The 144,179-nt window shown below is 38.6% G+C and overlaps 2 protein-coding genes and 1 non-coding gene across 4 annotated transcripts; 1 reads left to right on the forward strand and 2 right to left on the reverse strand.

The window, feature by feature from the left end:
- Positions 1-49,990: 49,990 nt before the first annotated feature.
- On the reverse strand, positions 49,991-107,849 carry LOC149087883 (QRFP-like peptide receptor). 2 transcript variants are annotated; one of them, XR_016195343.1, is made up of 7 exons: positions 107,047-107,849; positions 70,267-70,454; positions 66,671-66,928; positions 61,120-61,230; positions 56,260-56,419; positions 50,685-51,320; positions 49,991-50,650 (listed from the first exon to the last, which is right to left on the reverse strand). XR_016195343.1 is itself a non-coding variant. In XM_089252580.1 (6 exons), the coding sequence occupies exons 1-6, from the start codon at positions 107,468-107,470 to the stop codon at positions 51,166-51,168; spliced, it is 1,296 nt and encodes a 431-aa protein (XP_089108706.1). In that variant the 5' UTR covers positions 107,471-107,849; the 3' UTR covers positions 49,991-51,165. The 2 variants fall into 2 exon arrangements, 1 of the variants encoding a protein (XP_089108706.1); XM_089252580.1 differs by having other exon boundaries at positions 49,991-51,320.
- Positions 62,807-62,878, forward strand: TRNAA-GGC (transfer RNA alanine (anticodon GGC)). The gene has a single exon. It is a non-coding gene; the product is annotated as a tRNA-Ala (tRNA).
- A 28,277-nt stretch (positions 107,850-136,126) lies between the features above and the next one.
- Positions 136,127-136,480, reverse strand: LOC149087885 (heat shock protein 27-like). The gene has a single exon (XM_089247366.1). The coding sequence runs from the start codon at positions 136,478-136,480 to the stop codon at positions 136,127-136,129; it is 354 nt and encodes a 117-aa protein (XP_089103492.1).
- Positions 136,481-144,179: the final 7,699 nt, after the last annotated feature.

The raw sequence follows: 144,179 nt of genomic DNA on the forward strand, positions 1-144,179 counted from the left end.
TAAGCAATGAAATTCAGGACTTTGAAAAAAATTATTACGGGCAAATCAGAACTACCTCTACTAAACAACGTTGTGTGTAAAGAAAGTAGAGAACATGCTCATAGCGCCAAAGAAATAGACAATTACGAAACACAATAAATGGGGCCGTATGCTTATGATGCAGCAAAAGCTATATGGACACAACTCACCGAGAGCACTATTAAATCTCGGTCATGCATTCCCCATGGTGAACGACCACAACTACAAAACCTGTTGATGACTTATATTGATGCCACTAAAGCCTTTTTGTTATTTATTGAAGCCTCCTGGAAGAACAGCAGTGGAAAGAAAAGGTACCGATTACCGGTAAGAGCACAAGAGGTAATAAGACTCCAGATGTCAAACCTATTCAGAGAAGTGATGGCCACAATTTATCCAAAAGCCTACACACTTCGATCTAATGTGAGTGACCATTCAGATTCAACGCAAGCACATGGCCAAGAAGCCACGCAGACTTTACCTACAGCAAAACAATGTAATTCTTCTACACCGACGTCGGCTAAGATTAAGCAGAAAGGAAAGAGCAAGTCTAAGAGAACAAGACATAAAAAATATAACCCGGTCGTGCTAAAGGGTAAGAACTCCATGCTAAACTTTTCCGCCATGACTACCAACTGCTCAACTGATGTAGGATCTGGTTCAAATGATGAATTGACTAAAAAAACATATGATGATTTCAAAGTATCAGAAAATGCATCTTGGGACCCAAGCAAAGCCGATTCAGACTATGAACTCATTGACAGATGACCGGAAACAAGGCAGTTAGCACGATCGCCCCCAGAGCAATACCGAGTTCGAGGACATGTGCCTATGAGGTATGCAAATCGCAAGACCAGAACAGACGAAACTGAACATTCACGAGAATTCGCAGTAATTGATTCATCCCCACGTTCTCCTTCTATTTCTAAAAAAGGACCAAAATCCAGCAAACCTATCATCATATCGACCAATATCTCTATTATCAACAACAGGCAAAGTATTTGAAAGAATTTTGGTTCAAATAATGACATATCATATTGAAAGATTATCCTGGCTGCATGAAAATCAATATGGATTCCGAAAAGGTAAATCGACCGAGCATGCTCTGTACATTCTGGAAGAAGAAATAGGAAATAGAAAGAAAGAAAGCAAAAATGTGGCCGTTATTTCAATAGACATAAAAAGTGCCTTTGACAATCTACGATATGCCTCTATTATAGATAAGCTTCGCCAACTTCCGATATCTGAGCAACTTCTGAAAACAGTCGAAGATATACTCCATAATAGAGAAGTAGTAATGATTACAGCTGGAGAAGAGGTAAGGAAGCATCAATACAAAGGCTGTCCCCAAGGCTCAGGTTCTGGACCACTCTTATGGAACCTTGTGGTTGACGAAATCCTGAAAGAGCCATGGCCATCAAATGTGAAAGTACAGGCATATGCAGACGACATTCTCCTGATAGTCTCATACCACGCAGTCAAAGGCACTGCAAAAATAGCGATGGAAGCCTTAGAAAAATTTACGACATGGTTGAGAAAACATTACTTGACAGTCGCAGCAGATAAAACAAAGTTTCTATGGATATCTTCAAAAAAACCTCCCATCATCAGAATGCTTGGAAAATCTATAAAAAGAACAGATGTATTAAAATACCTCGGCGTGTACTTAGATTCTAGACTAACTTGGAGTTCCACATAGAAAAACAAACCGAAAAAATTAATAAGCTTCTTCTCTAGCTCCAAAACATCGGCGGAGCGAAATGGGGAATCAAATATCGACACCGACGAGTTCTCTATTGGACAACAGCAACACGAATAATGGCTTACGCAACACCTATTTGGTACGCAGGCGCAACCAACTCCATGCAACAGAAATTAGACTCAGCCCAACGTAATTTACTATTATATATCACAGGAGCGTACCACACAGCACCAAATAGCGCATTATATGTCATTACAGGTTGTCCGCCTTGGAGCCTATGGATGAATTATGAAGCACAAATGGGTCTATTGTTACGTCTACACCGACCAGCAAATATTGGTGCAATAAACTTTGCTCCAGAAGAGTATCAGAGACGGGAAAAACAAATAACTATCCACCCATCGGAAGACCTGCATTAACACCAAGTATCTATCGGGAATAACCAGAACAAAGAAATAGGAGGCCAAAGAACTCATATATACACAGATGGCTCGAAAACTATCTCCGGAACAGCATCAGCATATGTAGTAGCGAAAGATCATAAGATCATCGAGTGCTGGAGTAGTAAGCTAGCAAACGACAATAATATCTTTCAAGCTGAATTACCAGCGTTATACATGGCAACCATAAAAGCTCAAGAATTCCAACAAGCAACTATAATCTATAGCGATAGCCTTTCAAATATATATGCAATACAGAACCCGATGACCATCCATGCTATGGCTATGGCTAGGGAAATTCGGCAGGTCCTCCACAAGAACCCACAAATTCGCATATCTTGGATCAAAGCGCACGTGGGTGAGTGGGGGAACGAAGAAGCAGGCGCAATAGCCAAAGCAGCGACAATCAATGGCGCACATTTAATTAAAATATTATTATCATCATCAACAGCGAAACAAAAGGCAAGAAAAGAAATACTCAATCTATGGCAAACCCGATGGAATGATGCCAAAACTGGAAGAAGTGTCCACAAAATAGTACCAAAAGTTTCATACAATGCAAAAAATTGGAGCAGAGAACTTGTATTTTTTACAACCTATCACGGACCTTTTCCAAATTACCTTCACCGATTCAAAAAATTAGAAACAGATCATTGCCTTTGTGGTGAAATCAGCACTCCCATCCATTACTTGACAACATGTACATTAACTGCACATCTAAAGCACATGGCTGTGCCCGCTGCTGAAAATGCCATACTCTGGATCAGAGAGATTTTTAAAAACAAAAGTAGAATAAATAAAGTCAAGAAAATAATTAGATGGATACAAGACAGTGAAGACAAAGTGATCCCACAGACGCCACATCATCAGCCTATAGCACAAGTACAAACTGCGCCACCTCGCCGCTCACAAAGAAAAAAGAAACTGATCAACTACAAGGAAGACTGACTGATAGCACAAGACCAGTATAATGTCATGGAAATCGAACGATTTAAATTGAGGATGAAATCGATTATGAATTTTATCTGATTTATTATTGATTTCAATATGTGATTTAGGACTTTATATTCGAATTAAGATTTAATATGGAATATATAGGATTATATGCTTGATTTCCGATTGTATACGTAGATTTGTGATCTCGCAACTGATTTTATACTTAGATTATGATTTTATAGTTGTTATGATTGTAATGTATGCTGTTTTATGAATAAATTGCCAGAGGTATCCAGTCCGTGTGGACAATGAGCCGATATTGCCATATGGCGATGTGGCCTGGGTATCTTTCGATTTGACGGTACAATAACTTAGTGATAAATTGGTATTAATAACAATTGGTATAATTACGATATCTAAGCATTAATATTCCAAGATTCCAAGAAATTGCTGAATCCAGATAAGCGTGTTTGCGACCCTTTTTGAAATCGAATTTCCGGTCAATCATTCCTTCGCGCTTGTGACATTCGCGTGTTGGATCTCATTTCCATGCGAACTAAATTCTGTGAACGTCTGAAGAGATAACACGGAATTACCACTGGTAATACCTATCAATGTGATTAAAATGACAGAACGCATTTCCCGTTCACTGACTTCTTACGAAATTTCCGTCTCTAATAATGAATTACAAATTTCGAGAGAAAGGGGTAATGAGCGTAGTTCTCGGTAAATAAAAGGAAGCAGGTTTTCCAGAACCAAACCTCTCAACAACAACCTGTCAAACCTCTCTTTCTCGAAAACTCTATTTCTCAAAAAAAACTATACTTCGAAGAAGCACAAAAAATCTTGCATTTATTGTACCATCTCCGTGCATTTTCACCTCTCTGTCTCAAAGTAATTTTTGAAAAACTCTCTATCTCGAACAAGCCACGATGGTAGTAAAAAAAGGTAAAACACGGAAATTCCTTTTCTTGGATGCGATGGGAAAGAAAAAGTTGGGAAACTATGGTCTATATAAAGGTTTTTAACAGCAGGCTGATGCGAAGATATATTTTGGAAAGAGAGCAAATTCAACTGCTCCTGCGGGGAATCGAACCCACGGCCTTTCACTTCCCGGGTGAACGCACTAGACTACAGAGGCAACGAATACCTCAATCTTTTCCTTGGAGCTTGTGTTCACTGAACGGGACCGTACATGCACAGTCGGACCTACCTCAATCCAAAGCCCACAATTGCTGGCAATGCCACCGGATGGCGACTTATCCGAGGATGATGTCACTCTCCGCTATGGGGTCATTGAAGTATTACGTCAGCATCGAGGGGAGGGGGGTTTCGGATTTGCTGACTTATGATGACAAGGGGAGGGAGGTTTGAAGGTTGTTTACGTCATCAACCGCCCCTTTATGAAGATATGAAATATTCTAAGCTGCTGACGAAATTTTGCTGACGGAGGGAGGGGGGGGGTCAGTGTTTTGCTGACGGGGGGGGGGCTGAAAATCTGTTTATGTAATACTTGAATAGCCCCCTATCCATACATGTGATTCGATTCCCCGCAGGGGGGAAATTTTCCTCGGATATATTGGTCTAGTCTAGACCGGGGTGTTCTTCAATATTTTTACACACGCGAACCGATGAAAATAACTGATTCGCAGCTGGCAAAAGACAATGAAAATGATTTGCTGACCGGTAAAAAATAAATACCATTCATTTCCCCTCATTATCCGGCATGTCGGGAAATTCGAGTTACTGTTTCCGGATAATTGTTAAATATTTGGACTCGAATAATCTGTTATCTGTTCTTTCTGTTTTACGCAGTTGTTCTGTTGTTTGCAGCTTTATGTTTGCTTTTGCTTTTGCCAGAAATTTGATTAATTGAGAAATGTCAGATACCAAGCATATTCATTCGCATGGATTAGACGAGTTAAACTGAAATACATGTTGACTCCGAAGTAGTATCGACTGGCTGACGTCAAAAAACAAAATTTAGACAGTATTTTATTTCTTAAATCTGAAATTATGTAGCTGCTGCATAGATTAGGCGAATCTTTTTCGGGGACCATCGGTTGAAGAACAGATTGTAATTAAGATTTGCTGTGAGAGTTAACAGTTTGCGTGGCCCACACATTAAGGAGGCATCATGCCTAAAAAGACAAGGTGAAATTCTTCACAAAATTTATTTATTTTTCCAAGAAAGAATCGATTCTTCAGATTGCATCGAGATTTTCAGTGAACAAGAGAATTCCATTACTCCCTCACTTACATGATTCTTATCTGTGTGGACATGATGTTCTATTGGAATCGATCCGGATGAGGAGAAATTGTATCTAACATTCTCCAAAGTAATCAGTATCGTCCCGTGGACATGTGTCGTTCGATTCCGCAATCAATCAAGAAAATTAATTTTTTTTAAAACAAATAATATATAGACAGTGCTGCCATCTATTTAAAAAATTAGCAGTGAGTAGGTATCGAAATTGATGTGCTTTTGAAAATATTGGGAGTCTGCCAAACATTTTTCTGAGATTTTCTTTTTTTTTTATGTAAAAGCTGACACAAATGTTTCGAGATTGATCGCAACGGAAAACTAAACTCAGTCGATCAGCTGCACATTTTGTGACTCTGAATGTGGGTTTTTTCAGGGCCATATAATTTCAGGGCGCAGAAATTTTCTTTTCGGGAACTTTGAGTTTTCACCCTTCAAAAAAGTGTTTAAATTAACAGAAATTGGTTAATGTAGCATATAAAGAGTGCTTTCTTTCGATATATTTAAACTTTTTCACCGAAATATTATTACTATTTTCTAATTGCTGGTCGGCTTGGGAAACAAAGAGGTTCCTCCGAGCGCAAACCCCTGCGTATGCCTTTGCATATACAGGGCTGTTTCATCGTTTTGAAGTCGCGCTTGTCGGCTTGGCTCCATGGGCGTGGTCTCGGAGATACTACTACTAAATCACACATGCACCTCGTCCAAATTCCTATGCGGAATTTCTAATGAATTGGTACATGTTGGAATGTGCGTGTACGTGTTGTGAACGTAACGTGAAGTTTTTTACTATGTAATTACAGTTTGCTATGTGTAGAGCGCTGCCAGCAATTTTTCTAACTATGACTGGAGTGTGATGATTGGATAATTTTATAGTTGTAGAGACCTGTTTCCCTCTGTGGCGAGACTTTATTTTGACTGAGAGATTGGCCCGCATTTGCACCTGTCTCTCTCGGAGCTGATGCGTGACGTCACTGCTTTGATACATTTTTAGCACCTACCAAATACACGTCGCTATCTTACATTTTAGCTGTTTACCTCACTGTTTTAATTGAGCGATTTCTCGTTTTATGGTGTTGTTTTATTGACGGTGATGTGCGCATATTGCTTATTCATTTTGGGGGTGAATCTTACGTGAATTAATAATAAACAAATATGAGTTGTTGTGCAATTGCCAGGCCCGTCTTGACATGTGGGGCCACCAGCGCCTACTGAAGGTGCTACCAAAAAATGATATCAATACACAAAACATGATTTGTTTTGACACACCATTTTGGTGCGGATCCAACGCAATATGTCGGGCCACGCGAATTATTGGGCATGAAGGGTGAAAGTGAATAAGCGTCCCGATTTTACGTTATACAGCGATTATTTTCCATTGTCTTTCTCGTTCTTTGTTAGGAGTGGAGGAACATCTCCTGCTCCACGCTCCTTTCTGGCCCGAGAAAGGTTCTCAGATTCCACACCTGGTAATGATGAAGTTCTTCTAAAAGTCACACTTTATTGAAATGAAACAAAAACGACCGAATTGAACATTATCAGAAAGTTCAAAAGGTAGTCTGTTGTATTTCAATCAACCTAATAAAACTTAACTTACGTACGTACTATTTCAACTGAATAGATCCGAGAAAGTTATTCTTAGTGGAAATTACCTCATAAAATAAAGTTTTTCAATTTAAAATTTTTAAATGGTTCAAAGAAAAGCAAACAAATGGATATGCAGATACTGGTGACAATAATCATAAAAATAATAATTATTTTTTTCTGAAATAATTCAGTAAAATGGGCTGTAAAACAAACTATTGTAATACGTAGGGAAACGGGTGGCTTGTTCATGTCAGAGCAGTGACGTCATGCGTCATGCATTCTTTTTGTGCTTAATTTCTTTTTCCATCTATTTGCACCTTACGGCAAGTTTGACATACGAATGCATGAAATCAAGGTAACATCAATCCGTGAATACAATTTCTACAAGGTGTTTCAGTTTAGAACACGTTGGCGAAGTGCTCACGAGCACGAATTCAGGAACGAGGGTCGAGCACTCTAGACACTTCAGGGAGCACCGTGGTGCTCACGAGCAACGGGTTAAAGATGCCTGCCTTATCATATAGCCCTAGAGAGGTTTTTCGAAGAACATAAATAATAAAAAAACACCTATAAAATAGAAGTTGAACCTGAACTATAAAACAAAACTGCTATTTAATCAATCATCTAGTTTTTTTTTCTTACTACAATTTTAATTAATAAAAAAAAATTAGAACATTTATCGTAAGTGAAATATGTGATTATATATAAAGAGCTTTTCGGAGAAAAAAATAAATTGTGTATTTGGAAAAATGAGTTCTAACAGGTTTGTATCCTGGGAATCGAACAGACGCTGTAACAGACATAAAATATCCTTTAAAAGAGGAAAAAAACACATTTTCGTGGGTACGGTAAAGCGTTCTCTAAGGGATTTTCCGTTCGAAAAACACCATCTCAACTGGAAATCGTTTCATCAAAATTGCTTTTGAAACCAAAACATTTCCGGAAATAATATATAGTACACCTATATCAATCACTATTATTTTCATCGAAAAACGAAACCAAAGGCTGTTTTCAAATAAATTATTTTTATTGAATCCTTTAACGGTTATCAGTACTATGATGAATGTGGTCTCGCAATTCATTTCTTTATTGCTTTTTCCTCCGTCTTTTTTATTATTTTGTTCTAATAGGAACTGAATGTATTTCCATCACAATAATTTAGAATAAAAATATTTATTTTTATTTCATTCGTATAACTAGTTAAATTTCTATGAATTCAGCTATAAAAAAACATTAGCCTTTTTTTATTTTTATGGTTTTGGTTGAGCTCAAAATGAAAAATAGTCATTATATCAATGTATACTTTTCGTTGGAAAAAACAAATCTGGAAAAAAAGACAAAAACTATAGGGTTAGGACTAAGTGAACTACGATGTGGATGTTTGCTAATGTCTATGTTCATCGGTTTTATTTGAAGAAACATGCCAGCAGACATTAAAAATATTTGTTTACATGCTACATGAATTTAGTTCTGCACTGTGTTAAAATATTTAGCTCTACACGTTTGTTTCCTTTTTAGAATGTTTATTTCTAAAAGGGCGCGGTAGCCCGGTCGATAAGATGCTCGCGTAAAGTACCAAAGGATGTTTAGAGGTGTCGCGAGTTCGATACCCAGTTCGTCCTTGTCGGAAAACTTTCCTGACACAGGGGTACAACAAAAAACGGCGACTTGACCGCAGCAAAAATTGCTACCGCAGGGAGTCCCCCATCGAGGGGTTAGCGCACCAACCTCTCGATGAGTATGAAAAACAAGCCTGCCGTTCGGAATCGGCAATAAATTGTAGGTCCCGGTCTAATTAGCCCTCGTGTGCAGAAAATTACCGTGGTACAACAAAAATAATCAAATGATCAAATATTTCTAAAAATTTGATGAGTTCATGTTTCTTTTAAAACTGCTCATTTCTAGAATGTGCAGTTGATCAAAGTTCAGTACATTTTTTCTTTTTTTTTTAATAATTACTCTTTCGCATATTCGTTCAATTATTCCGTTGAATCCAACATTTCCGTGTTACAAACATTTATTTCGACATGTTCGGTAAGTTTTTTCCATTTAGAAATATTTATTCCGACATATGCTTTATTTAAAATGCTTTATTTCTGTTTGTTCAGTACATTTTCTTTTTGAAGTCTATTTCCACAGCTTTCATCAGTTCGTATTTCTTTTTAAAAGGTTTTATTTGTACAATGTTTGATCAGTAGGCCTATACCTTTTTGAGAAGAAACTAACGAATAAGGCAAATACACGAAAAACAGAAGAAACCCTAATGCATTTCGACACCAATGGGTGTCGTCTTCAGAGGAAAAATATTTAACAACACTAGTCACGCTGACCGAGTTTCCCACTTGGGTTGAATACTAAATCTTAACGCTCGGTTGCTCATCGGATAAAGTACGTTTGTTCATTTCAAACGTCGTGGTCAGAATGAAGCTGTTAGCCTGCGTGAGATACTAATGCAGTGTCCTGATTGGACGCTTGAGGAAGAGTACAATCCGATTGGTCTATTCGAATTTTCTTGGAATTTCCACTCGAAATGAATTTAAGCCTTAGTGTTGCGATCGAGGGTGTAGATTTATTATCGTTTACTAGTATATTTTTGAAACTCCGAATATATGTGCCTTCGTAGAAATCTAAATCAACTGTGGACTTGACTTTGTGAAAAACTCTCGTTTCTTGAAATTTAAATCTATGGCCCTGTTACCAACAGGACCGGCACAGCGAGTGTGTTCATTTAATCTTGCTTTTATGGGTCTCCTTGTCGGTCTTATATAACCAAGAAGGCAATCAACACATGGAATGTAATAAATGCCCCATTGTTTATTTTGTGGTATAGCTCCTACATCTTTAGGGAGCATGAAACCAAAGTTTTTAGTGGGCACATCTATGGTTGTTAGATTAAACTTTTCAACAATCGGTTTGATCTTCAGTGAGAGTATTGGATCGTAAGGTATGACTACACTTTCTCTTTGAGGGGCCTCCCTGTAACATTTTCTAAAGTGGTTCCTTGTGCCGGTTTCAAGAATTTTCTACTTATTTCGTCAACGATCCTACTTAGTGTTGAGCCCCCAGTCTTTCGCAATTGCTCTGATGGTTTCAAGTTCATGGTCTAATGTGTTCCGATCTGAATAGATGTTAAATGCTCTCGCTACATAAGTGCGAAACGCTGAACGTTTCTGTTGCATGGCATGACAAGATCTGAAATGAGGTGGTAATGATACCACAAAAGGCATACGATAGACCGGGGTTTGGAACTGTGATTTCTGTTTAGTTACTAATGCGTCCAAGACAGAGTGTTAGTTCATTGTTAGTTTCAAATTCGGCTTTGAACTGAACGTAGGGGGTCTATGTCATTCATAACGAGTAACAATTGCTCCAGGTCATCTTTAGAGCCGTCTCAAAGCACAAGAGTATCGTCCACGTATCTTCGATAAAATGAGAAGGGCATGACGTTCAATAGCTTACTCTCAAAGTCGTCCATCTATGAATCACAAAATCGGTGAGATGAGATTTCCCATTGCTAGACCATCTGTCTGGGTGTAAAACTTGTCATTGAAACTGAAGGCTGTTTGTGAACTACATGTGAAGGTGAGATTGCATATTTCTTCCCTGCAGGCTGGGGAAGTTTGTGTATTGTAAGTCATCTTTCTAGACAACTGATACTACTAGCTATGGGAATGGTAGTAAACATTGAAACTACGTCAAAAAGACACCATGTTGAGCAGTTGTTTGGGTTCAACTGTACGTCTTATTTGAATGAAGCTAGACGAATTTTTAACCGTATTATTATTATTTGATTTAGTGAGTGGAGGGAGAATCGGGAACAAGGAATTTAGTGAGCTTATATGAAGTTGTACTAATGTTAGAGACTACGGAACGGAGAGATAGTGTTGGTTTGTGCACTTTGGGTAGGCCATAGATACGTGACGAAATGGCATTTGATGGAATACGCTCTTTTTTGCATGCTCGGGAAGAGAGACACTCGTTTTTACCACTTCTTTCAATTTTCTCAAGTGGGAATCGGATGGATCTTTAATTATTTATAAGGACCACTCGAAATATGTGATGTCATTAACTCCGAGTATTGCTCTTTTGCAAAGGTAGACTTCAAACAACTTCAAAATGACAAAAATATCGTAATTTCTATAGCAGATAAAGAGGAACAAATTGTGATAATGCTTAATAGTAACATGACTTGAAGAGTGGAGACATCGCACAGTCTCTTTTAACTTCCGCTCAAGACGGCGGCAGTAGAGATGGATGATGACTTTTTGCTCGCATAAGATACATTAAATCAATAGGCTTTATGGATATTATGGCGAGGTGTACAGGAAAAAAATCATTATCCATCTCTACTGGATAATGGAATACATCCGCTGCCTGGAAGCCACTAGCTGAAGTTAAAAAGACTGCAATGTTTCTACTCAGCAAGTAATGCCACTATGTGTTTTAACAACAAAAAAAATATGTCTCTCTAATGGTACAATAATGGTCAGTGCGCTTGCCCGATATGCAAGAAGTCCTGTTTTCCATTCCCGGTGGAGAGAAATGACACTTTTTTCTGTTCACCACGGTATAACATCTAGAAAGCCTATTGATTTCATGTATCTTAGTCGAGCTAAAAATTATCGCCCATATTTGCATGTTTGTTCAGTACATTTTTCTTTTAAAGTACCCGTTTCTATGGTTTTTTTTTCATTTTTCTTCTGAAAATATTTAGTTCTTACACGTTTGCACAATTCACTTTTATTTTTTGAATGTTTATTTCAACAGGTTTAATCTTCCTAGGGTGTTCGGGTCTTTTTTGACCCTTTTCAATTTTATTTCGTGTAGATCTACTATATTTTTGGGAGTTTTTAAAATATATTTTGTGACTTTGTTTTCTTTGTCATAATGAATATTAAGCTATGTGTAATTTGTTTTTTGATATGGAAATTTTTACAGTAAAAAATAGTTACACATAAGTCGTTCGGGTCAATTTTGACCCGTGTAGAATTTTCAATGCATAGGAAGATGAAAACTGCAATTTCCAAAATATTATTCAATTATTATAGCTGTGACAACGAATTCGTGCTCACTTTCTTTTCCGGTATGTATTTCTTTCTCTGTTGACGCGATATAAATAACGGTGATAGTGCTGTACTGTTCTCAGCATTTGCTAGTGTTATCATATTGGCTTCCCGTATTTATTTTCCCCTTCGTAGAGTGTAGACGTTGTACTTTTCACAATTGATTTCTTACGTGTTTTGTTACGAATCTCCAAAGTCTGCGATAGGGCTAATCATGGACCTGCTGATAAAGAAATTGAGCAATTGTTGCTTGCATTGTCGGAAGAAGTAGTTGCAGAAATCGCGATCACGTCTCTGAAAATCATCATCCGATGATGACACAGATGACAAATCTGACCAGTAAACGAGTCAGGCGGCGACTATACTTAGCAAAGATGGTAAAACTGTATGAAAATTGGAATCACAAGCCTCATATGGAAGGCGTGAGGCAGAAAATGTTGTGAATGTGCCTCCCGGGCCTACGAGATATGCCACGTCTACTATTGATGACGAATACTCTGCATTTATGTTGTTTTTTCCTCCAACAATAGTGAATATCATACTCAAAATAGCAACATAGAAGGAAGGAATGTGTTTGGTGGCAGTGGGAAAAATTTGAATAACGTTGACTTGGAAGCATTTATTGGCTTGTTGCTGCTGTCTGGGGTGTGTTAATCTCGTAACGAGTCCACAGAGAGCCTGTGGGATGCCACAACCTGACGGAATATCTTCAGGGTGACTATGTCCTTAGAAAAATACAAAATGATATAGAGGTTTCTTCGATTTGATGACAGGCAAACTCAACCAAGAAGACGGGAAACTAACAAATTTGCAGCCATAAAAGGAACAAGTGGCTGGAAATTTTACCGATGCTGTACAACCCTGAAATGTACGTTACTATGGATGAACAACTGGTAGCTTTCCGAGGAAATGTATATTCCGTCAGTACATGCCAGCAAACCAGCCAAGCACGGCATCAAATTTTGGGTATTTTGTGACAACGCTACCAGTTATGTCTGGAATATACAGCCGTACCTTGGAAAGCAGCCTGGTTCTGCACAAGAACGAAACCAAGTTCTCAGGGTGGTCAATGATCTCGTTCAAGGCTTGAAAGGACATAATGTAACATGCGATAACTTTTTCACGTCGTATGAACTTGGGCAACTTCTTCTGAAGAAAATACTGATAATGACTGGAACAAATCAGAAATAATAAGCCAAGAATTCCTCCACGTAATTGCTTGCAAAAGGGGCCCCAAAGTACACCTCAACATTTGTATTTACAAAGGATACGGCTCTTGTATCGTACATTGGGAAAAGAGGCAACTGCCTATCACTCCAGAGTACCCTTCACCATGATAGAAATATAGCAGATACAGAAACAAAGAAACCTCAAATTGTTCTGGATTATAACAGCACCAAAGGAGGAGTAGACACTTTAGATAAACTTGCCTTTCACTATTCCTGTCTCAGGAAGATAAACAGATGTGTGGCCCATCGTAGTTTTCTTCAACATCCTAGGCATAATGCATATCCGTATAATGCATACGTACTGTTCATCAAGGTCAATCCAGAATGGGAAATGAACTCATTTCTTCATTGTGAAACTGGGCTCATGACTTTGGTTACCTAACATATATTGAAGGAAACATTTGACAAGAGCAAGGACTGCCCGACAATCGGCGGTGAGTATTCGAAACTCAGGACAACCCAAACTCCGACCTGAAGCATCTGGAAGTGCAGCAATTACTATCAAAAGGAGGAAGATGTCGCTTGTGCACACAGACTGACCAAAAAAGTTCTGTAAAGTGCTTGAAATGTGAACAGTTCATTTGTAAGAAACATTTCATCCAAGTGAGCAACAATTGTATATGAATGGAACAACTTACTGACTAAAGATGAACAAATTTTCTATTACTTCCTTTCATTCACTGTCAAAAGCCCAAATGTAAGAAATATTTTGTCACTATTTCGTAATTTTTCTTTTGATAATATATCTATCCATTGAATGTAAATGTAAATATATGTAATAAATATAGGGAAATCACGTCCTACATTGTATTGTATTTGAAAGTTTACAGTGTGATGTTCAGCGGTGAAAGAATTACTGCATTTTTATTTCACAAATACAGAGAGTGGTTCACTGAATGTATATACATACTTCCTTATGGTTACGAAAACTTACCTGTGAGACAACGTTAAATGATATACAAATATAGAAAAGGTAGATAAATGATATCTAAATAAACAGTTACGTCAATAACATTGATAAAATGTGACCATAATTCAATAACATTGAAAATTACACCAATATTTACACAATTTAAATATTTAAAATTCTAATATTTTTAGATGTAATTTCAATTATACATATATATATATATTAGCATTCGCCGTATTTTTAAATTAATTTTACCAACTCCCACGTGTATTTTTATAAGCATTTTTTATACATTTTTGACCCGAACACCTCAGGTGCATGCTACATTGCAAGAACCTAAGAAGGTTAATCCAATACATTTGCCTTCTTTGATATTTCTACATGTTTGACGCTTGCTCGGTGCACATATATATTTTCTTTCTTTAATATTAATCATTTCGACATGTTTGTTCAATACTTTTTTCCTTGGAAATTTCTATTTTCGTTGTTTGTTCAGTTCAGTTTTCTTTTATAAAATGCTCATTTCAACATGTTTATTCTGTACATATCTCTTTATAACTGAGACATCGCAAATTGAAAAATCCTTGATATTTGTCTCTATTAAAATGTCAAAATTAAAAAATGAAATTAGAAGAGATAAATTAAACATTTTTTTTAAATATTTTTAGATGTCATTTCAATTATACATACATATATTAGCATTCGCCGTATTTTTAAATTAATTTTACCAACTCCCACGTGTATTTTTATAAGCATTTTTTATAAATTTTTTTGGAAAGAAGTCGTTTCCTTTTTTTCGAACTCGACAAGTACAGTTGTTTATTTCATGGCAATTATTTCATTTTGTAAAGGAAAAGAAAAATCTATTTTTTCAGCTTTATAAAATTGTTCGTTTAATAAATTTTCATTTTTACATCATTAAAAAAATTATTTTTTTCATCCGTAAATAATATACATCATTGAAATATGATGTGAGATATAGTCATTTACAGAATTTGTAATCCTAAAAAATAGTTTCGAGTATTGCAGTAGTTTTTTTTAATAAGCTATTCTCAATTTACTTGAAAAATGGTCATTATGGTTGTTATGAAGGTGAATCTTTCATGTGGGTAGTATTCTGTCGAATCTTTTTCTTTTTCAAGTCTTATTTCGATGTTATTAAGAAGTTTTAGATATAGATACCATCTTGTATAAGAATTTAGCATAAAAAATATTTACGATGTCATCGGATTTTCTACCTCATTAGTGTTGTTTTTTTTTAAGTTCAGAAGAAATTTAGTGTTTTACTGAAAAACTATTTTTAGAAGCTTCGTGTATGTTAATTACATGTTCCAGGTGCTTCAATCGATCGCTAAATGATCGAGACTGAGGTTGGGTGAATTCTAGTTTCATGGTAATTTATACTGTAGATAGTAATTAGCCAAGAGATCAGGGAGCGATGTTTAAATTACGTGCTTTAAACGTGAAACATTTGGGAATCTCTGTTACAGGGCTGAGGCGAACTCGGAAAGAAAAGTCATCTAGTCTTCGTCGGGACACGAACCCAGGCCCTCTTGCATTCCGGGCAAGCATGCAACCATATACAACACTGAAGTCCCCGACCTTGCTTTCCATATTCCACGCTCTGCGGCGTGAGGAGCTGAAGTAGAGGCATTGGTAGCCTCTCTTAACTTCAGCAAATGGCCCTCCGAGGTGGGAGTAGAGAAAGAGATAGATGTTTTTTTTTCCTCAGCCCAGTATATAAAGGAAACCGATATTTTCTGGATTTTTCTGCGCGTCTTGGCGGAGACCAGAGGACTTTTCTTACCGAGTTCACCGCCGCAAAAAAAACCAGAAAAGGAATCCGTTTTCTTGATATATCGGCCGAGAAAAAGCCGTCTATTTCAATCTCAGGTGTTTGTTTTAACACGTTACAATATCCCAGAAACTTAAAAGCGCAATCCATGAAATGCTCAAGTTTAAACCACCGTATTTATTTTTATTTCCCAATAACACTACAAGTACAATGTGATACAAAAGACAAAAACAAACAAAAAAACCGCATATGAATACATAGATTAGGAACATTCACTCTGTGACTCCAAGGGAATAAGTTCCAGTAGGTCTACAAAAATAATCTATTGTCTGTTGGCACGTGGCAGCCGTCATTCATTCTTCAAGGACTTTTTAATTTACATTATTTTTAAAATAATCTTTTTATCTCGTTTATCTATTCTATAATATAAAATCACAAACTCGAAAAGGGCCTGTTTCTAAGCAACCGAAATGAGTGACGATTTTATGTTACGGAAATGGGTGACGGAAATCTGTTCCGTTTTTGTGTTACGGAAGTCGGTTACGATTTTGGGTCGAGTTTTCATTTAACTCCTGAGGACATCGGGAACCGCTTGACCTGTAGGGATCAAGTTTTGTGCATGTACCCAGAGGTATGTATACACCAACAGAGTTCTCCCAACACACAGGGTCCGGGTACCCAGGGCGGGGCATTGGGGAAATTGGCAGGTTTCTCATTTTGAGTCGAGGATGAGTATTTGCTTCTCATTGCGCATTGTGCTGCGTTGCTTATTGTGGCACTGTAAAAATAATGGTGCATTACTGATTGCGGTGCATTACTGATTGCGGTGCATTGCATATTGTAGTGCATCGCGTGTTGTATTGCTCATTGTAATGCTTTTAATGCGTATTGTGGTGCATTGCGTACTATAGTGCTTTTTATAGTGCTTTGCTTATTGCGATGCGTCGCATACTATGCTGCATTGCTTATTTGTGGTGTACAATATTACTGATTACGCACATTACTGATTGTGATGCTTTACGTGTTGTAGTGCACTGAGTGCTGTATTGCTCATTGTAATGCAGTGCTTATGGATTGATCATTATCGTAGCTCATTGCGTATTATGGTGCTTTGTTTAGAGCGATGCATCGCATGTTATGCGGTATTGCGGTGCATGAGGTATTGTTCTGCATTGCTTATTGTGATGCACTGTAAATATTGGCCAATTGCGCATTGTTATGCATTACGTATTTTAGTGAATCACGTGCCATATTGCTTATTCTAATGCAGTGCTTATGGTGTATTGTGGTTCATTGCGTATTGTGGTGCACTGCATATTGTGATGCTTATTGTGTTGTATTGCCTACGGTGGTGGTGTATTTGTTATTGTGCTGTATTGCCGATGTGGATAAATTACGCATTGTGTTGTTTTGCTTATTGTGGTGTATTGCATATTGTGCTTAATGTGGTGCACTGAATATAGCGGCGCATTGCTTATTGCGGTACTTTGAATATGTTGGTGCACTAATTATTGTGCTGTATTGCCTGTGATGGCGCATTGCTTATTGTGGTGTATTGCCGATGGTGGTGCAATCAGCACTGTGCTGCATTGCCGATGGTGGTGCAATAAGCACTGTCCTGTATTGCCGATCGAGGTGCATTAAGTATTGTGCTGTATTGCTTAATGTGGTGCCCTGATATAGTGGTGAATTGTTTTTTGTGGTACCCTTAATATAAGGCTGCACTACTTATTGTGCTGCATTGCCTAAAATAGTGCATTGCTTATTGCACCGAATCGCCGATAGTGTAGTATTGCGTATTATGGTTTGCGTATAGGTTGCGTATTATGCTGTACTGCTTGTTGTGGTGCATTGCGCATTGCAGCGCATCGCGTGATATATTGCTTACTATAATACAGTAATTTTTGTGTATATTATGGTGCTTCGCTTATTGCGATACATCGCGTATTGTGGTGCATTACGTTTTAAGCTGTATTGCGGGGCACTGTAAATAGTGGTGCACTGCGTATTGCAATGCATCGCGTGCTGTATTGTTTATTGTGGTGCATTGCTGATTGTGGTGCGTTGCTAACTGTTATGCATTATAGTGTATCGCGTTCTGTATTTCTCATTGCAATGCAGTGCTTATTGCGTATTGTGGCGCGTTGCTAATTGTTATGCATTATAGTGTATCGCGTACTGTATTCCTCATTGCAATGCAGTGCTTATTGCGTATTGTGGCGCATTGCGTAATGGGCTGTATTGCTTATTGCGTATTGTGGCGCATTGCGTATTGGGCTGTATTGCTTATTGCTTATTGTGGCGCATTGCGTATTGGGCTGTATTGCTTATTGTGGCGCATTGCGTATTGGGCTGTATTGCTTATTGTGGCGCATTGCGTATTGGGCTGTATTGCTTATTGTGGCGCATTGCGTATTGGGCTGTATTGCTTATTGCGTATTGTTTCGCATTGCGTATTGATCTGTATTGCTTATTGCGTATTGTGGCGCATTGCGTATTGGTCTGTATTGTTTATTGCGTATTGATCTGTATTGCTTATTGCGTATTGTGGCGCATTGCGTATTGGGCTGTATTGCTTATTGCGTATTGTGGCGCATTGCGTATTGGGCTGTATTGCTTATTGCGTATTGTGGCGCATTGCGTATTGGGCTGTATTGCTTATTGCGTATTGGGCTGTATTGCTTATTGCGTATTGTGGCGCATTGCTTATTGCGTATTGTGGCGCATTGCGTATTGGGCTGTATTGCTTATTGCGTATTGGGCTGTATTGCTTATTGCGTATTGGGCTGTATTGCTTATTGCGTATTGGGCTGTATTGCTTATTGCGTATTGGGCTGTATTGCTTATTGCGTATTGGGCTGTATTGCTTATTGCGTATTGGGCTGTATTGCTTATTGTGGTGTATCACTTGCTTATTATGTTTCAGTGGTTATGTCGTATTGTGGTGCTTATTGTGGTGTATCACTTGCTTATTATGTTTCAGTGGTTATGTCGTATTGTGGTGCTTATTGCGATGTATAGTGCTTTGTTGCGTATTGAGCTGTATTGCTTATTATGGTGTGTATTGCTTATTGTTATGCATTACGTGTTGTAGTGCATCGCGTACTGTATTGCTTATTATAATGCAGTATGTATTACGTATTGTGGTGTAATGCGTTTTGTGCTATATTGCGTGTTGTACGTACATCGTGAACCGTATTGCTTATTATAATGTCGTGCCTACTGCTTATTGTGGTGCACTGCAATATGGTGAAAGTGGTGCATTGCGTATTGATATGCATGAATGCAGTATGCGCATTGTATGGTACATTACGTATTGTGGTGCACCGCTGATTGTGTTGCATTGCCTATTGTGGTGCATTGCGTAATGTATGAATTACGTAGTACATTGTGTTCCGTATTGCTTATTATAATGCCGTGTCTACTGCTTATTGTGCTGTAGTTCTAATTGTAGTGCACTGCAATATGGTGCATTGCTGATTGTGGTGCATTGCGTATTGTTATGCATCACGTATTGTAGTGCATTGCATGCTGTATTGCTTATTATAATGCAGTGCTTGTTCCGTATTGTGGTACATTGTGTATTGTGCTGTATTGCTTATTATAATGCAGTGCTTGTTCCGTATTGTGGTACATTGTGTATTGTGCTGTATTGCTTATTGTAATACATTGCGTATTGTGGTGTATTGCTTATTGTAATGCATTTCGTATTGTAGTGTATTGCTTAATCTAATGCAGTGGTGCAATTGTGCTTTATTACTTATTGTGGTGCACTGCCAATTCAATGCTGCTGTTAGTGCATCGCATGCTGTATTGCTTATTGTAATGCAGTTTTTATTGCGTATTTGTTCTTATATGCTGATTTCGCTAGTTGTTGATTTGTACTGTTATGCATTACGTACTGTAGTGCATAAAGTGCTGCATTGCTTATTGTAAGGCAGTTCTTATTGCGTATTGAGGTGCATTGCGTATTATTCTGCTTTGCTTGATGCGTTACATCGCGTTTGCGTATTGTGGTGGATTGCATATTATACTGTATTGCTTATTGTGGTGCATTGCAAATGGTGGTGCATTACTGATTGTAATGCATTACGTATTGTAGTGCATCGCGTGCTGTATTGCTTATTTAAATGAGTGCTTATTGCATATTAGGGTGTATTGGGTATTCTTGTGTTTTGTTCAATGCGATACATTGCGTACTGTGGTGCATTGCATATTGTGCTGTATTGCTTATTGTAATGCAGTGCTTACGGTGTATTGTGGTACATATTATGGTATTTGCCTATTGCGATGCATCGCGTATTGAACTATTTCGCAGGCATTTGCAGTGCCTGAGGAATATTCTGCTTTATAATTAAAGAAGATGTGACGAGTAGTTAGCTCCATTGGAGGAGTTGGGGGGGGGGGGGTTGGACGCCGGAGGCGTAAGGGGGGGGGCTTCGCCCCCCTAGTTTTAATATAAAGTAGAACAAAGAATTATTTAATATCAAGTTATGTGCACCTCCACTTTCCACATCTCATTTGTGTAATAGGTATTGCATACTGTCACTGTTTTCCATCATTTGTTAAGCATTTTGTTACTGTTATCAGTCACCTGTATTTATTACATGATTTATTCATAGTTTATATCTTTTGCAAATGAGTAAATATTGAAATTTGAGCTCATATTCGTACGATTCATTGTATGAAAAAGATTTCTTTTCATGGTTAGTCTCATATTATTTGCTGTTACGAATTTTGTAACAGCAAATAATATAAGGCTCACCATGCAAACCAGACAGGTATGGTTGTAATTTTCATTTATATTTTTTATTTATTATTATTTTTTGTTTTTGCAGTAAATTATGCTGATAGCTATTATATGAAGCTATTTTGTGCTTTCTTTTTAACAATGATAAATGATTTTTACTACGAAATAAGTAAATCCGGTAATATTTAGGAGTATTTTTCGGGCATTTGAAATATTGATTCGGACATGTACTGTATTATTTGAAGTCACATGCCCGACCGAGCATATAAATTTTCGGAGATTTGTCCAGCCCTGATCAATCTGTCTATGTAATCATCACAATAGTCGTCATCCGTCGTCTACTCTTTCTAAGAGAAAGACTATTCCACCTTCTTTTTCCCAGACAGTTGCGTTCAATTCGTATGAACGTAAAAACTGCAACTACTTTTCTGCCAAGAGATGATTATAATTATGTATTCGTCATCCCCCCCCCCCCATATTAGATTCTCTTCGAGAGGAAACAAAAAAGGTGACGGAAGAAACAGTAAATAAGAGCAAAAATTAAATTAACCTCAATAAACAAAAAAAATTACATAGCTCCAATATCGGTGCATAGAAGCTTATATCCGAAGATTTAAATCTTTTTTAAAAATAAGTTTTGATCCTGTTACACGGCATGTCTTAACCCCATCCCCCGTTTTACGATATGGAAATTTTTTTTCGAGCCCATAAGCTCTTCTCGGGCTTCAAATATTATATTATCTTCCGAAGTGAAGAGATTTTACTTCGAAGGAAACTAAATTTTATACTGATAGATAGCAAAAAAAAAGTAGCTTTCGTAGGCAACCCCCTCCCCAAAACAGACCGCTTAAGATTACTCACCTTATGATTTCTTGGCAAATCCTCTTATATATATATAGTGCGAATAAAAACGTTCTCTTCCTGCGAGCGTTTTCTTCGAAAATACATCTGACCAAACGCTCAATATTCCCCCGATAGTTTCTGTTTCATTTCCGTGAATATGAGCTATTTCTTTTCCTTCCGTTTGCATCATACTTAATCCAAAAGGAATGCTTCTTATACGTGTAGCGGTAAAAACCCAAATACTGGTGAAATCAAAATTTTACCGGTAAGATTTAAATATTACCAAGGAAAGTTGGTAAAAGTCCGAAAAAACGCTTGCGAAGGTTTTCATTTTGAAATTGTACCGAGTGAAAAAACATTTTAATTAGTCAATTAACCATTATGAACTTATTGGTTCCGAACGTTTATAAATTAATGAATAACTAATTATTCAACAATTATAATTATTTAATAATAAACTTAGATGAGTAAACTAAAACTATGAAGTTATATATTCCTGGAGCTAATTTCGGAATTAAAAATTACTATTAATTTATTTATTTATAGTAATTAATGAAGAGAACAGCGAAAGCCCAGTTTTTTTGAAGTTCAATTAGCCATCATGAACTTGCTACATTCTGGCACTAATTAGGTAATTAATTTAATTTGTTGATTAATAAGTACTGGCACGTAGCCAAGTTTAGGCTCACTTACTTGAAAATGGCAGAATGATAGTTATTTATTTTATTTATTTATTTTTTTTAACCGAGCACAACTCAGGTCTATCGCCATAGGCAATTTTCTACCTAGAGAGTTGTGCCGGAAGTGTGAGTGTGTGTACCTTACAGTCTGAGTGCGTATCTAGTGTTGTGCATGATTTTTCAGTGCTGCCATCTATATCTCAGAAGTGAAGTGAGTGATATGTCGTGACTGAATATTTGTACTGTTTGTAGGTCTGTTGCTCTCTGTGGCGAGACTTTTTAACGGGGAGATCGGCTCGCATTTGCGCCTCGAAGTTGGGAACTACAGAAAACCAACTTCAGCCGACCACCACTGTGGCAGAATGATAGTTAGCGTCCCGACATCGTCATTACCAGGGGGTCGCTTCGGGCCATCCGAAGTGGTGCGGGTTCATGATGCACCTGTTACGTTTGGTGGCGGATTAGTGCACGAAGTACGAACAGCGGACCGTCATAACAAATTTATTAATTAATAAGCATCATTCATTAGTTACTTATTAATAACTATAATGATTATATAATTGTTTTTATTAATTAATTAATGTCAAAGACTAATAAGTTCATGGTGGTTGATTAATTTGCTAGTTAATTAATAATTAATTATATTTACTAAATAATTATAGTTATTGAATAATTATAATTATTAATAAGTTAATAAACGTGAGGAACTAGTAAGTTCATAATGGTTAATTGGTCCATTAAAAAAATTCTTTAACTTGGTAAAAGTCCGAAATGAAAATGTTTTTCTTTATAAGAGTTTTTCAGAATTTTACCAACTCGCTTTGGTAAAAGCGACTTTTACAAGGAAGGGTCATTAGAGTTTTACAGGGAAAGAGTCCCAAGGTGACGTCCTCAAAAAATTTATGAAAAACAAAAATCAAGTGCATTCGTTTCACCCAGGAACACATAAAAATAAAAAATCAGCGGCGACGTATAATCATTGAAGTCGCAAAAAATTATTAAAAATGACAAGAATTGGCTACTCATCACTTCTCGCACAGATTCTTAGCGATTTCTATATAAAAAGCTTCCTTCCACTTTTCTCTCCAGCTTATCTCTTTTAGAGAACTTGGTAATTTCTTTCTTGGTTATCTGTGCTATACCTGGATTATGTGTTGTTTGAGAATGGTATCACCCTAAGAATCTAGGGTTGCGGGATTTTAAAATTCATTCTTAGCCGCTAATGGCATTCAAAATATTAATATTCACTTTTTTTGTGACCCCATAATAGTTCCGCCGGATTTTTTTATATTTTTGCGCACATTTAAATGAGTAGAATCAGTGGTAATTTTTTCGAACTTTTTGAAGACGTCATCTTGGGACCCTTTCCTTGTTAGCTGTAAAACAGGTTTTACCAGTCTTCGGGCTCTTGCCGTAAGATATGTCAATGCAACTCGTAAGTGGGAAATGGCTGTGTATTCTAAAATTGGCTGAAAGTTATGAGAGGTGTCAGAGAAGGAGGATATTAACATAAAATCCCATATCGTTTTAAAGCATCATTTAACAACAAAACAACTATTTAATGTAAAGCAGAAATTAACATGACGTACACGCAGGGTCGTAGCTAGTCATTCCTTTACCCTGTGCAAGAATTTTAATTTAGGCCCCCTTCTGGCCCATTTCCCCCTTCAAAGTGGGCCCTGTGTAGGTGCACCTTTTTACACCTGCCTAGTTACGGCCTTGCATACACGTGAACATAACTCAACGACTACACTACAGCAACTAATCAGTAAGTGGCGCGGATAACTTTTTTTTTGCATCCAACTATTCTTGCAATTATTATTAGACTATTTCTATCTTCCTGAATTGGTATATGAATTTATATTAACCTTCCTCCTCTGCCACCTGTGATAACTTTTATGCGGTTTTAGTTTCATCAGAACAAGGCACTTATTCCAGTCTGAACGGGGAGGGGGGTTCGCAGCTAATTTAGTGATCATTGAGAAGTCCTTTACTTAATGCCTTTATCCTGTTTAGCACTTGTGTTGCATTTTGGCTCATGAAGCGTTTAGAAATGGCACGCAGTGGGTTATTTCTATCACTAACAACTAACTTTCTTGATTAAAACGCATTTTTTGCAAATAACTTTGCACATAATTGTCCTTATACTTTTTCTACCTTTACTATAACTTTAATAGTTTTTTTCTGAACTAATCGAGATAATTTTCACTGGGAAATATTTTGTTCCACTTCTCTAATTATCTCTACGAAATTTTCCATTTTATCTAGAAAAATAAGTTTTCAAAATATGACGGTTTCAGTTGTTCTTAAACTTTTTTCCACCACTGTATTTTTGCCACCTGTATCAACCACTTTGTGTGTTAATTTCGAATCCTTTTTCAAGGTCAGTCACTCATGAAAGGATGACGTCACTCCACGCTAATCCATACGAAGGCTTTAAGAATTGGCTGTTGGGAAGATGAATTTTCGGAAATAGAGAAAATTCACCTGCCTTTACGGGGAATCGAACCCACGTCCTTTCGCTTCCCGGGTGAACGCCCCAGACCACTAGACTACAAAGGCAACGAATCAGCTCGTTTGCACTGAACGAAAGATTAAGAGATTCGTTGCTTTGTATTCTATTGATCTAGGACGTTCATCCGGAAAGTAAAAGAACGTGGGTTCGTTTCCCCGCAAAGGTAGTTGATTTTTGTCTCATCCAAAAATTCATCTTCGCAACAGCCAGTTGTTAAAACTTCCATATGGTTAGTCACTCACTCAAAATCTATGCTTCTTCTAACGGTTAATCCGACATACGCTTCTGCCCGTACATACATTACTTTAGAATGTGCAGTACAGTATAATCTACAGTATCGATATTTCTCAAATTTTAACAAACTTTTGCATCAACCTGTGTATAAAAGGCATGTGATAGAACTGTTATCGCAAGTTATTACGGGGTGATTATAAAAAAACTATCCCGACATATGGGCCCCTAACTATCATACCATTCACAGAAACTGAATGAAATTTTGGCATAAGGTATTTTGAGATATGCGCTGAAGAATGATATGGAAAACAACAGTGTCACTCTAACAGTTACGGTTACAGTGAGAAAATTTCAAATGGCAACACCAAGTTTTTTGTATTGGAATGCGATCTCCATACTGAAAAACACTAAATAGCGTTGGAATGGCACCTGTAGCACGAAAATCCCCGGAGCTAGGCAAGGAAAAAGTAAAAAGGACTTTGCCGTGCACCAGAGCATTAATGTTCGTTTCATTCGTCACACCGTTTCTTCGGCTGACATCCCAGCCTGATTAGTCCTCCACAAGGTCATGTGGAAAATTTGTGAAACACAATAAAATGCTTTATTTTATGCTGCTTCTCTGTCCTTATTGGTTGTCCTCACTTTTAGCCTACCTACCGCCGGTGATTTTCATGCTACAGTTGCCGTTCGAACGCTATTTAGGGTTTTTCACAATGGAGATCACATTCCAACACAAATCAAAAATCACAAAATAATCCCCCAGCCACCGAACGGGACGGTCACACAAAAATGTGCTCTGATGCTAAACCCTTAAATTAGCAACGACCCGTACTCAGCCGGGCCTATGTAAATACTTATTCCCAAAAGTGAAGTTAATGTTTTAAAATCTTCCTAACCATGTCTGATCCCATTAATCCAAACGAAATACCCGCATGCCTTTTTCACGACTTAGTCGAACAGCCCACCAACAAGTGCTGGACCGAATTGGCATCGGTATACAAACGGAATGCTGATCTAGGCACCAAGGAGAGAGCGACATTACTTCTCTTCAAGGATCTATTCGTCAAACACAACAAGCTAATCGATGCAGTAACCACCACAGCCAAAGCATGCAAAAGTGGACATACTTTTCGCACAGCCCTCCAGGACTGGCACGGCTAAAGCGAACGGAAATTCTACTAAAACTGGAAAAGGAACCACCTGTATCCACAAAAGCGGGAAAAGGGCCACCTAAAGCGGTCCCTAAAAAACAGGAGAACTCTGGAGAAGATCCAAGAGGAAAGCCCAAATCAAAAAACCTGGACTTCCTTCCAAATGCACTAGATGGCGACTCCATCGATCAGCCAATTCCCACTGTGATATTTGAAAGAGCCGTCCCTAACGATACGATGATTCTGCCAACGACATCGATAAACTGTCCCCCTGTATCGCATAGCGACAACCGGCAAACGAACCCAGCAAAAAACTTCAAAAAAAAAACTGAAAACATGCTCACAGCACCCGTGAGTAGCAGCTCGCCACCAAACTCGGCAACAGAGCATAAATACGCCGTTACCTTCCTAAGCAACGGCCGCTGGTTGAAAGTCGCAAAGACCATCGGTGACACATGCGCACATTTCGAAGTCAGAGTCAAAAAGGATCGCTGCAAAATTTTCCTACAAAGTGAAAGTGACCTACGCAGCGTTCTTTCGTTTCTCCGCAACGAGAACTTTCAAATAATTCATTATTCAACCCAAGAGAGCGAATCGACAGCCATGCTTCTAAAAGGCCTAGACTCCCAAACGCCGACCGGAGACATCAAAGACGCACTCGAACAACTTGGATTTGAAATAATTGACATTCACCAACTCTCCACAGTGAAAAAACGTTCGAGGACGCGCAAGATCCCCTTGTGGAAAATTGTGCTCCCCAAGAACGAAAAATCGAAAGACGTTTTAAAACTTCGTCAACTGAATTTCGTGTCCATCAGTGTTGTGTACTTCCGACGGCACCCGTGCCGCGCCTCTCCGCAACGCTGCACAAAATGCCAAAGATGGTCACATACAGTAAAAACATGCAACTACCCAGAAAGATGCATCAAATGCACGGAATCCCATACCGGCCAACCGTGTAAACAAATCAGAGGAATCGATCAACCACAATGCGTAAATTGCGAAAATGGAGCCCACCCAGCCAGCTACAAGAAGTGCAGCGCCTACGTAGCCGCCCTGAAACAGCTACAATCCGGAACCAACAAACTGGAAAAAACGGGACGCCCAGTGCATTCGCAAAGTAGGGAGATCGAGATCCCAGAGAAATCGCCGGAACGTGCCATGTTCCTGCCGCGCAGTGTGTGGCAAAAAATCAATTCCTCAAGGAACAATTCTCAGATCAACGAAAAATCCAAAGAACCGCCGAAAACTACAAGTCCAAAAAATACAGCCGAAACGCACAAGTCCGAACGACAAGCAAGAGCCAATCCCAATCCGAGCTCAACATCTACGGACTTCACATCGACTGGAAAATCTACGGACCTCGAGAAAAACTCTGAAAATCGACAGAAAACGCAAGCGAAGGGCAAACGAGCCGGCAAAGCAACGAGGGGACCTGCAGCAACAAGATCGGCACTATCGGCCGTCACCATGGCTGCACCCAGAAGCCCCGACACCGGCTCAGACGACGGCTGCCCAACGACATCGGCTCCAAAAAAAGCCAAAAAAACCGGCGACCGCACCCGAGTCGAAGACGAATGTCCTAATTCAACCTTATATATGTTTGAATACGCAAAACTTTGCTTCGAGGACATTCTGAAATTCAACTCTAAAAAAGATCGACGTGCGGTCTTCGAAAAATTTCTCTACGAGGCCGGGAGTATCATCTCCGAAACCTAGGCCTCGCCAAAAAATCGGAAAAACCTTCTGCAGTATTTTATCGGAAAGCATACTTTTCTTTTCTTTTTCCTTTCCACAACTTTTCTTCTATCAAAAAAAAAAAAACCATCTTCAAAAAAACTTTGAAAAAATTTGTGAAAAAAAAAAAAAAAAAAAAATCGTGATTTTAAACTTTCTCTTCATCTTCTATCTATATTTTCTCGACTTTGAAAAATAACCGTATTAACTCTATCTCTTTTTTTCCCACTCCTTGCCACTAATATTTTTTATGTATCCTATGTTTTACTTGCAGATTCCAGCCAATACGGAATCGAGGAGGCGTCTAACCCAATGAGAAACGCCCTGGTCAACATCAAAGCGTTGCCCGACCGGGCTTCTTCACAAGCGAAGCTAATAATAATAATACTAATAACGTAAGGCAGTGGTGGCATTTTACCGGCAAAAAATTCTTTAATTTTAATAATAATAGTCGACAGACCATTGTGACCATTGTTTTTTCAAAAGAGGATTTACTCCCAAACTTTCCCTTCTCATACATGCACTTTCACAACTACACATACATTACTCACTTGTCCTTCTCTTCACCGGGGGTCCCCAAGGGGCCCCAGTCTTTATGTTGGCTAATGGCCCATTTCCATAGGGCCAGTCACCATCGAAAAATTTTGAGTCTGGTCTGGTCTGATTCCAACACAAATCCACACATTCCAATACAAAAAACTTGGTGTTGCCATTTGAAATTTTCTCACTGTAACCGTAACTGTTAGAGTGACACTGTTGTTTTCCATATCATTCTTCAGCGCATACCTCAAAATACCTTATGCCAAAATTGCATTCAGTTTCTGTGAATGGTATGATAGTTAGGGGCCCATGTTTATGTCGGGATAGTTTTTTTATAATCACCCTGTATTTAATATCTATATTATCCTCAATTATCGCTGCGTTTTAACACGAATAAGGAAACCAGAAAATTTTTGAAATATACTTTTTTAATCGGCTACTAAATCAATTTTACCAACTCGGAATAGAAAAAAAAAAACTTTTTTGTCATTTACTATCCGGAAGATAAACGCATTTATCTTTTTCACTTCAAAGTCACGAACAGTGTAATTCTATTATTTATACCGCTAGTTCGATCACTGATATTTATCAAAGTTTTAAAACGAGAGACGAGTATTTTCCAATGATTTTTATCTCCAATGCCATCCAATATCTACAATTTAAAGCCAGTGTGGGATAAACTTCCCAATTTTTATGTTGTATCGAATCGATGATACCGATTCAGTTCTGTTCGGTTTCGAATCCTTCTTGAAGGTTACTCACTAACGCAACATTTGTACTTCTCCGTAGCCATTTAGAGTTATTATTGGTAGAGCGGGATTTATATAATCGATACCAATGATTTAAAAGTTTCACAAAAGTTCCGCTTTACGAAAGTTCCCGAAATTTTAAAAAAACGGAAACTCGTGAAACTTTGAAGTGTTCAAAATTTTCAACGGGTTGGATAGGATGAACCATGAATTATTCATACATCGTCAATCGACTGCTTTGACAAGGGGACACTAGTATCGATTGGTAAGAGACAATTCTAAGTAATGGTGTCGCAGTGTATTTTTCTTTAATAGGGTTGTTAATAAACGGAATAGCTTACCGCTGGTAGTAGCAAATTCTAACGCAATGGACATGCTTAAAAAGAAATACGATAAACACGTTTGGGTAAATCGAGAAGCTATCAATACTTAGAATAAGACAACCATAAATACATTTTATGGGCATTGCATAATACTGTATTTCATTATGTACATATAGTTTTTAGTTTTCATAATTGCATTTTTAATTGGAAGTTGGTTGCTGTACGTTAGAAATACAGGGTGAGAAAAAAGTCCGCAGAAACTTTAGAAATTCATAAAAACCGGAAAAATAACCGAAATAAAAAACGGTTCGCAGGGTTAGGTCAAGGGAATTTTTTTAAGACAGGAAAAAAATAACTCAAAAAACAGCCGATACGTGGCGCTGACGGACACAAGTCAAAGAAAAGATACGTAAATAAAGAAACAGAATGCCTCCAAATCGTTTATTACAGCAGTATGTGTTCCACATGACCACCACCACAAGGGATAACTCATTTCAGGCGAGTCACAAACCCAGCAACGGCAGAGTGCAGCAGGTCCACATACACGGTTTACAACGGTCAACTAACTGATTGTGGATTAGGAGCGCAAGTTCTTATAACCGTCTCATATGCATATTTCCACCGAAGTCACTCGTACCAGCGCCATCTATCGGCTGTTTCTTAATTATTTTTCCTGTCTTAAAAACATTCCCGTGACCTAACGATGCTAACCCTTCAAACCGTTTTTTATTTCGGTTATTTTTCCTGTTTCTATTCATTTTTAAAGTTTCTACGGACTTTTTGCCGACCCTGCATATGGCATCCACATTTGTTACGGGCATCTTTACCTCAGCCACCTCGTTGGGCATTTTGCCTGTTGTGGCGTTGTATTTGTATTTCACGGGCAAAACAATTTTAACAAATTTTGTCCATTTATCTTTTGTGAATGTGTTGAGCTCAAAAAATAGCATCATACAAAGCCTTTCTTTACTCAATTTCAATAGAAGCGTTTGATACACATTTCTAAATCCCAATAAAGCTCTCGAAGGAATATTCGTTTTTTGCTATGCTGATACAGTATTACGTTGTCGTTATCAACGTATGCGGTGCTCAAGCTACTGCAGTAAAACTTGTCTTCAACGGAATCGCCGTGAACACAGGTTTCCGCTTAATAGAGGTTCGATTGACGTAATGTGTCTGAAAAAACTGAAATGCGCATGAAAAAACTGAAATAAAATTAAAATAAATTAGTTGAAAATAAAGTAAATAATTTACAAAAATAAAGTAAATAATTTACAAAAATAAATAAAGTAATAATTAGTTATTAAATATTTATCGCTTTATATGATACAGTATTTCTTAAAAATACATAGTACTGTATTTACTTCAACATTACACTATAAACAGTAAGTTATATACAGTAACTATTCACATCGCCGAATAGTGAGTAAAAAATTAAAAACAGTACTGTAAATAATTTTTACATTAAGAGTTTTCCGTATGCAGTTCACACCCTTTACTGCCTGACTTTCAGTAAAAAGTTTTGTTTAAAAAATCATTCCAAAAAATGCTGAGTCATTATGTTGCAATGCAAAATTTTTGCAGTTCTTTGAAGGTTTTTACAGCATCTGTATATAAAACTTCTACTTACACTGTTTTTTAATTCTCAGAATGACGAAATTAATCTCATTTTCATCCTCTTCTTTTTCGACTTTCTCTACAATTTTCTATGAGAGTGTCTGTCAGTTTGCACATTGCCGTCTATGTCCATGTAATCCTCGTCAATGCGATCACGGAAAGCAGCTAGCATGCAATTTTATAAATCCTGCATATATCATTTGAAAATTCAACTTTTGCACTGATTTCTCCCGTAAAAAAGAAAGCTTTTCCGAGAGATTTTGTAACCATTTCAGAAAGCAACTGTCTTGCAACACATGGCTTATATTAAAATCATAAAATTTTCCTTTCCGTTTCCGCGTTAATTTCAATCCATGTTATTTAATGTGTATTTTAGATTTAAAATCACGGAACCAAGATTTTTTTCTGCTGAAGACAGGTTTCTGCTTAGTATCGGCTCCGTTAAAGACAGGTTTTACTGTATTTCTGTGACCGAAGATGAGCGTGAATGGATCAAATAAAGATTATCACGAAATTTTAAGAGCAATTGGTGCGCGATCTTCACTTCCCATGCTTTCCTGTGGCGAAAATTCCCTGCCTTTAAGGGACATTTAAATTTGTTCTATCCACTTTAAGACTTCAGTTTTATTTTTCTCCAATTTTGTGAATAATTTTGTATAAATTTAACGAGAGTTTTTTTAGGATTTTAGTTGTTGGTTATTCATTTTTTTCGAATTTTAACTTTCCATAGCGTACAATTTTTTCACAAATCACCAAAAGTTACCCTTTTTTGTACCATATTTAAAAAAAATGATTTTAATAGCAAATTCTCTCATTTGATCATTTTTGTCGCACCACGGTCATTTTCTGCACACGAGGGCTAATTAGACCGGGACCTACAATTTATTGCCGATTCCAAACGGCAGGCTTGTTTTTTATACTCGTCGAGGGGTTGGTGCGCTAACCCCTCGATGGGGGACCTCCCTGCGGTAGCAATTTTTGCTGCGGTCAAGTCGCCGTTTTTTGTTGTACCCCTGTGTCAGGAAAGTTTTCTGACAAGGACGAACTGGGTATCGAACTCGCGACACCTCTAAACATCCTTTGGTACTTTACGCGAGCATCTTATCGACCGGGCTACCGCGCCCCTAGCAAATTCTCTCGGTGAAGCATGTAACACCTCAGTGTTGAGTGATAGACTTAAGTTTCAAGACATTCAAATATGTGGTGTTTGAAACAATGTTCCTTATCTAACAAAAAAAAAAAAATTGAGAAAGACAATTTTAGTGGAAACATTAGCACATGTAATGCCTGCCAGCGGTTTGTATTAAAATATTTTAAAAACACTTCTATTGTAGGTGGAATAATAACTCGAACGCAGTTAGACGCAGAAAATTTTAGTGTTTAAAAGTTGCAAAATGTGTTTTTTTGGAAAACCCATTGGCGTTCACCAACCTTCTTAAAAAATTAGAAGAATTCTGCTTGCATTTATTGTGAGTATTGTTATAGGAGTTTCTGCTTTGGAAGAGGATTGCGCCAGCCTAAGGGCGTGGTAGCCCGGTCGATAAGATACTCGCCTAAAGTACCAAAGGATGTTTAGAGGTGTCGCGAGTTCGATACCCGGTTCGTCCTTGTCAGAAAACTTTCCTGACACAGGGGTACAACAAAAACGGCGACTTGACCGCAGCAAAAAATTGCTACCGCAGGGGGGGCCCATCGAGGGGTTAGCGTACCAACCTCTCGATGAGTATAAGAAACAAGCCTGCCGTTCGGAATCGGCAATAAATTGTAGGTCCCGGTCTAATTAGCCCTCGTGTGCAGAAAATGACCGTGGTGTGACAAAAATGATCAAGCGCCAGCCTAACTATGCAGGAACTTTGGTTGTTGCTCAAATACAAGAAAAGAAGTTGCTGGCAACTTTTTTTTTTGGCAAGTGATGGAGAACGAAGGCAAATTTTATGGTGAAGACGTGGCTCCAGCTAGATTTGTGAAGAAGAAAATGATAAAAAAAATTGTTTTTATAGAAAATACACAGATTGATGCTGTAGAAAGCAAACAAAAAATTTTTAGGAGTAAAATTCACCCGAAAAACAATAGAAGAAAGTGGGATACATTTAACAAAGGCTAATTTAAAAAAATTTTAAATAATTTTCTTTTTTCCTTTCAATAATGTTTTTCGGTACAGTTCATTTTGATATTTTCTTACGCTAGTCGGAATCCTTTCATCTATGTTCAAAAAATATTTGTTTACTTTTGAAATTTCATTTGAAATCGTTTAAAATTATTTTTGGCACACACTTGTGGTGGTGCTGTCGGCAAGAGTGCGTAGGTGTTGGCATTCCAATATTATAAATCTGTCAACACATCGTTTTCCTGGAGCGCGATTTTTCTTTACCTCTCTTTCGCTGTTTTGAGAGAGAAGACTTTCGTTTCTTGCAGAGTCAATATGTCATTTTACTATGTGTCCGTGTATATATTCTCGTTTCTTTTTATTTGTGTATCGTACCGTGTTTCTTCAAATTAAACTTTATATTCAGCCGTTCCAAGGAATTTAAGTATATTTTGTGAGTCAGATTTACACTATCTATGATCAAGTCACTATTTGAAATGAAGTGTCGGCACATCACCTTCATACCAGTGATATCAACCATACACTTGACTTTTATTTTTATTCTGTTCAAGGAAAAGATATGAGTATATGTGGATTCTTAAAGTTTGAAATCTTCTCTTTCTGACCTATTCCATCCCGTCTCAAATACAGTAAAGTAGACATATTCAACCCGTTTCTCGCGAGCATCCAGAGTGCTCGGTGCACGTGTCCGATTTGGTGCTCGTGAGCGCTTGACCAAGGTTCCAATTAAACACCTTGTACAAATCACATTCAAGGACTGAGGTCATCCTGATTTCATGCATTCATATGTGAAACATGCCATAAGGGTGCTCTTCTTTTGATGATGGGTACAAGCAGCACCTCCTAGAGATAGAAGGCCTCTGCACTGTTTGCCACAAACGTCATTCAGACTACCTATCAAGTTCGCCACATTTTGAAACACAGCATCCTATTTCGTTTCTTCTTATTTTGGCGTAGAATCTTCCTAATGATTGCCTCACAAATGCCGCGTATTGATTACGTGGGGGGGGGGGGGCATAAAAATCGCCAATTCTGAGCTCGATCACAGGGCCGTCTCAAGAGCATCATGGGCCCCCGGGCCAATTGGTTTTCCTGAGGCCCTACCTCATAAATTCTAGAAAATTTCAACAGAATCTCATTTTTGTGAGGCCCCCGGGCCGTGCCCGGGTGTGCCCATGCATTAAGACGGCACTGTCCGATCATTTCTTTTCCTCACAACGATACTACTGACACGAGCAGGGATTTTTTTCCCCTGAATATTCCGAGGGAAAATAGGCTACTTACTGACGTCACAAGCAGACTGCGGAGGCCCTCTATCTCTAGGAGGTGCTGGTACAAGCAGTGGTCGTGACTAGAAAAAGGTTGAAGGCCTCCGCAGTAGTTTCGAAAATCGGAGCACATACATATTGTTAAGTTATTTCAGTTTGAAAGAGACTAGGCAGACTCCACCCCTATAATTGGTAACTGGTGTAATAAAATATTAGACTTCCTTGAATGGGCGTAGACCATTTTAACTTTCGTGGAAGGAGGGGAGTCATTGAATGGCGGCAGTAAGGTCAGGGATGAATCATCAGGGAAGCTGCTAAACGAAGAAGCAAAGAAGGAAAAACTATCCTGACAAATATAGCACGGGACCTACAGAGAAGAAAAGGAAAAACGGTCACCCTCGCGATATTTTCTGGTATTATTGTATTGTAGAGGCGATGTGATCAATGGGTAGCGACTAAAGGCTGGTAATTTCTCAATCCTCCTTAGCTAAATAAATGTTATTATTGTTTTGAAAGAGCAACGACTCATCAATGAGTGCCTGTGAAATTACTCGGCCACAGGGACGAGGATCATTACTGTGGCAATGGCATTGTCCCCCCTGTTGTTGTTGTTGTTAGGAACCACCGAGTCGATTTCGACTCTTGGAGACTCTATAGATCATGGCTCTCCAAGCTGGTCATTGCCCCCCCCCCCTACTCTTACTTAAAATCATTGGAAATTTATGTAGGGTTTAATATGGTAGACTTTAAATCACAAAATTAAAATTTATGCATTAATTATTAATTTGGTCAGCTGGAATTACAGTACCTAAGAGAGCTTTCAGTGTAAGTTTGTTTGTTTTTTTCAAATCAAAAATAGAGCTCTGGCTGATTTTCTGCATATTATTCAAGCTGATCGAAATCTGGTATAGGAATAAACCGAGTGACCCATCTCCTACATTTGCGACCTTTCAAAATCAGCAAAACGATGAAAACGATTTCTTTACTCCAAATTTTTGATAAGGCATTTGACGTACGTCATTGCAAAACCTTTGACTTTTTTGGAATTCTCAAAAGTCACTCTCAAATGTATTCTGATGTTTTTAAAACAAATCATTATATGTGTATGTTATTGCCAAAGCTGGAAGTGCGGCTAGAGAAATGATGTGGGTTTTTGTCGGCCAATTCGCGAAGTGGCCGGAGATCCCTGGGTAAAACTTCTATGTCATGATGTAAGACAGTCCGGCAGGCGCCGAATACATTGTTTTTCACTACCAACGTGTGATACATGGCTATATATAGCTGTATTGGTTATTGGATTAGCTGCATGTGACGAGAGAGAAAAAAAAAGAAATTTGAAAGAAAAACTTTATATAGCAATATCAACAGCAACAACCGTTTTCAATCCACTGCTGGATGAAGGCCTCCTTATAGGCATATATATATACAGGGTGTTCAGTTAATGGACCGACAAACTCAGAGAGTTGTTAGTAGGCATCAAGTGGAACAAAAATTGCAATAGACATGAGTGTCGCAAACCACGTTGGAAGGGTGAAAATCGCGAAAGACGCATGCAGGTTCTGAGTCCAGAGAGGACGAAAGGTGGATGTCAGTTGATCGCTTAATGCGTTCGGGGTTTTGCTCATCATATCTGACGTTACCCCCATTAGTGCGACGTTCGAGCGCGTCCAGGAATCTTTTTTTACGTCATTATAGACTGTGCAATGACAACAGCGGACGCCACTTCCCACAACTCTAGCAATAATTAATCAAATAATGTTTTTGTAGTTATTATATTATATACTTCTTGTCGTTCCAGCGTGACGACGAAACCTGCATGCGTTTTTCGCGATTTCCACCCTCTCAACGTGGTTTGTGACACCATGTTCCAGTGCAATTTTTGTTCCTTTTGATGTCTACTAACAACCCTCTTAGTTTGTCGGTCCATCCATTAACAGCACACCATGTTTAGTCGTTTCTTCAAATTTAAAAAGTTATTATTATTAAAGCAGTGCGACTGCGGTTTGTTGGGTTGCCATAGCTAACGTGGACATAATCATCACAAGAAAATTCACCAACTGGGTGATGACCCTGACTCATGTCTTTTGTTATCAAACTTTGGCCAGCTATCTGCGCCCAGTTCCCGAAATTCGGACGTTGGCCAGGTCAATATTCAACGAAGAATTTCGGACTTTATCAGTAACATACATACTCATATCTTTCGTTTGTAAAAAAAAAAGCACCCCGCACCATAATTTTCTCAAACGCTCATCGTTTGCTTTTCTTTTAGCACAAACTTACTAAGATGAATCGAACCGGCATCTAATATTTATACGTGATAGCACGTGAGGATCCCTTCATCGTGTGAGAAGATAATTTCAGTACTTCACATTTACGACACTATTGTTGAGCCATCGGATGACAAAATTCCGAGTAGAGAGTCAGACTTTTCTTATTAAATACATTAAATCTCCCATTTCGGATCGATATATTGAACACTGTTTTCGCAGTGTGTAGAACTTATTTTGATTTTAAGTTTGACCTATTTTCGTCAGACAACTTTCCAAACTTTCATCATAACACGTACTCACGCGTCAAAAATAACCATCTATTATCCATTAAAAGAAAGAAATATGATCAACGCGGTATGATGCAATTAAATTTGTTTCTAGGCAATTTTTTATCAGCTCTACGAGAAACTCCCGGTCATCAAGAGTATATAATCCAGTTTCCACCAGAGTCATTTTTTCGAATAGTGGTATGCACCATCCACCCTGCTTTAAATTTCCGACTTGGCCTTGACTGATTTCTTTTTGTTACTGGAGATGAGAGAATTTTTGAAAGGCGAACACTTTCCTATATATTCCGGATCATACTTTCAATGCATATGGATGCATATGGACCTTCAATGTTATGGACAACAATAGAAGGAAACAATAAAATGCTTTATTTCTTGGTTTTCACTGAAGCAAATCTGTATCGGGGAAGAGAGAGAGAGAATACCACAAAAAAGATTGAACCAAACTAAAGTATTATTTTTATGATCGGGTGACTAAAGCTTTGGGAAAAAAAGAAATATGGCGTTGTTTATCTTGATTTCGTGAAGGCATTCGATCGAGTCCAGCTTGGTAAACTCTTGAAGCGTTTACAGAAGATTGGGATTGGGGGCAACTTGTTGAATTGGATAGAATCATGGTTGAGAGATTGGTCACAACTGGTTATTGTGAACGGGGAATTTTCCGATTGGACAGTTGTGAAGAGTGTAGTTCTCAAGGAAGTGTCTTTTGTTCCATTCTTATTTCCCTTTTTATCGATAAGCTCAATTAATTTATTGATGGGATTGTGAACGAATTCGCAGATGGTGTGAAGCTTACGGGGAGGGGGGTAGTAGGGAATCAAAGCAGTAGGGAGAGGCTCCAGACGAACTTGGTTATCATTGCAGCAAGAGCTAACACTCATTTTGGTTCGAACAACGCACGTTTCACTTACGAGTTGAGTTGTTTCACTCTCTCTGATGCAACTATGGACACCGATTTGGAAATTCTCACTAATGAGCGGCTTAGGCTAAGAACATAGTGGGGGTGGTGAGCAAAGCGACGAATGAGAAGGAAAACAAGCGAGATTAGAATATAGCTGCGAGCAAGAAACACATAGTACACATAGTGGGGGCGTTGATATATATAGCAGAGTGTACCAAATAGAAACTCGCTATCAGCTTGGTTTTCCTAACTATAGAATGTTTTAAAATTTGCAAAAAATTTCATAATTATAAAAACCATTGCTTAGAAATAATAGTGTTGTGTGAATATCGCTATTTTTAAATATAACTACTGAAATATTCCTCATATTTTGGTCGCTTTCCTCCCTACATCTTTTTCCGCGGCACTTGAGTGCGATCACTTCCCGAAAAATCGATAATATTTTCTACTAAATTTATGAGTAAAAAATTGAGAAAAATATTAAGTTTATCAAAGCCCACTACCGTTTAAAGTTGTATTATTAGTCTCTAGGTGGAAGGGTAGAAGTGGAAAATCCCCCCCACCCATTCGCTCGAATAGGTTTATTGGTATGAATATTTGTTGGTTCTCGCTTCTCTTCCTCCTAATTCGTCGCTTTGTTCGCCGCTCCCACTATGTTCAAGTTTTGTGACAATTGTTCAGTGGTGGTTCAAAAATCGTAAAGAAAATTCTCGGTTTCATTCTTAAAGAGGTCTCTTCGCGTTCTCTTAAAGTCATTCTTCCCCTTTTTCCGTGCCGGACTGGACTATACCGGAAAGTTTTTAGAGGCCATACCTACAGTGGGTCACAGACTTGGTCGAGGGGTGCCAAGAAGAGCTACTTGGTGGCACACGGGGATTAAGTTATAGGGACTTGATTTTTTTAAATATGTTTACACTAGAATAACGTAGTTGTCGGCGGGGGATGTGATTTACGAGGTTAAAATTTTCAACAGGATGTAATAACTCAGAAACAGCAGATAGGTGGCGCTGGTACGAGCGACTTCGGTGGAAATATGCAAATGAGACGGTTATAAAAACTTACACTCCTAATCCACAAACAGGTCACCGTTGTAAACCGTGTATGTGGACCTACTGCACTCTGCCGTTGCTGGATTTGGGACTCGCCTGCAATGTGTTATCCCCTGCGGTGGTGGTCATGTGGAACACATACTGCTGTAATAAACGATTTGGAGGCATTCGGTTCGTTATTTGCGCGTCTTTTCTTTGACTTGTGTACGTCAGCGCCACCTATCGGCTGTTTTTGAAAGTGGTTTTTTTTCCTGTCAAAAAAATTCCCGTGACCTAGCGATGATAACTCTGCAAACCGTTTTTTATTTTGGTTATTTTTCCGGTTTTTATAAATTTCTAAAGTTTCTACGGACTTTTTGCCCACCCTGTATACATAATATATAGAAAATGTACATCATGTTGCAAAATTAATTAGTTTTTGTCGAAACTCACCAATACCAGGGCCATAGGCAGCTGAAATATGCAGTGTAGTGTAGAAACATTGTAAAATATTCATTTTTTAATTTTCGACTTACGTATATTCTCACCCACGAAACATTTGTTTCAGCATCCACTTTTGTGAACAATTTCCGTTTTAGTTTTAAGCCAGTATTATTCTATTTAAGTTTAGAAAAATTATTCCATAAATAAAATGCACGAAGGCCACAACAGGCAAATTGCCTAATGGTTGTCGGTGGTTGAAAAAAAAGATGCCTATATATAAAAAATATGGATGCCAAATATATAACTAATATACATCAACAAAATATAAGAGCATTTTTCACTAAAGAAAAAACTAATGATTAATAATAAATAAGACACCGCCCAAAAAACTGCAATTTGAATTGAAGCTTCATTTTCCGCTATTGGCGACTTTCAGTGATTTTAGCATGAGTTGGCGACTTTGCTTACTTCTGGCATCATTTTTGGCAATAATTGCAATGCGAAAAAATTATTCTCGTAAAGGAGGAGGATGTCTTTGGTACAGAAAAAAAATTAGTTCAAATTTTTGTCGATAGTGGGAGCTGCTGGGAAGTAAACCACTGGAAATATGCAAATCGGGTTCCTACAAATGGGCAGAGTGAGTGAAGGATTCACGCACAGCTGATTTCTAAATTTTCATCACAATGAGAACACGTTAAGGTTTTCATTGTGTTTTTGACATTGGCTGAAGCTTTACGAATAGGCTGGCCATATTTCCTTGAGTGAAATACGGGAAATTGAGATACCAAATACGGGAAAACACGGGACATCACCAATTACCGCCAAAAATGTCGCCAAAACCGAAGTTGCCAAATATTGCTGAAATTAAGGAAAAAAATATAACGGAAAAATGAAGCATTACTGGAAATTTCAGTGGATTAAAATGAATTCCACGAGATAAAACGTTCACCAAGACAAATGTGGGAGATTATTATTCTTATTTATAATTGTAATTATCACGATATAATTTATGAGTTGAAAAATAATTTCAATCTTTGAGTTCAATAAAGAATAAAAATTCAAGTAGGGTTCGCGTAAAAAAAACGGGAAAAACCGGAACACTTTTGCCAAAAAGTCGGGACGGGCAGAAAAATAGAAAATACCTGGACAGTCCCGGGAAATACGGGACGTACTGTCACCCTATTTACGAACGTTTTGGACACAAAAGTGGTTGAAATAAAGTCCAGGTGCAGTCATTCCTGCCGGACTGATTTCCCCGGCCCTCTATCGACAAAATTTTGTACTATATTTTTTTCTGTACCACAAAAAAAATCACCCTTCGTGAGAACAATGTTTTCCTCAAACCGCATTCGAACATAAATTACGATTTTTTTAAACCATTTACAAATTTATGGAACACCTTGCATGTGTCTAATATTTTACGACGACATGAAGAAGTTTCAAAATTTTACTACACGCTGAATTTAATCGCATATATACGCATAACATCAAACAAAATAGAACGTTATCACTCTCCGGAAAATTTCGAGTCTAATGCAGCCTTATCTATTGCACTCGTTTAAACGTAATATTGAGTGACGTGTCCATCAAAGAACACCTCCAAGTTTCTGCATTTACCACACACACACACACAACTTTGAAGGTATTTTGAGATGCTGCGTTAGACAACCTACGGCTATTACCGCTTCGGATCAATAACACGGTTGATTCTAGACTGCGAGTTATTCGCAGTCACTGTGACAAGTCATTTTCCATTACATCTTGATTTTGATATGTCATACTCAATCTAAATTCTTGTTATTGGTCTTAAAGTCTGGGGGGAAATTCGCATTTGTCTGTTATATAACGTTATGAGATGGGACTGACTGGTGTCTCAAATGGGAATCCGATGCGTCATTTCCGCTGTCTCGTGATTCTCTCAGCTGCGAGAAACGAATATTTATTTTTATGAATATCCGAATGATATTCTGACGCTTGAGGTAATGTTCTCTCTCTCTCTTTCCCTGCCATCTATCTAAATAAATATATCTTTTCTTTTAAGCCATAGTAAAATAAGTCGAGGTTCGATATATTGAATTTCCGAAGTTTCTGTTCGTTCGTGCGAAACAGACATTCCAAAAAGTAACGACAAAAAATGATGTGTATAGTTTCCCCCAGATGTCAAATAAGTGAATGTTTAGGAAAGAGAGAGAGAGAGACGGACATCTAATTGTTCATTCTGACATCTTTCGTGATTTTGTAAGGTCATAGTTCGCAAATCATACTTTTTTAGAAAGTTTTTCTTATACTTATATTCGTTTTGGATAAGAATAATACGGTTGAGATTTCCACCTCAAATAAGTATGATGCCTTTTCTGAATAAAATTCGCATTTATAGGGGGAGGGATTTTATGGTTTTTTTTTTTCATTTATTAACTTTTTATCCGAGGATGACGTCACTCTCCGTTATCCATTGATCATTTTTGTCGCACCACGGTCATTTTCTGCACACGAGGGCTAATTAGACCGGGACCTACAATTTATTGCCTGTGCCGAACGGCAGGCTTATTTTTGTCCTAACCCCTCGACCGCGCCCTTTGATATCCATACAAAGGTTTTTAACAGCTGGCAGATGCGAAGATATATTTTAGTAAAAGAAAATTCAACTGCTCCTGCGGGGAATCGAACCCACGGCCTTCCACTTCCCAGGTGAACGCCTTAGACCACTAGAGTACAGAGGCAACGAGCATCTCAATCTTTCCTTGGAGCTCGTGTGCGCTGAACGGCACCGTACATGGACGGTCGGACTTAACTCGGATCAAAGCTCACAGTTGCTGATAATGCCACCAGATGGCGACTTATCCGAGGATGATGTCACTCTCCTCCTATCCATCCAAAGGTTTTTAACAGCTGACTGTGCGAAGATATATATAGCACATAAAAAGCTCTCTCAAAGGAAAGATTGAGGTATTCGTTGCCTCTGTAGTCTGATGCGTTCAATCGGAAAGTGAAAAGACGCGGGTTCGATTCCCCGCTAGGGGTAGTTGAATTTTCTCTCTTTCCAAAATATATCTTCCCCTCAGCTAGCAGTTAAAAACCTTTGTATTAGCTCTTTAAGCGGCAATTAGAAATCACTAAACTCCCACAGCCTCAAAATGGCATACCTTCTTTAATGTAGGCTTTCTTAAGACTTTCAGCACGTGCAGACCAAGTAGTGCAGGAAAAAGTTTTTCATTGAGAAATCATTTTTACAAAATATCTGGCCTTGTAAGTGCTAAAATAGAAGGCTTTTATAGAGGGGAGGTTGTCATTGCCGCTTAAACGGTTAAAGAATCCTGCGCACTTCTGATTGAGATAGACGGTTTTTTTCTGAGCCCAAGAAACAACGTTTCATACCCCCCTCCCCCTATCGAGAGCTATCACCACGAGAGCAATTTTTGTCAAATCATAACAGTATTGCTACTGCAGTCTACCAACGTTGTATCCGTGCTTTTGCGCGTAATGTAATGAAAACTATTCTGTTTCAGTAATTTATGGAAAAAATTTGGGAACTACTGTACTAGAGTGTTAACTCTGGCATTTTTAACACGATCGGTGAAATTTTTTTTTATGTTCACAGGGTATTTATCCAATATGATTGATCAAAAGTTGAATTTTACTTCTTCAGTTAGCGACTGATGTCATCATTACTTGCGACTCCGAGAGACTGTGCCTTGTCAGATTGTGCGCATCCAACCTTTGTCACGGGTGCCGGCCTGACAATTTTTTTCGAAGATATTCTTTGTTAAACTGCTCTCGGGAGCCACGGATCAACGTTGATTAGGGTAACGGGTGCCGCGATTTGAAAAAGTTCGAGAACCCCTGGATCATACAGTAAGTAGACGCCGCTTATTATGATCGCGGATAATGTTATCATTCGGACATTTTTATCGCTTTTGTAAGGTGCGGAACGAACTAATACCATTAAATGGAAAAAAATTAGTTTACAGCTATCACATGACTTCGGTTATTTGTTATCTTTTTTTCTACTTTTTTGACTATTTTGAAGCAAAGGTTGAACCATACTAATTTTTCCCACATAAGTTACCGTTATCAATCTATGTAGGAGGCCAGAAAGGCTCCCTCGTTGACCGAAATTTGCGTAATTTTCTCGGTGCATAATGTTCTAATCGGGCCATAATAACCGATGTACGTGCAGCACTTCTTTTGCTATATATCTTTCCCATAGTAAAAGCATGTTTAAAGTAAGAAAAACCAAAACGCTTTCTTCAGTTCATGGTCAGTTCTTTTCAACTGACTGTATTCATTCACCATTCCTCGGCCCGAAGATTTCCACAAGGGAATCCATACCGTGCATTATGAAAAGTACCGTAATTCGTAATATAAATTCGACAGTTTCCATTCTAATCCGTTGGATCAAACGGAATGTATGGTCATCTTACAACCGTGATTTTTCTCTCTCAGATACATTTATCAATCATTTATATAATTCTTCTCTGATATAATCATCAATCGGTCATATTTATCAGAAACCTCGATTCAACGTTGTGATCTCATTAAGCGACGTTCACTGTATTTGTAAAAACAGAGGTAATGGCTGTCGCAATTGTTTTTGTTTTAATCAAAAACTTACAAGAAAGTAAACTGAACTAGTTCGTGACCCTGAATTAAATATTACATTGAACTATATTGCAAAAAATAAATAAATTCAGAAGTGACATGAAGGAACAAAGATAATTTCTTGATATAGGAATACAATCGAATCCCATTATAACGAACGATAAGAGACCGGAGGAATCACTTCGTTAAAACGAAATTTCGTTATAAAGGGATTCCAGGTTACCTAGCATTGTTCCTATGTAAACTTATTTGGGGGATTAGAAAAGTGTTTGTTAAAACGAGATTTTCGCTGTAACGGTATTCCACTGTATATCTAAGAATATACACTCGAAGCCACTTATTAGAATCACCGATAATGTTATCATACTGGTATTGTTATCACTTTTGCAAGGAACGGAATGAACCAATATAATACAAATACAAATACAACGCCACAACAGGCAAATTGCCCAACGAGGTGGCTGACTTAAGAACATCATGGATCCCCGAACCCTTTTTTACCCTACCTACGAGCCCTACCTACTACTGCTACACCACGCATGCACCCCGCCCACAACCCCCCGCGGAACCCCCAACGAATCGGTACATGCGGGAATGTGCGTGTACGTGTAGTGAAACCTGACGTGAAGTTTTGTTGTTTCTCTGTAATGCTTGTTATGTGTAGTGCTGCCATCTGCCACAAGTTTTTCTCTAACTATGAGTGAAGTGTTATGATTGAATGATTTATCGTTGTAGCACTGTTGCTCTCTGTGGCGAGACTTTTTAACGGGGAGATGGGCTCGCATTTGCGCCTTGAAGTTGGGAACCACAGAAAACCAACTTCAGCCGACCACCACTGTGGGGTTCGAACCCGGATCCTTTTTACATAGGGGGTATAACATAGGGGGAAATACGTTTATAGTTATCGCGAACAGTAATTTATCATTATCAGGCTGTAGGAGGCAATATTAGGTGTGTTCTTTCACTTCCCCTCCCTCCCTACCTCCTTGTAGACAAACATTTCCGTACTTAATTCATGTCGTAATCAGTCCATAGTATTCGCTGTGTTCCATGTACGTGTGGAGCTGCTTTTGCAATGACCTTCCAGTAGTGAAAAACAAATGTATGTCGAGAAAAAAAACACCTTTTCCTCTTCAGTTCTCGATCACTTTTTCTTTCAGTGTCGGCCAGATTCAAATCTCTTTTCCCGAGAGGCTTTTTCTACGGATCAATGAAACGCATCGTACTTTGAAAGAAGTATCGTAATTTGTGATAAACATTCGACAGTCAAATTTCTAATGCCTTGGAATGGCTGAATAACAAAAATGCAGGATTTTAGCTTAAAGGAAAAGAAATGGAGGGATCCCCGTTTTTTAGAATAGAATTTAAAAAAAGATCGGGGTAGGCTGTGTCATAGAGACGGCCGCAGGTTCTGGCGCGAGTACGTTTCTTGTGCCTTGAATCGCGCGTTAGGTACTGACATAATGGAATTATGTCGCTATCATCGGCTTTGTCTTTAGAGTAGCTGACAAACGATACCAATGTCGTCTATTTTCGTTGTGAACTGCTAGAGATATAGCTTAAAAAGTATCTTATGAATCAGGGCCGCGGGCCTGGCGGCCAGACGAAAAGGGATATTAAAACTGGAGTGATACCATATTGGATTTGACCTTGCAATGTGCATCTGACGATACCATTGCTTTTGACATGCGTTTGGTACTTCCCAAGCGTGTCCAGAAAATTCACCGCTAGGAAAATTCACCGCTGGAAAATTCACCGCCGGAAAATTCACCGACCAACAATTCACTGCCGTGCAATTCACCGTAGCTCGGATTCAGTAGCTCGGTCACTCACTTACTCACTAGATCACTCGTCTACTCAGTGTAGTTCGGTCACTCACTTACTCACTAGATCACTCGTCTACTCAGTGTAGTTCGGTCACTCACTTACTCACTAGATCACTCGTCTACTCAGTGTAGTTCGGTCACTCACTTACTCACTAGATCACTCGTCTACTCAGTGTAGCTCGGTCACTCACTTACTCACTAGATCACTCGTCTACTCAGTGTAGCTCGGTCACTCACTTACTCACTAGATCACTCGTCTACTCAGTGTAGCTCGGTCACTCACTTACTCACTAGATCACTCGTATACTCAGTGTAGCTCACTCACTCACGGATTCAGTAACTCGCTCACTCAATTACTCACTCAATCCCTCGCTTTCTGACTCGCATCGAAACTGTTGTCGGTGAATTTTCCGGCGGTAAATTTCCCTAGCGGTGAATTGCATGGCGGTGAATTGTTATCGGTGAATTTTCCGGCGGTGAATTGTTATCAGTGAATTTTCCGGCGGTGAATTTTCCTAGTGGTGAATTGCATGGCGGTGAATTGTTATCGGTGAATTCTCCGTAAACCCTTCCCAAGATATGAGCGTTTTTAAATAATTTCGTCACGCAACTTTTTCAGAATGCTCCCAGTATCGCCCAGTAGGCGATTTAAAAGACTTATTCACGGCACAAAATGGAAACGATTCAATATTTTGCAATGTGGGAAAGAGGAAACAGTTTTCCCATTTTACCAATACACCCATTTACCGTAATACAGAGGTCACGATAATTGCAAACGGGACATTTTCCGTTCTATTTATAATTCGGTTATAGCGATCAGGAAACCTTCAATCTCGATGTGATCATATTAAGCGGCGTGGACTGTACATCCAGATTAAATTTCAGCTATACAGTATAGGGGTGCTAGCAGAATAATTCAAAAATCTAGAAGAAAATTCTTTATTTTATCTCATCTTAACTAATATTTAACATCCGTTGAAACTATTTGCTAACGATAGCTTTTACGTGATCTCGCATAAGTTAACAATCCATATTTACATTCCAATACTTTTATGTAAGTTTTAATCAATTTCTCATATTTATTCAGGTATCCCATATAACTCTGATATGCTGTGGGTGACGATCAGAGTTTCATTTGCTCAAGGGATTTCAAAAAAAGAAACTTTCCCAGAAGCGCTCAGTTCAACACAATGCATTCCGTAATTGCAATAATACTGCAAATTTGCGTAATTATACAAATGCAAATTTCGCAATGCCATCAGTACCTTTCTTTGAATAACGAATCGGAAGACTTTTCCCGACAAATTTAACGCCAGCAATTCATTGATGTAAAATTCGTCAAGGGTGCTCAACCTTTACGAGATGCCACTTCATTGGTTTGGAAACGGGTCGCGGGCCACTTAACTGACCTTTAAACAGGGCCGTCATTTCAACTTTTTCCGGGGGGAAGGCAAATAACATGTACTCAACGTATTTATAGTTATATATACCTGTGTGTATATATATATATACATATGCCATTTTTAGTGTATTTTCAAAAGCCAGGGGGCCCCCCCAAATGACGGGCCTGCCTTCAAATGTGCCACGGATTACCTATGTGCTCTGAAACTGAGTCACGGTTCATTCGAATTATCTAGAAATGTACCGTGGATCACACTGAAGAAATTTGCAAATCCACCGGAGTGACTTAATGATCTGGAAATGTGACACGGGTCACTTAATTATCTGGAAATCAGCCGCAGGCCGCTGATGTGATCCGGAGACATGCAGCGGGAAACTTAAGTGATGTGGAACTGTGACGCGGGCACCTTAAGTGCTCTCGAACTGTGCCACAGGTCACTTCAATTATCTGTAAATGTGCCGGGGGGTCACTTTATCTGTAAATGTGCCGCAGATCACTGGAGTAATCTATAAATGTGCCGCAGATCACTGGAGTAATCTATAAATGTGCCGCAGATCACTGGAGTAATCTATAAATGTGCTCTGGGTCATTGGAGTGATCTGTGAATGTGCTCCAGGTCATTAGAGTGATGTGAATCTGCAACACGGGCCACTTACGTCCTCTGAAACTGTACAGAGGATCGCTGGAGTGATCTGTAAATGTGACAAGGGTTACTTAATTATCTGAAAATTTATCACGGACCACTTAATTATCTAGAAATGAACCGCAGGCCGCTGATGTGATCCGGGAATATGCCCCGGGAAGCTGCGGAACTGTGACGCGCGCACCTTAAGTGCTCTTGAACTGTGCCACAGGTCCCTTTAATTATCTGTAAATATGCTGCAGATCACTGGAATGATCTATGAATGTGCTCTAGGTCATTGGAGTTATCTGTAAATGTGCCCCAGGTCATTGGAGGGATGGGAATCTGCAACACGGGCCATTGGAGTGATGTGAATCTGCACCCACGGGCCGTTTAAGTCCTCTGAAACTGTGCCGCGGATCACTTGAGCGATCTGTAAATGTGTGGTGGATCACTTGAGTGATTTGTGACTGCAAAACAGCCCGCTTAAGTGCTCTGAAACTCTGCCGTGTATCGCTTGAGTTCGATGTGCAAATGCGATCACAGATCACTTTAATTATACGTAAATGAAGCACGAGTCACCCGAGTGATCTTCAGGTGTGCCGCTTAGTTAATTTTTGTATAATTAAGTTTGCATCTTAGTTATTAAGGCCGAAGGTCACACTGGGCCCGCGGGCAATAGACTGAGCATGTATCGCCCTACATCAATTTTCTGCGTTGAACATTATCGCTTTTACACAGTAATTAATTATAGATAACAATGTAAATAATTAATGTAAACTCAAAATCATTACTAGAATGAAAATGGCAACTTGTCTCATTAGGAAAAAAAGTTAACAGTCGTTGAATTGCCGCCGGTAAATTTTCCGTCAATACTGGAGAAACCATAAAGAGAGAAACTGACGATTATAAGAGAAACCATTTTTATTATCATAGGGGGTGGGAGGTGGTACATGATAATTATTCACATGGGATGACATGAATAGTTAATAGAATCCGTGAAATTCCCGGAGTCATTCCCGGTCTCTTGAAACTGGAACATCGAGGAAAGCTTTCCGTGTGTGAATTACATTTTTCAAATTCAGTCTGGAAAACACGTCATAATAAATAATTATTATAACTCATTACGAACGCTTTGACACTGGCTTCTGGCACCGAACGCCATAATAATAATCGTTGCACCAGAATTTTACTGAAAAAATGCGTATTTAGCATATATTGATTCGTTTAAACTTTCATCATAAAATTCCAATATCCCAAAAAAATTGTATTTCTTATAATTTTGACATTTTCATCACTTATTTTTACGTTATAATTTTATTTTTCATGTGTTTCTTCAGATCAGGGGTGTACATGTATAACCTTTCCGGATATGCGGTAATTCCACCGTGTTACGATAAATATGGTTGTTAATACGTAATGACCGGTTATTATGCATACTTACTAAGCATTTGGGTAAGTTTGATAAATTTATCACTTTTTACTGGCTCTCAAGCGTCGTTGATAAATTTATAAATTCCCGTCAATTTATCACTTTTACCAGCGGTTATGCATAGCACTCAAGTGTCGCTGGTTAATTTCACGTTTCCTTAAATTCATCGCTTTTACCGGTTATTATGCATAATACCCAAGCGTCTCCTCGGTGGTAGACATGATAAATCGTACTGTATGATAAATAATACACGTGATAATTCATGCACGAATTCTATCATTATATCCTAGCACGATTGTAAAATTTGTAATCATCGTATTGAGGGTCCGACTGTGTTCATCACGCATGCACTCATTTGGATTCTTTTTCTCATATTTATCAAATTCACCAATTGCACTCTAGGGTATTCTGCATAATCACAGATAAAGGCGATAAAAAAATTTCATGTATTTATCAAATTTACCAGCGTGGTGATTATGCGTAATCACCGGTAAATGTTATGAGTATAAATGGCGGTAAAAGTAATAATTTTCTTAGTATTTATCGAATGGACCTACGCCGTTTGTGGGTATTATGCATATTCACCGTCGGTAAAACTGGTAAATTCATCAAACTTAATTGATGAATTTGTATTATATACAAATACAAATACAACGCCACAACAGGCAAATTGCCCAACGAGGTGGCTGACTTAATTGATGAATTTGTATTATATAGTTATCAATATACTTGGTTTATATTATTTTTAATAAAAACTAAGACGATTGGTAAGTATTCATAATAACCGGTTATTATATATATTAACTGATTTACCACATTTTCTCGTAACACACACACATATATATATATATAACCTGCCCAAACTTGTATCCGGTGACCATATAACATGTATTTTACGGGACATTCACGTAAGTTTGATCATCCCAACCTTTTATAAAATACCTCGTTTTTCCCTTATTTTCAAGTAACTTCAATTTTTTTAAATAAAGAATGGAGATCAGTTTCATGACTCAAATTTTTTTTTATATGCCTTTGACAATAATTTTTGCCTGTAATTGGCAACTTTATTTGCCTTTGACAATTTTTGTAATTATAAACTTTGCTTGCCTTTGACAAGATTTTTAGCTATAATTGGCGATATCCCGTATGGAACCCAATTTCCCGTATTCGTATTTTTATGAAGAAAATATGGTTCGTCATTAGCTTTTATGATGATGGAACTTCATGGTGGACCGTATTTGGCCCACGGGCCGGAGGATATACACCCTCCCGTTGCTTTACATCGTTTTCTTCTTTGAAAAGTGAACTTAATTGAGTCTACTCATCACCTCCTAGAGATAGAAGGCCTCTGCAGTGTTTGCCATAAACGTCACTCACACTACCTAGCAAGTTTGCCATAAACGTCACTCAGACTACCTAGCAAGTTTGCCACACAGCATTGTATTTCGTTTCTTCTTATTTTGGCGTCGAATCTTCCTGATTGCCTCACAAAAGCCGCATAGTGATTGGATGTGCGGCGTAGAAATCGCCAATTCTGAGCTCGGTCATTTCTTTTCCTCACAACATTGATACTGGCACGAGCAGGGAATTTTTTTTCCCTGAATATTCTGAGGGAAAATAGACTACTTACTGACGTCACAGGCAGAGTGCGGAGGCCTTCTATCTCTATTAGGTAATGGTCTACTACGCTTGATCCTCTTCAAAGTCACGTTGGGCATGGACGACGTAAAATATTTGAATTCACTGGGTAGTGATAGACCCTAAATGTATGCTCATGGTTGAAATTTTGTACACGATCCAAGTTCAAGCACACCTTGAGGATACCCTAGAGGTTACCTGGAGAAGAGAGAGAGAGAGAGAAACAGAACATTACGAAGCTCTGTGTTTCGCTTTTTTTTTACATCGGAGGTTCCTTTTTCAATACATGGCTTCCATTGCTAACAGTTTTGAGTTCGAATTCTTTTGATGGCATTCCGATTCCACTGAACCTTCCACTGGAGACCGTAGCCGTGAAACCAGTCGTGAACGTGGCCCTGGACCTGCGGCATTCATCTGAAACATTCATATATAACCATTAAAAATTATTAGTTTTCTACTAAGTTCATTCATAATGTTGACACTTAACACACTTTTATGCATACAGCAAGCAACAAGAAACTCTAGACCAGTGTTCTTCAACCGATGGTCCACACACTGGACATTTCACCAAATTTTTAAAGCCACTGATGATTGGGGCACGGCATTATTCCGGGTAATCTTGTAATATTTATGAACAGAAATTGGAGATGGTGGCAAATGTTCGGTATGAGGGGGGAAGGTGTCTCTGGCCCATGGGCCGGATACAAGTTTACCCCCCCCCCCCAATGGTTTTTTAATATTGAGATCATTGATTATGAATTCTATTCACTACCCTGTTCCAATATTTTTCTATGGAAGGAAAACGCGAGTAAATATTGCTTAAAATAGAGAAACTTTGCACTCGGAGCTCTGCTGCCATCTATGAATTAAAACCTAAAAAAATGTTATTCTTTGAGCAAAATTGGTTGCTGAATTTAAACCAGTATGCAGCATCAAAATGAACAATATGTTGGCATTATACTATATATATTTTTATTTCTACGTTGAATTCTTGAGTAAATCTTACGTGTCATAATATCAGTTAACATGTTTTTTTACGTTTGCCACAAAATCACTTTTTATAAGTATTAAAAGACATAGTAACCTGGTATTTTGGCGCATTAAATTATGCAGCATAAAAATAAACAATATATGGTATCACACTATATATTTTTCACATTCATGCTGCACACCGGTTTAAAACCTCAGGATCGACTCTTGGAAGGCTTACGGGTTTGGGATACAAAATTTTCTTTCGGAGAAATTTTGAGTTACCAACCCTCCAAAACGCATTTAAGTTAACAGAAATCGGTTAAAATAGCATATGTACGGGGTGATTATAAAAAAACTATCCCGACATATGGGCCCCTAACTATCATACCATTCACAGAAACTGAATGAAATTTTGGCATAAGGTATTTTGATGTATGCGCTCAAGAATGATATGGAAAACAACAGTGTCACTCTAACAGTTACGGTTACAGTGAGAAAATTTCGAAAATATCAAATGGCAACACCAAGTTTTTTGTATTGGAATGTGATCTCCATTGTGAAAAACCCTAAATAGCGTTCGAACGGCAACTGTAGCATGAAAATCACCGGCGGTAGATAGGCTAAAAGTGAGGACAACCAATAAAGACAGAGAAGCAGCATAAAATAAAGCATTTTATTGTGTTTCACAAATTTTCCACATGACCTTGTGGAGAACTAATCAGGCTGGGATCTCAGCCGAAGTGTGACGAATGAAACGAACATTAATGCTCTGATGCACGGCAAAGTCCTTTTTACTCTTTCCTTGCCTAGCTCCGGGGATTTTCGTGCTACAGGTGCCATTCCAACGCTATTTAGTGTTTTTCAGTATGGAGATCACATTCCAATACAAAAAACTTGGTGTTGCCATTTGATATTTTCGAAATTTTCTCACTGTAACCGTAAATGTTAGAGTGACGCTGTTGTTTTCCATATCATTCTTGAGCGCATACCTCAAAATACTTTATGCCAAAATTTCATTCAGTTTCTGTGAATGTTATGATAGTTAGGGGCCCATATGTCGGGATAATTTTTTTATAATCACCCCGTATATAAAAAGTATATATTTTCCTTATGATATTTTAATTTTTCTAATTTTTTTCAACTTTTAGTTTGCTTGGGGGTGCACTAACCTCCCTCTGCACATCCCTGCGAATGCCGCAAACCTATACGTTTTCCATTCAATATAACAGTCTTACAACATAACGTCCGTTTTCGAGGTAACAATCAATGGGAGTCGTTATAACGAGCGTCGACTGTTGAAGTCAAGCTTTCCTGTGCGAATATGGTTAATTTCACATGTTCTGCATCCTTTTTACAATTTTTTTACGTGGAGGTTTGAACAACGCTGTACATACAGGGAACAACCAGAAACAGTCTTTCCATGTCTTTTTTCATAAAGTATTTTTAAATACTTCACCATGTTACTCCAGAATAACTGGTTCAACGAGTTTTACCCCCGTCATTACTGTGGCAACTGTCGTAAACTTTATGTTAACCAATTTACCACCACGTATAATGCGTTTGAAAGTCATATTTTACTGCATGTAATTTTTTTGAAATCAATTTATATCCCAAAATTCGTTTAATCGATGATCGGATAATCGTGGTCCTACTGTATTAGCCTACCAATTTACATACTCACTCTCGATATATTCATATCAGCAGCTCTAACTACCATAGGGCAAGTTCTATGCTTCTGAGACCCCCACGCTCTCTGCAGGTGGAGCCCACGTGTTGATGATACTACTATACATATTAATAATAAGTAATAATCAGTCCAATTAAATTTTATTCATTTGCAGTAAATCAGTAAACACAATCGCTATTCATTCGATAGGAAAAACAACTCGAGCCGATTGTTAATAGTTGTTTTAACGCAACTACATACTTTGTATTTATAAAAATCAAATTTTTTATAATTTTTAATTCCAAAATTTAAAACTGAAATCTATCTTTATCACTTTTTATTGTTCCCTCATTAGTATACAAGTTAATGATTAAGCTTTCCGTTGCTTGTAAAAGTACGCTTCATTAATCTTCTTAAAATGAAACAAATATAACGTAATTTCGTAATCATTTTCCAGAATAAAAAAAGTAATTATCATATTATTATGTATAATTCAATTCAATAAATACCGAAATACATTCACTAGCTTCGGGCAAATTAATTTTTCGTTTGGTTAATGCGATTTCCAACGAGCTTATGAGAAATGAAATTTTCTACGAGTATATTTATACAGTAGTTCAGTGATTTATATGTTCCAGCTGCAACACGGAACGGAACCGTAAGTCGTTCCAAGTGGAACCCGAAAGGAATTCCTAGGAAGTATTCGGTAAAGATAGAGAAAGAAAACATATTTTTGCCGTTTCTCCCTCAAGGGAATGTAAATTTATCGAGTATTGGATTTATATTTCACAGGGAAATCGTAACTTTTTGGAGTTGTTTTTCGGCCTTGGAATTGTACGACTCTGCATTTCCATTAAGACATTATAAATTACTGTATTCATTCCTTAACATTTTTAGAATGGTTTTGATCTTTCTTAAAAACAAAAAAAAGGGCTATTTCCGTATTGTTATCATTTAAACTCCTTATATGCGCAAATGCACGTGAATTAACATTTTATGACATCAATAACATTTCTTTTGATGTCATTAAAATAATTGCTAACTCTTAAGACGATTTTTGATAACGCTTTGTGTCGCACTGGATGGTTCTAATTAACCCGACTTAATTAAATTTCTGACTCTGTGACGCTCGTGAGATCTGTCAGACCCCAATTTTCATTTTAGTGATATTTTTGAAAAATGGATTAGAGTTCTTCCATGTTCAAAAGGCACCTGCTCAAAAATGATCCAGTTCTCTTTGTTTATATTGCGTTTCACCTGCTCTGTCACATTCAGACAGAGTTCAAAATGGAAAATGTTTCTTCGCTTACTTTGTCGTTGAGTACGAGAAATTCTTCATTTGCAACCATTTCTGGCAGCGGAAATGATTTTTGATCATCGCATATTCCGCCGTCATAAAGGCGAGTAATAGGTTCGGAGTAAACTATTTGGGACATATTTTGATAAACCACATGAAAACGTGTTATCAGGTTGATAGAATCGCAATGTGTTTTGCTTATTAAGAAACGGATTCGTGACTGAAATGGCACGTTTTCTTTACCACTGCAGTATCAGGATAAGCGACCTTAAACTCAGTTACTGAAGAAATGAAAAAGTTCACGTGCTTGGGTTAAGAGGACGAGTTCATTTTATAAGGAATCGGTTCTGTTGGACCACACGCTTGCACTGCAGAAGGTTGATGTTTCTTTTTTGAAAGCTTTCTTGACTATAAAAGGAGTAGTCCTATCGCGAAATTGGTTGAGTGGAAAATTTTATCCAAAGGAAGATACACAATTAATTAACATAAAAAAGAACGGGCTTTATTTACAACACGACACTCTGCAGACATGACAGGATGTGAACTAACAACTGAATCGTTCACAGAGATGGCGCTGCGAACGCATACATACAAATTACGCAACCTCTGACGGCTGCTTTGGTTTTGTTCCTTTCGTTTTTCGGCACGTGTGAGCGGTAATATCATAGTCCTAACAACACCAAGCGTGGAATTTGTGTATATTTTAGACATGAGAAGAAAAAAATTATTAAAAAAAATAATTCACGGTATGTGAATTATTTTTGGCGGGGCCATTATTTTGTGTGGGGCCGTTCAAGTATTACGTAAGCAAATTTTTAGCCATTTTTGACCCCCTCCCCCTCCCTTGTCAGGAAAATTTCGTCATCAGCTCTGCCTCTCTGAATCCAACAAAACTTTGCAAGTAAAATTTATTTCCCTCCTAAAAGAACTAAAAGGACTTGATTAAAGTCGAAGATGGATTGAAGTGAATAGGGACCTACACTTTCTAATCAGAATCGTCCGTTTTAATAGGAAAATTCCCTAGGCAGTGAGAAGCCTATCGACTGGACAAAAACACATAAAGCCCGTTTATATGAGAAAAGCCTGTTTGAAGGAGTTTCTCCACTACCTCCTGTATATAGGAGGTAGTGGTTTCTCTCGCTAAAACGCTTTATTTACATGGACCGGTATTTCAACCCCACTTTACTAAAGTCGGCATACAAAGTCGTCTTCACGCTCTCAAAGGAGTATGGGAAAAGAGGTTATAACCCCCAAAGATCCGAAAGAGGGGGGGGTCCCTACTCCCATTTTTTTTCCTTCGAAGGAAAAAAGAAAAGTTGTCAAAAGCGGGTGCGAGCACTTCCAATGCTACCGTATTATTTGGCATGTAAACGGGGCTTTAAAGTGTCGAGAAGAGAAAAGCGATTACTTATACTTACTCGGTCTCCTAAAATAATTAGTGTAGTGGCATCTGAGTACAGCCCATGCTCCCTCACGGAAATTGGCGTTGAAACCCCCGTAGAGAATCGGGTTCAGAGCGCTGTTAGAATACGCCAAGAAGATCGAAAAATAAGCCAACGTGTCGAACCATTCAGGCAACTGGAAAAAAAAATATACTTATGTAAAATATATTTGACGAAAATATTCATTTTAAGAAATTTCAATTCGACAAAAATATTCATAAAGACGCTGCAAATTAATGAATTCATAAACTTCCAAAACTCAGCCTTAGGGCCGGTTTCTGCTCATCACTTTTCCCCGTACGTTTCGTCTCGTCTAGGAATCGGGAACAGCTTCCTATAAGTTGTTGATGTAGCTCGTACCTTTTGAAGCTTCCGAAATAGATGCATGCAGCTCAAATTACGATGGCTAGACAACTGGGGTCGTAACATTTTCGAGAAGCTTTGGAAATCGACCGTTCGAAACACGGCACGCAACAAGTAAACGCTGGACCATCGATTAATCATCCTCTACTTGACGATCGTACTGCATATTGCAACCCCTCTCTCACCTTCGGAGGATTTCACCAGTGCTGTATAATGCTGACAGCTAGCCCATACTATGAGGCATAAATGAGGGAGAGAGAAGGTCATATTAAATTCAAATTCGTGTAAGTACATATTTACTTGACAAGAGCATGAGCGTAATGAAATGTGAAGATCAGTCCATTCATTATTGAATATCTCAGAAGTGATTTGCGCATCAAGGCGCCTTATACGGACTTGCAGGTATATTTTCCACGTGAATCGGTGAAATGAATATAAATCGTGATCGATTCTTTACAGGTAAATAAATCACAAGTTCATGGTAAACACGTTGACCGCTTCAATGCATTCCGCAGCTGCAACGAATTGATATCATTCTCCATCAGGGGCCAAGAACATTTTATAATTCATGCATTCAACATGCCCCGGAAATTACCTGCTCACTTGTCTCTTCCAAATTTATGAGATAGTTGGCATCACTTTCTCGATTACATAATAACACTCTTTCCTCAACAACCTCAACATTCATTAAAACAGTGGTTCTCAAACTGTTGTTACCAGTGGCTGCCTTGCCAAATTATTCCAGTTCATCCGTGGCGGCTCCTTCGGAATCGTTTCATACAGTGGTTCCCAAACATTTTGAAGTACGACCTACTTTTGACCAAAAAAAATTAATCGGCGACCTCCTACATAGGCTCACCATATGCCCTGCTTTTCCGGGTAATTTCGATTTTTTTATTTGCCGGTGAATGTGCTGCTTCGAACGCGATTTTTGGAACGCTTGTTTCGGTTTAATTGGCAATATTGACTTTTTAGAATGTTCAATTTTTATTATTATTGTTATTATTATACAAATATTTACTTTGTTTTTTGATATACTTAGTGTTCTTTATGCAAGATGGAAGTGTAGCGAGAGGTGTATTATGGTCCTTGATTATTGGTGTACAGGGTGATTAAGAAAGATTTATCCGAGTTCAAAATGATTCTACACTTGAAATCGACCTTTAACAAAAATTAGTCATAAAAAGTATAGACATTTTCCCCCTTATATTCACATACATTACTTATCCACACGTTCTGCGTTATTAACTTTTAGGAAATAAACAATTTGTAAATCAAGTGATTCAATTCTATCTGACTTACCTTGTGTAATTAACTTAGTACGGTGATTATTGTACAAGTAGAATTTGATGAAATGGCATTGTAACACTCACTCTCTTAGTCAAAACACTAAATTGGTCACTCGCATACTTGCTCAATCATTCGTGCCGAACTGTTATCGGTGGGACCGCATTTCGGTGAATTGCGTGTCGGTGAATTCACCGTAAATCTATCTATCTACGAGCTCTAGTTCCGACACTGAGCGCTCATTTCTTTCATAAATATAAATTTGCTTCGAGGCATTTTCTATTACTTTGGATAATATTTTCAAGTGTTAATAATAATCATTAACGTTGAATAATATTTTACAGCTGGAAAAAAAAACGAAATACAATTTATATTGAAGTTTTAAAAAAATGAGAAAGTTTAACATAATATAACCTTTAAGGGGATTGTTATAAACATTTTTTTAGCAGCACGAACTGAAATACGAGATGATAATCGGTGCAATTAGTGTCCATCTTCCGTCAAAAAAAATAATGATAATAATTCTAAGGTGATGATAACTCGAGTGAAAAACAAAATTGCATATCGTACAGTGAAAAATAATAATAATAAAGCTATCTTTATCGACTATTAATTATATTTTTACGTGCCTAATTGGTTGCATATTACTCCGGGACATGTAAATGACTTTCGTGATTATGATGGTTATTATTGTTATTAAGCCTCCGGGTCTTCTTTTCACAAAAAAAAAAAAGTGCTCAAATTTTTAAGCTTTTAATGAATTTTCATTTTTACTTAAAATAGAAAATTAACTTTTCCCTCTAAGGCCGGGTTCTTTTTGACATGTTTTTACGCTACAATAAATATTTTAAAATGATAATCAAGAGAAAAAAAGGACTCGTTCGACCAGAAAAGTTCCGATTTTTCTCGTAAAAAAATTTTCTCTCTCGAAAACTTGAGATTTATTTACTGAAAAATTTTTTGAAACTCTATATAAAGTAAAAGAGGGGAAAAAATTCACGTCGTAAATATCTTTTGTGCTCTCGAAATCTTTAGGAGGGAAAAAAATCGCTTTTTTGAAGATTTTTCTTTAAAATTTTATTTTTTCGGAGCGAATTTTCCGTAATAAAAAGCTCGGTCTTATCTTTTCCGCTTTATTGAGCTCTTGGAGAAAAATACTCTCACGCACACGTTACCGTTTTCTCAAAGATAATTGCTCCTAAATACAGGTTGCTCCTGAATTCGTGGTACAAAAACTTTCAGTGGGAAGACAGACCCACACTGAACCGAGTATTTTTCATGATCCACTGCATAGGCCCAATAACTGGTGATAATATAAGGGGCCGTTCAAGTATTACGTAAGCAAATTTTTAGCCATTTTCGACCCCCCCCCCCCTTGTCAGCAAAATTTCGTCATCAGCTCTGCCCCTTTGAATCCTAACTCATATTTTCATAAAGGGTGGTTGATGACAAAAGCATTATCCAAAACCCCCCTCTCCCCCTTGTCATCAAAAGTCAGCAAATCGGAAACCCCCCTCCCCCATCGATGATGACGTAATACTTGAACGGCCCCTAAACCATGATAATAATAATAATGCATCTAGAATGTGTACCACTTGGATACCGATCATGGTGTTCAACCTATGGATCGAAGTGCACCGATCGAAATCTGAATCTTTATATCGTCATTAAAAATGTGAAAAGTAACGGAGAGTTTAGATTGTAATACGTTAATTTTATCGTTATTTTTAACGAAACAGTTTCGTTTCTGATGATCAAGAACTGTTTCCCTAAATCGGATTTTGTGAATATGGTCAAGGAATTATGCAGTGATTATGCTGATTCCAGAACAGTGTAATAATGTAGCAGCTAAGATCGATTATTTTTGTAATTATAAAATTATTTAAATTTGAGAAACAAAGTTTCTTAACTGATGATAAAATTTTAATAACTGATAATTATTATCCTATGTGAATGTCGATGATTAAGCTCGTTCTATTCGTAGTCATTTTATGGATCCAGGATAGATTAATTGGATGATTCGAATTTCGGATAATTTTTTTCCAGTGACTTTGGACTTCGAATTAACAGTGCAGTAGTGTATTTAGTAGTGTGTAAAGATCGCTTTCACACAGTGGACGACGCTAAACGCCCCTAATCGCGTCCGACTCAATGTCGGCTTTTGTCGCCGCTCTTCCAGTGGACGACCAAGCTCTCTCTTCTCGAAGACTCGAGGAGACATAATCCGGAATAGTTCGTTTTAGTCGGGGTGGCTATTTGCACCATGAGTTCAGAATCACCATACGTTTCATTTGATTTTTTGTCCCGCTATAATCGAAAAATAATATTCATATTTCAATCTATTTATACAAAACAGTCATGTTTTTATTTTTTTGCATGCGAGGTCTAATTAGATTTCGACCTACAGTTTATAGTTTTTTTTCAGCATAGCACTAATAAAGAGTTATACAGTCGAACTCCGTTGCCGCTATGGTGGTCGAGTGGTCATAGTGACGGGCTCGCGTCGCGAGGTCCCGATTTCGAACCCCACCGTCACCACAGTGGTGGTCGACTGAAGTTGGTTTTCTGTGGTTTCCAACTTCAAGGCGCGAATGTGAGCCGATCTCCCCTTTAAAAAGTCTCGCCACAGAGAGCAACAGTCCTACAACATCACTACCTACCACAACACATCACTCACTTCTATACACTCACCACCACCACTCACATATCACTCACCATCTATACTTCACTTCTTAAGTATAGATGGCAGAACTGAAAAATCAAACAACACTACATACGCACTCAGACTGTTAGGCACACACACACAGTTACACTTCTGGCATAACTCACTTGGTAGTAAATCGCCCATAGATGGTGATAGACCTGAGTTGTGCTCGGTTTGAAAGAAAGTCGAATCCCGTTATAACGAACTCCAAGAGACCGTATAAATCACTACGTTATAACGAAATTTCGTTGTAAAGGAATTCCAGGTTATTTAAAAATGCCCCTAGGTAAACTTATCTGAGGGATTAGAAAAGTGTTCGTTAAAACGAGATGATATTTTTGCTATAACTGTATTTGTTAAAACGGGATTCGACTGCAGTGATTAAAGTATCCAATGTCAATATCTATATCCTCGTCAACATCAAATGATACATTCTAAATATGGTACTAATTATCATAGAATAATCATTCTCATTTCCTTACCGTTCCATTGACCTCATTCGAATGTCCATATTGCGAATAGAGTACAGTGACTTGCATAGGCGTCCAGCACACGACGAATCCAAGCAAAACAACGCATACCATTTTGATAACCTGAAGAAAAAAAAACCACATTTCAAGCTGTAATGAAATGCGAATTGCCTCATTAATGATTATTTTTATTAATTAAAGCCACTCATCAAGAATATTAGCAAGTGAAATTCGAATGTAATGATCTGATTATTTGATCATTCTGAAGCACCACAAACATTTTCATGCACGCGGATGCTCTACGGACGGAGACCGTAAATACTAATTTATACAAGGTGATTCAGAAAAGCATTGCCAAACTGAAAGGGCAATTCAGGTGTACGATAACAACCCAGAATCATATAGAAACATAAGTGTGCAAATGCAGGGCGGAGGTGTCTTTCTTAACGGCGGTGACATCATCTTTGACTTCATCGATAGAATTGGTGACATCTTCCTTCACGGCAGCGATGGATGTGTTAAGAGTGGCGGCAGATTTGTTCATCTCTTGCACGATGCCCAATTTCATCTGTCCCATCACAGCCATCAGCCGGTTCAGCTGCTCTCGCATCTCGTCCATACCCATCCCTCTCGTCTTTACCATTCAAGTCCTTGAATTATCTCGCTTCTGGACCAAAATTGTTCCCAATAATTCCTTCAACGAGTCCTTGAAATGAGCAGAGGATGAAACAAAATGCAGGAAGTCACAGATTTATTGCAGGGAACAGCTATTTTGCACGCATTCACAAGCAGAGAACTTGACGGAACGCGATCGAAAAATGAGGTCTCGTCTTTCCCGATACAATTTCACGACTGAACATAATTCCATTTTCGTGGCGCCACTTATATAACAAATAAACGTTCTATAGAAAATTCTCGACCATTAACGTGACGTCTTTACACTTCTCATCGTGACATTGCTAACTTATAGCCAAATGTACCAACTTGGCGGTATTTACAAGGAATTGCATTAATGGTTATTTACAGGCGAAAAATGGCATAATACATGATAAATAATGATTATATACATAATTTTTTCGTAACAATATTAAACATTACATCATTTTATTTTCGTTGATTCAAAAAGAAGGCGGCTCTCCCAGCTGTAACCTGGAATAAATGTGAATTTTTCATGTTTGTGAAAAAATGGTTTATTTATTTTCCAATCTCTTCGCGGAGTAGCAAGAAATCTTTGGTGGAGCAATTCATACTCCGCAGAGCACAATTTGGGAATCCCGGTTCTTAGGATATAAAGGGACTTTGCAAGATATACAGAAGACTGGATGTTGTGAAGATATTTATTATTTGAGATGTTAATTTTTTAAGGAAGGAAAAAACTCATCTCTGCCTCTACCGGAAGTCGAACCCGGGTCCCTCGATTGCCGGACGAGTGCTCTGACCACTAAGCTACAGAGTAGATAGAGATTTTCCTTCGCTAGAGCGTATATGTGCCGAACGGAACCGTGCAATGGACGGTGAACCGATCAGCTAATAGCTCATGGACGACGAGCCACCAGAGGGCTATATATATGACATGAATGTCGCTCTCCACTTGTTAATACAAGATATACAGAAGATTGGATGTTGTGAAGATATTTATTGAGATGTTATACGCTCGTTATACGGTACATATACGCTCTAGCGAAGGAAAATCTCTATCTCCTCTGTAGCTTAGTGGTCAGAGCACTCGTCCGGCAATCGAGGGACCCGGGTTCGACTCCCGGTAGAGGAAGAGATGAGTTTTTTCCTTCCTTAAAAAATTAACATCTAAAATAATAAATATCTTCACAACATCTAGTCTTCTGTATATCTTGTATTAACGAGTGGAGAGCGACATTCATGTCATAAAGGGACTTTCCTATGCACCCTGTATTTTCATCTGCAATAAACATCTGTTCTTTTCGTGAAATTGTAATACAGCATATAGTCATATGGGTGCCAAAAAGACATTTATGAAACTCTCGAACCGATTTGACAATTTCAGAAGAATGACGGTAAACGATTTGCCATCTTCTTTTCAGCTCAACATATCTACTGCTCGGAAATTCGGAAACAATTTCATATTGAACGAGAGCTCGGGATACAAACAGAGTACACTGAAGATGGGAAGGTGGAGAAGAACGTGTGTTTCTCTACTTTCTTATATTCTTTTCTCCAGACAAAACCCTCAAAACATGTTTTCTCCTCCTAAAACTATTTTTTTATTCAAATACTTTCATTGATGTACGCGAGTAAGGGATCTTTTTCCTATATTAGGGCATGAATTGAAAAAAAAGTAGGTGCTCTAAAGTAGGATGACGGATGAGCACTCTCGTGCAATTTTTTTCTTTCAACCATGATAAGTAGCTTTTTTTGGTTGCCGTTTTCTTCTTCTTCTTTTTTTCAACTACAGGTAAAGTAGAAATAAGAAATAAAAATGAATATATTTACTAACTTTATTGCATCTAAAATGTACAGGCACGAAGTCTCTAACACTTTTCTACAAACTAACATCTCATACGAGTGAATTTCTAGGCAGCACGGTAGTAGAAGCTGAGTTTTGGGGAAAAATACGGCGATCGGCATGTATTTCCACCTTAAAGTCGGGAAACGACTGAAAACCAACTTCAGCTTAACACGGCGTCTCGCATGCTGGCAGCCCGCGCAACTGCTGCTACACGAAAAGTGTCCCAAAGCAGCTGTTCTTGGTGAAAACTTCACCTTGGTATAAAACTTGGACCAATATCCTACCGACGCTGCGCCACTTTCATAACTAAGCATGTGTGGTTCACTGGGTATGTAAGCCATTATTTTTGAATGCCTTTTTATCCCGTAAGGACACCTTGTATATTTTTCCATTAAGAAACTTTGATCATGATAAATACGTATTTAACCGATAAATACTAATATTTACAGTCATAATTATATAGCACAAATATTATAAAAACCTATCTTCATCCACGATTGCAGTAAATTTACAAATCCGATTAAGCTGCGTCGAAAAAAAACGGGGCATTTTTATGCGAAAAAACAGCCAGCTAGTGATATATATAGAGAAAGAGAGAGTGAGACAGAGTAAAACCTCGTTAAGAGTCGTCACCCCAATGTCATCACTCCGGTTTAGCCGTCGTTTTACATCGGTCCCGCCCAGCTTTCATACATAGCAATCTCCATAAACCCTCGTTTACTTGTCGCTAATTTCGGTTAACTCGTCACGATGGGAGAAGTTTGAGGAAGAGAAGAACGGATGGTTTTTCTGTCGCTCCCTTCAAAAGAAAGAGCTTGATAACAGCATTACCATGTGTTCGAAAGTGACCGTAAAGTCTTATGTACAAAAACGGAACAACTCAAGTAACGAAATTTACGCCGAGGAAGTTCATTTGACGACTAAAAAGCAAAAGTTCTCGCGTTAGGAACCGTTGGAGCGAGACCTGGGATTTCTGCATAGCCGCCCTCTCCCCCCCCCCCCCCACTAACTTGGAACTTCAAATTTAATCTCTTTACGAGGCATAATATTGCTTCCAAACACCAGTGGAATAAATTCAATTAAGTTCTCTGTGTGTTCTTTCCTCACCCTTCACTATCACAAGGCTTTATAGTAACCCTATCTACGGAAGTTTCTCTTTCTTTCCATACACTCCTGTTGATGATTTTTCACCACACATATAATGTATCTTTCTACTGCATACATACAAGAGCGAAAGAGAACACCTAGGGTGTGGGTAAAAGATGACTAAAAAACTATCTTATCTACCTTATCTATTATCTTTTTTCCTTCCCCCCCCCCCTTCTTTTTCTAATGTGCAGTTAGGTTAGAACAAGGTTACCACATTCATCGCCGATTCATCAAATAAAGATAATCCAGATTTCTTGCCGAAACTTGTACGTGAAGTGGTTAAACAAAATATGTTTGTTGAAAAACCAGACGTTTTTTCACAAGTTGATGTTTTCTAATGTCTGCTTTTTCCTGCCGATGGCCCTCCCCAAGTCAAAAATTGGGTCCTGTGTTTGAGATTGTCTCATGGTTGCATCGTGAACCACTGATGGAAAATTCAAAGCATTAAAATTAAATGTCATGTTTGTGTAAAATTAATTTGCAACAGTTGTAGAGAAAAGCTAACTATTCTAACAGTTGTTCTTCTGATTAGATTTTAATTAAAAATTATTTGTGTAGTATATAAATCATCAACGTACCAGTGTATATCATCTAATAAGTTAAATACTAAAAAAGTTCAAAAAAAGTAAAAATTTCATTTTTTTTAATATATAAATTTTGTTAACATTGTAATTTTAATTCATATGTTAATAAATGTGTTATTTAAAAAATTACTATAAAATTACACGATTTTTACAATATTGCACATTGAAACTAATGGCAACTTCTCTCAACCCCCTTTACGATCAGGGACGTAATATTGCGTCCAAACGCCAGTGGAATAAATTCAGTCTAGGTGACCTTTCTCCAACCTCTTCTTTCCTCATAGGGAAGGTTTATTGAAACAATATGAAACAAAGTTATATGTGTATGCGTTCGTGCGTGTGCGCGCGCGCGTTTCGCCCCGCCCCCCCCCCCCCCGTTCTCCCAGCACAATCGTGATATCTCAACGAGATAACGAGCAACTGAGATAACGATGATGGTCTCCTCACCTTTTTTCCCCTCCTCTTTCTCCACTGCACCCCCCCCCCCCACACACACACACATATATATAATGTGTGTGTGCATCTTTTTCTCAAAATTAATCCTTCTATTATACATATACAAAGTTGTTCATAGAGGTGAGAAAGAGAACAAGTAAAAAAACTACAAAACAAGCTCGTAGGTGAGGGCGAAAAAGCAAGACACACTGTATTAATAATCTCTTATCCAATACAGTCGAATCCACTTATAATGAACTGTTATAACGAGACCAGAGAAATCACTTCGTTATAACGAAATTTTTTTATAAAGAAATCCCAGGTATTTGCATTATTCCTACGTAAACGTATCTGGGATATTAGAAAAGAGTTCGTTATAACGAGATTTTCGCTATAACGGTATTCGTTGAAACGGGATTCGACTGTATATCCCTGTATTGTTCCTCCCCACCCTTATTTCTGCTTTTTTTTCTTTCTTTGGGGCCGCTCAAGTATTACGTAATCAAATTTTTAACCATTTTTGACCCCCTCCCCCCTTCTTGTCAGCAAAATTTCATTCAGCTCTGCCCCTCTGAATCCTAACTCATATTTTCATAAGGGGTGGTTGATGACGTAAGCATTATCAAACCCCACCCTCCCCCCTTGTCATCAAAAATCAGCAAATCGAAACCCCCCCCCCCTGATGACGTAATACTTGAACGGCCCCTTTCCCTTTCTTACTTTTTCAAACGAGGCTACCACATTTACCGTCTATACGTCCAATACAGATTATTCAAATTTATCGCCAAAAGCTTGGACGCGAAGCGCTTCAGTTAGTCATAACTTCTCGATAACGTAAAGTGACGGCTTATCAGGGTTTTTACTGTATAAATAGCCATTGAAAGTCAAATCACTTGGATTGGTTACTCACTTTCTTTTTAGCTCGGTGCTGAACGACGATGTTGGCGATATTTCTCTCGCCTGGCGCCTTCGTCCGCCAAAGCTTCCACACTATAAGGAAGTAAGCTATAGTCATGATAGCGACCGGTAAGAAATACAGAGTGAGCGCCACGAACGTGTAATATATTTTCTTGGTCGGGTAACGAACGATGCATGTTTTCAGATCCGGGTCCCATGTTTCGTCTCTTGGCCATTTATCGGTGCAATGAGTTTCCATAATGTCCCTCCACTGTCAGCGAGACGGGAAAAAAGACGTTAACATAAAATTTATTACACATGTTTTGAAATATACACATACACATTATGTTCAGAAAAGCCGTAAAAGTCAAATACATATGTCTAACGTAGCGCAATAAAATTTGCATAAGATATTAGGATGGAGGGAATTGGTTGAATCTAAATCGCATTTTTTCCAAGTGAGAGTGAGAGTGTCATTGTGTGAAATTGCGTACAGGGTTATCGGAATGAAACTTCCCCCACTCAGAGGATTGTGGAGGGCGTTCTTCTGATCCAAATGGCACCGAATTCGGACAACAGACACTTCAGATGACGGGATCAATATTCCTCCCCAGCGCGACCCAACCCGCAAGGGTAAAAGGCTTATATCCCGGGAGGGACAGAGCCTGGGTCGTGACTGGTCTGTCGGGATCAATATTCATCAAATTTAGACAAAAAATGGTACCAACATTTTCTGAGTTGTACCAGCCGCTCGACAAATCATTTAAAATATGTTCGATATGTCCCACCCCTCTTCCGTTTTCCAAAATACTTTCTGCTCGAAGGAAGAGGAACAACACGTAACCAGTGGCGTATTTTCAGTGGAGGGGGAATCTTAGCACTCTATATATAACCCAAGGCGGAAAATTCAGAGGAGCGGCAAATTTTGTATAGCCATAAATATACCTTTGCGAGAGATCGAGGGATAGGTCAGTGAGGGACCTGGAGAGTTTGCAAGAAGTATGTGAGCGTACAAAAGAGTGAGCAAGCACGTGACGAATGAGTGGAAGAGTGCCCTTTACAGCAAATGCAAGCGCGTGACGAATGAGCAATAGTGACCTATAGAGCATGTGAATAGCCAAAAGAGTGACTTAGAGTGTATGGAGAATGATCAAAAGAGTGATCTTGAGAGTTTGCACGCATGTAAATGACCAAAATAGTGACCTATGGCGTGTGCAAGCACGTGAACGATCAAAAGAATGGCGTAGAGAGTGTGTGAACATAGGACTGACCTAAAGAGTGGCGTATAGTTGCACACGTATGTGAATGACCGGAAGAGTGTCCTAGAGAGTGTGCGAGCGTGGGAGTGACCAAAATAGTATGCAAGCACGTAAGTGACCAGAAAAGTACGCAAGCATGTGAGTGACCAAAAGAGTGACTTAGCGTCACAGGCATGTTTATAGGGGGGGGGGGCAAGTGGGTTATAGCATAGAGCAGCGAATTCTAAGAATTAGTGGTCGAGAAAATTAGACTAGAATGGAGTAGGGCGGCAAAATTCGAATAGCCCACAGGCGCAAAACCGTACACCCGCTTCAGCCCGTAACCCTGTCACATCTGAAAGACAGCTCGTGAGCATGTTTTACGGATTAACGCGGAATTACCGCGTTCAAGCTTTGGAAACTTTGGTTTTGTGAATGAAAAACATAGCTTTTTAAGCAAATATTGAACGTCCATAGAATTATTTGTCGAGCAGCGTTTCATGACCCACTAACGTCGGAGCCGAGATGCTGTGTTTCGTTTGTCAAGCATCCACAGAATTAATTCAGAAATCCAAATCGCCAACTTGAATCGCGATCCGCGCATTCCACGAGTCTAAGGCCGATATTACACTATAAAAGTTTGATAAAATCCCTTGTATAAAACTCAAAAAATTCAACCAATAAAGTTCATAGGTTACATTTGAGCAAATGAAACCGATAATCTTATTGGTGGCATTTTACAAGTTGTATAAAATTACTTTTATCAAACTTTTAGAGTGTAATCCCGGCCAATGACACTTCCTACGCTCCTGGTACCACCTATCGATGAATATTCTTGACTATAAAAAAAATCCTTTCTTGATTTAATAAATGGTAAGCGCATCATCTGAAATGTCTGTTATCCGAATTTTAGTATCATTTGAACCAGTGAAACGGCATCCACAATCCTCTGAGTTAGGGGAGTTCAATTTCGATGACCCTGTGCAGGGCACACAACTATGCAGAAGGGAGCTGATGGGTCTGTTGCTTCGGGTGCCTAACCACAGAAGGTGCTGAATTAACCACTCCTTCAACATTACATGGGAGTAAATAGCAGAGGAGTTTATTCCATTACATTCGAGTTTACTACATTACATGGAGTATAGTAGCCAAAATGCATGCGTGCTCCGGCTGATCAAGTATCTAGTTATGTTTCTGCCTTTGTATGTCTGGCATCGAATATTTTCTTGATACAGGTAGAGCCTGTTGAAATACCAGGCTGACTCTTCCACCCGTCTTTTACTGGTGTGACATCAGTATAGCCAATCGCGTATATAAACCGGCTGGAACTCATCATCCTCTACCTCGGAGCGTAAACCCCCCCCCCCACCCCTTTTTTGTAGAAAGTTACACCTGATCGTTAAAAAAGCAGGATAGGGAACATCGATTGGTTATAGCATTATCATCACGATTAAAGATGGCGAATAAGTCAGCCTGGCTATAGTTGAAATAATGACGTCACACATTTGCTCAAAGATCGCACAGATGAGTCGTTATATGGTTTCAATGAACCCTAGCCGATCGCTGTTCCCTTTCCTGCTCTTTTTTTCATGTTTAGACGTTACTTGAAGCGACGAACCAGTTTTTTTATTCGAAGATGGACGGACGACTCTCTCTCTCTCTTTTATAGACTCAATATAGTCTTCCATGGCAGAAATGCTATTCCCTCTGTGGGGAAATCGAACCACCAACCTCGCACTTCCCGGACGTGTGTTCTACAATTAGGACAGACATTTTCTTTCCTAAGAAAACTGTTCCTTTGGACTGAACGGGACTGCGCAATAGACAGCCTCCTAACTTGGCAGCTCGTAACGGGATTAGCCTCCAGTTGGCGGTGGTTCGATTCCCCCAACACACAGAAATGTGACATTTCTTTCCAATTATCTTCGCTTGGTATCCATACATCTGTACTTCATATAATTAGCGGAGAGGTTCATCGTTTCGTTCTGCAACTATAGTATCTACTATGGATGGTGTTGAATGTGTGAGGACCGGTACAAACGTTTTGGTGACTAAAAACATCATTGAGGGTTTCCGGTAAGACATGGCAACCCGGGGTGATTTCTGACCGCAACAAAATAGATCCTCTTTCTAATCTGATTTTTAGAAAACTCTATATGAACTTATCAGCTACAAAAACCATCTCCATTGTCTCTGTCATTCACTATCCCGTAATCAATTCGAACATCAATTTTTCTCCTATTATCTTTGGATCTGATTCCCGTTCAATTTTAATAGTATTCAGGCATTCAGCATGGTCACCCGCAAAGAACGGTTTAGAAATGATGAAGGCCGAATGTAATCAAGAATGAAACCGAGATTCTGGACTTACCTCGATGATGACCTGTTCGTTAAAGATGAGAAACGGCAGAGCCACTATGGCTGCAACAACCCAAATCGCACTAATAATGACTCCGGTGCGTTGCTTTGTTATCCTTGCGTGAAGAGGAAACATGATGGCCACGAATCGATCGCAAGAGATTGCCGATAAAGTCAGAACACTTGACGTCAGGCAAGTCACTAGATGATAGCAAAGAAATAATTGTAGACGATGGTATACAATTATATATTAGGGATACGTAAATTTCGCAAAAAAAATATAAAAAATTTTATCAGAAATTTCGCATTTATTCACAATAACGAATTCCAAATGAAAAATTTCATTTTTGTTCACACACACAAAAAGCAACTCGAATAAATGAAACGGTTTAGATCAAAAATTTCGCGTCTTATACATTTTTATCTCTGTTACACCCTGCTTGAAACACACTATGGATATAACAAACCATAAAAAATAATCCAGATATAATACTGCAAAAAATCCCCAGAAAAATATAGTCAAAAACAGCCTCTTATGGACAACATTCCTTGTATACGGGTGATATCTTAGACCTAAATTTTTTCAATAAACGCGAAAATATATGGATGGAATAACATTTCCTAATCAACAGATAGCACTGAATATTTTAATTGACAAACTTTAACGCCACTTGTTGATAATAAATGTTACTATTTTGGCAATAAAATTTATGACATTTAATAAAATCCTGTCTTGCTGTGCAGAACTGTATCGTCTTATGCTTTTCGAATTATCGAACTTTTACTTGTTTTTATAACTTTGTGAACTTTTTATTGGTGGTCTCAATTCAAGTTAATTATTGATTGGTGAATTCATGAACAACAGTGGGATTATTTTTTCTCAATTTTTTAATGGTGCAATACTGTCAACTTCAAAGGAAAAAACTATTAGCGTAAACTCAAAAAAATCTCTCTCTCTCTCATTAACATTTCAAAAAATATCTGCATTTTGTTGTATATTATCTCGTTTTATAAATAAATTTCCAAAATTTTCAGATACCAATCAAAAACTATATTCATGCTACATTATATTTCAATTATGTGAGGCATAAGCTTATTTTTTCCACGACAATCTCAATAACGCATATATATATCATTGCTACGTAATCTAATTTCAACACCTCCCTATAACATACACGTCGGTTATTACACACACTTCTCGAATCACCTAATAACCGAACTCGACCGTATTTATATCTAACACAACGCCAAAGAGAGGAAAAAGTGATGCCTGTGGTTTCCCTTTCAAGCACGCTCACAAGTACTGAGCAAAATTACGCGCGACTTTCTACTTCAAAAAGTGTAAATTACTTAGATTTCGCGAAAAAGTAGTAAAAAATCAATTTCAGCATTTATTCGTCAAAGTTGGCAAATTTCGCATTTATCGCATTCATTTCGTAAATTTCGCATTTATCGTGGTTATTTCGTAAATACGAAATTTACGTATCCCTAACACAATTATATATACATATTATTGGTAGATATAAATAGAACAATGTGTGTTTCTCTCCCATACTGAGTATTCACTAATGTGCATATACTGAAATACTGGGTGTTCCCTAAATTCGTAAATAGTTAAATTTATAAAAACATTGAACAAATTAGAATATTGGAATGTGGAAAAAATGTTAAAAATCTGCGAAAAAAATGTTATTCTCACGAAGGAGGTTTTCTTACGGTACAGAAAAGTTAGTTTAAACTTTTGTTGATAGATGGCGCCTGTCCGGCAGGAGTCATTGGACTTGAACTTTTCTTCATTCTTTTCTGTGTCCGAAACGTTCATATAGTTTCATCCAATGATTCGTGAGTGAGCTGAAACAATTTTACCAATAGTGTTTTAGCCACAAATGAAAAGCTTATGTAAGCGCCAATAACAGGAAATTTCAGAAATGAAGTAATAATCCTTAACCCGTCTGCATTTTATACGACTCTAGTTTGCATATTTCCGCTGATTTGCTTACGTGCAGCGCCTTCTATGGACAGAAATTTGAACTTGAGTTTTTTTTCTGCGCCGAAAAATAAATTTCCCTTCCTTCGTGAAAGAACAACTTTTTCGCAAACCGCGTTCAAATACAATGGATCCCACTTATAACGTTACCACTTATGACGTTTTCCCGCTTAGTACGACTTTTTCCGTCGTTCGGAACCATCAATAACATTCATCAAGATTTCCCGTATAAAGAGTTTCCCGCATTCAACGTTTTTTCCATGATAGTTTTTTGGAGAACGTTTTTAGCGGGATCTACTGCAGACCAATTTCTTCAACTTTTATGAATTTTTAAACTGTTTAAAAATTTATGTGGGATGACACCTTGCATATACTAGTGTAGCTGGTGAGCATAAAATAAGTTGGTCTGTTCGGTAATTCTACAGCTATAATTTAAACTTGGATCGACATATACTATCTAAAAGATGCATTCCACTATTCTTAAATTAAGAAAAAAAAAACATGTATAAAATCTCCGATGGGGGGGTCATTTATGTAAACCCCTGAGGTAATTCCACGTCCATTCCAGAACGCATATCAACAAACCCTGCATTCATACGAGTAAAGAGATTCTTGTGATTGGTCGTCTTGTGAATTGCGTAATAAGAAACAATATGTCACTATTGGCTGTGTTTTTGGCGAAGTTTGAGAAGAAGATAGAATGGCAATTTTTTTCCCCGTTTTGGCTGTCGTTCTTTTCATTTTCTCTTGTCGCTGCAAGTCACTTTCTTTCGTTGTATTAACGAATGAAAAGTTAAATGTAAAATAAGATAAGGAAATAAAGCGTTTTTGCAACCAACTCCGAAAATAAGAAGAACGGTAGGCGAAAGAAAAAACAGCGCTATATTCTATCCCTATCTTAAATAGCCGTTTGCTACAAACACAAAGGCCACAATAGACAAATTGAGGCGGCCGAAAAAAGATGCTCATAAAAAATATGGATGTCAAATATAACCAAAATACAGCAACCCAATATAAAAGCATATATCAGGAAAAAAAACTAATAATTAATACTATATTCATGCCCATAAAAAAGATCATGAGATAGATCATGGCTGTTTTAAGTACGGATAGCTTCTCGATTTAACCAAATGTGTTTATCGTACTTCTTAAACGCGTCAATTCTGTTAGAATTCATGACCCCCGGAGGTAAGCTATTCTATTTATTCACAACACTATTAAAGGAACCAGGAACCACTTGAATAAAGAGGGGTCGGCACAACTAGTTTCCTTTATGTCAACGTTTCTCAATTTTTGTAAACCTCAGAACCATTAAAATGACTGTAACATTTAGACGAACTATTTATTGCAGTGGTTCTTTTAGTTCCTGTCACCCACGGCTTCTTTGCTTCAGTCAACGTTTATCCGCGGCTCCCCGAGTAGTGTAATAAAGAATCGCTTCAATGCATTGAGTAGACACACGCCAATATCCAAAGCTTGCCTTTGGCATAGGTTGTCGAAGCCCACAAGAGCCGCGATGCACACTTTGAGAACCGCTGGCTTACAGTGAATCGGCCTAATATCTTTTTCAAACCCAAAATGAATATCGTTAATATTCGCGACGCATTTGAATAATTTTCCTTTTAATTACAATTAAATTCTCAAGTCTGTCTGAGAACAAACTCGACTTCGGGGTTGAGAAAATTGCTGCTTCAAGTGCATTCCCCTCATTAAACTCGAGTGTTAATCATGCATCGGTTATAACGAATATTCGATATTACGAATGTTTTTCACATTCCCGAGTGACTTCATCATATCCGAGCTCGACTGTATACACAATGGAAACCAAAGTCCGTTTCAGCTGAAATAAGTCAGGAACTGCTGATTATAGAAACCTACTTTCAACTGCTAACGTTATTCAATGTTTCTATAACCCAACTGTTGTACGAGTAATTTGAGCTGAAACCGACGTCAGTATTCGCCATGTATATATATTAAAAATGAAGAAAATACAAAGGCTATCGCCGGGCTAATTGACTAGTGCCTTGTCAGCCTCCTACTCATATAGCGACCTAAGACGACTATATACTCTAATTATATATCCTAGGGGGCTCTATAGCGTCCTACATGGATACCATGGGGGCCAATCTAAATGAAGTTAACGTTTATAACGGGACTTATTTTCATTGGATTGTAAAAAGAAAAATACTTTTTGGTTACTGACCCCATTTCACTATTTTGATAATTGGAAAGAAATGTCACATTCCTCTGTGCTGGGGGAATCGAACCATCGCAAACTGGAGGCTAATTTCGTTACGAGCTGCCAAGTTAGGAGGCTGTCTATTCCGCAGTCCCGTTCAGCCCAAAAAAACAGTTTTCTTAGGAAAGAAAATGTCTGTCCTAATTGTAGAACACACGTCCGGGAAGTGCGAGGTTGGTGGTTCGATTTCCCCACAGAGGGAATAGCATTTCTGCTATGGAAGACTATATTGCGTCTATAAAAGAGAGAGAGAACTCACCGTCCGTCCATCTTCGAATAAAAAAACTGGTTCGTCGCTTCAAGTAACGTCTAAACATTAAACAAAAAAGAGCAGGAAAATGAACAGCGATCGGCTAGGGTTCATTGAAACCATATAACGACTCATCTGCGATCTTTGAGCAAAAGTGTGACGTCATTATTTCAACTATAGCCAATTGCTGTTCCCTATCCTGCCTTTTTTAAAGATTGTTGACCCCATTATAGACTTTTGACAACAAATTTTGATGATCTGTATTTGAAGTATCGGTGATAAATCCATAAAATCTTCTTTTTTTTCTCCGCATGTTAGAAACAGAAGGGGGAAAAAAATGAGTGCAGTAGATTTCTCTAATCTACCACATAAGATATCCCTAAATTTTCTAGAAATTGCCACTTATTTCCACGAAGAATATTTTTTTCCCGCTTGCGCGTGAGCTGATAAATGCTCCCCCCCCCCCAAAACACAAGACATTGGAGGCCTGTTTGTTCTCTGTGACGAGAAGATATCAAACATAGGTATGTAAACATTGCCGAAAGATTTGCATGATCGACACTTAATCCGCGTGCTTAATGTGACTCGCTGAATGATATGATGTCGCCCGCGACTTCAAACCTTCATTTTTTAAAAATGAACAAAGTGGTGCATTTAGAGGTCACTTAACTGACCCGCAGCAAAATAACAGATGACTCAAGTGATCCATGGCTCAGTTTCAGATCACACTGGTGCCACACTTCATATTTACAGATCGCTCAAACAAATTACCCGCGGCATATGTAGAGATCACCTAATCGACCCGCTGCTCATTCGCAGATCATTCAAATTATCCGCAGCACATTTAGAATGCCCTTAAGTGACCCACAGCGCATCTACAGACCACTCAGGCGGCCCACGATATAATTCCAGATCACTTTAGTGGCCTACGGCACATTTACAGATCACTTATTTGGCCCGTGACACGTTTTTAAAATAATGAAGTGGCCTCTCCCCCCCCCCCCGCACTCTTCTAATGGTTGAACGCCCTTGCCGCTAGGGATGCTCTTCGTTTGACGGTAAGCATATTCAGTACTCGCGACTCAAGGAAGGATGAAAACGCCCCTCTTCTCTACTGCATGCACATAAATACTTTCACACTAGATTCCGAAGTATGCTGTGGCATTTGCTTATAAGCAATAAAAATCAAAAGCAATTTTAAATTAAAAGAGATCTCAAAATTCGTCACCGAGTTCGATTTTGCGAAAACATTACTCAAGAATTCAAAAAAATTTTACAATTACAATTTCAATACAATCCCATCGAATGTAAATACAGAATGGGGGGTGGGGGGGGGGTCATTTGCAAGGAAAGGGCAATGAGAACACCGGTCTCTTTCTCACAAGCTTCGATGTAATTTCGATCATAAAACTTTTTTCTTTTTGCTTTCTTGGTTAAACAATAACGTTTGCATAATTTCAATCCCCCTTTATTTGCCTCTCAAAATCTTCAAAAAGATTCCTCTATCCCGAGTCATATCTGGTGTGTTTTCATTTGTAAGTTCTTAAATGGAAATTGAATTTGAATCATTTTTCAAGAATAGACATTCTCTTAGAACCGATATCCCATCTGCTATTGCAAACAATACCTTAGACTCAGAGACGGATAAGTTTTATAATGAGTTTAAGCGCTGGAGAAATAGGCAATAAAAAAAAATTCCTCTTCGTAGATTCAGTACTAATTTTCAGACACAATCTGCGTCTTGTCATCTTAAATATTTCGAACAATTCTTTTACATAAAGATACCGTTATTTCATCAATTGTTTTAAACAAAGATACCGTTATTTCATCCGAATACAATTTTTCTTTTTTTGGTCCACTTTCCGGAGTTTTACTCACAGAGGAAAAAAACAGGATTGGTGTTATTCAAATTCATCTCATTTTCATTTATATTGGATTTGTTTCCGCGAAAGTATCTTAATCAGATAAAAAAAAAAATTGTGATTGAAGTAAGAATATATTTGATTACAAATTTCTTTTTTGTTTCCAAAACGCATCAAATAAAATGCGGAATTCTTGATACGAAGTTTTGTATTAATTTGCATGTCTCGATATCCATTTTTCCCGTGTCTTTCGTATTATTTTTCCTTGCATATATAATTTTTTTTTTTGGCTTAAATGTTCAAATTTCTGTCATTCAGAAACATTGATGTGATTTACCAACACCTTTTGGCTCTGGATGGGGATGCACAACCTTACCAGTCCGAGGGCCCAGATGTGTGGTATTACTGGCGATCGCGGGCAGGAAAGTAGAAGGTGACCATATTACACGTGTCTTACAAGACATTCCGTAATTTTTGCCGTTCAAACTTTCTTTTCCGCAGCCCCGGCTCGCTCTCAGCTGGGGCGTAAAAAAACCCGGGGCTGGGGATACCCGTTCTCAGCCAGGACGTAAAAGCAAGAGCTGGGGACGCTCGTTCTCAGCAGGGACGTAAAAACCGGGGCTGCGGATGCTCTTTCTCAACTGGGGCTCAGAAACCATTGCTGGGATGCTCGTCCTCAACTGGGGAGTAAAAATCGGAGCTAAGGATGCTCGTTCTCAGACAGGGCGTAAAAATTAGGACTGGGGGTATTCGTTCTCAGCAGTTAGTATCGGTGAAAATATAGTTTCCTACTTAACGCGTGCGTGCGTGTGAGTGTTTGATGATACATTGATAACAATATAAAGAACTGATTGCCACTGGTATACCGGTCATGTTTCTTTAAAATGGCGTATTGAGATTTATACTTATCCTGATGTGGAGATATCTGATATGGTAATTCTGGATCTAATCGTAATTCAAGGTGTTATTCATGAACCGCTCTGTCACAATGAAGAGATATAAACAGGTAGTCGAAGAAGACCTCGGTCATGCTGGAAGCTGTGAAGGGTATGCGCGGCGAACCTAACGTGAAGTTGGTTTATGTGTAATGTTTGTTATAGTGTTGGCATCCATATTTCGAACTATGAATGAAGTGCAATGGCATAAAATTGTACCGTTGTAGGCCTATTGCTCTTGGTGGCGAGACATTTTAACTTGGAGATCGGTTCGTATTTGTGCCTCGAAGTTGGGCATTTATATAACCAAAAGAAATTCTCAAAGAGTTGCAAAACATATTTGTACATGCTACTGTATTTTCTCATCATTAAACCATTTACTGAACATGATATAAAAATTCGCTTCAGATAACTGTCAAAATAGAAAAAGATCATATTTTTCTTCAAGTTTGCATCCACTCTGTACCATTAGTTTCGCATTCCAACGTGTTATTTATTATCCTTTCTTATATTCACGCACATTTCCGCATGTACCGATTCGTTGGGGGTTCCGCGGGTGGGGGGGTGCATGTGTGGTGTAGCAGTAGTAGGTAGGGGCTCGGGGATCCATGATGTTCTTAAGTCAGCCACCTCGTTGGGCAATTTGCCTGTTGTGGCGTTGTATTTGTATTTGTATATTCTTCTTTTTAAAAAATATTCTATGTATGAAAATTGAAAAAAAACCATTTTATTAGTTTTTTTATGTGTAAAAACTATGCATTTTTTTTTTCTATGTAAAAAAAAGTCTATGTATAAAAGGGAATCGAAATGGGAAAAGCTCAGTTTTCGAGCTGCTGTACCAACTTTTTTTTCAAGCAACTAAAACATTCTACGTGTACAAAATATGCATTCAATTATGTGCAAAATATGTAATGTGAGGGCTATGTATGTATGTGGGAGGGTAGTATGTAATGTAAATCTGTGCAAAAATATTTCAAAGCTTTCGAACATAATTAATGTAGGATTAAATACTACACTAATTGCGTTCTAAAACTCCAAAATATTTTTATTAAAATAAAATTAACAGTTATGCTCTCAAATAAGTTTCATAATCATTTAAAGCATAGTTGAGGTAATTATAAAATTTAATAATTTAATAAATCTGTAAAGTCTCACAAATCTTATGCATATTCATATATTAAATCAATTGTTAATTTTCTCTCATAATTTTCTAAATACTTGATGAATCTCTATAGAAATTCAACACCCACAAATCTTCATATAAATTCTGTTAATAGTTTAAATTAGATAAGAATAGATGAACTAAAATGTGCTTTTCCATTCAAATTAACTTCGTAAGCGCGAAAGAAATTGGCTTTTGTACTAATTTATCTTGTTTTTTAATGTAATTAAAGATTACTTTAAAAATTAAAATGTTTCCAAAACTGATTATTTTTCCAGAAAGCGTTGGATTCCAATTTGATTTCGTAAATTCGATGAAAAAAATATATACATTTTGAGTTCTGGGTGTTTGGATATTTAATTAGGGAGTTAGTTAATCAGCTTCGAGTGGAAAGGTGTTTCTTTTGAATCAAGTCTGCAATCAGAGTATAATATCACGTTTCGTGTGTTTTTATAAATGTGCTGTACAAGGTGTCTCTAAAAACTTTGTAGAAATCGAAGAAATTTGTATAAATAAATGCGGTTCTATCGGGGGAAATATTCTTCTCACGAAAAGCGGATTTATTTTTTTGGTGAAAAAGAGATAATTATTCTATAAATCAGATACAAATACAAATGCAAATACAAGGCCACAGCAGGCAAAATACTCAACGAGGTGACCATAACAAATGCCCATAACGAATATGAATTCGTATGTGTCTAAAGTACTTTGACCTTTGAAGACCGGACACACCCCGCTTCCCATCTCATAGAGATATCGAAGCAGACGATCGTCAATCTAAAATCATATAACAGGTGATTTAACTCGAAAGATAAAACGACAATCGAAATTATAAAGAATATTATGCGATGATAGCCCTCCCATAAGAATCTTGCCATCGTCAGTTAATCGAATGATTATCAATAATCTATAAATCTAATGATTGTCAATAATAAATATAAAATTTCGAATCGCAGAGTAAATCAGCTAATCACAGCCATCCATTGTCCAGCTCCCACATATCAGTCCGATTGTCGGTATCGGACTTCAGTAGTGAGTCGGTCTAGTATCGGTCCGCCGTCGTCTAGGCCGCAAGTTGTAAATCATTGCCTGTCTGCCGCTCTCTCGCGAGGTCTTGGCCGCAAATCGTACTGTCTCACCTGACTGCTGCACTCTCTTGATGGCACATACGTCGGGTCGGTGCCTCCTCTCGGTTCACGTGCTCCTCTAGTTTTGTCGGGCATATGGTGAACGTTCCGCTCCAGAAACCTGACAAGACCTATGAGGCGGTGAAAGTTCGTAGGACTACGAAGGGTCCTTATCTTCCAGGCTAAGGTATAAGACTCTGGCATCTTACCAAAGTGGAACTGAGCCGTCATTGGACACTGCGTTGAATAGTGCCAGAAAGATCCAGAAGCACCACAATTACAAGCAGAGTGAGTTGAGCGCTATCGCTTCTCGGCCTTTTGGCTAAGATCAAAGTGTTGTTTATGTCTAGAGTACTGCAACCACCAATTAAAAATGCAATTATAAAAACTAAAGACTATATATACATGATAAGATATAATATAGTGCCCATAAAAATATATTTGGTTGTATTATTCCAAGTATGGATATCTTCTTCATTTACCAGAACATGTTTACCGTATTTCTTTTTAAAGTGGATATTCAAGCTTTAATAAGATCGTGAAATTCCAGGGGAAAAACAACATTTATTATGTCCATTTCAAGCAGATGTACTTTACATAAAATTACCGTATTTTTCTGTATGAATTATAAGTATTAATTTCTTACCGTTGATTAAGTGCCTCTGAATCTTATCTGCAATTTCTTTCTTTCTCTGAGACGTTCGATAGAAACAGATATTTTACGGATATTTTGAAAACTTCGAGTACAACAGCGAGCAGAAAAAATCGACATTTTTTTATACAGGGCGATTACTTAAGTAACACTTCGCCGCATTTTACCGGTGAACAGTTGATTCTTGAGGTTAGAAAAATTATCCAAACAACGGGTAGACCTCGAATGCGTCATTCATACTGCAAGACGTTGTAGTATAGTTATTGAAATAAAAAAATTAACTTTCTATACAGACACCCTGTCCTCAAACATCCAATTACTATGTTGTTGTCCTGTCTTTCCTAAGGTAAACAAAAAAAATCCATGTTTCCGTGTGCAATATTCGTTGAGATATTCAAATTAAATTGGAGAAAAGTTGGGAAAGAACAGCATAAAAGCTATTAAAAAATGCTTCTTTCCCTCATTTACACTGTTCTTTCCCAACATATCTCCAAAAAGAATTTCGAATTCAAATATCCCATGGAATATCGCACTTGAAAACGTCTTTTTTTTCTCAGGAGAGACAGGGGGAACAACTTTCTAATTGGAAGTCAGAAGACAGGAAGACCGTATATAAATTTAGATTTTTATTTTTATTTTATGGCATTCTATTTTTCTTCGCGGAACCGATACAGAATGATTTCTGAACACATTTTGAGCATTTTTTGAATTAGAACCTCCACCTCTACGACGAACGGTCTAATAGGTCTAAGATACCCTATATATACCGTTCTTTGAGGCAAAGACATACAATACAGGTCCAAGATACAGGTCAGAAATTAAAATTATTTCTAAATATTTTTGTTTCTAAAATATAGAAAGTAAATAACTTTCTTTGCTATCTCAATGAATTGCTGTTGATTTAAAATGTTTTTGGAAGGTTTAGTGATTCTGCTTTGAGGTATAGTTATAGCGTATTAAAAATAAATTCTGAATTATACTATGGCAGAGTTCTTCAAACCGCTAGTTCGCGGACCTGTAGCAGGTTCGTGGGAATTTTCTGCCGGTCCTCAAAAAACTTTCGCTCAATTTATGAGACCGCTGTATATAGTTTCATGTTTAAAACATAAAATACTGTCTCAAAAACCGTTTTCGCCGTCAGCCGAACTGCACTTTGTATTCCTCTTATTTGTCGTTTGCCGGGGCTATATTGTATAGTTATTAAAATAAAGATGTTAACGGACATAAGTAATGTTTTGTTTTTATACGGACGTTGGGTAAAAATTGAAGAAAAACAGTTTTCGAATTCAAATATCTCAACATATATTGCACTTGGAAACGTGGACTTTTTTTTTGTGGCCTTAGAAGAGGCAGAGCAACAACTTTCTAATTGGGTTTTTTAGGACAGGATACCGTATAAAAAATTTAATTTCTATATTTTGATATTTTGATAATTAAACAACCCCTTGAAAGATGAATGACGTGTCTGTGTACTCTCTGCACGTTATTTAGATACTTTTTCTAATTGGAAGAATGCATCTGGGAGATCAACGGTTCTCCAGTAAAATGCGGCAATGGGAAATTGAGTAATCACGCTGTATATATAGACTATTTTATTTATGTAATTTAAAATTATGCTTTCGCGGCCCTGCAGCGTATAAACAAATCTTACATTCCTAAATACATTATAAGAAATTTAGCCCATCGTGATTGGTCTCAATGAGTGGTGAACCATTACGTCACTTATAGTGAACTACTTAGCGAAATTTATATTTAGTGAAGGTTCCCCCCCCCCCTTATCGTTTTATTTTCTCACCTGGTGGTTTTTTCGATTCTGGTTTTAAATTTCATTGTATTCATTTCCAAAAAGACCTTTTAAGGGTCAAATTAATTTTTTCAATGGTGTTATACCATTATTTTTGTGAATAAGATTTAAAAAGTATTCAAATTCAATTATACCCTAAGTGTAAAATTGAATTTAGTTTTTTACAATTAATTTTTATAAATTCTCATATACAGTCAAACCTTGTTAGTGCGTCACCCGGTTAACACGTCACTCCGCTTACCGGATCACTTTTTGGAAGTCCCTATTATCTTCAGGCAGGAAATGGCACAGTTATGGCTTACTTCGTTTAATGAGTCACTCCGCATACTTGATAAATTTTTCGACATTTTTTCTGAGTCGTGCTCGCGGCAGCATCAAACCTAAGTACCGCATGTTAAAATACACGAGTTACGAATGTAAAGTGTAAAAGGTACTGCGAAATATTTTAGGCGAAAAAGACACTTTTGTGTGCAACGGGAATTTCACAGGACTCATTTTTGGGGAAGGGAAAGCCTAAACTTGAGGTGTCAAAATGTCGGTACGAGATCCATATTTTTCAAAAAAGTATAAAAGTCAATTCAATTCTTCTTATCCTTTAAACTTTCCTGAAAAGTCAGTCAACATGTTGCAATTTTTTCACATCTCGCACCCTCGGTTAAGAACCACTGGTTTAAAACATGCGTGATCGACTCATAGTGCTTAGGCCTACTGTAGTGCCCTCAGGCCAAATATTCCCCGGAACCATCCGATGTGGCGCGCGGCATAATTACAGAGCACTAAAGCTGTCAGCGGCACATTTTCAAATCATTCAAGCGACCAGCGGATCAGTCTTACAACACTACAGTGGCCCAAAACACATTCATAGATCCTTCCAGCGACCCGCAGCATATTTACAGCTCCCTCGTGTAACCCATGATACAGTTCCAGGGCACTTAAGCGGTCCATGGTGCAATTCCACATCAATCGAGGTATTCGTGGTACAGTTTTATATCACTCAAGCAACCCGTGATACACTTACTGATTGCGTACGTGGCCCGCGACATATTTATAGATCTCTCGAGTAAACTGCTACACATTTCCAGAGCACTTAATTAAGCGGCCCGTGGTGCAGTTCTACATAAGTAGTCAGCTTACTACTTACGAAACCCGAGCATATTTACAGATAACTTAGCAGTTTTACATAACTTCAGTTTTACATCACTCCAGCGACCCACAGCACTTTCCTAGATCCCTCAAGTGACACGCGGTGTATTCACAGGTTCCTTGAGTAACCCGCGCGACACAGTTCCAGAGCACTTAAACGACCCGTGATGCAGTTCCACATCACTCAAACTGTCCGCGGCGCAGTTCCAGATGACTCACGCAGCCAGCAATGCATTCACAGATCACTTATGTGACCCGTGGATTATTAACAGACCATTTAAGTAACCTGCGGCATAGTTTCAGAGTATGCAGCATTTCTCTGTGCCGTTTCACATAATTTTTTTTTATAGCGTCGCAGTTCCAGATCACTCCAGCAGCCTACGATACATTTATAGATCACTTAAGAGGCCCGCAACACGTTTTCAAACCAATGAAGTGGCCCGGACTCTGCTAAAGGTTGAGCATCCTTGGCTTGAAAGAAATGGCAACACACGAACGTATAAAGTCAGGTAGTGGTAATATGAGACGAAATTTTTCTTATACCTTAGGACCCGCGTGCATATCACTAAAGATACCATTCATCAAGCACATATCATGCTTTTTCTTGTATCTTAGCACTCGCGAGACCATCCCGAACGTATTTGAGATAATGGATGAGACAAAGATTGATGAAAGCGAACGGGCACGAGGTTAAACTCGAGATTATTAATAAATACAGTATATATATATATATATATATACAGGGGGAATCGATTAAGGAAGGAAAAGGATGAAAACTCGAACATGTTTCTTGAAAGAGAATCTTTTCTCAAAAATATCTTAATCACATTAAAACGGTGCTTTTAAAAGCTATTAGTGAAATAGTTTCGTGTATTTTTGCGCGAAATCTTGTCTCTGATAACGGTGATGAATTAATAAACAAGAGGATGAAACACGCGAATGTGTGAGCGATCGAAAGAAGCGACAATTTATAAATGATTTTGTATCGAAGTTTATGGAAGGAAATCTTATTTCACAGTGATTTTCTTCGAGGCGAGTGTCCCATAAGCTAGCGTTCTTCAAACGCTAGTTCACACACCGGTGCCGGTGCGCGTAATTGCAATCCTTACATTCTTAGTAACAAAAGAGGCATTAGTGATTGGTTACGAGCAAGAAAGATAGCGAGACGTCATGAGGGGTGGAGCTTTTGGCGAAACTGAAAAAATTTCGCCAAATAACTCGCTAGGGCTAGGCGAATACTTTTTATATTACAGTAGACTCTCGGTAACTCGACACGTGGATAACTCGACATCTATTATTCCCTTGGTTGGCACAATACTAATTTCAATGAAGGAAAACCTCTCTAACTCGACACATGTTTGGCTTAACTCCGCTTAAGTCGACTACGATTTTTGTCTCTTCACCACGACTGGTTTTTACAATTGGCCTCCTATTATCAGTTATAAGAATTTTTTGACATTGTTCATGGGTACTTTGAGAATTCTTTGTTTCTTTATTCTCTATGATGGGTCCCTTTTTTGCATTAGGGGCGGAGGGGGGGGGTCGTGTATGTGAAGAATGAATGTTTGAAATCTGTTGGCTGGCTTATCATTTTAGTGGAGTTTCCAAAAAAGGTCTTTCATTCTTTTCATGGTAAAAAAAACGTGTGAGTATTGTCAACATCCAATAGGGATGAAAATCTTATCTATTGGGAGTTTTGATATCGTCTGCTGTAAAGAATGTTTTCGGTGGAACTCAGTTTCACGATTTCTTCGAAAAAGAGTAAAAGAAAAAGAGCTAAAGCCTAGTAAGACGCTGAATATGTCATTTGGTTGTCTCTTGAACTCGCCAAAGAATATGGAGTTGCACGGAACACTATTCCAACATTTGCCAAAAATAAGGAAAAATTTTTGTCAGCATTTGAATCTTATGAACCAAGCAGAAAATGCATAAGAAAATCAGACTTCAGTGACGCAGAAGCAACTCTTTTGTAATTCAAATCCACTCGATCTCACTCAATCCCATTACCCAGACCAATAATTCAAGAGAAAGCAAAGGATTTCGCAAAAAATCTCATTCAAGGTATTTTACTGCGAGCAGTGGATGGTTGACCCGATTCAAAGAGCGCCATGGCATTGTTTTTAGGAAAGTTTGTGGAAAGAGAGCATATCTGCATCTCAAGAAAATGTTGAAAATTGGAAGAATGATATTCTGAAAACAAAAATGATAGAAGGGTATAAAGATGCAGATGTATTTAATTGTGATGAGACAGATTAGACAGCCTAACCAAACGCTTGCCTTCGAAGGCGAAAAATGTGAAGGAGGTAAAAAACACAAAGATCGTTTGACAGTTCTTTTGGCTGCAAACTAGAAAAATTGAAACCTTTGAAGTCGAGTTACCGAGAGTCTACTGTATTTAGTATATAATACTTTTTATCTTAGAAAACGCATTCGGGAATGTGGGAAGGTAAATCGTATTGAACTGGGACGAAGTGTGAGATCTAAAAATATTTAAGAGAACCACTGTTTTAAACTATAGTTTCGCCACCGCGTTTAAACTTTTGCAGGCCTTAAAGGGTGCCTATGAAGCTACTAAAGGTGATATCGTGATGTTCAAAAAATTCATTTGAGAACAGGCTTTCATCGTGGATTGGATGATCTAAATCGGAATTTATGACCAGATTGTTCCTGAGAATAATGGTTATAGTCATCCCTTCGCTGTGTTATTCCTAAAAAATCTTCACTAACCCAATATACTTGAAGATACTCTTTTTTTTTTTAGTGCCTCAGTTTTTTCACTGCTTCAAGGAAGAAATTCTAACACATACTCAGTCTATTCATTCACCTGTGATATATCGTAGACGTCATATTGAATCAATTTCCAAGAGCAGCAATGAAATGGTTTGGATGATGGCATTTCAAACAGAATCGTTTCCAGTATAATAGATGATAAAGCGATCCATTTACTTTGCAGTATTGAATAAAATAAAACCCAACTTCTTTTAAAGCTTTCAACGTACATTCCAGAGTGTTTTCAACAGATTTATGATTTTTTTTATTGAGAAAATCTTATATTATATGTGTGAGAGGCGTTGCAAAAGTTATGGTTGTAAAAAAAAAACGAATGAAAGAAACAAAAAATATATATTACAGTGAAACCTCCCTTAAAGGACACTCCCCGTTAACGGACACTTTTCTGATCCCCAAGTCCAGTGGAATAGGGCTTTAATGTGTTTCACTCCCCGTTAGCGGACATTCTCGATAGCGGATAGTAAAATCTGGCAAAACCTCAATTTTTTTCCAAACTCTGTGAGTTTTCGTTCATGAATCGAGAGTTCATCACATTCAACGGTAATTATGCATAAATCCAAAGCTCGTCTTGGAAAATACGATACTCCGTCAATTAATTACTTGGATAACTTAACATAACTATGGTCCAGGATGCTGATTCCGAATGGTAATGTTAGTTTTTGTTGTTGGAAGTACTACATGTATACGTAATTCCACATGATACGTGTAAAGAAAGCCAACATAACAGATAATGTTGTTATGAACGTTTATTTCTTCTTCACACTCATTAATTTAATTTAATTTTTATTGCAAAATATTTGTGGTACACGTACCGTGTACGGGTAAAAATAATTAATTGGTTGAATGAATAGAAGAAAGGTTATAAATTTTTCTGAATTTATCAGACTTTCCAACTTTATTTGGGAATTATACATAATCGCCTGTAAAAGTGATAAATAATGTGAAATTCAATGAAACTTTATTTATCGAGATGATTTATGATTATGCATAACACCACCGGTGTATTACTTTCACACGCAATAACATATAGGAACCAATTTCAACCGAAGCCAGACGTCGTATAAATGCGGAAGTCGTACAAACGAGGTTCTACTGCATATCGTATCTCCCTAATAGCGGACGCTCCCCGTTAGCGGATAAAAGTTTTGCTTCCATGGGCGTCCTTTATCGAGAGGTTCTACTGTAATAGCACGTACTTGCTAGTGCGTGTTGCGTATATCATCTCTATTTCTCTATTCAGATATGATTTTTTTTTCTGCATAAAATTTTGTACTATGGGACAGGGGGTGCATAACTTTTTCAGTTCGCGGGCCAGATATACCGTATTTTTGTCGCTCGTGGGCCAGAGACTTATAGTGGTGACCATAATTTTACGGGACGTTCCCGTAATTTTGGCCATCCAAATCTTTTTTTATTATAAAATGTCTCGTTCTTTCCTTGTGTTTTCAGCGAGGCTTGCTTGAATGTTTATTCCTTACTGAAATTTCGAATTAAGATTATTTGAATGAATTATGACTCTACAATAACTAATTATATAACCATATATAATGTATGGCATATACAGGTTGCATAGCAAATAGAGGGTATGGCATTTTACTGGTGGACCACTGATCCTGGCATCAGGAAAGATTTCTGAATGGGTTTTTGGGCACACAGGGTATGCACAGGGTTGTATAAAAAGTGGATTTTTTTATTTTAATAACTATACACCCCAATGAAACATGAATGACATATTTAAGTACTACACGCTATTTGGAAAAGTTTTCTAATTACAAGTATACCTCTAAGATAAATGGTTCACCAGTAAAATGTCATACTCCCTGTTTGCTACCCATCCCTGTATGTATTTTTGGTGAATTACATCTTAACCCATTGCGACTTACAGTAGCCCTCTATTTCCCGCCATTGGCGATTTTTCAGCTATTTTAGCGATAGTTGGTGACTTTACAAACTTTTGAAAAATTTTAGCTGCTATAATTAGCAACTTTACTTGCCCTTGACAATTATTTTCGGTATAATTGGTACTTCAATTGGCTTTGACAATGCTTTTCTCGATAATTTGCGATGTCTTGTATGGATCTCGATTTGCCGTATTTTTATCAAGGAGATATGGTCAGACAAAATGTAGATCATATTGCTAATAATTTCCGACCAGATCATTTTTCGCGGGCCGGATGGAACACCTTGGTGGGCCGCATTTGGCCCACGGGGGCGTAGGTTGTGCACTACCTTCAAAGAACATAGTTCCCCCAAACTTTTTTTGTTTCATCGCCTCTCCCCTTCTTCAATTTTTTTTTTCTCATCATCTTCCAACTCAAGCTAACCCATAGGACCTTATACGAAACCCAAAGCTTCTAACGTCCCCCCCCCCCCAACCCCAGACTCTTCCAGGGCGGGATGAACCCACTTTGGGAAACACCACCACAGAACAAGTTTCTTCAATGCTTGTGCCCGCGCACTATGTGCGGCCCTCGGAGCATATTTCTGGGGCCCGCCACCCACTCAAAAAAACGGAAACATTTAAAAACGCTTTTAAGGGGAGCCGATACATGGTGAAAAACTACGCTCTAATAGAAATAAATATTATTAAAAAAATACTATTTAATCATTGATTTATTTCAATTCGACCCACCATGTCTAAAAGATTGAAGACCCCCCCCCCCCCGCAGCCTAGCTTAATGAGGTCTAACTGAATCAGTTCATGCATTAATGGGCTCCCATAACCTTGTCTTCTTTTCGTATGGACGAAACTGTCGATAAAATTAGTCAAAAAGCCAAGTCTTTTCGATCATAAGATACCTGAAGAATCTGAAGATATACACTCATTGCCATAAAAATTTGCGCACCAAGAAATAATTGTGGGATCGAAACGAAAGTTGGCCTGAAGGTACATGTCGGGCAGATATGCAAATGATTAGAAATGCATCGTGATTGCGCATTTCGTAATGCCACTAAAGGGCGTTGAACTTCGTTCTCCTTGGAGTACAAAACAGGTAAGCAGAGCTTGCTGGAGTGTATTTGATCGTTTGCAAAGGAAATGCTGAGGTAGACATGCCGTTACGCCGCCGTCGAAGACCATATGAGCAGTTGTCAGAGTTCGATAGGGGAAGAATCATCGGGATGATGGAAGCTGGGTGGTCAGCTCGGCGAGTAGCTCGTCAACTAGGCCGTTCTGATTTTACTGTGAGGAGGTGTTGGGACCAGTGGACAGAAGAGACGTCATTTACACGGCGACCAGGTTCAGGACGCCCTCGACAGACCAGTCGTCGAGAAGACCGTCACATTGGCCCACAGACCAACTGCCTCATTGGCCGCTATCCAGACACAGGCAGCAGCTTCACTACGGGCCTCTGTGTCTTCCCGAACCATCGCAAAGCGCCTGGCTGAAGGACACCTGGTATCGCGGCGCCCATTACGTGTGCTGCCAATGACACCCACCCATCAACGCCTCCGTTTGGAGTGGTGTCGAGCACGACGGGATTGGACTGCAACGGAATGGAACCAGGTCGTCTTCAGCGACGAATCGGGATTCAATTTGAGCAATGATGACAATCGTGTTCGTGTGTGGAGGCCCCGTGGTGAACGCTTCAATCCTGCCTTCGTTTTACAGCGACACACCGCTCCCACAGCTGGTGTCATGGTATGGGGTGCCATTGCTTACGATACACTGTCACCCCTAATATTGATCCATGGCACAATGACAGCCCAGCGGTACGTCCATAACATCCTTCAGCCACATGTGTTGCCACTCATGGCAGGGCTCCCAGGAGCCATTTTTCAACAAGACAATGCTAGGGCACACACAGCAAGGATGTCACAAGACTGCCTCCGCCACTTTACCACCCTTCCCTGGCCTGCTCTATCCCCAGATTTGTCACCAATCGAGCATATCTGGGATCATTTTTGACGGCAAGTTGGACACCCTACGAGGTTGGTCGAACTAGAGGCGCATTTACAGCAACTGTGGAATGAGATGTCTCAGGACATCATACTGAACTTGTATGCCTCAATGCCCGCTCGTATCGCATCGTGCATTCACGCTAGAGGGGGTCCAACAGAGTACTAAAACTTCTGTTCATCTGTACTTTTTTTCTGCAATAAATGATCCTTTTTCTTGGATTTTCTAATCACTTACTTATATCAACGTAGTACTTACATGTGTAAAATTTCGTTTCATTTTGACGACTTCTTCTCGGTGCACAAATTTTTATGGCAATGAGTGTAGTTTCAGGTCATAAGATTCATATTTAGTCAAAGTGGTTGAATCTTCGACCACTTTATATCTAGCTTTCTCACAAGCTATATAATCATATTTGAGCACGTTCTAATTCAAATTAAGCATTTTTGGTGCTGAGAATTTGTGTAGTCTGAGAATTCATTTATTGTTCTCTATAAAAAAAAATGTTTTTACTCTCTTCTCAGATAATTCCGGGATCACGGGAAAGTAATGCTGATGAGCATTATCGGCCGTGAGAGAGTCCCAAAAGAAAATAAGGTACGTGTTCATCTTTGGAAATAACGTCTATTCAAAGATCCAAAAAGTGAGGAGAGGGGGGAAAGAAGCATTTACTTGGAAAGAAGAGGAAATCATTCTGAGGTCTTTTCGTGGCTTGTGATGGATGATTAGGCCAGGATCGTATAGGCATAAAGTCGATTGGTCAAAATGAATAAGACTTAATTGAGCGATACGAAATAGAAAGGATCTCTTGACTCCAACCGGTCTCTGTTTTTAGGAAACCAGAGACATGCACATGTCACATAAAGAAATACATTATGAATTATTCAAGTTGAATTATTTTTATTTGTGTAATAATGATATTTTTACATGTGGGAATAATAATACGGATGTGCACACTATGCATTTCCAGGGATACGAATGCCTCAAATGCATTTCCTGGAATACGGATGCCTCAAATGCATTTCCTGGAATACGGATGCCTCAAATGCATTTCCTGGAATACGGATGCCTCAAATGCATTTCCTGGAATACGGATGCCTCAAATGCATTTCCTGGAATACGAATGCCTCAAATGCATTTCCTGGAATATGGACGATTTTTGAGCATTTCAAAGGATAGGGATACATCCTAGGCATTTCCAGGGATACGAATTCCTCCAATGGATTTCCAGGGATACGAATTCCTCCAATGGATTTCCAGGGATACGAATGCGTCCTATGCATTTCTAAGAATACGAATGCCTCAAATGCATTTCTAAGAATACGAATGCCTCAAATGCATTTCTAAGAATACGAATGCCTCAAATGCATTTCTAAGAATACGAATGCCTCAAATGCATTTCTAAGAATACGAATGCCTCAAATGCATTTCTAAGAATACGAATGCCTCAAATGCATTTCTAAGAATACGAATGCCTCAAATGCATTTCTAAGAATACGAATGCCTCAAATGCATTTCTAAGAATACGAATGCCTCAAATGCATTTCTAAGAATACGAATGCCTCAAATGCATTTCCAGGAATACTGATGCTTCTTCAACATTTCTAGGGACACGGATGCCTTCTATTCACACATTCCCAGAGGTACGGAAGTTTGCATGTTTTGTGGCCTTTATATTTGTGTTTTTATTTACAAAATTCCACTTATAAGACTGTTCAACTTCCTGTTAATACTGTTTAATTGTCTGTTACTGTTTAACTTCTTCTCGATACGATCATATAGTTATATGTATTTGAACCTTTTATAATTTAACCGGCTTTTTGATTTCGATTTAACGAACTTCAACACTGATGGTCCATTTTTAAAATCCTCGTTAATTTCTGTGAGCTTCCCGGTGTTTGAAAATAATACTTTTCTTGTACTGAATATAAATATCACAAAATATACAATATGGACATATCAAGCTAAAATACGGCCTGTAATTTCACGAGTAAAACCAAAAAAATGGGAGAGATTAATTCGTATAAGAGGAGAAAGGTGCTTCTCGTTAAGGAAATGAAATTCAATAACGAATGACGCGTTTTATGTAATTATTCGAGTTCAATTTCAAGTATACTCTCCGGAATTCACCGATATTTGTTAATCATCCCATTGAATTTCATTAGTCGGTGCACCCGCACAGTGACATAGTATTCCTGGAAGCGTAGATAGCTGCTGTTTAATAAGATACGGTACCGTGCCTAATTCGACCAAACACCGACATCAATAGGAGTTGATTCAGTTGATTCATCGACGGTCAAATACGTTAACTCTATTCAAGGGCACATACACGGAATATTTTAATTATCCTTCGCATGGACAGCGTTAAATTCATATAACATACTGAAGTTGATTATAAAACACGGCATTGATATTTAATTTCTTTGAAAGGGAAAAACTTTTGGCTTATATGTAGAGAAAGTTTACTAATACAAGCAATATAGAAAACTGGCTGTTACGTGCTGATGTTTTTTGGAAATAAAAGTTCACCAGTGCCTCTAGGGATCCTCGAACCCTCATCCTCTCGTACTCCGGGCGAGTGCATTACCACGACACTATAAACAGAGGAAGAAGTCACCTCTGTCTCTAGTAGCGCACTCGTCCAGAATTGAGGAAATGCTTAGATTTGAGCCCTGTAGAGGCACCGGTGAATTTTTACTTCCAAACCATCAGAATCTCTATACGACCGATAGTTTTCTGTATACCTTGCGTTAACGAGGCTTTTGGCAACAAATTTGGATGATCTGTATTTAAAGTATCGGCGATAATTCTCAAAAAACTGGTTTCCTTGTTCGCATGTTAGAAATAGAATGGGGGACGGAGCACAGTAGATTTTTCTTTGGTATTCACCCTCAATCTCTCATCCTTCCCCTATGTGTTCTCTTTCTCTCTCTTACAGACGAATCTCGTTTAAACGGACACTTTTCTAATCTCCCAGATACGTTTACACAGGAATACTGCAAATAGATGGGAATTCTTTATAACGAAATTTCGTTATAACGAAATGATATCTCTGGTCTCTCGGAGTTCGTTATAAAGGAATTCGACTGTATATGCAGGTGTCCTGTAAGTGCTAATGTGGCCTTTATCTCGTCGACCGTTCGTCGTAGAGGTACAGTTTCAATTTTAAAAATGCTTAAAAGGCGTTCAGAAATCGTCCTGTACCAGTTATGAGAGTGAAAATACAGTGTGACAAAATAAAAAATCTAAATTTTTGTACGGTCCCTCTGTCCTCCTATTGTTAGGTCTCACCTCAGGCCAACAACAAAATAATCCAATTTCCTAATTACAATATTCGCCGAGATGTTCAAGTCCACAAGTTGGGGAAAAGTTGAGAAAAGAGCGTTGTCCAATAGTTTTTGGCTATTCTTCATGAATTTTTTTCGATTTTGAATCCAAATATCTCAGCGAATATTGCAGTTTAAAACATAGAATCGCTTTTGTTGGACTTAGAAAATACAGGGCAACAACTTTTCAATTTGAAGTTAGAGAACAAGGGGAAACGTATAAAAATTTAGATTTTTTTTATTTTGTGACACACTGTATTTTCCCGCTCAAAACTGGTACAGGGTAATTTTCGAGTCCTTTGACCACTTTTTAAATTGGAATCGCATCTCTACGACGGACGGTTGAATAGATAAAGGCGACATTAACATTTACAGGACACCCTGTATATGTATTACGGTAAATTGGATAAATAAACTGTTGTTATGCCTGATCGCCGAGCATTTCGGTAAGTTTTATAAATTTCCCTAGATTAATCACTTTTACCGGCGATTATGCATAGTTACCGAAGTGTCGTTGATAAATATAATGAGTACTAAAAAATGATCATTTTTTTTTACCGGTGATCATGCATAGTACCCAAGCGTCGCGTCGTTGGTAAACATGATAAATTGTAATATATGATATATTGTACACGATAATTCATTCATGTATTTTATCATTATATCGGGGGAACGATCGTAAAATTTGAGATCCGGGACTTTATTCGTCACACATACACTAGACTCACTTGCAATTTTTTCATAATTATCAAATTCACCAATTACATTAAGGTATTGTGTATAATGACAGATAAAGGAAATAAATTTCAAGTGTTTATAAAATTTATCAACGACGCATTGGGTATTATGCGTATTCACCGGTAAAAGTAATAAATTTGTCGAACTTACCAAGACGATTGGTAAGTATGCATAATAACCGGTTATTTTGTATAATAACTGAATTATCACATTTACCGTAACAGAGCTTCATGAGAAAAGTGGTAAAAAAAATAGGGAGAACCGGAATAAAAATTTCTTCCGTTTCTTGCGTTTGGACAAGGTATCTCGTCCATGATTGTTAAAGAGATAACAATTGGCATCTTTCCCTCCATATATGTTGTCATCTGGTGCTCTTTATGTCATTTACAAGCTATTAGCTGATTGCTGTCACCGTCATCGCGCGGTACCGTTCAGTATGTATATACGCTCCAAGGAATAAATGTTCTATCTGCTTCTATAGCGTTGAGGGTAACGCACTCGTCCAAAATGAGAGAGTGTGTGGGTTCGAGTCCCCGTTGTAGCAGAGGTGACATTTTTCTTTCCAAAAACATCATCTCTACTTAGCAGCCGGTTTTCTGTTCACGGTCAACACTCGGTTTACGAACTCAATTCGTTCTCGAAGTTGGTTCTTAAACCGAATTATTCGCAAACCGAAACGATTTCTCGCGTAGGAATCAATGTAAAATGTAGTAATCCGTTCCTGAGACCGAAAATTTCTAGTGCGAATTTTTGCAACAGCTCCTGTGCGTAACGTTAACACCAGTGAAAGTAATTAAACTAACACTGAAAAAAAAAAACCATAATTATGACCGTGACCGTGAACTGTGATGTAGAGCGCCAGACCCAAATTTATCTATTTAAGCGCCTACATCTCTTTCATCATGGAGATCACTATTGTCGTGATCGCTATGAAAGACTATTAAGAGGTAAAATCTTTAGACTATTTCTGATCACAAGGGGGTTTTTTTTTTGAAATTTTTTTCTGCCATTTGCAGACTCCCCCCAGGAAAAGGGTGTGAATTCATTCTTACTTCATGAAAGTTAAAAAAAATTTTACCAAAAATGCCCTTTTACACATTCAGTCATGACACGTAAATTCAGTTATATCATTATTTTCTAATTGGAATTCACTTCCAAACAATTTTTTATGATCCCTTTTCTCTTCATTTATTGATCAATTTTTCTTTTCCACCTATCTCTTACAATTTGCATCTTTGCTTTTTTCCTCCATTTTTTATCTTTTGTACATATTCTCACTCTATGATATACAACCTCTGACAATAAAGTTCGGTGAATGAAGTCAGAACGGCCGATCTAACAACACTGGCGAAGCAAAACGCTGCACATGCGTAGCGGCAGGTGTTGACCATCTGCCGCCACCGTTGTTCAGTTGAGCGTCGTTTGTGTTCCGTGAAAGACTTGTTTTACATAGTGCTTGTTTAGTGCGTTGGTTCTTAACTGAGAACAGGAAAATGAACGAACAAAAGATCACTGAGGATGAGTCCTGGTGTCTCATGTATGACCCTGAAACGAAGCGGCAAAGCATGGAATAGCGTTCTTCTGCCTCACCTCGTCGGAAAAAGGTCAGAGCAGAAAAAATCACGCATCAAAACGATGCTAATCACCTTTTTTGATAGTCAAAGCATTGTCCACAAGGAATTTCTACCTGAGGGAACGACGATGAATGCTGCAAGGTACATTGAAATTTTGACCCGTTTCATGAAACGTCTACGCAGGGTACGACCTCAGTACGCACAACAAGGTTCATGGTTTCTTGTTCACGACAATGCTCGCCCTCACACAGCTAATTTCGTCAAACAGTTCCTTTCAAAAAAGGGGGTGGTGCAAATTGAACATCCGCCATACTCGCCAGATCTCAATCCTCCAGACTTCTTCCTATTCCCACGACTCAAACTCGCTTTGAAAGGAAAGAGATTTGACGATATTCCTGACATCCAACGAAACGTGACGAGGCTTTTGAACTCCATCCCAAAAGAAGACTTCTTGCAAAGTTTCCAGGACATGTATAGGAGATCTCAGCGATGCATAGTAATGGGAGGTGACTATTTCGAAGGACAGTAAGGTAACTTTCGTTAACATTTCATCTACGTTAATGTTACAGGACTATTCACCAAACTTTATTGTCAGAGGTTGTATATTGAATTGAATATATGCCAATAAATAGGTTCCTTGTGACAGTATGTTGCCATTTTTTAATTATATGGACATTATAATTGCAAAATTCCATATATTATTTGCATTATATATTAATAATGTCCATCTATGCATTTCAAAAATATCCCACAACATTGTTACAAAAAATTTCCTAGTATAATCCTCTTTCCAGATCAGTAACAAAACAATTTTTTACACTCTTTTACATTTGATATCAATGTCAAAGAATAATGAATTTGTGATAATGAATTTGTTCCAGGTGATAGTATACTATCATTTTTCCAATTTTTTGAGAAATTAATTATTTCAGTGATCAAGATGTTATTTACATTACGCATACAAAAAGCAATGATGGAATGTTATATACCTTCCAATCAAGTGTATATCTTGACCATATGTGAAATAATTGAATGATAAATGGTTTCAATGAACAATATTATTTACATTATTCCTAGTAAAACCAATATTGTAATGCTCGTTTAAGCATTTCGAGAAATTACCTTTTTTTCTTTTCCTTTTTTTTCAACAGTTCGCATTAAATTATTTTTTGCCGTTCGCAAATTATTTACTTTTCCTTTTTTTCCAACAAAACAAAAAGCACTCATATCCATTTATTACTCCGGAAAAAAGACTTTTTCCCCATTTTATATACGTATCTATATCCAAGATATATATTGACTATATGCGAATAAATAGGTTCCATGTGATATTATATTTTTTTTTTCTTCAAATTTTTTATATGAAAAAATTTTTATGCTCTATATTATTTACATTATCCTTTACAAAATCAAAAATTAGAATGCCAGTTTATGCATTTCAAAATGTACAAATTATTTTATTTCTTTTCTAAAATGCAAATTCATAGCCGCCTGGCAGTCGAGTGGTTAGGGAACTAGCTTCTCACTGCGCAGGTCTGGGTTCGAATCCCGGTTCGGGCATGGATGCCTACTAACAAATTCCCTGGACGGATCATGCTTATCCCTTGGGAATACGTGAAGATCACGTTATTAAAAAAATATCTATGTCTTTCCATTTTTTCCCCTTGAAAAAAAAAATTTCCAACTTAAAAACAAATTCTATTTCTTTAAATAAAATGACTATTATACGAGAAAAAATATTATCCTTAATTCAATATTTGAATTTTTGATATATTAATAATCAATTCCTATTTACATTTTCTATTAAATATCACAAAGGGAAATGTTCACTTATGAATTTCACAAGACTAAATACAAATAAACGTCTCTATTTTACATTTTTTCTTTGCTCGAGAGTCTAATTTCTCACATGATATGAGCTGTGCAGCCATTACTTTTCTGCTGCTTTTCAGAAAAAACATTTTATATTATTCAAGAGAATTAAAACTTTTTCTTCCCCATAGCATTTCCTGTTATTGTATGATTACCCGACAAACAGAATATCTTTTTGTACTCTTAAAAAGAAAAATGAAAAGTTCAACTTATAAAACCATTCACTTTCAAACATCATCTAGATGCCATATATGATATGGATAATAATGTCCAATGTGTGAAAACTGTAATTTCAGTTTTTCCAATTATTCGTTTTTCATTCAAGGGAAATATATTACTATTTTTTTGTGGCTTTCTCAATTATTTGTCTTATTTCATAATTATGAAATAGATGAAATGAAAATTACGACAGGACCATGTGTAACAGATGACCTCCGCGCGAAGCTCGTGACGTCACTGAAGAAGGTCATCTCACATATAGGAATTGGATACAGCAAGCCTATGCATGCGCCAGCTTTTCTCTTTTTTTTTTTTTTTTTTTTTTGTAGTACATCCAATGGCTGTAGATGAGATGACCTTCTTCAGGGATGTCACGAACTTCGCGCGTAGGCCTTTAGCTATAGATCAGTGATTCCCACCGTGGGCGTTAGCGCCCCCGGGGAGCGATGAAATGTTCTAGTAGGGCGGTAGAAGCTACGGGTATAACATCGGATCCTATGGATTAGATTGCTTGGGATTGCTTTATCGTGATTTAGCCCGTGTTTTGCATGTTTGTAAAGTTCGTCGGAATGTGTGTTCGTAAACCAAATCACTTTGTGGTGTTGTGAACAGAGGGTTGACTGTATCTTGTAAACCAGGGGGGTTCCTAAACTTTTTCCCAGCCAAGACCCAAAGTCATCAACACGATCAGCTGCGTGACCCATGGGACTGTCTTGTCTACGAAACACAGCCAGCCCTACGAAAATTAGTGAAACCAGTGATGCAATAAGTGCGTTTATAACAGACTGTTAGTCAGAGGTCTTCAACATTTTTCTAGTCGCAAGCACCGCCTGTAGCCATCATCAAAATAAAAGCGGGGGGGGGACCACTTTCATTTTGGGGGGGGACCAAAGTGACAGAACAATGGATTTGGCCATCTTTTTCCCTTTTTTCGGTCATTTTCTCACATTTCATTTTCTCACACCCTGGCTACGCCCTTGGCACCCATAGCTCAAGAGCCCCCAACCGTGAGTGGATTCGTACGACCTTTCAACGAATCCCCTGCAAATCAAGTATGTGCCGACACCCATAGCCCAAAAGTCCCAGGTTGTGACTAGACTCGTGCGGCCTTTCTCGGAATCCCCTGCGAATCAAGTTTGTGTCGGCACCCATAGCTCAAGATCCCCTGGCTATGAGTAAACTCGTGCGACCCTTCTTGGAAGCCCCTGCGAATCAAGTTTGGGTCGGGACTCACAGCTCAGGAGTCCGTAGCTCTTAGAGGATTTGAACGACTCGTTGTAGGAGCTCCTGCGACCTAAAGCCCCGTTCACATGTGCAAGATTGGGGGGTCGCTTTGGTGGTAATTACCGGCATGACAACTTTTTTCCCCTCGTAGGGAAGAAAAAGGTGGGAGAGAAGCTCATCAATAAAAGCCCATCTTTCTTGGGGTGGATTGGAGGTCGACACCGACCTTCTCTCCCATAAGCCTTTGCGCCGCGAAAACTGCTATAAGCTCCTTCGTCAACCATCTTGAATCAATCACTTTCGTTCAACCTACGTAACCAGTGACGACTTCCGGAAAATCAGGGGGATTACCGGCATAAACTTAACGTCATGTGAACGGTTTGTAGCGAAAATCCCCGTTACCGGGAACTTTCCGGGATGTTTTATTGTACATGTGAACGGGCTTAAGTTTGGGTTGCGACCCATAGGCTACGAACCCTTATTGTAAACTATTCGCTTATTTCAATGTTTTTTAGATTTGCGTAATTGTTCTTTTTCTTTTGAGAGAAAATTTACGTTGTACCTGATGTATTTGTATAACATGAAATACGGGTTCTCTCTCTCTCTCGGGGGAATGCAAGAACGTAAATTCTACTTTAATGAACGACATTACGTTTTATGAAAAACAATTTTCAGCCCCGTTTTATTTAAATTAAACAAAAATTCTAATGTTGTCGGTTGTAATCTTCCTACATGTGTTTGCGATTTCCTCCGCAATGGAGTCTTGTAGTCAGCCATTTTGTAAATTCATGTTCAGAATATTGCTCGACGGTGTGTGTGTGTGATTAAGGTTTCTCTTAAATATCCATTAGGTGTAATTCGAATTATTTTTACTTTCTCGGGAATTTAAGTTCATTGTTGAACTAAATGACAGCCTTTAATGATTCTTTAGGGAAAAAATAAAGGGAAATTTCTATTTTTTATTCTCGATTTCAATATTTAGTGATTTCATTTCTTATGTGCAATTGAGAGGAAATTTCATTGTAGGACGTTTAATGATATATATATACTGGGTTTTAAGGCGTTTTGAAATTATACCTGTTATTTGGTATGTGCAGGGTGTTTTTGATTAGAGTTACCCGTTTTTGAGCAATCTACAGCTGTAAGTGTTCATGAAAAAAAAAGCTATGAAATTTTGGGTAGTCTTTTCGGGTCCGTGAAAGACCGAAACTATTTAGTGCGGAATCATTTTGTTCGTAAAAATGGTTTCGTAAGCTGATCACTTGCTTTGTGAATTCAATGTCATATTCACGAATGAAGAAATTAAAAATGAAATCGTACGGACAGCTTGTGTGTGTCGAGAAGCTTAAACATGAAGTTTAACGGTTTGTGACGACACCTCGGCTATAACGTCAGTAATTGGTTGGTCCGGGCCGAATCCCATATAGAATAATGTTAATTAACCTTGCTTATAACGGCGATGAAAAACGACCACCTCGGATATAACGACAAATATTTCGTCACTTTTGTTTCCGTTTTTCAATGACGTTTTCCTTAGGAAAAACCTAAGATTAGGACTGATCACATCCACGGAATGCTTGTCTATTGTTCTATCTATGGCAACCGTTGAAAAAAAAAAATTGTCGCATGTTTGACGTTCCGACTTGCTCTTTGCCGTGACCTCTTTTCAGGACGTTTCCGTATTTCTCACTTGTTGATTTTTCTTGTAAAAATTTAAAAATGTCCCGTTTTTTCAACGAAACTCGCATTAATTTCTAATCTGTAGTAGAATCACAGAAATGAAGGTGTAATTTCCATAATTTATAAATTATGTTTATGTATGACCATTAATACTCATCTCATATTTACCAAATTCAATTTTCCCTCATGAGATACATTTTAGCAGACTTGCTGCAGCAGTGAATTACTCACCAATGGTTATTTATAAGTATTATTTGAAACTTTCGCTGACATCTGGCAACATGTGGCATCCGTGAGAACCGCGATGTCCAACGTTGATTTACCCGAATTCCCGTGATTTTCCAAGTCAAACATGGTCACCCATAATCATGAAGAAATTAAATCTTCACGCACAGTATTTTTTATTGCCACTAATTATATTTCCCATTAAAAATGTCTTAAAAACGCCAACCTCGGTTGTAACGAGGTTGGCGTTTTTAAGACATTTTGTTGTAACGACAAAATTTCGTCGTATCTTCCGTGACGTTATAGCCGAGTAACTGTAATAGCATGGGTGTCACCGTTTTTACAAGGAAACCCACTCACGTGGTTGAGACAGCTCAAGAGGGAGGGACCAGCAGTTGTGCGGTTGAGTGGGCCTCGCATGGACTCGTGCCACCCGTTCCAGGTTCGAAAACCGTTTGCGGCACAGTGAACGACAGAATCTTTTCGACGGAGATGTCTCGTTGCCGAGATCTCTTCCATCCCAATTTCTTGGCAGAGTCCGTTTGCGGCACAGTGGTGGTCCTTTGAAGTTGGTTTTCTGCAGTTTTCAAACTTCGACGTACGAATGCTAGTGGACAGACCATCAACACAGTACTTAAACAACATGAAAAAATCGAGAACTTACCATTTTCACAATAGAGAAAACAGATAGCAGCACCGGTAGAACACGAAACACGCAATACTCTGACATCGTAAATAAGTCAGGGACACACATTCCGGCATGTACCAATTCGTTAGAAATTCACAGAGAAATATATACGAAGTGTATGTACGGTAAACCTTCAAGCATAGCAAATATCACTAAACTTCCTATAAAATGTCATTTTTTATGTTATGAAGTACTCTTTCTTCCGATTTCTAGCAGGTGTAAAGAGGCTATACTACTACTACTATTAAACCGCACATGCTGAACGTCTAACGAATTGACGCATCTTAGAATGTGCGCGTGCGTGTAGTAAACCTTCCATGAAGTAAGTTTTTCTAATGCTTGTTATGTGTAGTGCAGCCATCTGCCATCAATTTTTCTAACTAATGCGTGAAGTGTAATGATTGAATAATTGTATCGTTGTAGAACTTATCGCTCTCCGAGGCAAGACTTTTTCACGGGGAGATCGGCTCGCGTTTGCGCCTTGAAGTTAAGAAACCACGGAAAACAAACTTTAACCGACCACCACAGTGGCGACGGTTGCAGGGGGGGGGGGGGGGTTTAGAAAAATATTTCTAATTGAGAACAATCATTGGCTGAATTTCCGAAGGCTTTTAAGAAAGCGAGATATCTCGTCAGTGCCTGTGAGATGATTAAGTAAAAGCTAACAAGAAACATCAATTATAGAGAAATAAGGGGCCGTTCAAGTATTACGTCATCATCGATGGGGGGAGGGGGTTTCCGATTTGCTGACTTTTGATGGGGAGGGGGGGGTTTTGGATAATGCTTACGTCATCAACCACCCTTTATGAAAATATGAGTCAAGATTCAGAGGGACAGAGCTGATGATGAAATTTTGCTGACAGAGGGGGAGAGGAGGAGGAGGGGGTCAGCGTTTTGCTGATTTTTGCTGACGGGGGGGGGGGAGGGGGTCAAAAATGGGTGAAAATTTGCTTACGTAAGACTTAAAAATTTGCTTACATAATACTTGAACGGCCCCTAAGAATAATTTTTTCGAATTTGCAGATGCATCTGATAAATAACATCATGTCCCCCGCAAAGGGGTGGGCTGACAAGGATCCATCCCTGGGCCCGGGATGATTTTCATCATGTTTTTTCACGCTATAAATTCACCATAAATGGGCCTCGTGAAAGTCTGGTCGGTGGGGGGGGGGGGGGGGTCGTAAAAGATCCCTGCCTAGGAACCGTGCTTCAGGATGTGGGAGCCATGAATAACATAGCACCATAGGTCCAGCTATTAGCCTCAAAAACTATGTAAAAATAAGGCTGTCAAGAAGCTTACAAATCCCTTCTCTTCTATTTCGAAAACACATTTTCTCCGAGAAAAACACGAAAACACCTATTTCCCACCCCCCCCCCGAATTGTGAATCCTCTGGAAAAATAAACAAAATAACAAATGAGGAAAAAAACATTTTGGCAAAACCGTGATCGGCATTTCGATGATTCAGGTTTTTGTTTTATCTTCTATCATACCATTATGATTGATCGCGTTATTTGTACAGATCGTGTCGCATATGTTCCGAATTTCTTTTTTTTTTGTAGCAAATATGCTACAGTATTAAAGTCCTCCTCAAAATTTTAGGCACCGTAAGTTGCTGTAACTGTGCCATTGAGACTTCTTTTGAAAATTTTTATTTATTTTTGCTTGCGGATCAAAATGCAAAAAAAAAACCTACTTTAAACTTCGGTGATTGTCGAGGGAAATGAGTTTTGGATTTTTTAAAACTCAAAATTTTGGAAAAATAGGTCTCAAAAGATAGAGATATATAGAAAAGCTTTCGATTTTATTCAAATTTCGAAAATTGAGTCTATATGGTGATATATCAGAGACGTGGTGCTATAAAAGTGGAAAGCTATCCGATTGGTTTTCGTTCCAAAAAAAAAATTGCCGATGTCGCCGGATATTTTGCACGATGAAATCTTTCGAGTAACTTATTAGAAATCAAAAAAGAAAAGCTGTAAAAGGCGTTGCTATTACTTTGAGCAGGTCGAAATAAAGTGTCTGACGAGTATTGACCGTCAAACCGAAAGATACTCAGGCCACATCGCCATATGGCAATATCGGGTTATTGTCCTCACGGACTGGATACCTCTGGCAATTACAAAATATACATTACAATCATAACAACTATAAAATCATAATCTAAGTATAAAATCAGTTGCGAGATCACAAATCTACGTATACAATCGGAAATCAAGCATATGATCCTATATATTCCATATTAAATCTTAATTCGAATATAAAATCCTAAATCGATATTGAAATAAATAATAAATCAGAAAAATTCATAATCGATTTCATTCTCAATATAAATCGTTCGATTTCCACGGCATTATACTGTTTTTGTGCCATCAATCAGTCTTCTTTATAGTTGATCAGTTTCTGTTTTCTTTGTGAATGGCGAGATGGTGCAGTTTGTACTTGAGCTATTGGCTGATATGGCGTCTGTGGGATCACTTTGTCTTCGTTTTCCTCACAATCCATCTAATTATTTTCTTGACTTTATTTATTCTACTTTTGTTTTTAAAAATCTCTCTGATCCAGAGTGTGGCATTTTTAGCAGCGGGCACAGCCATGTGCTTTAGATGCGCAAAAGTTGCGTAACTTAACGTTGCGTAATTTAACGTAATTTACATGTTGTCAAATAATGAATGGGAGTGCCGATTTCACCACAAAGGCTGTGTGATCCTCGATCCACAAAATATGTTCCTCGTTGTTTGAAGCGGTGCAGATAATTTGGAAAAGACGAATATTGACCCAACGTATGTGTTCCAAAAGCCAAAACCTGGTTGTGTTACGCGGTACAAATTTACGCGAAAACAAAAACGTTGGAAGATTGGCTTCAACGCAAAAAAAATTGATTCGCCTGGAATTATGAAAGATCCTGGAGTTTGAAAATTTCGACACAGTTCATATACGGATCAGAGAAGTTTGTATTTGATTCATAAAAGAGTGGTTAGGAAATCGCCTGTCACGAGGAAGCACAAAAGAGAGGTGGAGAAGAAAAGACTAAAATGGGCATGAAATTATATGTTTTATGGAGACAAATTAGCTTGGTATCATATTTAGTGATGCAAAAAGAAAATGGAACTCACATGTTCCAGAAGGATGTCTTCAGCAGACAGTAAGGTGGAGCTCCGATAATGGTACGGGCAGCATTTGCTTCTAATGGTCTAGTTCCTTAACTTTTGAAATTGGTCTTCAAAACTATGATGAGTAAAGGAGATCCTTGAGAACAATTCTCTACTGCTTGGAGAAGATTTTTAGAGGAGTGAACTTGACATTTCAACGTTGTAACTTGTCTATTCGAAGATCCGCTGCCACCAAAAAAGCTCATTAATCGCGAAAATATATCGGTTTTAGACGAGTTCTTTAGATGAGTCTTATTAGGTCTATGTATGTTCTTATGTATAAATTTCTCATTCTATAAATGTAGAAATGCTTCAGGTATTATCCATTTAAAGGAGCTAATTTTACTCGCCATATTTTTCTTGTTATGTTAAGAAAAGTGCATTGTGTAAACTTTTGAAACGGACTGTATTTTTAGGAAATAAATCCATAATGTATATTTTCATTTATTTATTGATCTTTCGCTGTTTGGGAGTTTCGATTATTTTTAAATATTCAAGTATGATTAAAAATTCTCTGACTTTGATTTTTGGACAGTGTGGCTAGATTTAAATTTTTCTCATAGCCAAACCTTACAAGCAGATGAACAAAACTTTCCATTCTTTATTCATTCCATTCTCATCCATGATTTTATCATTGATAAATAAAGTTCCTATACGGATTATACGCCGGTGGGGAAATATATGGTAAAATTTTGTCGTGAAATTTCGCATTTGCAGATTATGCGCATGAAATTACGGTTAATCATACAGTATGGCTTCTTTCATCCGTGCTAAAATTTGGGACTTTGAAATTGATGAAATGCTGAAATAAGTAAGGGAAACTAAAAAATTTTCCTTTTTTTTATATAAATCTAACAGAATTAGCTCGCAAATTTTTGCGTATGTTTTTATTTTTTGTTAATCGTTTATCTTGCGTATTTAACCTGCCTATCCCGTAGTTATCTTTGAATTTGAGCATGCAAAAAATAATTTTTGTCTTTTCTGGGTATGGGAGTCTTTACTGTATTTTATCATGGAGTTTATACAGTCGAATCCCATTATAACGAACTCCAAGAGACCGGAGAAATCACTTCGTTATAGCGAAATTTCGTTATAACGGATTTCCAGGTTTTCGCATTGTTTCTATATAAACTTACCTGGGGGATTAGAAAAGTGTTCGTTAAAACGAGATTTTCGCTATAACGGTATTCGTTAAAACGGGATTCGACTGTACTTCATGCGCCGAATGAAAATTCTCACTAAATCCAATAGAATAGTTTAGCCTCAAATTGAAGCATAGGATGCTTGAACTTCACAAAGTTGGTAACCAAAGTTTAGAAAAAATTTATTTATTCAAAAATCCCCCTATATAATACTGTAATATCCACATAAAAATTCAATTCTACTCCATATTTCGTTTGACTTGAAGAGTATAAAAATACTCCTTCAAACTTTAGGTATTTTTTAATATAATTAGTTGTTTTGCAGGGGTGCAACAATGGTATAACAATGCTTATCAACATTACAAAAAATGCTTGTTTGAATAACCATGGTTTCTGTTTCAATAAATTATTCTTACATAAATTAATAAATTAAGAATTACTGGTTGAAAGGATCAGCTCCGCCAACATTTACATATATGTGTAACATTTAAACTTATTAAATACCAGCAAATTATTTCCATCCTTGAATGCATAGCTTAGCGTTTATTCAACACATTTTTTAAACTAGCATTACTGATAATACAGATATAAATTTGTAATTTTACGCATATTTCTTTTAAATAGGAAAATAGGAAGTACGGCATAATATTTACACATTTATTTATTTCAATAAGATATAACTCCTGTTTAGCGCATACCGGTTTTACAAAAAGATTCGTCCGTAAAAGGGGGGTTGGCCGTAAAAAAAAGGGGGAGGGGTTCTTATTGAGGCTTTCAAAATAAAACTTGATTGTTATTCCTCCGTAAAAGAGGTTTTACCGCATCTCGGGGTCACCGTTATGTGGGGTTTCTCTATATTACAAAATTTATCTTATTTACCCTTAAATTGAAAAAATAATCAACATGAAATAGAAATTCGATCATTTGAGTGTAAAATATGATAAATGTAATGTTTCTACATTATTGATAGCACATTGTTTCAAAACCATATGATTTAGGAAATTTATTATTTTTTTTGGTATAAAATTATCTGATTATTACGATAAATTATTCGTATAAAACGAAAACTATCATAAGAATTGCAAAAATTATTATTTTTACTTACTTTGTGAAAACGGATTGAATTTACACATGAAAGCTCCTAAGACAAACATGGGCGTCGTCAAGCTGTTCACTAATGGAACCCACATACAAAAGCCGCATATCAGCAGATCGGCCACAGCTAGGTTGACCAAGTAAATATTTATGGTCGTTCTCATGGAGCGGTTCAAAGCCACGGTCAGTATAACACTCACGTTTCCGGCAAGTGCCAGGAGAAGCACGGCGAAGTAAAGCGTGATCTTGGTGTAATCGAAAGTGGTCAATGTCCTGCTTAATTCCTGAGGGTTGGGAAAATCGTAGACACTCAGATTAGCTATGAAATTACCGAAACCACAATTCATAGTTTCTTCGAGGACGATTTCCTCCAGCGAATCCATGTTTCCTGTGAGATTCATGTGTAATCCGTTAGTAGTTACTGACACAGCCATAAAATAGGGAGATTCAAATCCATGGCAATCCTCATAATCATGAATCACCGCATTACTTAAAGCGACACTTTTTAGGAAATTCAATTTCTCCTTAAAACTCAATGGACATCACGGAACAGGTTACTTTGACTGTTTTCCGAATTTAAATTTGAAAGAAAAATATTTTTTGAAATGATATTCCAGAAAAATGCCGTTACTTAAAGTGTGGATAAAGTATTTATCTATTTAATGAGTGAAATCGTCAAATCAATAACCCTATATATTTCCATTAATTCGTCCAATTTTTTGTATTGTTTATTAATGGTATTTTTCAATCCTGTCTTAAAGTTTCAGTAATTTCCATAAAAAGCATCATCCAATTATTTCCGTTTTAACAGCAACACAGAAAACTGCATCCTCTCACCGAGATTCGTGAGATAAATGAAAGCTCACGTCGGAACTGACTGGAACTTGAGGAGCACATTAGTTTGCGCACATGCGCGAAAAAGCGCACGGAACAACCAATCGAATGCCATCTTATCTATCATTTTAAGGAAGAAAAAATATTGCTGAATAAAATCTTCAGGTTTGAGTGTTTTACGGAAAAACCGAATCTTCTCCCCCCCCCCCCCATAAACTCTGTTGCATTGTGTAAGTAATTTTTTTTTCTGGAAATATTTATAAATAATTTGAAATTAAATTACAATAGAGTGAAATGGGTGCTAAAGAATTAAGAAAGTGGCTCTCAATCTATGGATCGTGACCCCTCAGCTTTGGTCGCAGGGACTCTTAAGATGGGTCGTGCGGACAATGCGGATATAAATTCATTTTTTGCACCAGGCGCGTCTTAGCGATTTCGGCGGAATTGGACCCGGAAGTTTTTGAAGACCTCCACCTTTAGCCATGATTATATACAGGCTAATTCCATAATACCCCTTGCTACATTTTAATGGTGAAACATTGACCCTAGAGGCATACTTTCGGTTATAAAAAGTATCCAAACAACGTGTACAAATATACGACCTTTACGATTTATTTCTCTCATTCATTTTTGTTTTGCCGATCTGCAAATGACTTGCCCTAGTTACGGTACGTATTTTTTGCCTTCCCGTAAATTTTGCTGATCCGTATATATTTTTCCCATTCACGGTAATTATTTTTTGCGGCCCGCAAAATTATCTACTTGCCAGATCTCTTAAGTGACCCGCAGCACATTTCCAAGTGAATTAAGTGGCCCGTGACACATTTCCAAATCAATCAAGTGACGCATGATAAAAATCCAGATCATTCAAAGGACCCCGAGGAAGATTTCCAGGGCGCACTGAAGAACAAATAGAATCTTTCTACAGAAATTTCGAGTTACGAACATTCAAATTATATGCAAATCTATAATTAACTGGAATTAATTGATACATATAAATGCACCGTAATTTATTAAAATAATAAAATTAAATTTTTTTTTAACTTTAATTTTTATAATAAAAATACAGCCTATTTTTAAAAAAGCAGATAATGCTAAAGTTTTTAATTATCGACCTATAATCAGAACGAATGCCCCTTTGCCAAGTATTTGAACTTGTTCTTCTCATAACGGAATTTATAGCCATGTTCGATCTCGGATCTCTGACTGTCAGCATGGTTTCGTACCCAAACGATCTGACAGTACGAATCTTGTAGTAATAGTCCGCACAAGGGTGGGGCTGACAGGGTTCTCCAGCCCCGGCCCCGGGACGATTCTCATCATTTTTTGTTTTTCCCCCATGCTATAAATTCACTGTTGAAGGGCCCGTCAAAAGTTTGATCTGGGGGCTCCACCAAATGACCCAGATTAGGAGCACTGTTCAGGCTGTGGGGGCCATGCTTGCAGTAATATCTCGGGGCTTATTGCTCAAGCTATTGACAGAAACCACCAACTGCAGATGTAATCTATACTGATTTTTCTAAAGCGTATGATAGCGTCAACCATACGATCCTTCTTTTGGAAATTAGCAATCTTCTGGTTCTTCACGTCATTTCGCTTACTGGTTCGAATCATACCTCATAGGTCGATACCAACAAGTAAGATTTAATGGTGTAAAATCATCTCGTTATCCTTGTCTTTCTGGTGTTCCTCGGGGGGTTCATTTTAAAATCATTGCTTTTTGTTTTACTTATCAATGACTTGGAAAATTACGTTAATCCCTTTACGATCACAGACGTAATATTACGTCTAAACACCAGTGGAATATATTCAAACAAGTTCACTCTGTGTTTTCTTTCTGCTCTCTTCACCATCGCGAAGCTTTATAGTCACCCCATCTCAATGTAAAAGTTGCTTTTTCTTTCCTTGCCTTTCTTTCTATACTCCTGTTAATGATTTTTTTTCCAGATGTATCCACGTATAATGTATTTGTCAACTATGTATGCATGTTAGAGCTAAAGAGAACATGAAAGGTGTGGGTGAAAGAGGACGATCAAAAAACTCTCATATATACTTTATCTATTCTACTTTTCCCTTCATATTTTTTTAATTTTCCCTTGTTTTTTTCTAACATGTGGTCAGGTTTGGATAAGGTTACCAGATTTATCGCCAATTTGTCACATAGAGATAATCCAAATTTGTTGCCAGAGATTGTACGTGAAGTGGTTAATATGCCCTGCTACTTGTGTGTACGCAGATTATTATATAAAAGTTTCCCAAATATCATTGAAGCTTTCCAGTCTGTCTATGAATTGCAACTTGCATGTGACCGTCTGATGGAATGGAGGGATCTAAATCAACTCAGTGTTGAACATTGATTCTTTATGAACATTGGCACCAATAATCCTGAATGCAGATATTCAATTTCTAACAGCATTATAACCTCGGCAAAACTTACAGACCTGGGTATTTAGGTGGGCCAGAACTTGTTCACATCGGGTTACGTGAGGGTCGTCACAAACAATGGATATTCCGTCGCTAATTTGATAATGAAGTGTTACAGGAGATGCAACGGTGAGGTACATTATGTCAGCTTTTAATGCATTTGTCAGACCCATCTAAGAGCACGCATCGCCGGTTTGGAGTCGCCACATGGCTGGTTACATCGATCTGTTGGAAAGCACTCAGAGAAGATTCTCGAAATGAGAAATTGAATTTTATAGATGTTATGTTTATCCCGAAACTAATATTTAGAAAGAAAAGTGATTTTTGAATTGGAAAGTGTGACACTATGGTATATTGGTTAGCGCACTTGACCGGTATGCAAGGGGATCCGCGGGTTTGATTCCCGGAGGAGAAAAATCACTTTTCTTTCCAAATATTAGTTTCGGCATAACATCTAGAAAATTCAATTTCTCAGTATATTTCGGGCCGAAAACATACCATCTCTTGATTCTCGAAGTAGTTGCCTTGCTCGTATGATTGTGAATGTCTGCGGATTTTGAACGAACATTCTTAGTAATGGCGCCGTCTCATTATTGATATACGCACCATGTGTACAAAATAATTCACGGTCTCACATACTTCATGTTTTTTGTACCAGAAAGCATGCATTGTGTATACGTGTGTGTATCCCTTTTTCAATAAAAAACTGCCAGAAGTGCTTACTCCCTATAATGCCGGGCAGGTAAGAGTTTTGAATAGCCTACCGTTAGACTTGGTCCTGTTCCCCCAGGGCTATATAATAAGGGCTGCTACGTTACGCGTCGGAGTCCGTACCAGCTGACGTGGTGCGTGACGTCACTGCTCAACCAGAACTCAGAGTGCGCCCGTTTTGCTACCCTGTTAATTACGATAGTTTGCAATCGCTGTACCACCGATTTTTTTATTGAACTCTTTGCAAAATTATACTTTCGATTATTGTCATTAGTATTTGTATATTTAGACTTGCTTCATCCAACCATTTAAAATAGGAAATTTTGTATTTACTATGAGGTAACTTCCACTAAGAATATTTTTCTCGGATTTATTTCAGTTGAATCACGTACATTAGTTATTTTTTATTTTTATTGATTTGACTGAAAGCCAACTCGAGACAGATAATTTCAATTATCTCTTTCGAATTTTCTATATACAATTTTTAATTATCTCTTTTTATTTTCATTTGAATTGGGTGTGTAGTTTTAGAAGTATATTAACTTACTACCAAAACAACTGCAACATAAAAACATGGGAAGCAAATACAGGGTGTTCTGTTAATGGACCAACAAACTCAGAGGGTTGCTAGTAGGCATCAAGGGGAACAAAAATTGCAATGGAACATGGTCTCGCAAACCATTTTTAGAGGGTGAAAATCGCGAAAAACGCATGCAGATTTCCACGTCTCGCTGGAACGACAAAAAGTGCAATAATAACCACAAAAAGATTTATTTGGTTTTTTATTACAAGAGTTGGTGGAAATGGCGACTGCTGACGTAATTGCACAGTCTACAACGACGTGAAAACGATTCCCGGACGTGCTCGAAGATACCATGTGCACTTTGGATGTCTGCCGCAGTGACGACAATCCCCGCTATGAGACACATAACGACTATGCGTCGCATAAACGACTGCGCCGCTGACGTTGTTTACGTCGGATATGGTGAGCTAACCCAGAAAGGCATTCAGCGATCAACTGACATCCACCTTTCATCTCCTCTGGACTCGGAGCCATGTATGTGTTTTTCGCGATTTTCACCCTCCCAACGTGGTTTGCAACACCATGTTCCATTGCAATTTTTGTTCCTCTTGATGACTACTAACAACCCTCTGAGTTTGTCGGTCCATTAACAGAACACCCTGTATAAAAAAAAATAAATCCTAAAATATATAAAATGTTTAAGAGTTATTACTATTATTATTTTGAATGTTAACAGCAAAAGGCATTGTTACTTGAAAACTATTTCTTGGATTTAATCCATTTCTTAGTTGTTTTTTCCCCATCTCTTTCCTAATGGACTTTTTATCCCTGTTCAAACTCTAAATTCCTTATAAAAGTGTAAAAGTAGGATAAAAGTCCTTATCCTTGAATAACTGTGTACAGCTTGTGTGAGATACGAAGGAGTTCCCTCATGTGTGTAAGTCTCGCTTTCAGTTCTTTAATAGCGTCTTTTTGGTGGTTGAATGTGTCATGGAGAGATTTGAAAACTCTTTCGAAGCTATCAACCGTTCTTCTCCGTGTCTCCGACGCTACTGTTAATTCGCCAAAGGATAAAGTATTTATCCCTGAGTCAAATATGAGCGTACTTACAGTTTACTTGATCGAGCCTCTTACATTTGGCCACCCATATTTTGCGAGTCTCTGGGTCTTTAGAAAAAATATATGGTAAGTAACTTGAATCCCCAAGTATTTTTATCCTACGTGTGTATAGTTCTTAGACGTTGCAATCGCGCAACAACTCATATATTTTGTTTATCACTGATTTACACAAGAATCACAAAAAAAAATTATAAAAACACCACAGCGCGTACTTGTGATACTAAAACAAAACCATAAATGTGATCACTCACTTGAAACAGTAAAATAAGGAACTAAAATTTAAAATAATTTTCTTCAATACAGTACGTCTCTTTGCTCTGATGTGGTCTTCAATACAGTACGTCTCTTTGCTCTGATGTGGTCTGGTATAAAGCAGTGAGTACGTCACGCAGTAGCTCCGAAACCACGCCCGTCTGAGCCAAAGCAGAGAGCGCATTACAAAGAGGTGAAAAGCCCTTACTATTATATAGTCCTACAGCCCCATTTACATGTGCAAGATGGGGGGTCGCTTCGGCGATTATTACCTGCATGGCAACTTTTTTTCCTCATGGGCTAAAAAAGGAGGGACGAAGATCCGTCAAAAGAGTCCCATCTTTGTTGCGGAATAATGGTGGGTGACTCCGACCTCCTCTCCCATAATCCTTTGTGTCGCGAAAACTACTGTAAGCTCCTTCGTCAGCCATCTTGAACCAACCACTTCCGTTCAACCCACGTAACCAGTGACGACTTCCGGAAAGAAGAGGGGAGAATACCGGCATAAACTAAACGCCATGTAAACGGGTTGTAGCGAAAATCCCTGTTAATCCCTGTTACGGGTAACTTCCTGGGATATTTTATTGCACATGTAAACGGGGCTTACATATTCTTCGTTTTGTAAGTATCTTTGTACTTTTGACATGTTACCTTTCCTGACAAGGTATCCGTTCTGATAATTGTTATATGGTGTATATTGTAATTATTTCCGTGATTTATTTTCCTTATATATATTATTGAGATTTTTATTATTGTTCTTTCCTTCTTCAGCTTCTGCATTGTATGTATTTTTCTGTGTTTCTCTTGTTTATTTCAAGAAATTTTGAATTTTTGATATTCGTACCCTTACCGAAATACTCACACAGATCTGCTTTCAACTGCAAATCACTCGAAGTCTACCGTCAGAATACATTGATCACCTTTTTTTGGGAAAATTCTGCACTTAGACTTGGATGTAGTCACCCCTCGGTTTACGAACGTGTCGGTTTGCGTACAATTCGATTTACGAACTTGTATTGGTTACGGACATGCAAGGCAGAAAAAATTAGACTAAATCCGAAGGAATAATAAAGAAATTGAGAAGTATGCCAGGCACATGGCAATTTTTTTTCTTTTTTATGTTCTTTTCTCCAAATACGACTTTTATCCGGTTCATGAATCAGCAAACTTTGAGAAGATTTACATCAAAGAACTTCTTTTAAAGATGTTTTGCGATAATCTCCGATAACGGTGTTAGGGCGGGATTGCAGTATAAACGTTTTAGAAAGTCATTTTATAAAACTTTTATAGTAGAATCTCGGCCTGACATAGAATCAACATTCACTAACTTCTGGAAAATGTCCCGCATTGCTCATTGTGCTTAATCGATAAAGCTTAGTAGCAAGCGACTGCAAAATCATGAATTCGGTTTAGAGGGCATTGTGGACAGATTGCTTTGCAGGCAGAAATTTCCAGGGCTTTGACAATGAGATTAATGAGACTAGACACGGGCCCGGCTCAGCCCTGGTGTAGGATTCTGACCGTTATTTCGTAAAGTTGGGATTGTTTCTTTCCAGGTAAAAATGTTTTTAGCGTTAGTATGATGGTTAGTTGAATTGAACCGCTAAATGTAAAAAAAGGAGTCATGTCATGTTTTTTTAATTTTTTGTTTTGATGGATTCATGCAATAGAGACGCCAACGCAACGTTTTATGGTAAAACGGGCCAAGTCTTGCCTCTAGATGATGAGAAAAAACGAACTTTTAAAGTTAAAAAGTTTGTAGTCCAGGACACGCGACCCCTTTTTACATTTAGTTCTCGCGAACGCTAACAGGTGGCAACAGGGTTTGCCATAAAGTTACTTTCATGAGAAGGTTTCCATCGTTTACATTGCTTTTGTTTTGTTGTTTGTTGACCAAGGGCATAGCCCCCCACATCCTGGAGCAGGGCCCCGGCCAGACTTTTTACGGGCCCCCTGTATAGCGAATTTATAGCGTGAAAAAACAAAAATTGACGAGAATCGTCATCCTACCCTTGTGGGGACTATGACCAAAGGTTGTGGTTATTTGGCATTATTAATAAAACGTCGTCGTTACTGAATCATGGAAGTAACATCTGACTGTTCAGACTCTGCTTCGTCTCAGGAGGAAAACGTCTCGGCTAAGCAAAGGAAACGAGGAGTGAGAAATGCATCACAACATGTAAGTATCACATTCTCGTTAACTGTATAGAGCAATTTCACTTGGAGTAAGTTAGGGTGGTCTATTTGAATTTTGAATTATCTACAAATTAGTGTGTTTTCTTTCTTTTTTTATCTTTAAAACATTTTAAATTGCTTTTTTTCTAGGTTGCTGTCCTGGCAAATGTCTCAAGCTCTTTCATGAAGGCGAATTGACAGTTTTGTTTACTTAGTTCTACACGAAAAAGGACAAAAGATAAACAACATGGTTTCTACAAGGCTTGATGGAGATAGTTCCAGTAGATAGAAAAAGACCCAGAGTGAACGTGCCAGAAGAGGAGAGGAAACCCAAAAGTTGTACAGTTGCCTATATGCTCTTGAAATCTGGTCTTCGTCAAAAAGTATGTAAACAAGTCTTTATGAAAACTTTTCAAATGACCAAAAAAAGAGTTCAGAGAATCAGGGGGTCCTTTTAATTTTAAACAAAATCCCTGCAGACATGAGGGGCCGAAAGACTCTTCCCCCCCCCCCACCCCGTTATGAAACATGAAACATTGGCAGAAATTCACTCCCACATCCATCATTTCAAGGTTGCTCGTTATACAGGGAAAGAAATGACCTATTTGAATTCTGATCTCAATGTGTAACTATACGTGACCTGTTCAAAGAAATTCACCCTGATGAGAAGATTTCTTACCAGTTTTATTGGCAGTACTTCAAGGGAAAACTTTTCTCTGAGATTTGGCCGGCCAGCGAAGGACACATGCTGCACATGCTAAGAGTTGAACATTAAGATAAAAAGTCCTGTCCTTTGTGAATCCGCTTAAATGAACTGCCGTGGCAGAATTATTAGTGCATAAAAGGAGGAGCAAAAAATTTTTATGATGCAATCAAAGAAGCTAAAAAGCTTTACCAAGAAAACCGCGATATTCTCTGTCTGCGTATTGATTTTATGGCTACTGTATCCTTACCTCGGATTCAAGTGCAAGATATCTACTACGTATTATAGGCAGCTGCGTGTTAATACCTTCGGCATTCATAACCTAAGAGATGGTGAAATGAAATGTTTCGTTTATGACGAAACAAATGGATGCAAAGGGCCTAATGAAGTTACGTTCCTTTTGAAAAAATATATCGATGCAGCTGAAGATGGGAAGATCTTGTACCTTTTTATGGACAACTGTGGAGGGCAGAATGAAAATCATACATTCATGAGGATTTCGCCCTGCCCTGATATTAAGAGTTATCAAAAAGAGTGAGTGATTGTACAGAATGGACCAATATGTGGATTTGATCAACCAGAATGCATCAAAGTAAAACTTAAAAGTAAAGGCAATATCGATTTCAAGACGTGGTGGCCCAATCTGTACAAGAAGAAAGTCTTAAGTTAGGAAAGCAGAGGAAAGAATGTCCCAAAAGAACACACACACAAAAGGTTTCTTTCTCTCTTGCCAAATGCATCAATTTTCTTTTCACAAAGATTCATCCCACACAGTGAAATGTACACAATACACCAATGGCATTAGCTCATGAATCTTCCCACTAAAAAAACTTGGTGTATCACTGATAATACCCCAAAGCCTTTTTTATCGGCAAAACTTCCAATAAACAAAGAAAAAATGGACCACTTGAATGAAACAAATATATATATATATATATATCGCAATGGAGTATAATGATTTTTGGGGCCCCATTTTTAGTGCACCAACCATTAATTCATTAGAAAGGCACCCGGAAGAGGAGTACTCTTTTGATCCCTGTCTAATAGACGTTTTGTATAGAATTCAAAGCTAAATAAAGTTTGTTTCATTGAGTACATTTGTTTATTAATGTGTTTTCCTGAGACTTTTCATTGGGGAATTGGGACTCCCCAATTTTAATTGTAAAAAAGGGGTCATGTCCGTATGAGATTTTACTCTCTCGTGGCTATTCTTTGGCGAGTGCAATTTAAAATCCTGTCTCAGGGCTTCATTAAATGTATTCCACAGACACTAATTATTGGAGAAGATATACGTGTTTTGTCTCTCCTGAGACATGACCCATTTTTTTACATTTAAGGATTGGATTGGATTTTAAATTTTCTGGCGCAAGGACCAATTTGATCAAACTGCGCCAAAACAAACTATAAAAATAAGAAAAATCATCCTTTTGTCATGTCAAAATACTAAAATCATGCATGATAAAAAGCAACGTAAAGCATAAAAAAATGACATGAATCGTAAAAATCTATAATTTGTTATAAAAACCAATGGCTTTGATGAATTTAAAAATGCGAGATGCATCGCTGTGGTCATTTAAAATGTCATGAAGTGAAAGATGACTTTGACCAAAAGCGGTCGTAAAATGATGACGATGATGTGAACAAGTAAAAGCATGAGCAATGGTCAATGGACTTTGACAATGTGGGCACTGTGGCTGACTCTCTCGTAATAAAAGATATGATTGTGTGATACGACTGTGTCCTATGCGCAACCGGGCAAGAAGAACTTCCTCCTTTCGGTTAGTTCTGCAGCTCGAACGCCAATGGCCAAGTGTGGGCTTGATGGCATGTAATTTGTTATTAATTTGATTGTTCCAATGGTCCTGCCAGCGGTGATGCATCACTTCCCGGAGGATTGAGAAGTGGTCACTGGCAGGTACCAAAAGGCTATTATCAATGTTGGTTGTTGTTCGAGCTGCGGTGTCTGCTTTTTCGTTGCCCGGTATTCCTACATGACCTGGTACCCAGTAAAATTTTACTGTGGTACCATGATGAATGAGGTAATGCAGTTCATGAAAAATGGAATGAATGAATGGATGAGTGTGAAACGTACAGGAACACAGTGCTTGTAATGCGCTGAGAGAGTCGCTATAGATAATGCATCGTCGGTGGCGTTTGAGTCGTATATGACGTAGAGCCTGAAGGATTGCGTACAGTTCTGCCGAATATATAGTCAATGTGTCTGGAAGTTTGAAAGATGTCTCCTCACAGCAGATGTAGGCACAACCGACATGGCCAGGGCTCTTGGAGCCGTCGGTATATATGGGGAAGTACCTGTTGTACCTACCCCTGTGCCTAAAGAATATCTGTCGATATATGACATCTGCTGTGGTGGCTCTAGGGTATAATGATAATGAAAGAGAGACATCTGGCAGAGACTGCTCCCATGGTGCCAGTTGCCAAGCAACTGGGGCCACACGATTGATGTCTAATTCTAGTTCTTCCACAAGTGCCCTCATACGAAGACCGTACGATGGAACACATGAAGGTCGAGCAGCAAATAGTCTATGAAATGAGGGATTAAAAGTGACACGATGAAGTGGATGATCTGGAAAAGACTTCATCTTGATAAAATATTTCAAGGAAAGTTGTTGGCGTCTTGATGTCAGTGATGGCTCGTTGCATTCGACATACAGGCTCTCCATTGGAGACGTCCGGAAAGCTCCAGAACAAATCCGCAGGGCGAGATGGTGGACTGGGTCGAGCACACTCAGATAGCTCCGACGTGCCGACCCGTATACAATGGAGCCGTAGTCGAGCTTCGATCTTACTAAAGCTTTGTATAAGTGGAGGAGCGACTTACGGTCAGCTCCCCACGATGTAGAAGAGATGACCTTCAAGAGGTTCATCGTCTTCATGCAACGAGCTCTTAATTGCGCAATTTGAGGTTTGAAAGTGAGTTTCTTGTCAAATGTGATGCCGAGGAATTTAGTATTTTCTACAATAGGTATTAGATTGTTATTGAGAAACAATTGTGGGTCATCATGTAGGTCTCGACGCCGACAAAAGTGCATAGCAACAGTCTTGTCAGCGGAGAATGAAAAGCCGTTATTATGAGCCCACTTGCTGATCTTGTTGAGAGCGGTTTGTAATTGTCTCTCGGCTGACCTCATATTCACTGATTGGTAAGATATCAACAGATCATCCACGTAGAGTGCGCCAGTGACAGACAACGGGAGTTGGTTCAACACCCCGTTGAGTCTTAAAATAAAAAGTGTTACACTTAAAATGCTACCTTGAGGTACACCTTGTTCTTGAATTTGGGGAGCTGATAATGTGCTTCCGATCCGTACCTGAAAGATGCGGCGAGCAAGAAAGTTCTTAATGAAAATGGGCAAGTTGCCCCGCAAGCCGCTATTATAGAGGTCGGAAAGAATTCCGTGCCTCCAAGTACGGTCGTAGGCCTTTTCTATGTCGAAAAATATGGCTAGAATATGCTCCCTCTTCACAAATGCTTGTCTTATTGATGTCTCAAGGCGTAACAAATTGCATGTTGTGGACCTGAACCGTCTAAAGCCGCTTTGATGTTTAGATAAAATATTGTTAACCTCAAGGTAGTGCATAAGGCGATAGTTGACCATGCGTTCCATGAGCTTACATAGACAACTGGTCAAAGCAATAGGTCGGTAACTATTAGGTTGCTAAGGATTTTTGCCAGGCTTCGGGAATGCAAGAACAATGGCTGCTCGCCAGGTGTCAGGAAATGAATGACTGGCCCAGATCCTATTAAATAATATGAGTAAATGTGACAGTGATTCTGGTGAGAGATGCCGAATCATGGAATAATGAATGGCATAGGGCCCTACAGCTGAGTCAGGACTTCGCTGCTAGGCCGTCGTCAGTTCATGAAGGGTGAACAATGAATTTTCTCCCTCCGGTGTAAAAGGCCGGAAGGTGTACGATGTACGTTCGGCCGATGATTTAATGGGATGAAACGATGGGGGATAGTTCGCATCACTGGAGACAGTGGCGAAATGGGCGGCGATGGTATCCGCAATATCCCTCACATCGCTGATGATAGTGCCATTGGTGTTTAAAATAGTGATCGGATGAGACTGATAATGACCATTGATTTTTCGGATCCGGTCCCAAATGACTTTAGATGAAGTAGATGAATTGATTCCCGTGGTAAACTTGTGCCAGGACTCGCGTTGAGCCTGGCGCCTGGTTCTTCTCGCTATCGCCTTTGCTTTTAAAAATGCCAACTTGTTGTCATGGGTAGGATACCGCCGGAACCTACTCCATGCTTTCTTTTGTGCTTTAATAGTAAGATTACATTCGTGGTTCCACCAAGGTTTAGGGAATTTAGGAAGTTTCGAGGAGACTTTCGGTATTGTTTCATTGGCTGCTGAGATCATACAACTAGTCACAAGGTCGACACAATGGTCGACGTCGGGTTGCGAAACCATATCCTCCGTGATTTCTGCCTTGACCGTGAAGTCTGCCCATCGGGCGGCCACAAGCTTCCACCGAGGAGGACCCTCAGGTATGCTATGGCTTCGATCAAGGCACTTAACCACTAGAGGGAAATGATTGCTCCCGTGGAGGTCTGGATCAACCGACCAGGACCAGTTCGGCAAGAGTGAAGGTGAGCATAATGATAAATCTATTGCAGTGAAACTATTGTTTGGGGCATGGAAATGAGTGAAACTGCCATCATTCATGATGGTAAGGTCCATGTCATCTAACAATCGTTCAACCATTTCCCCACGAGGGGTGTTGCTGTTAGAACCCCAAATCATGTTATGTGCATTGAAGTCTCCAAGAAGAAAAAATGGTGGTGGTAATTGATCAATCAGTTCTTCTAGATCTCTCTGTAAGAATGTGTCATTTGGTGGCAAATAAATGGAACAGATGGTAATTCTTAGGCCTGTAGAGATTTCCACCGCGATGGCTTGCAGGTTCGTGCGCAGCGTTAGAACGCGCGACGACACATGATGTGGAACCAGCAGAGCAACACCGCGGCAGGCTCTACTCCCGTCATCGTAGTCAATACGAAACAGGGAATGTCGCCTAATGTTCCATGTCTCCGAGGGCTTCGTGAAAGTTTCCTGGAGTGCCACGCAAACAGGATGATAGCGATTGATTAAATCCTTTAGATCTTCGTAATTGGATCTAAGACCACGAATGTTCCATTGAATAATGTTGGCCATAAATTTTAAATGGATGTAGACGGTTCAAGGTCCTTGAACTTATTTCGGTCTAATTTCCGGCGAGTACCACCGGATTCTGGCGGATTATCGAGATCCATGTCACCAATTGATTTGTCATCAAGCAGTGACATGTTTTGTACTGTAGGGTTCTTCTTTGCTCTCTGAATGGCTTTTCTTGAATATCCGGTCTTGAATAGTTTAATTTTAGATTTATTTCCACTATTGATTTTTGGCTTAGTACCTGTAGTTACCTTGAATGTGTTCGCTGTTGCTTTTCCTGCTTCTTCGGAGGTGGTGGACTCCTTCCGTATTCCAGCAGAGCAACAGCAGCCACAACTATTACATGGTTGGTTAGATGATGTTTGAGTGGATGTATCAGCTATGGGTTCGGTCTGAGTTGTCACAGATGCTTTGGTGACATTGTTAGTCTTATTAGCTGTTGATGGATTTGTTACCATATTAGAGTATGATGTACCAGCTATTGGAGTTTGGTTAGGGATTACACGACGGCGTGCTTCAATATATGAGATGTTATTGAGAACCTTGATCTTCTGGATCTCTTTTTCCTCATTCCATTTCGGACATTTCCTGTCAAATGCGGGGTGGTCGCCACCGCAATTGACGCACTTGAATGGTGAATTAGTGCAGCTGTCCGAAATGTGGTCCCTCTCACCGCACTTTGCGCAGGTGGGTTGACCACGGCACGCCATTCGTGAGTGACCGAATTTTTGGCAGTTGAAACATCTTACAGGGTTAGGTATGTATGGCCGGATATGGAGGTTATAGTAACCGATTTTAACATCTTTCGGCAATGTTGGGGATGAAAATGTCAGAATTATATTTCGTGATGGAGCTAGATTGCCATCTTTGCGGCTCATGATATGTTTGGCAGATGTTACGCCTTGAGACGCTAGCTCCTGGGTTAGTTCATCTTCATCCATGTTAATTAAGTTAGGGTCTGAGATGACGCCACGTGAATAATTCAACGTGGGATGGATTTTGACTGTTATGGGAATGTCTCCGAGAGATGTGAGCTTTTGAATGAGTTCGGCTTGTCTGGGAGTGTTGGTTTCGATGAGAAGGTCTCCTGAACGAAGAGCCTTCACTGATTTTAAAGTTCCAACTGCGCCATAGAGAGCTTTATCTATCAAGAATGGTGATACTTTTGACAGCTGTTTATCGGTATCAGAACTATGCAAAAAGAAGAATGAGACAGATGACAGATTTGAAGAAGCGGTTTCTGTGACAATTGTTTCACTAAGAGCAGTTCTTTGACGTTTTGGTGCATTTTTTGTTTTTCCCATATTTGAATGGGTATTGTTCCACTCTCACCCACCATGCCCACCATGGAGCCCTACAAGGGGACGCGCCCACGTAACCGGTGAAGGTTAGTAGCAACGTCAGGTTAGGTGAGAGCTATACACCACCAAAGCAGGCGAGCAGACGCGTTCAAGATCCAAGATCGTCGTGAAGCAGCACCAACAAACCTCAACGACGTCCGGCAGGCCCGGCCCCTCTACCTGCCCAGTAGTGTAACCCCTTCAGCCACCGAGGCGACCACAGCCGATTGACCTGGACGGGGCTAATCCAAGCCTCCCGTTTCGGCTGAATCCGAGGCCAAAGCTAGCGCATCAGGCTAACCAGGATCCCCATCTCCAGCCTTACGGGTCTCCACGCACGGCAAACACGCAGGTAGACAGCGTCCCGGATGGAGCATACGCTAGAAGCAATGCCCCATCCGGGAGGACCCCTCCCCGCCTGAGCGGGGCCCACAATGAGGGGTTGGACACAGAAGACAAACATGTACAGGACAAAACGAGACGCAAGACATGTACTGCAAGATGTGTAGAAATAAACGTGTAATTTGGGCTATTGAAGGTGAAGTATATGAGCACAAAAAGCGATGACAATGACGTGTGATAGATTTGGCGTTACCCAGGGTGCACCACGAGGAGGCCTATCACATTACACCCCTTTTTACATTTAACGATTCAATTGGTTTCAACGTTACACACTTGAGCGTAAAGGAGTGTTGTAAAAATTGACACCGGAAATCTCCTGGTCCCAAGAATGAATTAATAAGTTTTACATTGATTCCTATCGGAAAAAGTTATTTCAATTTGCGAACAATTCGGCTTACGAATGGACTTCAGGAACGAATTAAGTCCGTTGATCATTTTCTCGAGAACTACGGTCACTTACTTCACACGAGGGATAATTTTAAACCGGGACCTACAATTTATTGCCGATTCCGAATGGCAGGTTTGTCTTTTTACACCCATCGAGAGGTTGATGCGCTAACCCCTCGGTTAAGTTCGTAAACCAAGGATTGACTTACGAACTTGAATAATCATTTTGGTGCGAATAAGTTTTCACTGTAGTAACATCAATTCTCGAAACCGCAATCTCTTTTCATGTCCTATCATACCCGAACTAACTTGTTGAGAAATTCTCCGCTTTTTCGCTTCCTCAGGTGTGAAAGTTATGTGTTTTTATATTGACATGGTATTTTCTCTCGAAGTGAAACCTGAAAATTATGCATATATATTTTCCTGTATGTCTCTAGGGATGGATCAGGGATGCATCAATGAAATTACACATATATGTTTTGTTTATTATTATTATTTGTGTATTATTTCTCGCTTGTTTATATTGTGTGTTGCTCATGTTCATTTTTTTTTTTCATCCCACTGGAGTTAGTCATATGCATGTTGTGTAAGATAAATAAATAAATAAATAAAGGTATGTTTTCTCCTTCAATATAGTGGCATTTTTATAAAAGTATTTTAAAACTTTGCTCGCTTTTGGAAAAGAAGCATCCTTCCCCCCCCCCACTCTTACGTACGCCTCTGCCCATGCTCCATTTATGATACATAAAAATACACATTTTCATTCCTCTTTCCATGGGAAAATAGAAATCCAACTCCAAATGCGTCTGTTTAATGTATAAACATTTTTATTTTATGCGTATCCCTCATATATCCGGAATTGAATTCATATGTTTGCGAGGATATTATTGTTGGTATTATTATATTATTATTATCTCTTGGAATTTCTTTTTATATATAATGCTTTATAATACAAAATAGGAGAAGTCGGTATCGAAAGGTTTCATTCGTATGAGAAAGGTTTTTCAAATCTGACTTTCCTACGACGGAAAAAAAAAAAGAATATTTTTGATATTTAAATACCTTATCGTATCAAAATACGCGCATTGATATAGGAGAAAATCATGTGATACCACTCAATGGAATTGTCGCAAAGATTTGAATGCGATAGAATGTGTTATCAAAAGTACTTCAAAGCTATTATAAATATCCCGTATTTTTACAGCACAGACAAGCTGACTTCATTGTATATTCATAGCGAATTTGATATTCTGAAGAAGCGGGATTATGAATCTCATCTCAAGGAGATATGTCTTCATGTCCAAGAAATTTACATCAGTGTGTATTCAAATTGTCTTTTCATCTTTCATTTCTCTAACGACATGTGAAACGAACTATTTTTTTTTTCCGATGCGAATCATGTACAGTGTGTCCAATAAATTCGTTAGTAGTTTAAATGTTCATAAAAAAAAAATTGAAGGAAGGAATCTGTGCATTTGAATGCGGTTTGCGAAAAAATTATTCTCACGGAGGGTGATTTTTTTCGGTACGGAAAAAAAAATGTAGTTCGAATTTTCGTCAATAGAAGGCACTTTTTCACGCCAGTTCGGCAGGAGTAATTGTACCTGAACCTTTCTTCAATCTCTTCCGAGTCCGAGAAACGTTCGTAAAGCTTCAGCGGGTGATTTGTGGCTGAGGTAGAACAACTTCACCAATAGTGCTTTATCCACCAATAATACGATGTGAATATCACGATGAAAACCTTATGTAAGCGCCAGTAATACTATTATAATTCCGAAATGAGCTGTTAATCGTCCACCCTGCATTTTATAGGACTCTGATTTGTATATTTTTAGCGATTCACTTTCGTGTAGAGCCCTCTGTCAACAAAAAATTGAATTTCTTTTTTTTTTTCCTTTCCAAAAAAAATCTTCCTTTATGAGAATGATGTTTCCGCGAACGACATTCGCACCAATTCCTTCAATTTTTATGAAATTTTAAACTGTGTACGATTTTATTATACTCCCTGTATATCAAAGGTATGATCACAACCACATCCTCTCCTTATTCGGCATGGTGACATGCGATATGTTAAAGTTTTTTAAAAATACTAACATTTTGCTAGTTTCACATGACCGATCTCCGAGAAGTCAGGCGCGGATCTATGGGGATTGCGCAGATCTAAGCCAAATATGCAAGATTGTCCCTTAATGCGATAATACACGAAATTTTCGTAACTTCTATATGATACTACTATATTCAATCAATCCGCTGAAAATATACTTGTATCAACGTTTTCGGTTAAATAACAAATTCAAGAAAAATTCGACGAAAATTTCAGAGAAAATGGGGACTATCCCGGATACGGGACAAAATGTGGGATGTATGGTCATCATATTCACGAGAATTTGTAAAAATTACCCCTCCCAACAGCGAGCTCTAGATCCTGCGAGAAGTACTAATGTTTTACCAATACACATTAAATGATTTGTCACAGTCCTGGACGAGAAATCAGCAGCATTGAAACAGCTACGACACGCTCCCTACGTTTTCTTTGGCAAAGGTTAAAAAGAGGGGATGTTAGAGGATATAGGGGGAATTACCGGATACAGGTGTTAGTTTCTCCAGTGGTGATATATTAGTGCTCTTGCCCGGTTTGCAAAAGGACCTAGGTTCGAGTCTTGGATAAGATCAGATAACTTTTCTCTCTGAGTTCACCTCGGCAAGAAAAGTTATCGAATCTCAGCCAGGACTCAAACCTAGGTCCTCTCGCATAGTTGTTATTATAATGTTTAAGTCCTCTTGCGAGATATAATTCTGGATGTTATGCGAATTCACCTCCGCATAATATCCAGGAAAATGTCCAATTCCATAACGCATTTTAGTTTCCCAGATTAAAATGTCATCTGTTAACGAACTATGTAACTAATTTCGAATCGTGTCTGCATTCAATTCAGACCATCCCGGCTGATAATAATACATTTGCTTGAGTTTTTAGGAATTTTTTTGAAACTATACCATGTTATTGTGGGAAATGGTGGATAAATATCGTATTTTTGTTCTTCCAGGCGGTGGAGCAATATAATGCAAAAATTTCTAATTTCGAAATTCTGTCTGACTGAAAATTTACTGTTTTACTGAAAATTACTTCCCAAGCCCAATGCAGTCAAAATTTTTACCGCTTTTCCCGTTCTTTTACCATTCGTTTTTCGAATAAATGCCTAAGTAAATTTTCGGAAACTCTGCATCCTAATGAAATGTATATAAAGACATATATGCTCAACCCACGGTCCGCGGACTAAACGTGGTCCTCAAAGTTATCTGATGTGGCCCGCTAATCAAATTTAATTTTACAAAAATGATCAACGCGGCACATTTGCAAATCATTTTAGTGGCCCACCGTGCAGTTTCACAATACTTAAGTGGCCAGTGGTAGGGAACAATCCCTACATTTCTAGCTACATTGTAGAAATTTAGCGCATCGTGATTGGCCGAAATAAGTGATCAACCATTACGTCACTCATGGTGAAATGTTTGCTGGCAACATTCAACAACAGATACATTTCATTGTGCATATATCCAACATCCACCGTTGGGGTAATGGTTATAGTACTAGACTCTCATGCCGAAGGTTGGCCTGAAACTCATCCAAATTTTTTTCTTTTTCCATCTTTGCTATCGTTTACTGATTTACTAAAAAATGTTTCCATTTTTGTTTCTGATTTAATCAAATTGCTGTTCACGTGCATCGAGAAGACAATAATAGCGGCTCAACCAATCATTTACCGATTGAATAAGAAAATGCTTCCGTTTTTCGTTAATGAACTTTGAAATTCAGTTTCGCCCAAAACTCCGCCTCTCGTGACGTCTTGCTAGCTTTTTCGCTCGCAGCAACCAATCACCGGTGTGCTAATGCTTCCTGTATTACTAAGAAAGTAGGGATTGTAATTATGCGCCTGTGATCATTCAAGTGATCCACAGGGTGCAGTTTCGCAGCACTTAAAAAATGGCCTGCGGGATACAAGCGACCCTCGGAGTCATCTGATGGCTCGCGACCACAAACATAATTTTGTAAAAATGAACTAAGCGGCGCATTCAAAGATCACTTAAGGGACCCACGGCATATTTACTGATCACTTAAGTGACCCACGGTATATTAACAGGTCACTTGAATAACACCCGACACAGTTCCACAGCATTTTATTGGCCCGTGGGTGCAGTTCCACATCACTTAATTACGCATGCCGTAGCACATTTTGTTACGATATAAATGTGAAGCCTTTATAATGGCTGGTTATGCCAAAAGCATGAAGAGTTTTGTTGTTCTCCCTTTGGCAACATGTTAAGTGGAATGTCTCCCGTAAATAAAGTGTGATGATGAAGGACGTGCGTTTCCTTGTGTGATTAGTGTATTTCACTTACACGATGTATCCAGTCCACCCACCCCGTTGTTTCGCAACACATTTGTAGATCACTTCAGCGATCTGCAGTATCATTAGGGTACCTGCGATGTACTACCTACCTACCTACCATATCAATTGACGCGACACGTTTTCGAACCAATGAAATGGCCCGTCCCCTACTAAAGGTCGAGCCCCCTTGATATAAAATGATATATTTCCTCATTTTGTTAGCAAAAGAGAAATACAAATCTACGAATGTTTTCCGCTAAAGAATATTATTATTATCACGACACCGGGGGAGCCCTCATTAATAAAGTCCCAAGGAATAGCGATAATGAACTTGTTCTCCCTTCTCAAAATGAAATTCTTACAAAACCCTCTCGTTGGAGTTTAATTAAAATTAATTAAACTGTGTGGAGAGGTTATTTCTGTTTTGTTTTTTTTCGTCGTTGGTTGAGGTGCCAGAATGAGCTCCAGGACGTCATCTCATGGGAAGCTGCGGAAACGTCACAAGAAGTTCTTTCCTGTTGTAACCCCCCCCCCCCCCACCTCATTGAATTGCAAATCAGTGCGGTCTTTTCCTTAGAGGCACGGACAGCGTCGGAGTTCGAATTGGAAGTGACGTCGTAATTTGTTGTTCCTTATCTCCGCTGTTCCAGGAGAAAATGCCTCCTGATGATAAAATGAGGGTCTCTCGTCTAGATAGAAAATGTCCTCGACGTCAACATTCTTGAGGTGAAAGTTTTCGCGGTTCGCCATTTTGATCATCTTGTATTTATGGAGTGTCTGTATGATAATGAAATTGCGTTTTGATGGTAAAGGATCACCAAGAAGTATCATTAGGGATTATCTAAACATTGTTTTTTTGGGGTTTTTTTTTTTTGTAAAACAACTAATCATTTATACAAGTCAAACTCGTTTATAACGACACCGAACATTCCGTGAAATCTTGTCGTTATAATCGAGGTTAACGCTATTTTAACTTTCACATGGAAAATACAGGGTGAATAGTTAACAGCTGGCTCCGCATTTTACTGGCGAACCGTTGATCCTAGAGGCATACTTCCAGTTTGAAAAGGTATCCAAACAACGTGTAGATCGCAGACAGTGGCGTCGGAGCCGGGGGTGCTGTGGGTGCTCGAGCACCCACGGAAATTTGTGGCACGGGTTTGAGCACCCCCAGAATTGATTGAGAAATCGTAATTTCCAATATAACGCTCAAGACGAGCACCCACAGGTTCGAAACATTTCCGACGCCCGTGATCGCAGATACGTCATTTATGTTGCAATGGGGTTGGGTGATTATTATAACAAATAACCTCTTTATATATGTGGACAACCTGTGCTCAAGAACCCGATTTGAAAGTTCCAACTTTCAATTGTTGTTTATTGTTGTTTGAGAATTTGAGAATCTCCCGCGCTAGAAGTGAAACTTCTAGGTTCGGCATGACTAAGATTCACCTCAATTAAATTTAATTATAGTTATTTAAAAATGGAATTTAGAAATTTTAAATTTAACTTTAAATAAGATTGATCTTATTGACCCCTTATTTTTCTTGAACTTCCTCCCCTTAAACTTGACTCACTTGATCTAATTCACCTCTTAAACGTTGGCGTCATATGGAGTCATTATTGAACTCGATGTAAATCCCATGTGTGGCGGATTTGATCACTAAAAATTTCTGGAGATAAGCGTGGTTGACTCTAAATCAGTGATGGGGGGGGGGGGGGCTTTTTATCGGGACTGAAGTCTAGTACAGGAGTGAGAAGAGAAACAAAAAAACGAAAAAAGTAAAATGCTCTGAATCCACAGCGCAGCCAATAAGAAGCTGTCACTGTAACGTCACAAAATTTGCATTTCGCGTGCAAAATATACTGAAATATTAATAGCACACAATAGGTCACGAGAGAGTAGATTGCTCTGCGCATGCGCTTTAGGATATTCATTGCTCCGGTCCCGATGCATAGCCACTACTACCCAACTCCCCACCCACCCAGCTTTATTTTCTTACACGGATAGGTCCAGTATCTCCTAGACAGCCTCTGCACACTGCTCGTGACAGTAGTTCATTTTCGCTCAGAATATTCAGAGAATAAAAAAACCGCTGCACGTGCTAGTATCATCATTGTAGCTTCCGAGTGGCGTGGTGGTAAGGTGCTCATCTACCACCGTGAAGGTTGCTATCACGCCCTGGGTTTGATCCCGGAGGGAGGATATATAGATAAGATATTTTTCCTAACGAACTTGAGGTGACCACCAATAGACAGCGCCTTCATTTCCAACCCATCTCATTAATGGCAGTAAATTGCAATATAGTGATTGCAAGTTGGTGTTTGGTGAAGTGATAGTATTATCATTATGCGGAAAAGAAACTATCGGGTGCAAAATTAGTGATTTCCATGCCCCCACATCCAATCACCATGCAGTATTCTGGAGCCAACTCGGAAGATTCTACCTCAAAATAAGAAAAAACGAAATAGGACGCCGCAGATCAAAATGTGGCGAACTTGCTAGGCAGTGTTATCCGACTACCCTCATTACGTTCAGATGAACTTGGCAACCTGCGCGGAGGCCTTCTATCTCTAGGAGGTGCTAGGTCCAGAGAGAGAGAGAGAGAGGCTTACTCCGCGCATGCGCTTTAGAATATGCATTGCTCCGAGTCCCAATCCATAGTTGCTAGTACCCTCCACCCAACTTATACGGCCATTGACATCCTTCCCATCACAACAGATGATCTGCTTCATCATGCAATCAGTTATTCCACGGAACGGTTTTTGAGGAAAACAAAGCGTTTTACTTTTTTTTTGAGGATTTTCTCTCCCTCACCCAATTTCACTGTTATGTCGCTATAGAAGTTTCACTTCAAAGAAAATAAATTACATTTGTAAGTGCAATATTTGCATGTGAATTCTGTAAATTGGGTGGGAAACAGCATAAACTAACAGAAAATGCTTTCCCCCTCGTTGTTTTGCTTGTCTTCCAACAATTTTTCTCCGTTTTTGAACTGAAATATCTCAGCGAATAATCCACTTATAAACGTGCAATTTCTTTTGTTGCCCTCAGGACAGCAGACCCCGGTCCATCATGGCTCATTTACGGTCCATTTTCCAGCATTTGGCTCAGGTCTTCTTCGACCGTGAAGCTTACATTTCTTCCTCGAGACAGAGCGGCGGACCATGGTCTGGTAAAAAGAAGGATACCCCAGGGAAGACAGGACAACAACTTTCTAATCGGGTTTTTGAGCACAGGGTGTCCATTTAGAAAGTTAATTTTTTTTTTTTTTTTTTTGATTTCAATAACTATAACTACTACCCCTTACTACTAACTAATAACTACAACCCCTTACAACATGAATAACGTATCTGAGGGTCCACGCGTTATTTGGATACTTTTTCCTAAATGGAAGTACGCGTCTAGGATAAACGATTCGCTAGTAAATTGTAGTGCCAGCTGCTAACAGTAACTAACTGACCCTGTATAATCAGATGCAATCAAATACTGCGCATGATGTTATTTTATTATGATTAGAAAAGGCCATGATAGAGAAAAAGATACGAAAAATAGCATCTGAGAGAACCACCGTCTCTTTTCCCCTAAAACTGTAGCTGTGGTAGTTCTGCAATGGGTGGGCGTAGGTTTTGTCTATAATAGGAAAACGATCATTATCAAGAGGACGGATGAACGCTGTGAAGTACAATTCAACCAAACCTTATTTTTGAGATGGAAATATTTTGTTTTTTCTAATATATCGAAAGGTTTTCTTTGGTATTTCAGTAATTTTTTCAGTTATGAAGAAATAGGTTTTCCAATAGTTCTGTGCTTCGGTTAGACTTTTACCCATTATATCATCAGGCCAACGTTTGAAAATTAATCAAATAAAACACCACTGTGTTTAAATATAGGTTTTCTTCCTGAAAGACGAAACTCATTTTCAGGAGGAATTTCACTTTTTTTCTCATGTTCAATTGATGCATTCAGAGGAGCCGTTACGACCGAAAATAATTAAATGCAAAAAAGGGGGAAAACTGATTTATTTAAGTGCTATTAAATTTGCATATTTTCAACAGGGTATAGGGACCATTCAAGTGTTACGTCAGCATCGATAGGGGGGGGGGGGGGAGTTCGGATTTGCTGACTTTAATGTGGGAGTCATCGGCCACCCTTTTTTTTAACTATGAAATCTGTGCTGAGAAGTCACTTTTTCAAAATTTCACGAGGGGAAATTTGTAAACAATATTTTGTAAAAATGTGATACTGTGGTTTATTGACTTGTTGCAATTTGCCTCCGTCGGTTCCTAATAAACCGAAAGAGATGGACGAAATTTTGTCACCATCCAAAATTTTGACGAACGAGACACCATATATATACACCCACTTCTGAGCTATAAAAAAACCTTTTGACTTAACCCTTCGCACAGACATTATCTAAAAAGTTATAATCTCTCATCAGAAAACAATAAAATTATTTTTTCATCCTTCAAGATAAGATTCATACAGGGTGGGCAAAAAGTTCATAGAAACTTTAAAAATGAATAAAACCCCCGGAAAAATAACCGAAATAAAAATGGTTTGCAGGGTCAGCTGAAAAGATCACGGGAATTTTTTTAAGACGGGGAAAAACTCACAAAAACAGCCGATAGGTGGCGCTGGCACGAGCGATTTCGGTGGAAATATGCAAATGAGACGGTTATAAGAACTTGCGCTTCTAATCCACAACCAGTTCACCGTTGTAAACCGTGAATGCGGACCTGCTGCACTCTGCCGTTGCTGGATTTGTGACTCACCTGCAATGTGTTACCCCCTGTGGTGGTGGTCATATGGAACACATACTGCTGTAATAAACGATTTAGAGGCATTCTGTTCGTTATTTTGCGTATGTTTTTTTTTGTCATGTGTACGTCAGCGCCACATATCGGCTGTTTTTTTAGGTTTTCTTCCTATCTTAAGAAAATTCCCGTGACATAGCGATGCTAACCCTGCAAACCGTTTTTATTTCGGTTATTTTTCTGGTTTTTATGAATTTTTAAAATTTCTCTACAGACTTTCTGCCCACCTTGTATAAGGAATTCATTGAAGATCAGTACAGCTCTTGCGGTTTTCTTCCCCCCTTCCCTATTTTTCCTACAAAAAAACTTTACCGTCTATATAAAAACTTTCATATTTCCGAAAGAAATAAAAAATCTTATATATTTTTCGGTTCCAAAATTTCACTTTCTAAGTAGATTTTCAAAAAAGGCGTGAATCGTATAGATGGAAAGAGGCTGACCTCTCTCTCTCTCTCAGATCAAACTGATGATTCGTGGTGAGTTGACTTCGGAAAAAATCTTAAGTGTTATATTCTATCGCTATAGTTCTTTCTCCCTTTAGTTTCGGAAGTTTTTACCCCAGTAAGCTTATGGAACTTGGAGCGGAAAGAAATGACTTTCTTCTTTTTATCCATCAAATATTATACGTTATCTTTTTCCCTCGTCTTATCCATTTTGAAATGAAAATAAATATAATATGTTATGAAACCTTAATTCTTTTATGTTTCTCGAGCATTATGTTATTGAAATATCAAAACAATAGTTTTCCCCCCTCTTTAAGAAATGAATGTTCATACGTTCAGAGACGTACGCAAGGAGTGGAAAAGACTGACCCGTGCCCATCGTAAAGCAATCAAAAATTGGAAAACATTTTTAAAAAAGGTTATATCTGTACAATATATATATGGAACCTCTCGCGAAATGAACACCTCCTATTAACGGGCACTTCTTTGAATTACGTCGACGGGCTTCAAATGCATTTTACTATGTTTTAACAGACGCTCCCCAGTAATGCACAAAGTTTTCTGACCCAAGGCGTCTGTTATCGAGAGGTTTCACTGTGTGTGGTTTGAATCTTCTTTTCTTCATTCGTTCATTTTAAACTGCTACTTTTAATATAGGAGCTCAAACTTTTCTACGAAAGATTTCCTATCCGTTCCTTTATATATATATACATATATATACATATATAAATTATAATATATACATTATACATATTATAGTGTATAGTATATATATACATATTATAGTGACGGACTCGCGATGCGAGGATCCGGGTTCGAACCCCACAGTGGTGGGCGGCTGAAGTTGGTTTTCTGTGGTTCCCAACTTCAAGGCGCAAATGCGAGCCGATCTCCCCGTTAAAAAGTCTCGCCACAGAGAGCAACAGTCCTACAACGATAAATCATTCAATCATAACACTTCACTCATAGTTAGAATAACTGGAGGCAGATGGCAGCACTACACATAACAAGCATTACAGAGAAAAAAAACTTCACGTCAGGTTTCACTACACGTACACGCACATTCCCGCATGTACCGATTCGTTGTGTGGGCGGGGTGCATGTGTGGTGTAGCAGTAGTAGGTAGGGCCTCCAAAAAATGGCTCGGGGATCCATGATGTTCTTAAGTCAGCCACCTCGCTGGGCAATTTTTCCTGTTGTGGCGTTGTATTTGTATATAAAATTCAGAAAGAGAGCAAATTCAACTGCCTTTGCGGGGAATCGAACCCACATCCTTTCACTTTCCGGGTGAACGCACCAGACTACAAAGGAACCGAATCTCTCAATCTTTCGTTCAGTGCACACGAGCTCCAAGGAAATATTGAGATATTAGTTGCCTCTGTAGTCTAGTGGTCTAGGATGTTCACCCGGAAAGGGAAAGGACGTTGGTTCGATTCCCCGCAAAGTCAGTTAAATTCTTTCTCTCTTTCCAAAAATTCATCTTCGCAACAGTCAGTTGTTAAAAACCATCATATGGTAGCGGCGAGTGACGCGACATCCCTATATATGTATATATTTCTTTCTTTCTTTTTTAACGATTAGACATCACAAGCAGGAGCGTAAGCAGGATCGACATTTGGAGGGAGCACAAAATTCTTGGAAGGGGCCTAAAAATTTTCTTCACGAGAACAGTATCTCCGCCTTCCGCGTACGCCTCTCACAAGAACAAAAAACTTGTTTTGCCACTCCAAAATGGAGAATGATTGGTCCACTTACCTTTGTAGGCGACATGCTTCTTTCCAATGCAAAGCGTACACCCTCCCAAAGGTATAGGCCCATATCCTGCGTACGTTCCTGCTTGCGTGTATACTCGTGTAATCTCTTTGTAAAGTATTCTCATTATGAACTCACGTTGTAGTGTGTTGTTAATTCTCCAAGGGCGTCCAATTCTTATTGGGTGTTTGTGCGGAACCCGCAGATACTGAAGCCTTGCCCATAGACATGGATTTTTATTGAGGCCCAGGTCAGAATTTTTCCTCAACCTTTCCAATATAGTAAATAAAAATTATAATTATATTCATCGAGGGCACCTGGGATGGAGTATCATAACAAAGAAATGAAGCAATGATTTTCCCATAAACACGGCCTGACGCAGATCAGTCAGGGGCACATTTTTGGAATAAAATTATATCGAAGGTGGTAATGCGAGCCTATGAATCTCCAAATAATTTGCCGTAATACTTTTATGGTAGTGCCGAAGTGCCTAGAGATCGACCAGGGATGGCATGAAAACAAAAAGTTTAGGAATTGCCTCATCTAAACCTTGTGTTAGAAAAACCGTAATTTTTCAGGCCCTCTCCGAATGAGCCACACTGTTCTATTATTTTGATTAAACGAGATTTTGTTCAATCCGAACCTGTACAGCAAGGTTAGGTCAAGCAACAGAAGTCCCTGCTGGATGAAGTGCCCTATTACTATGAGTCGGGTATCCCCATGAACATGCACGAAGATCTCAACGAGAAGTATAATTGGGTAATAAGGTACGCATGGTCCCACATTGTATTGCGGGGGGGGGGGAGCCTAGACCAGGGTCTTTTGTGAGCCTCCTAATTATATTCTTCATGGTCTCCACTATAGCGAATTTATAGTGTGAAAACGAATCGTCTCGGGTTAGAACCCTGTCAGCCTCCACCCTTGTGGGAGTCATGAAAGCAAGGGGTCATAAAGGTGGTGGTTTATAACTCCAAAAGAGCCACGATAAACAGCCTCCGCTTCCCGGTAACAGGGTCTTCCAGAACTCTACCACCAAAATTATAGTGGTGATAGTACGGGTCAAGAAATTGCCGCAGTGACATCTATGGTCGCAAATGACTTTTTTGTTTGGCGTATATTAACATGAGACTTGAGGCATTTTGATGTCAAAAAACGAGAAAGAAGTTCCTTACGTAACCTTGAGAGGGCAAAATATTTTCCCTACACACACCGCTGTTGAAGAGAAAAGAGTACAATTATTGTTTTTTATTTCGCTCCACAATTGCTTTTGACTAGAAAGGGAAAAAAATTATCCCTGTCTCTCTCTCCTCATGATGTTAGCAAGATTGCCATATTCTGGCGACTTCTGAAGTTTGGGGATCCACGTATCCTCCAAGTAAGTGGATTGTGACCCTTGGTTCCATTGAAAAAAAAAATTTTCTTCACGTGAACTATCACCCTTTTCGTCTTCAGGGTTCTAGGACACCGTATATACGTAAACGTCGTAGTAAAGTGGTGCCACCTGAACATTTGGCAACATACAATTTTTTTTTCCTATATGTATGCAATCTACAACATGGCCTGACTGACACAAGCCATTTATTTGTCATATCTCGCTTTAAGCAACAGATCGCACATTCGGAATTCACTTGGGTGGGGCCGATATCACCAGGAAGCCGTCCTCGGAGATGTCCGACACCACATCTTCGGCTCTTATTCCTTCCGGCAGGAAGTAAACCTTGCTGAACTCGCGCTGGATTGTATCCCCGTTCTGGTCGATCTCGACGTGAGTCGCTTTCACGACCACCTGTCGAAACTCGGCCGTCACCGACACCTCGTGCTCCAGGTACGGCGAGACGTCTATCCTGGCACGGAAACCATCCTCCAGGTCGACGGTCATCTCGTCTTTCTGCAGTTCGTGTCGACCCAGGTCGCATCTCAGAGGCATGACGACACCCTCCTGCGACTTCAATTTTGAACGATCCTCGCTAACCTCCATCTTTCTTTTGTTTTCCTGTACTGTTTCTGTGACTCGCCGAGTTGGAATGAGCAAATTCTAAAGTTGAAACTGGCCCATTATTTTTATAGTAACTTACACCTGACTCTCTAAACTACACCTAAACTTTGATATGAAAATTTCTCGGGGTTGGAATTTTAATCGCTGCTAGAAACTCTACCCTTTGAAACGGCTAAAACCCGCAAGATTAACAACAACAAGAAATGAAATTTGTTTGCATATTAAAAAACAACTTTAAAGAGTTATCTTAAACAACCTGCAATATAATTAGCAATATATATCACGAGTTTAATGTCTCGTGAGTAATTTTGTAGTTTTGGTTTTTTTTTCTCGCACACACATTTAATCTTGAAGGCGCCATTTTTCAAACACATTTGGAAAATTCTGAAAGTTTTAGCCAAAACTTTATTACCAAGAGAAAAATATTCCGTGGCGCCATTAAGATTGAAACATCAGTGTTTATTTATTTTTTTTAGCTCGCAATTAAAAGACGGGTTGGTAGTGAAATGACTGCCGATATACGAGCCTCCTAGCGGCCGTAAAAATCAACGAATGCGAATGAAATTCGAGGTATGGGTGGTTCTCAAAGTACTGTGTGCGCTCGAGAATGAAGAGAAAAATAAGACCGTAGCTCTCACATTTCCAACAACATTTCGAAAAACACTCACTCTTATGCATTGCTAAGTGATCAGCGAGACGCTTACGTACGGGAGGAGGGGGGGGGGGGGTGGCATGAATCTCCCCTCCCAAGCCGACCAAAAATTATAAGAAAAAAAACGGCAGTGAAATTTCGCTAATATATATACGATACTCCATATAACGATAAATCCCTCTACAACTATATTTTTTTTTCAAATCTTGTTTGGAATTAACTATTGTCTAAAGTTAAACTCCTCTCGATACAGCGATATCCTTTACTACGATCAATCCCTCTGTAACGATATTTTCTAGGAGAAGTTTGAATATTTGGCTAAAAAACCGTTTTGAATTCAACTTTAACTTCGTCACTTGTTTTCTTTCTTCTGAAGGCGTCTCATAACATCGATATTTTGCACTAAAGGATCACCTTTCTCGATTATGTGATTTATAACTGTGATTTATTTGCCACTATCATCATTTTTCGATCACAAATTTTATACTTGTTTACTGGTGATGTGCATAATGTCTATGTATATATGTCTTGTTCAAGCTCAATAAATGGTTAGGCTCCTCGGAGGCACCTGAGTTCTCCCCTGGGACAATTCGCTTACATCACCGAGTGTGACAGAGCCTGCAGATCTCTCGGTTCCTATCACCGAAAGCGCTAAGGAAGTAATTGGGGGTATTGCTTTTAGTATTTGCTTATTGGTAATTTCTTTTATAATGACGCGATCTTCACGTATTCCTAAGAGATCAGCATGATCCGTCCAGCGCATTTGTTAGTAGACATCCATGCCCGAACTCAGACCTGCACAGTCAGAAGCTAGTTCCCTAACCACTCGACTTCCAGGCGGAATTGATATTGGTATACTTTCTGCGCATGGCACAAGAGTGCAATGCGGCAAACTTCCTTACAGAAGAAATGCATCTAAGTGAATTCCATTACTCTCTAAACAAATCGGTTACGATGTTGTGCTGCGAATAAATAGAAACACTTCCGATTTACCCGGAAGCCTTCCGATTTTTCAGCCTTATTAAAATCTTCCGGTCGGAAATCAGATTCTTCCGATTTTTCGTATCTTCATAGAAAAATCCCTGTAAGCCCTCAAATTGTGCTTTGTTTTGAATAGAAAATCCTTAAAGAAAATACTCTTCCAGTCCCTACAATTTCGGACTGACCCCGATTTCTCAGGAAAAATATGGAGAATGGGGATTTCAAGTACGAAAAATCGGTAATTGTCGTCAAGTATGATGCCAAAAGCAAACTGGCCAATTATTGCTAAAAAAATCAGGACGGTAAAAAATTCGTCCCGGAGAAACGGGATTTATGTATGCTCTGACCCGTTGAAATTTAAAAAAGTCCCCGGAGTTTTCTCTTTTATTTGTGTGACGTGTTTTCTTTGATGCGGAGTATGCCATCACGTGATAAAGTACAAATTTTTCAAGTCTGTGAATTGGCACCTATGAATACATAACAGCGCATTTTCTAGTGATATTAACAATAAAAGATGACAGTGGCTTCTCGATGTAACGATAATCCCTCTACAACGATATTTTTTCTTGGTCCGCAGAATATCGTTATATCGAGTTTCATTGAAATACATCGGAAGAACATGTCTTTTAAATGCTATTTTAACCAATTTCTGTTAATTTAAATGCTTTTTGAAGGGTGATAACAAGAGCCCAGTGCATTTACATACTTTGAATAAATTTGCATATTTCGTTTTTTTTAGCAAATGCATAAAATAAAAGTATTTTCAAAATAATCGCATATTTTTAAAGGTTTATTAAAGGCTCTATCACTTTTTTCATATAATTTTCCAAATATTGCTCATAATATTTCTATAACGTCACTTTTTTCCGCGCAGATGGGATTTACTAATTACATCCCTCATACTAAATTAACACTAATTAAATAGTACTAATTTTACAGCATAAAGCACGTTTTGGTAGTATAAAAGCGTTAGATGTTTTCGTTAATTTTCAAGAATGCTAAGTCGCCAAATTGATGCTCACTGTACGGATTTGGCATCCCCCAGACCCAATCTGCAACATTAATTTACTCCTCTCCTATAATGCAATTCCGTAGCTACTTTTTTTTCACAGAACATATTTTGAGCCATGTACTAACACCTGTAAAATTTTCGTCGAATTCTATGAGTTTTGCTTGGGAGCGTTTCTTTGTGTGTGCCGCGGGTCACTTGAGTGATCTGGAACTGTGCCGCGGGTCAATCAAGTGATCTGCAAACATGTCGTGGTCACTCAAGTAATCTGAAAATGTGCCGCGGATCACTCAAGTAATCTGAAAATGTGCCGCGGATCACTCAAGTAATCTGGGAATACGTCACAGGGGGCTACTCAAGGGATGGTGCACTGCAGCACGGGACACTTAAGTGATCTGGGAATGTGGCACTTTGTATGTTTCACAAAATTAGGTTTGAGAGAGGTCGCGGTCACATAAAAATAACTCCGAGGACCACATTTCTCCCACGGGCAATGATTTGAGTATGTACTTCTTGAAAGGGTCGTATTTGATACCAAATTACTTACTCCTTGGGGCAGTAATTATCTGTGTGCGACGCGGCTCCCAGTGACGTTACAAAATTTTGCCAGGGGCGTTGAGTTTAGCCGAGAATATCAATATGCGCCAACTGAAAAGAGTTTGGAACGAACTAGAGAGCTTGCCCGATTCATATATAGCGTTTATTTTCATAAAGGCACCGCAGGACAAGGTAGCCACGATCATTGAAAATTTTGAAAATCACTGCACCTCAGCGATTCATTATAAATGATGTATGAAAGCTAAATTGCTCATTAGAGAAGAGTTTCCCAGAACGAGTGCTACAATCTTCCTGGGGGGGGGGGGTAGAGAAAGCTACTGGCATAGCATACTTTATATTCACGCATTCTACTTATTATAGCATGGTTATTCGAAGTTCCCCCCCCCCGTTATAACGAACTCTGAGAGACCTAAAATTTCACTCATTATATGCGGTGCCTAAAAGGTTTAGATGTAACAGTTTGGACTAGTGTACTGCCATTTTGTTGACACTTTAGAAGATTTTGGCGACAATTCGATTTTGTACTTTGCCATCGTAGCTCGCCATTGAATCAAGTTATCCTGATAGAGATGTGACACCACCTCTATAGGGTCTTTTTCGCAAAATCAAATTGTGGCCAATTTCAAATTTTCATCGAATATCTACTTCGACGAACGCTGATTTGAGTGATGCATTGCGAACCCCCAAACGGCTAAATTTCTCCTGAGTTAGAACACTGATGATATGGTTTATTGTAAGCTTTTCGAAAGCAGGTAGAATGAACGGGTTTTTGATAAATTTGGCCGATTGTAGCTAGAAGGGTGTTTGCAGAATCGGGGATTAAAAATTTTGGCAACAATTCTATTTTGAACTTCGCCAATATTTCAGCGCTTTGTGGCTCAGCATTAATCCAAATATTCTGATGAACATTAGTGAGACTTTATAGGACTTTTCTTGCTTTTTCCAAAGATGTGCTTAGTTCGCGTGTAGGTCTTTGAGAAACTTCACAAATTTGGGTTTTTCCAGACTTGAGAGATGAATCTCTCTTCCATAATCTATTTCCCACTATAACTTGAAAACGGTTCTGTTCTGGAACTGCGCTGCAGGTCACTTACCGTGATCTCCTTCACCAAACACCAACTCTGGTCATATCGCTATATTGCAATTTACTGCCACTAATGAAATGGGTTGGAAATGAAGGGGCTATCTATCTCTCTTCGTGGCCACCTCAAGCTCGTTGGGGAAAATATCTTACCTATATTCTCTCTCGAGTTTGAACCTGGGACCGTGACGGCAACCTATACTGCGGTCAGGGCCGTAACTAGGATTTTTGCCGCCCGTGGCAAACATGATTCAGCCGCCTCCACACCTTTAAAATTATATGGTTTTGTAACGGTGTTCTTTGTTGACACCTTAAACTGTCCCCCCCCCCTGTTAGGGCCCTGCCGTAGTAGACGAGCATCTTACCACAGCACACTCTCTCTCTCTCCATCGCTTCTCTCACTCACTACTTCACCAAACACCATCTCTGGCCATATTGCAATTTACTGCCATTAACGAGATGGGTTGGAAATGAAGGCGCGCCTGAAGTTCGTTAGGGAAAATATCCTATCTATATTCTCCCTCGGGCTCGAGGACCGTGACAGCAATCTTCACGGTGGTAGACGAGCATCTTACCACCACGCTACTCGCGCGCTTCACTCACTTACACGCCTAAGTCTGTCACCGAGTTTATTTTTGCAAAATTAGACGGGATCGCGGATTAGATGACTCCGAGGGGACACATTTGGCCATGGGTTGAGCATGCAGACAGTGAAAACACAAGATGCAATCAAACACATTGAACTTATTTGAATATATTCAAATAAATTCAATGGATATTTTGCATGTGTTGATGGGGTGGGGCTTTTTTTAGGAGTCTCAATTATGCGCCTTACGTATTTATACAAACGTTTTAACCCTGGTCTCTTGAACGTCGTATAAACGACGTTCCAATATCATTCTAAAAGGAGGTTCGTAGATTTCATCTTATCGTAGTACAAAGGTTCCTTGGGACTGACTCAGAAAATCTGAACACCCATGCTTTCCCTGATTAACGGAAAATACGCGGGCATCCTTTATTTTGCTACGTAACGTGACTGTAGTACAAGCATTTCAGTATTTTGTGTAAATGCTTCAAATAGAAGTGAGTTTCAAATGTTTTTATTTTATTAAGGAAAAACTACAGTTACACTATTATAGTAGCCTGAAAAGCAGTAAAATTTTCCAATTGTCTATTTTTCTGAGTCTGATTTGGATCAAGTAGGCGTGAGGTCGAGTTATCCTCTTCGCGTGTCATCTTGGAAAGTCTCATCACGCCCTCTGATTTGACCAGCCTCTCCTCGCTGTCAGAACCTTGTCATACGTTCGGGTCGGTCCTGACCTGGTCTGTCATCCGATCGTCTCATGTCCTGCCTAGGTCGACTGGAGAAGCGAGCTATATGAGGCAGATGGTTATCAATCGGAGCTCGCCCCGGCCGCGGAAGTTGCTCCTCTGTGTGGGTACCGTCGATCTGAACTTGAGGTGGTGGTGGTGGGGACGCTAGTGTTTCTTCGTTTGTAGACACTGGGGAGTTGTGTGCCCCCGGGATCAGATAGTACGGAAGATGACCCTGGTCGCGCGAAATCGTGTCCGTAGTGGTAAATTGCGGGATGTTAGTCACGGGGCTGTAGTGGTCAACGTGTTGGGTCGTTGGGGGACGATGCAAGTCACGGACGATCCCACGCAATTCTTGCTCGACGGAGACGTCATTCGAGGTCATCGATGGGATCTGGTTGGCATCTGTCCCCGGGCGATCTTGATCACTTTTCTTCAGATGGTTCCTTATTCCGTGCAGCACTAAGTCGTACAGATTCCTCGCCACGGCTTGCGCAGGCTGATTGTGTGAAGATGTCGTTTGCGTTGCGCAAGAGACCACAGTCGGTTCTTGATCCGTGGACCTCCACAAGACTTGTTCCGACCTACCCGCGTTGCTTGAAGCTGGAAACAATCCTACGGGTGGTGATGGTGCTGCTGCTGCTGCTCGGCTGTACTTCGAATCCTCGTCGTCAGCCGAATTGCTCAACTGGGACTGAGGTATCGCCGGTGCTCTAACGATCAAGTGCTTTTCGGACTGATCCTTTGCCACGGATATGTTATTGATGTCGGTGTACCAGGGCAAGACGAACCTGCGAAAGAAAGCTCGGCTCACGAACGTATGACCATCGAGTGTTTCTTCGTGGCTTGCTTCGATCAAGAGCAGTGAATGCGAGCCTTCTGTAAGGAAAGAAAAGGAGGATTGTCAAACTATGGATAAAAGAGAAATCCATGAACTAGAGAAAGATAACGGTTTCGAACTAACAAATACAAATACAACGCCACAACAGGCAAAATGCCCAACGAGGTGGCTGAGAAAAAGATGCCCATAAAAATATGGATGTCATATATTTCAAAAATACAGCAACCCAATTAAAAATGCAATTAACACAATTAACAATCCACATTGTTTTAAATGTCATGATCCATCAATGGTTAGAATTAACTTGATACACACTCATGTACAAAAATTAAGGGCATTGGAACTGATGAAAAGTCTATTATGTAAGGAGACAGAAAGTGGGAAAATGTTTGGTGATATCGAGGGTTGGAATTTCTCATGCAGGTGGCCGGGGCCGTAATGTTGGGTTCAATTATCCTTCTCCGTCTGTTCGAAAGATGGCTGATGTGTCACGAGTTCATTGAGCGGCCAAAAGCCTGTCTCTGTTAAACACGTCTTTGTCATAGGAACTGGGTGAGAAGATACCTCGAAGACGTGATTATCCTGGCGTTCGTATCATGGATGATCACAACAACAGGTTAACCTCTTTCAAAAAAAAGCGAGATATCTCTCACCAGAGAAGCAATTTTATATATAGAGCTCTCTCATTATCTCTCCCTGTCATCTTTCCTTCCTCTCTCTCATCTCTCGACCCCTTTTTTCCTCTCTCTCTCTCTCTATCTCTCTCTTTCTATCCATATCTCTCCATATGTCTATCTCTCCGCATTGCGATGTTTCGTTGCTGACCCTATGAACGAAATTTCAATTCAATATCAGAATCACTTTTTTTCATTTTCTCCCTCACTACGATTTAACGAGTAAAAAAAAGAATACAGTATCACCTACATACTGTGCATATAGGAAAGGGTGGCTGAAGGGACAGAAAACCTGACCCCATCTTTTTCCTCCCTTTATGTTACGGAGATATCAATTTCTGAGACATATCGCTGATACTTCAACTATGCATCGTCCAAATATGTCACCAGAAGCTCGTACGTAACCTCCTCAGTCTTGCGTTACCTGTCGGAGACATTGAACAGCGCTTTAAAGCTACCACCTAGCTAAATGAAACGCTCGCAGAGACCAAAAAAATTAGTTTCAGGTATTGTAAACATTTAGTAGCAACTACTTCATACTAATCTGTCGGCAAAAACTAATTTTAGGCAG

Source organism: Pholcus phalangioides, unplaced genomic scaffold, assembly GCF_987345545.1.
Source record: "Pholcus phalangioides strain wild (caught in Gottingen) unplaced genomic scaffold, Ppha-v1.0 ptg000003l_1, whole genome shotgun sequence".
Taxonomy (NCBI): Eukaryota; Metazoa; Arthropoda; class Arachnida; order Araneae; family Pholcidae; genus Pholcus; species Pholcus phalangioides.

Coding starts and splice junctions, on each gene's coding strand:
- LOC149087883 (XM_089252580.1), bottom strand. CDS start 107,470: ATGGCTGTGTCAGTAACTACTAACGGATTACACATGAATCTCACAGGA. Junction 61,231..66,670: donor AGCACCGAGCTAAAAAGAAA/GTGAGTAACCAA, acceptor TTTTTTCTTCAG/GTTATCAAAATGGTATGCGT. Junction 56,420..61,119: donor CGAATGAGGTCAATGGAACG/GTAAGGAAATGA, acceptor TTTTTTTTCCAG/TTGCCTGAATGGTTCGACAC.
- LOC149087885 (XM_089247366.1), bottom strand. CDS start 136,480: ATGGAGGTTAGCGAGGATCGTTCAAAATTGAAGTCGCAGGAGGGTGTC.